Source organism: Musa acuminata, chromosome BXJ2-10 (genome assembly GCF_036884655.1).
Source record: "Musa acuminata AAA Group cultivar baxijiao chromosome BXJ2-10, Cavendish_Baxijiao_AAA, whole genome shotgun sequence".
Taxonomy (NCBI): Eukaryota; Viridiplantae; Streptophyta; class Magnoliopsida; order Zingiberales; family Musaceae; genus Musa; species Musa acuminata.
The window spans coordinates 24,676,002-24,792,101 of NC_088347.1; the positions used below are offsets into that span (position 1 = coordinate 24,676,002).

At 42.7% G+C, this 116,100-nt stretch overlaps 19 protein-coding genes and 1 non-coding gene across 30 annotated transcripts in view; 11 read left to right on the forward strand and 9 right to left on the reverse strand.

Annotated features, from left to right (window-relative positions):
* Positions 1–4,346, forward strand: part of LOC135624608 (cleavage stimulating factor 64-like) — a 7,151-nt gene extending 2,805 nt beyond the window's left edge. The window contains exons 7-10 of the mRNA XM_065128408.1: positions 1,336–1,371; positions 1,462–1,908; positions 2,628–2,972; positions 3,926–4,346. Of these exons, the coding sequence (XP_064984480.1) occupies positions 1,336–1,371; positions 1,462–1,908; positions 2,628–2,972; positions 3,926–4,057 (960 nt within the window). The 3' untranslated portion in view covers positions 4,058–4,346. The remainder of the gene's footprint in view (positions 1–1,335; positions 1,372–1,461; positions 1,909–2,627; positions 2,973–3,925) is intronic.
* Positions 4,347–7,759: 3,413 nt separating this feature from the next.
* Positions 7,760–8,299, forward strand: LOC135625708 (uncharacterized). Its single transcript, XM_065130796.1, has one exon. The coding sequence runs from the start codon at positions 7,760–7,762 to the stop codon at positions 8,297–8,299; it is 540 nt and encodes a 179-aa protein (XP_064986868.1).
* Positions 8,300–10,507: 2,208 nt separating this feature from the next.
* LOC103975093 (dirigent protein 22-like) lies at positions 10,508–11,544 on the reverse strand. The gene has a single exon (XM_009390005.3). The coding sequence runs from the start codon at positions 11,249–11,251 to the stop codon at positions 10,658–10,660; it is 594 nt and encodes a 197-aa protein (XP_009388280.2). The 5' UTR covers positions 11,252–11,544; the 3' UTR covers positions 10,508–10,657.
* A 1,956-nt stretch (positions 11,545–13,500) lies between these two features.
* LOC103975094 (uncharacterized) lies at positions 13,501–13,899 on the forward strand. The gene has a single exon (XM_009390006.2). The coding sequence runs from the start codon at positions 13,501–13,503 to the stop codon at positions 13,897–13,899; it is 399 nt and encodes a 132-aa protein (XP_009388281.2).
* A 628-nt stretch (positions 13,900–14,527) lies between these two features.
* LOC135624609 (dirigent protein 22-like) lies at positions 14,528–15,260 on the reverse strand. The gene has a single exon (XM_065128410.1). The coding sequence runs from the start codon at positions 15,225–15,227 to the stop codon at positions 14,637–14,639; it is 591 nt and encodes a 196-aa protein (XP_064984482.1). The 5' UTR covers positions 15,228–15,260; the 3' UTR covers positions 14,528–14,636.
* Positions 15,261–18,098: 2,838 nt separating this feature from the next.
* On the reverse strand, positions 18,099–19,052 carry LOC135626059 (dirigent protein 22-like). The gene has a single exon (XM_065131247.1). The coding sequence runs from the start codon at positions 18,881–18,883 to the stop codon at positions 18,293–18,295; it is 591 nt and encodes a 196-aa protein (XP_064987319.1). The 5' UTR covers positions 18,884–19,052; the 3' UTR covers positions 18,099–18,292.
* A 3,537-nt stretch (positions 19,053–22,589) lies between these two features.
* Positions 22,590–24,056, forward strand: LOC103974169 (myb-related protein 308-like). Its single transcript, XM_009388931.3, has 3 exons — positions 22,590–22,836; positions 22,928–23,057; positions 23,151–24,056. The coding sequence occupies exons 1-3, from the start codon at positions 22,638–22,640 to the stop codon at positions 23,617–23,619; spliced, it is 798 nt and encodes a 265-aa protein (XP_009387206.2). The 5' UTR covers positions 22,590–22,637; the 3' UTR covers positions 23,620–24,056.
* Positions 24,057–37,106: 13,050 nt separating this feature from the next.
* On the forward strand, positions 37,107–40,879 carry LOC135624610 (FT-interacting protein 3-like). The gene is made up of 2 exons (XM_065128411.1): positions 37,107–40,453; positions 40,747–40,879. Exon 1 carries the CDS (start codon positions 37,190–37,192, stop codon positions 40,343–40,345), a length of 3,156 nt encoding a protein of 1,051 aa, XP_064984483.1. The 5' UTR covers positions 37,107–37,189; the 3' UTR covers positions 40,346–40,453; positions 40,747–40,879.
* Positions 40,473–43,787, forward strand: LOC135624612 (nifU-like protein 2, chloroplastic). Its single transcript, XM_065128413.1, has 4 exons — positions 40,473–40,979; positions 41,062–41,164; positions 41,852–42,162; positions 43,489–43,787. Exons 1-4 carry the CDS (start codon positions 40,878–40,880, stop codon positions 43,678–43,680), a joined length of 708 nt encoding a protein of 235 aa, XP_064984485.1. The 5' UTR covers positions 40,473–40,877; the 3' UTR covers positions 43,681–43,787.
* Positions 43,788–44,314: 527 nt separating this feature from the next.
* Positions 44,315–49,833, forward strand: LOC135624611 (serine hydroxymethyltransferase 7-like). 2 transcript variants are annotated; one of them, XM_065128412.1, is made up of 4 exons: positions 44,315–45,848; positions 46,731–47,136; positions 49,263–49,364; positions 49,455–49,833. In XM_065128412.1, exons 1-4 carry the CDS (start codon positions 45,807–45,809, stop codon positions 49,676–49,678), a joined length of 774 nt encoding a protein of 257 aa, XP_064984484.1. In that variant the 5' UTR covers positions 44,315–45,806; the 3' UTR covers positions 49,679–49,833. The 2 variants fall into 2 exon arrangements, 1 of the variants encoding a protein (XP_064984484.1); XR_010491747.1 differs by lacking the exons at positions 49,263–49,364; positions 49,455–49,833 and having other exon boundaries at positions 46,731–46,869.
* A 49-nt stretch (positions 49,834–49,882) lies between these two features.
* On the forward strand, positions 49,883–49,955 carry TRNAR-UCU (transfer RNA arginine (anticodon UCU)). The gene has a single exon. It is a non-coding gene; the product is annotated as a tRNA-Arg (tRNA).
* Positions 49,956–52,214: 2,259 nt separating this feature from the next.
* On the forward strand, positions 52,215–54,315 carry LOC135624211 (aspartic proteinase Asp1-like). The gene is made up of 8 exons (XM_065127627.1): positions 52,215–52,571; positions 52,641–52,758; positions 52,851–53,074; positions 53,150–53,377; positions 53,451–53,589; positions 53,671–53,865; positions 53,936–54,011; positions 54,084–54,315. The coding sequence occupies exons 1-8, from the start codon at positions 52,360–52,362 to the stop codon at positions 54,191–54,193; spliced, it is 1,302 nt and encodes a 433-aa protein (XP_064983699.1). The 5' UTR covers positions 52,215–52,359; the 3' UTR covers positions 54,194–54,315.
* Positions 54,316–54,909: 594 nt separating this feature from the next.
* On the forward strand, positions 54,910–59,375 carry LOC135624613 (aldehyde dehydrogenase family 3 member H1-like). 2 transcript variants are annotated; one of them, XM_065128414.1, is made up of 10 exons: positions 54,910–55,215; positions 56,276–56,344; positions 56,432–56,528; positions 57,289–57,495; positions 57,748–57,863; positions 57,953–58,057; positions 58,136–58,308; positions 58,383–58,473; positions 58,611–58,760; positions 58,973–59,375. In XM_065128414.1, exons 1-10 carry the CDS (start codon positions 55,009–55,011, stop codon positions 59,210–59,212), a joined length of 1,455 nt encoding a protein of 484 aa, XP_064984486.1. In that variant the 5' UTR covers positions 54,910–55,008; the 3' UTR covers positions 59,213–59,375. The 2 variants fall into 2 exon arrangements, with proteins under 2 accessions (XP_064984486.1, XP_064984487.1); XM_065128415.1 differs by having other exon boundaries at positions 54,912–56,171.
* A 647-nt stretch (positions 59,376–60,022) lies between these two features.
* LOC104000277 (E3 ubiquitin-protein ligase RGLG3) lies at positions 60,023–67,214 on the forward strand. The gene is made up of 12 exons (XM_009422284.3): positions 60,023–60,145; positions 61,004–61,157; positions 61,609–61,693; positions 61,813–61,953; positions 62,059–62,172; positions 63,206–63,303; positions 63,381–63,460; positions 63,533–63,638; positions 65,244–65,371; positions 65,478–65,613; positions 65,773–65,829; positions 66,799–67,214. Exons 2-12 carry the CDS (start codon positions 61,038–61,040, stop codon positions 66,880–66,882), a joined length of 1,149 nt encoding a protein of 382 aa, XP_009420559.2. The 5' UTR covers positions 60,023–60,145; positions 61,004–61,037; the 3' UTR covers positions 66,883–67,214.
* Positions 67,215–67,739: 525 nt separating this feature from the next.
* LOC104000275 (isocitrate dehydrogenase [NAD] catalytic subunit 5, mitochondrial) lies at positions 67,740–71,350 on the reverse strand. 2 transcript variants are annotated; one of them, XM_009422282.3, is made up of 8 exons: positions 71,044–71,350; positions 70,457–70,677; positions 69,305–69,625; positions 69,037–69,198; positions 68,878–68,952; positions 68,606–68,715; positions 68,463–68,535; positions 67,740–68,203 (listed from the first exon to the last, which is right to left on the reverse strand). In XM_009422282.3, exons 2-8 carry the CDS (start codon positions 70,625–70,627, stop codon positions 68,012–68,014), a joined length of 1,104 nt encoding a protein of 367 aa, XP_009420557.2. In that variant the 5' UTR covers positions 70,628–70,677; positions 71,044–71,350; the 3' UTR covers positions 67,740–68,011. The 2 variants fall into 2 exon arrangements, with proteins under 2 accessions (XP_009420557.2, XP_009420556.2); XM_009422281.3 differs by having other exon boundaries at positions 71,081–71,349.
* A 599-nt stretch (positions 71,351–71,949) lies between these two features.
* Positions 71,950–95,001, reverse strand: LOC104000274 (autophagy-related protein 2). 3 transcript variants are annotated; one of them, XM_009422278.3, is made up of 15 exons: positions 94,844–95,001; positions 94,363–94,673; positions 92,037–93,085; positions 90,077–90,225; positions 87,740–87,996; positions 84,427–87,624; positions 84,232–84,344; positions 81,383–81,584; positions 80,211–80,324; positions 75,921–76,028; positions 75,689–75,821; positions 74,720–74,922; positions 73,980–74,176; positions 72,197–72,441; positions 71,950–72,100 (listed from the first exon to the last, which is right to left on the reverse strand). In XM_009422278.3, the coding sequence occupies exons 2-14, from the start codon at positions 94,546–94,548 to the stop codon at positions 72,381–72,383; spliced, it is 5,970 nt and encodes a 1,989-aa protein (XP_009420553.2). In that variant the 5' UTR covers positions 94,549–94,673; positions 94,844–95,001; the 3' UTR covers positions 71,950–72,100; positions 72,197–72,380. The 3 variants fall into 3 exon arrangements, with proteins under 3 accessions (XP_009420553.2, XP_009420554.2, XP_064984489.1); XM_009422279.3 differs by having other exon boundaries at positions 72,185–72,441; XM_065128417.1 differs by lacking the exons at positions 71,950–72,100; positions 72,197–72,441; positions 73,980–74,176; ... (1 more) ...; positions 75,689–75,821; positions 75,921–76,028 and having other exon boundaries at positions 80,245–80,324; positions 81,383–81,505.
* Positions 95,002–95,731: 730 nt separating this feature from the next.
* On the reverse strand, positions 95,732–96,869 carry LOC135624617 (WEB family protein At1g75720-like). Its single transcript, XM_065128420.1, has one exon. It carries the CDS (start codon positions 96,594–96,596, stop codon positions 95,898–95,900), a length of 699 nt encoding a protein of 232 aa, XP_064984492.1. The 5' UTR covers positions 96,597–96,869; the 3' UTR covers positions 95,732–95,897.
* A 1,861-nt stretch (positions 96,870–98,730) lies between these two features.
* Positions 98,731–105,089, reverse strand: LOC135582660 (uncharacterized). 4 transcript variants are annotated; one of them, XM_065128424.1, is made up of 4 exons: positions 104,950–105,089; positions 104,616–104,863; positions 104,390–104,533; positions 98,731–99,029 (listed from the first exon to the last, which is right to left on the reverse strand). In XM_065128424.1, the coding sequence occupies exons 2-4, from the start codon at positions 104,781–104,783 to the stop codon at positions 98,886–98,888; spliced, it is 456 nt and encodes a 151-aa protein (XP_064984496.1). In that variant the 5' UTR covers positions 104,784–104,863; positions 104,950–105,089; the 3' UTR covers positions 98,731–98,885. The 4 variants fall into 4 exon arrangements, with proteins under 4 accessions (XP_064984496.1, XP_064984495.1, XP_064984493.1 ...); XM_065128423.1 differs by having other exon boundaries at positions 104,616–104,866; XM_065128421.1 differs by having other exon boundaries at positions 104,616–104,866; positions 104,937–105,076.
* LOC135624616 (protein BPS1, chloroplastic-like) lies at positions 104,984–106,381 on the reverse strand. 3 transcript variants are annotated; one of them, XR_010491750.1, is made up of 2 exons: positions 105,282–106,381; positions 104,984–105,119 (listed from the first exon to the last, which is right to left on the reverse strand). XR_010491750.1 is itself a non-coding variant. In XM_065128419.1 (1 exon), exon 1 carries the CDS (start codon positions 106,289–106,291, stop codon positions 105,380–105,382), a length of 912 nt encoding a protein of 303 aa, XP_064984491.1. In that variant the 5' UTR covers positions 106,292–106,381; the 3' UTR covers positions 105,149–105,379. The 3 variants fall into 3 exon arrangements, 1 of the variants encoding a protein (XP_064984491.1); XR_010491749.1 differs by having other exon boundaries at positions 104,996–105,135; XM_065128419.1 differs by lacking the exon at positions 104,984–105,119 and having other exon boundaries at positions 105,149–106,381.
* Positions 106,382–106,392: 11 nt separating this feature from the next.
* On the reverse strand, positions 106,393–115,430 carry LOC135624615 (nitrate regulatory gene2 protein-like). Its single transcript, XM_065128418.1, has 6 exons — positions 113,758–115,430; positions 112,505–112,716; positions 109,997–110,220; positions 107,447–109,125; positions 106,984–107,198; positions 106,393–106,544 (listed from the first exon to the last, which is right to left on the reverse strand). The coding sequence occupies exons 1-4, from the start codon at positions 115,097–115,099 to the stop codon at positions 108,360–108,362; spliced, it is 2,544 nt and encodes an 847-aa protein (XP_064984490.1). The 5' UTR covers positions 115,100–115,430; the 3' UTR covers positions 106,393–106,544; positions 106,984–107,198; positions 107,447–108,359.
* Positions 115,431–116,100: the final 670 nt, after the last annotated feature.

The window sequence follows — 116,100 nt, forward strand, 5'->3', positions numbered from 1 at the left end:
GGATCTCTATATTATAAGATGATCCTTTTGATATTGGTGGATGCTGATCGTGGCTCAATGTTCTTGTTTTAGCAAAGAGAGAACTGCTAGATTTTTTCATCAAGTTAGTGAATAAGTACAAGGTAAGAAGAAAATAAAAGGAAACAAACATGAAAGACAAGCTCCATATGCTTGTTCTTTTCATTTGATAGTTCCATTTGATTTATAATGAATCCACAGTACAAAATAGCAGCTGTAGAACATGTATTTCAATTCAAGCCCAGGCCTCCTTCAGCTAATGGTTTACAAACTGCCTTCCGGTTCATCAGCCCTTTATTTTTTGGTATCACTTCCAGACCATAAAATCTGTTGGCATCTCTTTTGAACCTCGTTAATTACAGATTTAAGTAACATAAAAAATATGCTTCAATATACCTGCACGTAATATACCTGACTTAACAAGCTGCAACCTTCCTTCACAAGTAAGAAGTCTAGTTGTCCAGCTACCTAATTTACAGGTGATCTTTGTATTTTGACCTTTAATTCCATACAAATCAAAAGCACAACCAAGTGCCTGACTGGTTACCATATCCTTCACCTTCTTAAATTCAGAGCTAGTATATGTCTTTTCACCCTTTGCCAACACCACCCAAAAATAAAGCACTCTTGTTCTTGTTCAAAGAAAGAAGCCTGCTGTAGTTGAGAATTCATACAAATCAAAAGCACAACCAAATGCCTGACTGGTACCATATCCTTCACCTCCTTAAAGTCAGAGCTAATATATGTCTTTTCACCCATTTACCAACACCACCCAAAAGTAAAGCACTCTTGTTCTTGTTCAAAGAAAGAGACCTGCTATTGTTGAGAATTCAGACAAATCAGTAATCAACATTTTTGTAGACTACTCATTCTCTCCACTTAATAGTAACAGATCATTTATTACTGGCTGACTGCAAATGTTAGATTGGTGAGCTTCATCTTTCTACGCATGGGATGATACTGAAATTCTGATGAGTCATTTTTCCTAATTTTCTGGACAAAACCTCCATTGCTAGAACAAAAGATCGAAGACATGAGATTACATTGTCTTAGACTCCCTTTTCTCATGAAAAAACCCACCAGTGACATATAACTCATGATGGAAAACTTGGGAGCTCCTTAGTTGCATGAGTTCAAATTGCGACTAAGTTAGAGATTTTCGTAAACCTATTACTGCTGTGGTTTCTGGGTGATGAAGGATAGAACATGATGGCATCCTTGCTTTTGTTTATGTTCTCCTGCATTTAGAGTTATCTTTTAATTACTTTATTAATGAGATATCTGAAACTGAAATTCTGTTCTGTTTTTGTGCTGCAGGCACAGATAATGCTTCGCATGGTTACACCACAGATGGTCTGTCTTGTTAACCTTGAGATTAACTCATGATGGCAATATGTGGGCTTTATGCTAACATTAAATGCTTGTAACTGACCTTGACTACAGATGCAGATGGCAGGTAGTGGCCAATCATCAATTTCAACCTCTCAATTTTCGTCCCATCTTGGGCAGGCATCTTCACAAACACTAGGTGGAAAGTTGTCTAAGCCACCTGAGACTCTAGTGCCAATCACATCACAGAGCCCCGTAATCCTCAAACAGGCTTCGTTACCTATTCAGCAAGTCCATGTTCAACCTCAATACCAGCTCCCACCACTGCCACAAGGTCAAGTGTTACAAGGAACTTTACCATCAAGCTGGCCTCAATCTATTGACGGTGTTCCACTTCAGCCTTCTCCTTTATCATCATCCATATGCCCGATATCACAGAGTCAAACCCCTCTTTCACAGCAGCCAGTACCAACTGTTGCAAGTTTAACGCATCATCCTCAGCTGGCACATCCAAATACCGCTCTGCAACAGGCAAACTTGTCTCGTCCATCTATTTCTCAGGCAAGACTTTTCAATAAATAATGTTGTATTCATTATTTAATTCTATGTTCTTGAGCTCTACCAGGCATTATCAAGAATGGTTATCTTGATGAAAAAATAAAGAAATGTTATCTCATTAGATCAGGAAGTCCTGTCTTGTTTCTGCATGCAGCCTATCGATGGTTATTGCAGTCTGATTTCTCCTTAGGTTCAATGCTGATAGGAACTTCGCAGCCTGTCACGCTCTTTGAGTTTTTGTGGGAATCCCCTCTTTGGCCTAACCGCTTTGGCAAGGAATTGAAGTCATTGGAAGGGTTGACATTAAGGCATTCTGTTGACCCTTAGTTTGGAAAAAGACATCAATTCTTGTAACATTAATATGCTGTCTTAGATTTTGCAAGCATTTAAATTTAAGATCTGTATTTAGACTTCCTATAGTTAATAGATCATAGCCCTTGTGCAATTTTCTCTTGAATATCATAACCTTCAATGGGATTGCTGTGTGAAATTTGTAGTACTTTCTGGGTGATGATCAAATTATTCATGAGCTTGACTTTTCTTTGGTAAAAGCAGCAGGAACATACATATGAATGCTTATTTCCTTGTTTAGTGTATTTGGCTTATTAATGGATTTGTTCATATCATGCATCACTTCTGAAGTTTTCTATAGTACTGAGATGTGCCAGAATTATGTGGGGTTATTCTACTTTCTCACTGACAATATTACTGTTTCCTGATAGACTGGCTTGTCAAATGTTCAACCACCGTCAGTTGGATTAGAGACACTTCCAAGACAAATTTCAACATCTTCTGCAGATTCAGTCCGGACTTCAAGAATCAGTACACAAAGTTTAAGTGGGGGACCAGCAGATCGAACAAGTATGGCAGCTCATATTTTGGAACCAATAAGTTATCCTCCTGCAAAATTACGAAGGTTAGAAGATGGAAGTGGTGCCACGCAAACATTGATCACTAATCCTGCTGTTAATAATGCTGCACTTCGAACACTTGGATCTGGCACAGTTGCTGGGAGTCAAACCATCGTAACAGATTCGGTTGGACATTCTGAGAAGCAGATGCCTCAGGTATATATACATCTCACCCATCTTGTTTCTATTTAGTCTTGTTTCAAAACTCATCATACTTTTAAATGTGAATTTTAAACTTTTCTCTATAAGCTAAATTCTTGTTTCTTACCAAAAGACAAACCTGAACATCCTGAGTATACCAGAGAGAGCCCAAACACCACCCACCAAGTAACACCAACTAATTATAATTATATATTTTTTATGTTATATTATTATATCTAGATCTTTTTTCCTCGTTTCTAACATGTATCAAGCATCTTGTAAAAATTTATCAAGGAATTTGTGTAGTAGCTAAGGCTTATGACAAGTAGTTCTCGTCTGTAGTGGGATGGCCTTAACCTTAAGGTTGTTACTTTTACATATTTGACCTCGAGTTATGAACTTCTGTTAGCAATTACATGGAAACCACGAGTTAAGGAACAATCATATGATGCAATAACTATTTGGATGTGACAAGGCCAAATGATATCAATAATCAAAGGTGTCAATGTATGACTAGGCCAAATTTTGGTGTGTGTCAACGAGGTGTGCATGGTATCATTCTGTACCAGAAAGATATCAGTATGCCTTGACTCAAGAAATTGCGCTGTCACAACTTGAGATAAACTTGTGGGACTTTACGGCTGTCTTGTCCTGTACATCTCCTGGCTGTCTGCCAAGTCTCTTTCAAAAAGTTAATAATCATAAAAGAGTTTGAAGTATCAGTTTCACCGATGCATGTAGGCTTTGATTAAATTGTATTGGGCTTCAAGCACATTCATTTTTGAACAGTCGACCTAACTAGTGAGGAGAATTCCTCACAAATTACTTTAAGCATATCGTATACTTGAAACTTTGTCTTTCCTATCATTTGTCGTACTATTTCACTCTGGTGATCATGTAGCCTATATGAGCAGTCTCCTCATGTTTCTTCCCTCGATCTTAACATCATATGATATTCTTTTGTGCAGATTCCACCTGAAGTAGAGTCAGCTCTACTGCAGCAAGTACTGAGTCTAACACCAGAACAGTTGAGTTCGTTACCTTTAGAGCAGCAACAGCAAGTGCTTCAGCTCCAGCAGATGTTATCAGCTAGCAAATAGTGTAGCTTGATTTAGCCGATCCCTCAGCCGTCCTTGTTGGTTGTGTTATGTGCATTCATTCTTTGATTTATAAGATGTTGGAGAGGAAGAGAAAGCATAAGGGTCTATCACCCACCACCTGTGGACCGAACAATGCAAGGTTTTGTTTCCTTGCTTACATGTAACACTAGGCGATAATTTATAGCCTTTGAATTCCTTTTTTTCTCTCTCCTTCCTTCCACCAGGTGGTGCCAATTGCTTAATGTTCAAAAATCTTACAAGGATTATGAAAACAACAATGTTTGTGACAGTGGGAGTGTGCTGTGTGTGTCTCTATTTTATTCAAGTTTCAATCTGTTCTTCTTTCATCACATAATGTGATGATGCAGATCTTGCTTAGTTTAACATCTGGTGGGCAACCTTTTCTGTTGTGCTTGACCTTGTGATTCTTTTATTGGTTGACATCCATCTGAATCCACTTCTGTTGTGCCAAAAGCTAAAATAATGCCTTCTGAGACATGAAATTGCTGGTCAGCATGAATTTATTAGTTTGCATTTCCTGGAGGAATAAAAACTTAATGGTCAGTGCTGCTAATGAATGAATATACACGTGCGATTTATATGGAATGAAAAGTTGTTACATGCTCCGATTGGAAACAACAAAAATGCATATTAACCAAATAATGAAAAGAAGAAACACTATATTTATAATTATTATAATCTCAACTAAAACCAAGTTGTACCGACAGGCAAAGTCAACTGCAAGCATTCATCGTTGAGTAATCTGTGATCAGCTCAGAGTCAAAGTTTCACCGGTCACATCCTTTCAATGGAATAATTAATTCGTTAACATCATTGAGTCTAAATTACTAATTTCAAATGCTTAAGATTGAATCTAAATCACTAATTTAAAATATTTAATCAAAATTTAATAGTAATTCACACATCAAACCATTACAAATCAATAATATTCTTAAGTTCCATCTTCCCCACTAAGAGTCAAACTCGGTTTAACTTGGTTGAATCTAAACTATGTCATAGTTAACAATAATATATCGATCAAATCCATAAAAATCAATTTTATTCTTATTCCATTTTTGATCTGAGACTAAATTGGGGTGTCACATTCCAGAATAAAACAACAATTCGAAAACAATTGTCAGACTAAATCGGAGTGTTGCATTCCAGAATAAAACAACAATTCGAAAACAATCATCAGACTAAATCGGGGTGTTACATTCCAGAATAAAACAACAATTGGAAAACAATTGTCACTCCACTAAATGGCAAAGTGATCAACCAGCATATAAATATATCAGATCACATTCACATACAAGCATCAAACTGAGGATTAAAAAACCCAGGCCTTTCATATGGAAGAAGCGAAAAAAAGAAGCAAACAATCACCAAGTAGCAATGAACTGCCACATTCTGTATCCAGTTTTTTGAATGAAACAGGAGAAACTGACAAAAGAAACAATCGTCTCCAGCAGAAAAATACTAGAGGCAATGATGATAAGTTTTATTTTTCTTTTCTTAGTTGAATGATCTATCTCTCTTATGCAGAGGCAGTCTTCCTCTGCTGGAATGCAACTGCATAAAGTGGAACTGCCACTCCGATGCCGAAGCCAGAGAACACTCCCAAAGTCACCTTCAATTTCTGATTCTTCGTGCCATCCAGATTATACATGTGTTTCGCATGAACATAAAATGGTTCATCATGGCCATGCCCTCCCATTCTCTTCAAGCTAGCTGCACGAAAACCCCGAGTCACTGCCATAAAGTAAATCAACTTCTATTAGAAAATAGCGGCAATCAATCAAATAACACGATCCTCTGGTAATATAGTCAAGTAAAAACATATTAAAGGAAAGACAATGCAAAAGACTGAATCGATGAGAGATCATAAAGCTATATGGATCTCTGTCGAAACAATTCAAAAAGTGTTTTCCGCAAATCAACCTTTTATGAAGCTGGCTGTCAACATGACAAACCCTCTGAAATGGAGGGTCTGAATAATACCAATCCAGTGAGCATGACTGAGATTATCTAACTATTTTTTTCTCATTTCTAAACTGATAGAACTAAACATTTTAAGAGTGCATTATCTCAAGTGGAGCCTTTCCTGCCACTCCATATTCCCATTTACACACAAACACAATTGGATAAAAAAAAAAGGGGGCATTTTGTTGCAAATTTAATCCATCTCCAAAAATTATTGATATTCAGAGTAAAATAGAAGAAACCACATATTTGTAACATATATTCCTGTCTCCTTTACTCTTGCTTGCAGTTTAGTATATGTCATCGGTTTGGGCACAGTATAAAGAAAGATCAAGTAATTTCCACAGGAAGAACAAGTTCAGGCTATCTTTGTCAGTGAGACCACAAAGATGGAATAAATGGGGATCAAAACCATCAACTTGACGACAGAGCCGACCAACAAGGTAACCTCTTATTCGCTCTTTCTACTCCACTAACACGGATGCAACAAGATGCCATGTTTCAAACGTGATTTCTTTCCGTGATGAACATCGAAGAGGACAAGGAAAGCAACCAATCAAAGGGTACGGGCACAAGAACCGACCAGGACCAAAAATGCACCAAAAGAAACCCCACATCGGGATTCAGGACGGATAAAAGGGCTCCAAGCCCAAATTTGAGCAACCCAGTCTCCTCCAGTGGGACTCGATCGGGGAAAGGGAGAGGAACTTGCCTGACCTAGCAGCAGCTTCGGCGTGCGACAAAAGCTTCAACCCGCTTCGGATACCGCGGCTCGATTTCGGCCGGCGCCGGCGCCGTCGGTGAGACCTCTTAAGCGTTTTCCCCAAAACAGATCGATAACCGCCGACCCGATACCAATAGGCCGGTTCGGGTCCCGGTGCACAAAACCGCAGATGCGGAGTACTAATCGATGTGCATCGAGATCCGTGATAGAGTTGATGCGGTGCACACCCAATCTCATTACCAGCCCTACAAACTGCATCCGTGCGGAATCCGAAGCCATGCGAGTGCAAATAGGTGCGATTTCTCGCCCGACACCACAATCTCATGTGACTCGACCTGAACCGACCTACTCGTGGTCGAGATTGGATCTGCTCGAACTCAGGCCGAGTCGCAGTAATTTAAATGAACAAGAAAAAGAGATAAAAGAGACGAACGTTTGGAGATGCAGCAGCATTTGGTCTGCTGTTCTAATCATGCTATTTATCTCTCGATAACACTTGACGTTGAAGAACAACCTACATTATTTATTTCGAAAAAGGACTTGACTCCTAATTGGATTTTATCTTATGGTACCGAAGGAAACCACCGTCGTCAAATTCTCCAACTTCTATTTTATTTTCTTTTTTGGTAAACAAAAGTACATAACATTGATTTTTAAAAGCTTATTATAAATATATAGGTTTGAGATTTATGATACACAGCCAAAAAAATAGTATTATGATATTGGAACAGCCGAATGAACCATCATGCCGTTGTTGCCATGAGTAATATATAGCCCACGTGATAAATCATATTCATGATAGCTTCTCCCACTTTCTTCTGCTTTGAGATGCGCACTTCCATCGGAATCCAACGGTGATGATGCGTCTTCTTCCGCGTCCGTTATTTAGATCTCGTCATGAGCGAGCTCTCGTTAAGAGAGAGCTCTTCCCTCCCACATCGCAACAAAAGAGGACGATAACGAACCTTTCTTCGGAGGAAACGCCGCCGTCCTCCATGATCACCACCGATCCGACGGCCGGATCCACCGAGGAGCACCGTCCCGCAAGCCACCGTGTCCGAAACCGATCGCGCTCCCAACCCCGGTTCTTCTCTGGCTCCGCCTACCCCTCCCCATGCCCCCGCTCCTCCGCCATCCCATTCTCCTGGGAGCAGCGCCCCGGAATCCCCAAATCCCTCTCCCACACCGCCGCAACTGAGGACGTCTCTGCCCTCCCCCTCCCTCCCCCGGCCCGCTCCCGCTCGGAACTCTCCACCACGCGCAAGAAGCGCTCCGCCGCCTCCCCCGACCCGTTCGCGGCCGCGCTCGCCGTCTGCTCCAATGGCCTCCCGCACGACGGCGACGACGTGGGCGAGCTCTGTTTAGTGCCCGACGCCGCGCCACAGAGGGCGGCCTCCATCGCCGACCGGTTCCGGCTCTTCGACTTGTACGGCTCCTGCAAGGCGGCGTGCTCCGTCGTGGACGCTACGGTCCGCCTCCCTCGGACCGGGTCGTTGCGTTTCCCCGGCCGCCGGCCCGGCCCAGACAACATCTGACTCCCTACTCGTCCGGCTCGAGGCAAGTACATACACTATTCCCCAAATTATGTATCAAACAATTCTGTTAATCTAATTAATTACGCGTTTATGGTTGCTTCCAAAGAATGGAATACTGTGGTTTACACAGCAGAGTGGGTGGATGGGCTCAAACTTAGAATGATGGGTTGGCATGACTGTCGATTTGAGGATAATTTACTACATTAAGGAGATACTTAAGAGGAAGTAATTGAGTGATTAGTGAAGCACAATACCTTATAAAATTAAAAATGAAATAATAAAGTAGTTTAATTGTCTAAAACAGCCTTCTTTAGCTGACATGTGACAGTAGGAAGTGGTAGGCTCAACATCTATTTCTTTTTTCTTTTGATAGCTCAGTGCGATGATTGTTAAGTGGAGCAAGTTGGAGGATCGAGGTCAAACTATGTCATCAATGCCAGATGGGCTTTTCAAGTAAGAGGGCCGGCATCAAACTAATAAATAGATCTAGATTTTAATGGAATTATGGGGTTCTCAGTAGTCACTAAAGTAGTAGGCTGAGGTATTTGATCATAACTATTATGTTTTGTTTTGTGTTGAGTTAGAAGGATAATGTGAATGGATGTTGTGGTAGTATGCATTAAGCTCTTTAGACTTGATGTACAGAAAGAATCATAATCGAGGAAATCGGGAGTATAATCATGCATGTAATTATGGTGTTTCACTAGATTGGACATCAGGTTCTTCTCAAAACCCCTCGATTCTTACGTGTCCGGTATGTGTTGTGGGATAGCGTACAGTAATGAAAACGACAACTTGATGTGTCTGCCAATTATCATTGGACCACTTATGTCTGTGGATTGTGTTGGCTCCTTTAGGAGTACAATATCATGCCAAGACCAATACTAAATGATTCATCTTGTTATTGTTTGTTCGCATGAAAAGATCTGTAGCTTCGATGCGTGCTTGTTTGTTTGTCCTATATCTCTTGTTCCATTAGTTGACCTTTGGATTTTGTTGGAAAAAATTATTATTATAAATTTTTTTTTCTCTTTATGTATTAAAATAAATTTCGTATCAAAATATCAATTTATTATCAAAAATAAGTATTAATCAAAGAAACATAAACAGTAAAACAATGAATCAATAAAAAAGTGGGACACCAAATTTTTATGTGAAAAATCACGCACTCATAGTCTATTTCAAACTTTTACTATCACTAATAATGATAACATATTTATAATAAGTCTTCTTCAAATAATTAGAAGATCATAATAATATCAAGAACATATATAGTGATTCAACAATAATATATCATCATCACTATAAATAGATTTCATTAAAAAAAATATTTAGGTTTCATCAAGTAAGTATATCAAAAAAGTATCTCATAGATGATAAATTGTAGATCGGCACCGTTAAGATTGTAGAGTTTGTTGCAAGGATTCTTTATATAAAATTTAGGTTAAAATCGATGAAATTTTACAGATTGATCGTCTAGCAAAAATCTTAAAACCTTAACTTATTCTCATCTCTTCTTTCTCTCTCTTTTTTTTTTTTATAAATAAATCAGAGTTCAATACCTAAATCATCTGATCTAAGCACACTTATAGATTGAACCCAATAGTTTTCAAGAAAACATAAATCTGTTTCTCTCTCTTTGATAAACCGGTAATGACTATTGGTGAGCGTGGGTATGTGAGGTAGTAGATTAGATTTTATAGTATTCGAATTTAATCCATCCGAGTTATATTTAAATTTATTTATCAAACAGTAAGTGGATTCATGGGGAAAATTTGCGAATAACTTGGCCATTTGAATGCGACAATGAATTTTTTTGTGGATGATATGTGTTTGTCCAATTCATTAAAACCAATTTTAGATTTGAATGAGCTTGAATAAGCAAAGACATACAAGCTAAAAGCATGAAATACAATTGTGTAAGAATCATAGATATCCATGTGTTGATAAGGACACACGTTAATGTTCTTGCTGAGATTGGATTTAACACTGCACATTGCAATTAAGTGGATGAGAAGCCCATTCAAGCTATTGAAGGCTCGACCTTAGATTGCAGCTCTTAATACAGTTAATGTGGACAGATGATCCATGATCATTACTTGCTGCCCAAATTAGTTCGACAATTAAGGTTAAGACATCGACAATCGACCCGAATGCCCTTTGTTTTGGACCAATGAAGACAGCCACACTCTTGTAGAGACGATCATAATCGACAAATTAGGGGTGTCAATTGCGAGTCATGGCTTGCAAATAACAAAGGATAGAGGCAAAGCACGAATTTTATTGCAGAGGACAACGAAGCTGGTGAATAGGGCGGAGCCGCCGGTCGCCAGTGTTGTACTCGAGGAAGAGATTGTACTAGTAATGCGTGACGAAGAGATTGTACTCGACGACGGTGTCGCCGGTGTTGGTGTCGAAGCTGTACGTCCTAGCCTGGGCGTAGCCGCGGGCCAGCCGGAACAGCCCGCTCCCGCCAACCACCGGCATCTCCCTCACGCCGGAGAACACCGCGTTCCGCCCCAGTACGGCGATCGTGCTCCCGTTGTACTTCCCCTCGACGAAGGCGAAGTTCATGGCCATGAGCAGCGCCGACTCCTCCTTGGAGGCGAAGGCGTAGAATCCCTGAGCCCGGCCGACGAGCCTCGAGGTCAGCTCCGGCCCCAGAGTCACGGGGTCGTCCATCATCACCACCACGCCGAACGCGGTGGCCGACGCGTTCGACGAGGCGGCCTCCGCCACGCGCACTGCGCTCGGGCTCGGCCCGCTGATCACGTCGTGCCAGTAGAACCGCAGGTGGCTCAGCTTCTCGCGCACCGGCTTCTTCACTGCTCTCTGGCTCTGCAGGAAGCCATACGCCTCCTCCTCCGCCGCACAGGCTACAGTGAACAACACCGCAGTAAACGAGAGGAAGAAGAAGAGGGTGGCAGAGGGAATGTAGAGGAGTCTGGCCATTGGGGAACTCCGGAGAGTGCTCAGGGCGAGGAGTTCGAAGAACTCGGTGTCTACATAAAAAAGGGAGAACGCGAAAGGTGGTCAGTATCCTTTCTCGTCTGAAAAGTTGACAGAACTGGCAGGGGTTGGTGGGTGGATTGGTGGTTCTCGGGCTTTGGCTTCTGAGACGGTGGCGTAAGAGGAGGAACAGCTGTCGTCCGCCATGGGTAGGCTATCATTGCTCTGTTTCATGCGGAAAAAGCTCGGAACAACCGCTTGGCCATGGCGGTTTTGCTTACACAACTGGATCGAGAAGACAAGAAGATGATGGGTTTTCAATTTATTCTTAGAAATTTCGTAAATATATTTTCTCTATTAAGAATAAAAGATGGTAATATCTCTAAAAACATGATATTTTTCGATGAGATCATTACTAGGAGGAGACTAACCAACAACCTCTGGTACCTGCCACCGTCGTACCAGCAGACATTGCTCTCTTGACATGCTTTGTCGTCTGGGAAGTCGTCGTCATCATCCTCTGGATGAGATATTAAGAGTCTTGATTCTTCAGAGTTCTCTAAGGAGAGGTCACTGGTCACTCTCATCTTTCCTTGCAAGGATGCATCGTTTTGCTTTAAAATTCGGGCTCGCCATAGACGATATACCGTGACCTCGATGATTGATGGAGTAGAAGCGAACCTGATCGATTCCAGTCCAACAACCCCATGATTGATTATATAAGTGACATTGTTGTAGAAGATAACAGAGCTCGTGATGAGGTCTGACATGCGAAAAGAGACGAACTAAAACCAAATCACTAATGATGACACTGTACACCACCACGGCAACGTCAGTCGTGGGGTTGTTGTATACTTCATGCCCTGGGCGTAGCCGCGGGCCAAAGCTGAATACCCCGTTCCCGCACACTGGACGGCACCGTGATAGAAATGAAATATAAAAAGAAGATTACATTGATTGACGCCCTTGTAAGATGGTGCTTCTGTCAACTACGTGAGAAACACATAGTTGATGTATGACAATTTGTTCTCGCATAAAGTAAAAATCGATGACGATGTGTTTCATGCGTGAGTGGAATACCAGATTGGCGCATGGATAAGTGGCTTCGATATTGTCACCATATATTGTAGGAGTAGAGTTGATATTGATGCCAAGTTCCTTGAGGAGATTCATGACCCAATTGAATTCTACAGCAGCGGTGGCAATGACACGGTATTCAGCTTCAGTTGTAGAACATGCAATTGTCTTTTGCTTCTTGGAACTCCAACTTATCGGATTAGGTGCAAGGAAGATAATATATCCCGATGTGGATGTTCTGTCATCAAAATTCTCTGCCCAATCAACATCAACAAAGGCATGGAGATGAAGGAGAGAGTGTTTACGAAAAAAGAAGCCATGATTGATAGTCCCACGAAGATATCACAATATTCGTTTGACTGCAGAGCAATGCATAATCGATGGTCGATGCATGAATTGAGATAATTTATTGACCGCAAATGAGATATCTGGACGGGTGAGAGATAAGTACTATAAGGAGCCAATGACTCGATGGTATTGAGTTGGGTCTGTAACAGGGCTTTCATCACATAGTTTGAGCGACTCGCTAGTAGACATAGGTGTTGTAACTGCCTTTGCATCTTGCATGTTCGTTTTAGATAATAGATCTTGAATATACTTTCGTTGTGATAGGAAGAGCCCGGAAGATGTATATGTTGTTTCTACTCCCAAAAAATAGCTCAAGGTTCCTAGATCTTTAAGAGAGAATCGATCTGCTAAATGTTTGAGGAATGCCTTGATTTTCATAGGATTATTGCCTGTGACAATAATATCATCTACATATATCAGAAGATATAATATATTGTCACTTTGGTGATAAAGAAATAAAGAGTATCAGACTTAGAGTTGATGAAGCCAATTGATGCCAAAAACGAGCCAAGTTAGGTGTACCAAGCTCTTGGAGCCTAACAAAGTCCATAAATAGCTTTTTGTAGTTTACAAACATGTTTTGGATATTAAGAGTGGATGAAGCTAGGAGGTTGCTGTATGAAGACATCGTCAGTTAGGGTCCCCTGTAGAAAGGCATTGTTAACATCGAGTTGACGTAAATGCCAACTTTTTTAGATGATCAAACTCAGAATAAGTAAGATGGTTACGAGTTTAACAGCCGTGCTTAATGTTGAAGTCAATCCAATTTGGGCAGTAAAGTGCGTGTCGAGGCGACACTGATATGTACCAAATCTAGGAATTTAGAGATGGTTCTGAACGCTGCTTGTCAGGACGAAGAAGGTGGAGCAGAGGACAGCGACTTGGGAGAAGAGCAAATCATTGCTGTTACAGCTGCTGTGGCAAAGAGGGTTGCTGTGACTGCGTCAGAGAGGGCTGCTGCAACTGCGGCAAAGAGGGCTGCTGCAGCTACTGCGGCAGAGAGGGCTGTTGTGGCTATTGTGGTAGAGAGAGCTGCTGCGGCAAAGAGAGCTGCTGCGGTTGCTACGGCAAAGAGAGCTACTACTGCGGCTGCTGCGACAAAGAGAGCTGTTGCGGCTGCTGCGGCAAAGAGAGTTGCTGTGGCTGCAGTAGAGAGGGCTGCTACGATTGCTATGTCAAAGATGGCGGCAACGGCTCGCTCGAGCGAGATGCGGGAACGAGGATAGGTAGCAGGCCGGGGAGCAATTGTGAGGCTGCGTCGGCTTTGCTTCTGCAGGAAGAGGCAGAGGAAAGGCAACAGTAAAAAATACCGTCGGCGTAGGGAGGAGTAGAAGGCGTGGCGATGCTGGCCCTTGTTCAGCTTCGAAGGAGGCCGACTTCCGTGGAAAACGCTGCAGCGATAAGAGCTCGACGGAGGAAGATGCCGCTATTGCTGATTATATACAGCAACAGCACTTGATGGCAGGAGCAGCGACGGAGAGAGGGAGCTACTGAGATGGAGTCGCGGTCCACAAAAGGAGCCGAGATTCAGTGGTGGCCTTCACAGTGATAACTCTGATACCACGATAGAAATGAATTATAAAAAAAAAGATTGCATTGATTGAAACAATACACAATCCTCCATATTTAAAGAGAATTTTAGGAGGATTTTTCTTAACATATTTACGATATCTCATCATGTAATTAGGGAGATCTTGGCTATATACTGTAGTTGGGGAGAACTGGGAACTTTGAATGGGAAGAATCCCAATCAGGGTGGATGGAAGCTATACACTGTCGTCTACAGCTGTGAGCTTAATCCTCGGATGACGGCTTCTATCCTGTTGTTCTATCTACCATTGTTCATAAGATTACTCGCACCAATGCGGTTTGCCGAACCTGCCGCTTATTGATTGAGAGACGAAGACTTATGCACGGAGTTTACAGCGACTATTGTAGAAGACGACGAAATAATACCAAACCACTAGTAATGCATGACAAAGACATTGTACTCGACCACGGCGTCGCCGGTCTTGGGGTCGAAGCTGTGCGTCCTGGCCTGGGCGTAGCCGCGGGCCAGCCGGAACAGCCCGCTCCCGCCCACCACCGGCATCTCCCGCACATCAGAGAACACCGCGTTCCGCCCCAGGACGGCGATCGTGCTCCCGTTGTACTTCCCCTCCACGAAGGCCAAGTTCATGGCCATGAGCAGGGCGGTCTCCTCCTTAGCGGCGAGCGCGTAGAACCCCTGCGCCCGGCCGACGAGCCGTGACGACAGCTCCGGCCCCACCGTCATCGGGTCGTCGATCATGACCACAGTGCCGAACCCGCTGGCCGACGCGTTCGTGGACGAGGCGGCGGCCCGGGCCACGGTGACGGCGGTCGGGTCCGGCCCGCTCACCACGTCGTGCCAGTAGAACCGCAGGTGGCTCAGCTTCTCGCGCACCGGCTTCTTCACCAGCTTCTCGCTCTGGAGGAACCCATGCGGCTCTTCTGCTGCAGAAGCAAAAGCGAACACGACAGCAAAGAGGAAGAAGAAGCCGGTGGTAAAGGAAAAGCCACGGAGTTCGGCCATGGCTGCACCCACGCTGGAGAGTCTTCAGGACTTCGTGCCAAATCCTTCTTAAAAGAAAAGGAGAAGTGACAGATGTGGCTGCAAAGGAACCATCGTCCATTGTCTGAACAGTAACCGGTCAAAAGTCCTGGATGTGCTGTAGTGGTTGGCTGCAAGAAAACGAGAAAAGCTCTTTCCATGGGTTGGTTAGCGGCCATCATTTTCTTGCTTCATCAGGTCAAATAGATGCGTTGCTCTCTTCACATCAGGTCAAATGTGAAGGACCATACCGGCAAGTTGTTCTGCCTGCTCTAAGGATCGCATCAAATGATGGAGATATTGACGTACGTCAAGAACAGTGGAAATCGTCTCCAAAGCAGAAAGAAACCAACCGAACTCAAAGTCATTATAAGTTTGGAATTCTTTGTTGATACTTCTTGCCGTCCACAGCAATCTTAAATTAGAAGATTCAATATGCATGCATGTCTTTACTTTGTATCTGAAGCAACACTCTTTAAAGTTTAGGCCACCAAAATGATTAGATTTATTGGAAGATAAATTGCAGTTTATGTTTGAGAAGAAATGGTTTTCGATACGAAAAAAACTAATGGAGCATCATAATTCATCTATCAGGTAATACCAATATTGAATGGATCTTCAAAGCCGAAGTTGGTTGAAATTTTCGATAATCTTAGTTGTATTTTTGTATACAATTGAAGAAGTCAAATGATAAAACGAAGAGAAGTATGATCAACAGAGGATGCCATTTAAGAGTCGTTGAGTTGCTTCTGGTGGTATCATCTTTCAAGATCGGGGAAGAGGTAATGAAAGATTGAAAGATTTAAGACCTACCACGACAGAGAAAGAAGATGCCTGCTATGACGAGGTTGAAAGTGCTTGAGTTGTATAGGTCGGGAAAGAGGTAGCAGAAGATCGAGACCCGCCATAGTGAGGACAAGAGATGCTTGCTACGATGAGAACGAAAGTGCCCGAGTTGTGCGAGTCGGGAAGGAGGTAGCGGAAAATCAAGTCCGATTACAGTGGGGAAAGAATATGCCTGTTACGACGAGGCTGAAAGTGCCCGAGTTATGCGGGTCTGAAAGGGGATAGTGGAAGATCAAGTCCCGCTACATCAATGAAGGAAGATGCCCACTATGGCAAGGTCGTCAAAACCTAATATGCTCAAGATGTGTAAGTCGGGAGAAGAGGAGGCTTATTACAATGAGATCTCAAGGCGAAATATACCCAAGACATGCGAGTCGAGATATCTCGATCCACAATAAGGTGTTTGAGAAAAGTGCTCAGAATGTTTGAATTAGTGGGACCTGACCCAAACCACACATAGAAAAACATGACGTATATAGGTAGAAGGAGAAGATCTTGACTAATGAAAGAACCATATGACATGCCTCGAACCCTTTTACGAGACTCCCGAGCCATGCCTTCTGGGGTGGATGAATGATAGTGAATATTCTAGCACCAATCATTGTTTGGCTACTGGCAACTACTATAGAGTTGATGTGGAAAACACATCGGCATTCGTCTGATGCAAAAAAGGGCTGAGATGACTAGCAATACTGGTTAGGATTGTATCGGTACTAAGAGGGGTATGAGAGAGGGGGGGGGGGGGGGGGGAAGAGGTGAATTAGTACTTTTTTAAAACTTTCATTAATTTAAAAACTCACTCATGAAACTGTATCGAAAATATATTTAAACTTAGAGAGCAAGTGAGAGTAGTAGACAATTAAATCAATAAGTAATGGTAATGAAAAGCAAAAAGAAGTGCACATCAAATTTATAGTGGTTCAATCGTTGCGACCTACATCCACTCCTGATTCCTCTTCTGTCAAAACCATCGACATCTACTAACAATCTTTTTTCAATAGATAAAAATTAACTACCCTCTTTACAACTCTTTTTACTTTTATAAGTTTAGGAGAGAACCTTCATGAGTCTCATACCTCCGCTCTAAACTTTTTTAAAAAAGGAGGGGAATACTTAAGACTTTCAAGCTTTTACAACTCAGAATCACTATTCTTTTTATTCAATTTTCTTACTATCTCAAGCAGGAAAGAGTGCAATAGGCTCCAAATGACTTCAAAAGTAAAAATATCTCATCTTGGGTTTCAGGGGTTCTAGTGGTACCATTGCCAACAACCCAGGTATTGACGGTACCACTACTCGGTCTAGGCGGTACTATCGCCTGACATAGTCTAGAAGATTGTATTTGAGTGATACCACCGCTAGTTTAGGTGGTACCATTGCTTGACACTAACTATGGGCCCAAATCAACCTTAATTTAGGCCTATTGAGCTCCTAATTGAGTTAGTATAGTTATACTCAAAACTAACTCAATTAGATCTAATCTATTTTGATCAAGACATGACCAATTACAATACGAGAATGCTATATTGTTCGGCATGTCATTGGTTTATTTACGTTTTGTCCAAACTTTCAGCGCATCGTCCTCTCCGGTGTATTACCCAATCAACATATTGACCTTCCGTAATATCCTATTTTCTTGGCGCAATATCCAATCCTTTTGGCTCGGTGCCCGAACTCATGGTACAAAGTCCTTATGCCGGCACGTCGACCAATTTTCTAACATGATCCACTCTAGCCCAACATCTGATTCTTTCTACTTCAATCGATTTATCTTTACATGATCGAGATTAGTCCTACGTCACTTAAACACTAATTAGATCATAATTTCATCATCAAAATCCGAGATTCAAAAATCTTTTTTTTTATGATGATAATCAATTAATGATTAAATTTAACTAAACTCTCATTATCTATATGCCATATCGAAATAGAGTAAATTTATAATTTTAGAATTTTAAGTCGAAATGGTTACATCATAAGTTAAAGAATTACGTGCATAATTTTAAATTATCATATATAATTTTAAAATATAAAATTATCATTATTTTAAATTATCGTACATAAAATCATCGTTACATTAGACATCTATTGATCGAGAGAGAAGACTTATGCACGGAGTTTGTAGCGACTATTGTAGAAGACAACAGAGCTCGTGAACAGGTCCGACATGTGAAGCAAGATGACGAAATAATACCAAACCACTAGTAATGCATGACAAAGACATTGTACTCGACCACGGCGTCGCGGGTCCTGAGGTCGACGCTGTACGTCCTGGCTTGGGCGTAGCCGCGGGCCAGCCGGAACAGCCCGCTCCCGCCCACCACCGGCATCTCCCGCACACCGGAGAACACTGCGTTCCGCCCCAGGACGGTGATCGTGCTCCCGTTGTACTTCCCCTCCACGAAGGCCAAGTTCATGGCCATGAGTAGGGCGGTCTCCTCCTTGGCGGCGAGCGCGTAGAACCCCTGCGCCCGGCCGACGAGCCGTGACGACAGCTCCGGCCCCACTGTCATCGGGTCGTCGATCATGACCACCGTGCCGAACCCGCTGGCCGACGCGTTCGTGGACGAGGCGGCTGCCCGGGCCACGGGGACGGCGGTCGGGTCCGGCCCGCTCACCACGTCGTGCCAGTAGAACCGCAGGTGGCTCAGCTTCTCGCGCACCGGCTTCTTCACCAGCTTCTCGCTCTGGAGGGACCCATGCGGCTCTTCTGCTGCCGAAGCAATAGCGAACACAACAGCAAAGAAGAAGAAGAAGCCGGTGGTAAAGGAAAAGCCACGGAGTTCGGCCATGGCTGCACCCACGCTGGAGAGTGTTCAGGACTCGGAAGTGAAGGCCTTCGTGCCCAATCCTTCTTAAAAGAAAAGGAGAAGTGACAGATGTGGCTGCACAGTAACCATGTCTCCAGAGCGAGAAGGCGAGCAAAATTCCTGGATGGGCTGGAATGGTTGGCTGCAAGTAGGCGAGATAAAGTGTTTTGCCGGTGCCAAGAAAAGCTCTTTCCTTGGGTAGGTTATGTGCCATCATTGTCTTGCTTCAGCAGGTCAAACACATGCGTTGCTCTCGTCAACCGTGTCAGAATGGCCACCCTAACGCATTGTGTGAAGGACCATGCCGACCAGTCGAGACTTCTGCTGCTCTCAGGATCACATCAAATGATGGAGATCTTGACGTCCGTCAAGAACAGTGGAAATCGTCTCCAAAGGAGAAAGAAACCAACAGATCTCAAGTCATTATAAGTTGGAATTCTTTGTTGATTCTTCTCGCCGTCCACAGCAGTCTTAAATTAGAAGAATCAATATGCATGCAACACTCTTTGAAGTTTAGGCCACCAAAATGATTAGATTTATTGGAAGATAAATTGTAGTTTATGTTTGAGAAGAATTGGTTTTGAGATTCCTAATAAAGGTTTTTTCTCGGATTATAAAGTTTGAAGAGAAAATAGTTGTGAAGGATCTGAAGGATATGACAGATGATATGTAATTCGATAAATGGAAATAGTCAAACTGGTTCTTTATAAGAAAAAAATAATAGAGCATTATAATTCATCTATCAGGCAATAAATATTATATTGAATGGATCTTCCAAGCAGAAGTTGGCTGAAATTTTCGATAATCTTAGTTACATTTTTTATTGCAATTGAAGAAGTCAAATGATAAAAGAAAGAGAAGTATGATCAACAGAGTATGCCATTAAGAGAAGTAATCGAGTTGCTTCCAGTGGTATCATCTTCCAGAGCAAATGAAGAGTTCTAGACAAACTGCATGGACAAAATCTAGTTCAGGATGCCAATGAAGAGAATTTTCAGCACTGATAACAAAGAACAGAGGATCCAAGTCCACATAAGATTCCATGGTTCCCCTGCATATGATGCAAAATCAACCATAGTCACCATCTCTAACATTGCACACCTCACTCCCATCACCAATATTCTTGTTTGTCCTGCATAGCTACCTTGAGCATCTTCCAACATTGATGTAAATGACCTACCTGTATCAGTCATCTATCTCCATAACTTAAATCCTATTCATGCCTTACACTGGTTGGGGAAATGAGCAATCTTTTCCACCTACCAGTGTCTGCTTCCTGGCTCTTGCTAACCATTGGGCACTTGTTGGTCTTTTCTGGTGAGATTGGATGATGGAGTGATGTGGTTGTTCACTGGCACGGAAGCTGCCAGTCTCTTTGAGGGTGAGAGTGAGATGGTCAACAACTGCATTGCCAGGCCTACACTGCCTAATAAGGTGATGAAGTCACACCAACAATTCAAGTCTAATAAGCTTCTTCACAGCCATGCAAAATAGTGTGGTAGCAAAGCACTCCTCTTTGTTCCCATGTTAGTGTACCACAAAATGAACCATAATGTTTATTCTGTTCATGTTGAGAATGAACCTAATTGTTCTTGCAATTCTCTTTTGAACAAGTAGATATTTATTGCATAGTAGATCACAATGTTGTTTTGATTGTTTCATCCTCCACACACTGGGAAGAAGCATCTTCCAGTACATCTTGCAGGTCATGCGCTTAGCTTTCAACCTTTAAACTATCTTCTAGACCACACCTATTTGTTTTATCTTCACTCTTCGCTTGTATATGTTTCCCAAGAAGAATGGGTTTGTTGAGGAGCAGAAAGCACTCTCTCTGGGTTGGTCAAGACAGAGGCTTGGCTGGAGACAAAAGTGTTGGGCATGCATGGATGTTTGTGTTCTTATGCAGGCATGACAAGGAGGCAATGGTAGGTGGGGGCTCATGATAATATATTTGAGCCCCATATCAGTGGGATTGGTTGGTGTGCTTACCAAGTACTTGGTTGACACCTCTTCCAGAATGAATGCCCTGTGTTAGGCCTGTGAAAGCCAGCAATTAGTTAAGAAAGAAGATGATGAAGAAGAAAAGAAGTTGGTGAGCTCTTCTAGAAATCATATGTCATTGGGTTCCTGAAGCATTTGGTAGCCTGTCAGAGTTAGCATCATCACATTAGCTTTCAAGTGGTTTGATTCCTGGGATCCTTTTCATGGATTAACAACTCTCATTTGAATTGGAAGCAGCTTATTGCCATCAGGATTTAAAGTCACACTGCCATACTTCAACTCCTGCCATTGCCAGTGAAGAGGTAGAGAAAAATTGTTGCCATGCCACAAGCAGCCAGTGGTTAGGTGGAACCAAAAGCCCATGACAGTTCCCTCCTCTAGAAGCCTTCCCAACCCCCCAGGTTTCATTGTCATAAAGGCATGGGTACCATGGTGGGTAGGTAGCCATTTCCTATCCTTGCTTGTTTCTTACAGTCCTTCAGGGAGGTTGGTGGATGAGTTAAAAGGAGGGGAGTGAGGTCAGAGAGAAGAGGGTGTCAAGAGACATTTGTGCCCCTTCCTCTTTCAGCTAAGGGGGCAATGAATGCACCACTTGACCTCAGAAGAAAAGCTGCCATCTTTTTCCATCTTGTAGGGTCCTGAGCTCTGCTGGAGAGCTGGAAACCCTGGGTTCATCTCACATCTGCCAACTTCCTCCTCTGGAACAGGGTCACAGTCCACCTTGACTGGTCAAGAGATCACCAAGATGTAACAATGGGTAGATGTCTATCAATCAGTGAGAAACACTGGATGAGTGTGCAGCAGCAGAAATGCATTAATTGAATGAAGCACACACCAGCTGTTGGAGCTGGATTGATGAGTAGCCAAGGATCTCACTTCTCCCCAGATGATTGTTCTTGTCATCCCCCATCCTTCTACCTCTGCTTGGGCCTCCTGATAGTGTTCTCAGTGTAGCGGTGACCGGTGGATGGCAAGTATATTAATGAGTACTCTGCTGATTATACTGTCAATAGATTTATTAGCAAGGGAGGTAAACCAGTTCTCTTCAGAGGGGACATCCAATGAAGAACAAACTGAAGATTAATGATTCATTTCTCCTTCAATAATAAAAAATAACACATAATTTTACGTATAAAAAGGGGTAGAGATGTCTTCATAGTATTTAATGCATACGTTAATTATGGATTTCTTGATAGTTCTAAAATTCTCGTGTCATTATCTAAATTCAACTTTTAATCTCCGACAAGAAATTATATTGCTCTCCAAATCCTACTAGCTTCTAATCTCTTGTATACGCTCAAGCTAATTATAAGGAATGCGGTATTAGTAGTAGGTAAAACAGTTCTCCACTTGTTACACAAACATATAGGAGAGAGAATAAAGGAAGATAAGGGTTGGTCAACAAATTGATGGATTCTCTCTTCCTCCTACACTCCACACAGATAAGTTAGCTTCTAGAAGCCTTTTTTTCTTTAATCCATCGAAGATGGAGAGAGAGAGAGAGAGAGAGAGAGAGAGAGAGAGCGAAGTAAGATTAATATAGAACTAGAAAGACTCACGTAAAAGAAGGCCTACCTAACAAATCCAACCCCCGGTTTTGTTGCCACTCGATCCTTGCATCAATTCAATGCAAGCTCACACCTTCCCCCTCCTCTCGTATAAATCCATCCTCCCTTCTCGCTCTCTTTCTCTCTTCCCTTGTCCCACTCCTCCCTTCTGATTCTTTCTCTTGTTTATGCTCTTTGCTCTCTCATCGCAAAGTGTAGTCCACAGAGTACCCCGCTGCACAGGTGTTGGGAATATGGGCAGGTCTCCGTGCTGTGAGAAGGCTCATACCAACAAGGGAGCATGGACCAAGGAGGAAGACGAGAAGCTCGTCTCCTACATCAAAGCCCATGGTGAAGGTTGCTGGAGATCACTCCCCAAAGCTGCAGGTCCTCTTCGGAGCACTTCATGCGCAGCTAGCAAGCTAGCTAGCAATTCCATTCAGCTCTGCAGCTCATGCTGTTCTCCGCTTGCCTGCAGGTTTGCTTCGATGCGGAAAGAGCTGCAGGCTCAGGTGGATAAACTACCTCCGGCCCGACCTCAAGCGAGGCAACTTCACGGAGGAGGAAGACGAGCACATCATCAAGCTACATGGCGTGCTCGGGAACAAGTATGTCATCTTGCAGTCCCAATAAGATGAATGTTTCCCTTGCTTAGGTGAAGAACCTTTCTGAGTTGCATGCGACGGTGGTTGATGATCCAGATGGTCCCTCATCGCCGGTCGGCTACCGGGGAGGACCGACAACGAGATCAAGAACTACTGGAACACGCACATCAAGCGGAAGCTCCTCGGCCGAGGCATCGATCCCCAGACTCATCGCCCGATCCCCCAACAACCGGAAACCGCCATGGTGCAGGACATGGCGGCTGCCGTACAAGCCCCGGCCGAGTACTCCTCCTCCGACGAGGCTAACTGCGGCGGCGCCAGCCAAGACGACGTCCGTTACATCGACCTCAACCTCGACCTCTCCATAAGCCTCCCTCAGCACTCCCCAAAACGTGCCCCGCCTTCACAGGCTCTCTCATCAGCTGCGACCAGCAGTTACTCTCCAGCCACCATCTGTTTGTGTCGCCATCTTGGTTTCCAAGGTAGTGAAGCTTGCAGCTGCCGTAACACCGCACACCCTAATGTACTAAGAGTTATCAGACCATTAGAAGAAGCTCAAAACTAGCGGAGACTCTCCAAAGACTATATGAAAACAGCATTACTTCCTCTCAGTGCGGAAGCCTGTCTTGGTCTTTTTGAAATGCTCAAGTCGTAGGGTTTAATCTTTCTTTACGTTTTCTGTGCTTTCATGGTGCAAGCAAAGGGAGGCCAAAGGTGATGGGGAATGGTGGCCATGGATGCCAGTTTCCTTGTGTCGGGTGTCTCACTGGAACCATTTTGTTCAACGATATGTGATGTGGTTTGGTAGGTTAACCTGATCTTCACTAAATAAATGAAAAGTACTCTGAGAGAGAGAGAGAGAGACAGACAGAGAGAAACTAGGGTTTGTTGGTCTGAGGATGAACAGAGTGTGTCATGTGCAATGGAAGTGTGGCTAATCATTGTTTAATCTTCTCTGTGACACACTGCTCATGGCAATATAGCTCTGGAGACTGTTCTAAGTACTCTATCCATTATTTGTGGTTATGTATGGCAGAACAAGTTCCGAGCTCAAGGATGGTATGTGGATTAATTATATCTACTTAAGCATGTGTTATTGTTGACCCTCTAAATGACATGAATTAAGAAGATTTTTTGTATTGAGAAAGTCTTGTTATAGTGGACTTTGCACTTTCGTAGTTGGCGTTAGCTAACGCTAAAGAAAGTGGTGTGGCTCTTTCCAACTTGATTGCGATAAATCGACTACTCGACGCCTATACGTCATTATTCCTTTGACAATGACCAAAATCTCTTCATCATTGTCTTGAGACAAATTTATACGTAAGATTTCCTGCATGCATTACTGTGTTAGCGTGGAGATGCACCAATGATGTAGGCATAGACTTCTAAATGATCCGATAAGCTTATTGGTTTCGGATGTGAATCCGAACCGAAGACTTCGCTGATCCGAATAGCGGAGTCGCGCTTGTCATTTGGGCTGATTCCTCCCAAATCGATGGAGCGGTCAATCGGTTTAAACTCGGCTTCGTCTCCTCCCGCGGCGATGCTCCGTAGTTCCCCCAACCCTTCGCCTTCTCGCTGCCTCTGCCCCCGATTCCGTCCCCCCTTCATCCCTCCCTCCCTCCATCCCCATCGGTTTATTGATCTCTTGTTGCGTTGTTCTTCGAGATCTTGTTCGCGACCGTGAACGGATGGATGCTCTGCGGGACTCTTGGCTGGTGAGTTTTTGATCTGTTCGCTGGTTCTGTGCGCACGCGTGATATTGGAATCGAAGAATTGTATTGGCACGATTTGCAGGTCGATCCGTCTACGCAGGATCGATTCAAGCATTAGGGTTTCTAGTTCTTCATTTGTGTTCGGGTGTTGTGTTAGCGTGTAGGTTCTTCGTTTCTAATTCTTGAGATTGCTGAAATCTTTCACGAGTCTCAACAAATTGTGGATCCATTATAAGAGAAACATGAACAAAACCTTTACAGGTCTTACCTCCAAATGTATTCTCTACATATGGGTCTTTATGTTATCTTATTTTGGATGGATGTTCCAATAGTTTAATACAGATTCACTTGGAAGGAAACAGAGTGCCTTGGCCAAAATAACTCGGCTTCATAGTATGTTTCCCAGGGGAAAAAAAGGTGAAAAGACACTATGTGTGTCCAGTATCATTACTGGCATCGATAGTTTAGACGCTAAATCCACTCTATGATACTGCTTGAGCATATGATGTTGGTGTACTTTCAAGGATTATATTGCAACATCCCAGTAGTTCAAAATTGGAAGATGATTGTGACTTGGATTAGTATAGGAGACTAGATGAGTTGGCCCTACTATTAATAAATTGCACTTAGTAGTTTTAACTATACAGTAAATGTTCATTCTAACAAGGTTTTTGAGCTAGTAGGACCACTCCATTGCCTTTTCTATGTGCCTGGCCTAGAAGTTCATCCCTTAGAACAGGTCCATCAGACTTGTGACATGAATTTACTCGTATCAATAAAGTGTTTGAGATAGAACTAGGATATTTCTGTCGTGCGGTTATTGTAAATTTAACTTCATGCTTGCGGATATACTTTCAAGGCAGGAGGCCAATCGTCTCTGATATACCATCAGTAAGATGGATTCTCTGCGTAGAGTTTCCAAAAAGTATAGGAGTTTCTTTATAAACATGAATATTTTACCTCTTTGATCTCTTGGTGGTTCACAGTTGTGTTCTTATCATTATCTTATCTAACTGCCAAAAGTGGATTCTAATGATTATCTACTCATCAGTAATGGGTTTTGGTTTGTGACAGATGCGGAGCTATTGTGACGACCTTTATGGTGTGCTATTGTGACGACCTCGGCTCCTCGGCCCCATGCGCGGCAGCAGCCACGCTGCCTCGGCCACTCGGCCTCACGCGCAGCCAGCAAGCAGCCTCGCTGCCTCGGCTCCTCGGCCTCACGCGCAGCCAGCAAGCAGCCTCGCTGCCTCGGCCACTCGGCCTCGCGCGCAGCCAGCAAGCAGCCTCGCTGCCTCAGCCCCTCGGCCCCGTGCGCAGCAACACGCTGCAGCCAACACGCTGCCTCGGCCCCTCGGCCCCGTGCGCAGCAACACGCTGCAGCCAACACGCTACACGCTGCCTCGGCTCCTCAGCCTCATGCGCAGCAAGTAGCACGCTGCCTTGCTAACTCGCTGCCTCGGCCACTCGGCCTCGTGCGCAGCCAGCAAGCAGCCTCGCTGCCTCGGCCACTCGGCCTCATGCGCAGCCAACACGCTGCTACCTCGGCCCCGTGCGCAGCAACACGCTGCAGCCAACACGCTGCAGGCTGCCTCGGCTCCTCAGCCTCATGCGCAGCAAGTAGCACGCTGCCTTGCTACCTCGCTGCCTCGGCTCCTCGGCCTCACGCACAGCCAGCAAGCAGCCTCGCTGCCTCGGCCACTCGGCCTCATGCGCAGCCAACATGCTGCTACCTCGGCCCCGTGCGCAGCAACACGCTGCAGCCAACATGCTGCAGGCTGCCTTGGCTCCTCAGCCTCATGCGCAGCAAGTAGCACGCTGCCTTGCTACCTCGCTGCCTCAGCTCCTCGGCCTCACGCGCAGCCAGCAATCAGCCTCGCTGCCTCGGCCACTCGGCCTCATGCGCAGCCAACACGCTGCTGCCTCGGCCTCATGCGCAGCCAACACGCTGTTGCCTCGGCCCCATGCGCGGCAGCAGCCACGCTGCCTCGGCCACTCGGCCTCGTGCGCAGCCAGCAAGCAGCCTCGCTGCCTCGGCCACTCGGCCTCATGCGCAGCCAACACGCTGCTACCTCGGCCCCGTGCGCAGCAACACGCTGCAGCCAACACGCTGCAGGCTGCCTCGGCTCCTCAGCCTCATGCGCAGCAAGTAGCACGCTGCCTTGCTACCTCGCTGCCTCGGCTCCTCGGCCTCACGCACAGCCAGCAAGCAGCCTCGCTGCCTCGGCCACTCGGCCTCATGCGCAGCCAACATGCTGCTACCTCGACCCCGTGCGCAGCAACACGCTGCAGCCAACACGGTGCACGCTGCCTCGGCTCCTCGGCCCCATGCGCGGCAGCAGCCACGCTGCCTCGGCCACTCGGCCTCGCGCGCAGCCAGCAAGCAGCCTCGCTGCCTCAGCCCCTCGGCCCCGTGCGCAGCAACACGCTGCGGCCAACACGCTGCCTCGGCCACTCGGCCTCGTGCGCAGCCAACACGCTGCTACCTCGACCTCATGCGCAGCCAACACGCTGCCTTGGCCACTCGGCCTCATGCGCAGCCAACACGCTGCACGCTGCCTCGGCCACTCGGCCTCATTCGCAGCCAACACGCTGCCTCGACCACTCGGCCTCATGCGCAGCCAACACGCTGCCTCGGCCACTCGGCGTCATGCGCAGCCAACACGCTGCTGCCTCGGCCTCATGCGCAGCCAACACGCTGCCTCGGCCTCATGCGCAGCCAACACGCTGCCTCGGCCACTCGGCCTCATGCGCAGCCAGCGCGCTGCCTTACTGCTTTACTGCCTCGCTGCCTCGCTGCCTCGGCTCCTCGGCCTCGTGCGCAGCCAGCAAGCAGCCCTGCTGCCTCGGCCACTCGGCCTCATGCGCAGCCAACACGCTGCACGCTGCCTCGGCTCCTCGGCCTCGTGCGCAGCAACACGCTGCAGCCAACACGCTGCACGCTGCCTCGGCTCCTCGGCCCCATGCGCGGCCACCCCGCGTCAGCTCTTCGGCTGACGGCACAACCTGCTACCTCTGCTCATATCCCGAGCCGCTCCAGTTCATTTCCCGACTTGCGACTCGTCGATCCAGTCATTCCGAGTCGTTCCAGTTCAGGTTCCGACCTGCGACTCGTCGATCCAATCATTTCGAGTCGTTCCAGTTCAGGTTCCGACCTGCGACTCGTCGATCCAGTCATTCCGAGTCGTTCCAGTTCAGGTTCCGACCTGCGACTCGTCGATCCAATCATTCCGAGTCGTTCCAGTTCAGGTTCCGACCTGCGACTCGTCGATCCAGTCATTCCGAGTCGTTCCAGTTCAGGTTCCGACCTGCGACTCATCGATCCATTCATTCCGAGTCGTTCCAGTTCAGGTTCCGACCTGCGACTCGTCGATCCAGTCATTCCGAGTCGTTCCAGTTCAGGTTCCGACCTGCGACTCGTCGATCCATTCATTCCGAGTCGTTCCAGTTCAAGTTCCGACCTGCGACTCGTCGATCCAGTCATTCCGAGTCGTTCCAGTTCAGGTTCCGACCTGCGACTCGTCGATCCATTCATTCCGAGTCGTTCCAGTTCAGGTTCCGACCTGCGACTCGTCGATCCAGTCATTCCGAGTCGTTCCAGTTCAGGCTCCGACCTGCGACTCGCCGGCTCCTCGGCTCATAGCACGGGTCGCTCCAGTTCGATCTCCGACTTGCGACTCGCCGGCTCCTCGGCTCATAGCCCGGGTTGCTCCAATTCGATCTTCGACTTGCGATTCGCCGGCTCAGACCATAACCCGAGTCGCTCCAGTTCGATCTCCGACTTGCGACTCGCCGGCTCCTCGGCTCATAGCACGGGTCGCTCCAGTTCGATCTCCGACTTGCGACTCGCTGACTCCTCGGCTCATAGCACGGGTCGCTCCAGTTCGATCTCCGACTTGCGACTCGCTGACTCCTCGGCTCATAGTCCGGGTCGCTCCAGTTCGATCTCCGACTTGCGACTCGCCGGCTCCTCGGCTCATAGCACGGGTCGCTCCAGTTCGATCTCCGACTTGCGACTCGCCGGCTCCTCGGCTCATAGCCCGGGTCGCTCCAATTCGATCTTCGACTTGCGATTCGCCGGCTCAGACCATAACCCGAGTCGCTCCAGTTCGATCTCCGACTTGCGACTCGCCGGCTCCTCGGCTCATAGCACGGGTCGCTCCAGTTCGATCTCCGACTTGCGACTCGCCGGCTCAACCTGCCTTATGCTCCTCGGCTTCGTGCTGCTCGAGACGCGTTCGCGCGACCGGCTCGTCTGCGTCATGCCCCTCGGATCCGCATGAACAGCCCACCTGAAGTAAGAAGCCATGCATCGGACTCCTTGCATGCAAAAACCGACGCATAGCTCCTTTCGGGGGGGCATATGATAGGGGCAAAAATGGTGATGTGACACGCCATGACAGCATCCCCCTGGGTGACACACTGCCCGAGGCTCGCCATACCCTACAGCAGCTCCGCCTCCCACACAGCCCCAGTGGCAATGTCAGACGCCACCAAAGGTACAGTCCTGACCTGCAGACAGCTACGTCAGGTAACATCAAACCTCCCCTATAAATACCCTCGCATGCTAAGAGGAAGAGGGAGAGGACACACTCACACTCCACACTTGTATGGAGGCATCTCTTCCTCCAAAACCCCCTCCACATCGCTAACTTAGCCGTCGGAGGGGTCGGGCCGAGCGCCTCGGCCCGACCTTGGTGCAGGTACCAGACGGTCGACTCTTCCAGGCGCTGCGACGGAGCTTCCTCCCGACCCGACCCACCGACCCGAACTACCGACCCGACCTCCCGACCCGAACCACCGTGCTCGACCGCCGGGAGACCCCGAGGAACGCCCCCACGGAGATCACCGCCTTCCGGACCCGAACCAAGCCGCGACGACCCCGACGCCACGGCTTAAACAGGTGCAGACCGCATCAGGTTCGACTACATCGAAGGCTTCGTCATCATTGATGAAGGCCTCATCAACAACTGAAGGTCGTCCTTCTTCTCCCCCAAGAACCCTGTTAAGGTAAGCTCTGTTCACTCCAACACGCTGCTGCCTCGCTGCCTCGGCTCCTCGGCCTCGTGCGCAGCCAGCAAGCAGCCTCGCTGCCTTGCCACTCGGCCTCATGCGCGGCCAGCAGCCTCGCTGCCTTGGCCACTCGGCCTCATGCGCAGCCAACACGCCGCAGCCATCACGCTGCCTCGGCCTCATGCGCAGCAACGCGCTGCAGCCAATACGCTGCCTCGGCCCCTCAGCACCGTGCGCAGCCAACGCTGCCTCGACCCCTCGGTCGCACGCGCACGGCCAGCCCGACCGCGTCGGCACCCCGCGCGCGAACAGCCAACGCAGCTTATTGCCTCGGCCCCGTGCGCAGCCAACACGCTGCCTCGACCCCTCAGCACCGTGCGCAGCCAAAGCTGCCTCGACCCCTCGGTCGCACGCGCACGGCCAGCCCGACCGCGTCGGCACCCCGCGCGCGAACAGCCAGCGCAGCTTGCTGCCTCGGCCCCGTGCGCAGCCAACACGCTGCCTCGACCCCTCGACACCATGCGCAGCTTGTTGCGTCGGCCCCATGCGCGGCCAGCCCGCGTCAGCTGCTCGGCTGACGGTGCAGCCCGCTGCCTCGGCCACTCGGCCTCATGCGCGGCCAGCAGCTCGCTGCCTCGGCCACTCGGCCCCTTGCGCAGCAAGCACTGCGCTGCCTCGACCCCTCGACACCATGCGCAGCTTGCTGCGTCGGCCCCATGCGCGGCCAGCCCGCGTCAGCTGCTCGGCTGACGGTGCGGCCCGCTGCCTCGGCCACTCGGTCTCATGCGCGGCCAGCAGCTCGCTGCCTCGGCCACTCGGCCCCTTGCGCAGCAAGCAATGCGCTGCCTCGGCCTCGGCCCCATGCGTAGCAAGCACTACGCTGCCTCGGCTCCTCAGCCTCATGCCCAGCAAGCAGCCTCGCTGCCTTGGCCACTCGGCCTCAGGCGCAGCCAACACGCTGCTACCTCAGCCCCATGCGCAGCAAGTAGCACGCTGCCTTGCTGCCTTGCTGCCTCGCTGCCTCGGCTCCTCGGCCTCACGCGCAGCCAGCAAGCAGCCTCGCTGCCTCGGGCACTCGGCCTCATGCGCAGCCAACACGCTGCTACCTTAGCCTCATGCACAGCCAACTCGCTGCCTTGGCCACTCGGCCTCATGCGCAGCCAGCACGCTGCCTCGCTGCCTCGCTGCCTCGCTGCCTCGCTGCCTTACTGCCTTACTGCCTCGCTGCCTCGGCTCCTCGGCCTCGTCCGCAGCCAGCAAGCAGCCTCGCTGCCTCGGCCACTCGGCCTCAGGCGCAGCCAACACGCTGCTACCTCGGCCTCAGGCGCAGCCAACACGCTGCTACCTCGGCCTCATGCGCAGCCAACACGCTGCCTCGGCCACTCGGCCTCATTCGCAGCCAGCACGCTGCCTCGACCACTCGGCCTCATGCGCAGCCAACACGCTGCCTTGGCCACTCGGCCTCAGGCGCAGCCAAAACGCTGCTACCTCGGCCTCATGCGCAGCCAACACGCTGCCTTGGCCACTCGGCCTCGTGCGCAGCCAGCATGCTGCCTTGCTGCCTCGCTGCCTCGGCTCCTCGGCCTCACGCGCAGCCAGCAAGCAGCCTCGCTGCCTCGGCCACTCGGCCTCATGCGCAACCAACACGCTGCTACCTCAGCCTCATTCGCAGCCAACACGCTGCCTCGGCCCCATGCGAGGCAGCCCGCCTCAACTGCTCGGCTGACGGCGCTGCCTGTTGCCTCGGCCCCATGCGCGGCCACCCCACGTCAGCTCTTCGGCTGACGGCACAACATGCTACCTCGACCCCATGCGCGGCCAGCCCGCGTCAGTTGCTCGGCTAACGGTGCAGCCCGCTGCCTTGACCCTTCGGCCCCGTGGGCGGTAGCCCGCCTCAGCTGCTCGGCTGACGGCGCTGCCTGCTGCCTCGGCCCCATGCGCGGCCAGCCCGCCTCAGTTGCTCGGCTGACAGCGCAGCTCGCGGTCTATCCGCCTACACCGAGCACCTCGGCCAATCACTGCCGAGATCTACCTCAGCGCGGCCTGTCCGCCCCTGTCGTGTACCTCGGCCGCATGGTGCCCGAGTTCACGTCGTCGCGTCCTGCCCGCCTGCGTCGTGCTACTCGGTCGCATGGCCCTCGTGACCACGCCTGCGCGGCCACCCCGCCTGCGTCGTGCTCCTTGGCCCCATGTTCCCGAGACAGACCAGCGTCGCCAGTACACCTGCGTCGTGCCCCTCGGCTCCATACCCCCCGAGACACGCTTAAGCAGCCAGCCTGCCTGCGCCGAGCTACTTGGCCATGATCACTGCCGAGTCTATCTCAGGGCGGCTTACCCACTAGGGTCTCGCCCCTCGGTCGTAGCCTGCTTGCGCCGAGCCCACATCAACGCGCCCTGCCCGCCTGAGCAGCGCCCGCTCGGTCGCAGCCTACCTGCGCCGAGCTCCTCGGCCATATTCATTGCCGAGTCTATCTCAGGGCGGCTTACCCACTAGGGTCTCGCCCCTCGGTCGCAGCCTGCCTGCACCGAGCACCTCGGCGACTCTGTCGAAATCCCACCTCATCGCGGCCTGCCCGCCTGAGCGGTGTCCCTCGGTCGCAGCATGCCTGCACCAAGCACCTCGGCCAACCTCTGCCGAGATCCACCTCGGCGAGGCCCGACTGCCTGTCGTGTACCTCGACCGCATGGTGCCCGAGTCCACGTCCTTGCGTCCGGCCTGCCTGCGTCGTGCTACTCGGTCGCATGGCCCTCGCGACCACGCCTACGCGGTCACCCTGCCTGCGTCGTGCTCCTTGGCTCAATGTTCCCGAGACAGACCAGCACCGCCAGCTCGCCTGCGTCGTGTCCCTCGGCTCCATACCCCCCGAGACACGCCTACGCGGCCAGCCTACCTACGCCGAGCTACTCGGCCATATTCATTGCCGAGTCTATCTCAGGGCAGCTTGCCTGCGCCGAGCGCCTCGGTCACTCACTGCCGAGATCTACCTCAGCGCGGCTTGCCCGATTGAGCATCGTGCGCTCGATCGCAGCCTGCCTGCACCGAGCAACTCGGCAAATCTCTGCCGAGACCCACCTCGGCGCGGCCCGACCGCCTGTCGTGTTCCTCGGCCGCGTGGTGCCCGAGGCCGCGTCCTCGCGTCCTGCCCGTCTGTGGCGTGCTACTCGGTCGCATGGCCCTCGCGACCACGCCTGTGCGGTCACCCCGCCTGCGTCGTGCTCCTTGGCTCCATGTTCCCGAGACAGACCAGTGCCGTCAGTACGCCCGCGTCGTGCCCCTCGACTCCATAAACCCCGAGACGCGTCTGCGCAGCCAGCCCGTCCACGTCGGGCTCCTCGACCATATTCACCGCCAAGTCCGCCTCAGGGCGGCCCACCCACCTGGGTCTCGCCCCTCGGTTGCAGCCTGCCTGCACCGAGCACCTCTGCCGCTCGTTGCCAAGATCCACCTCGGCGCGGCCCGACAGCCTGTCATGTTCCTCGGCCGCGTCCTCGCGTCCTGACCGCCTGATCGTGCTACTCGGTCGCATGGCCCTCACGACCACGCCTGCGCGGTTACCCCGCCTGCGTCGTGCTCGCTGGCTCCATGTTCCCGAGACAGACCAGTGCCGCCAGTACGCTCGCGTCGTGCCCCTCGGCTCCACAAACCCCGAGACCACACCTGCGCGGTCACCCCGCCTGCGTGGTGCTCCTCGGCCCTCGGCTCTACGCCATCCCGAGACCACACCTGCGCGGTCACCCCGCCTGCGTTGTGCTCCTCGGCCCTCGGCTCTGCGCCATCCCGAGACCACACCTGCGCGGTCACCCCGCCTGCGTCGTGCTCCTCGGCCCTCGGCTCTGCGCCATCCCGAGACCACACCTGCGCGGTCACCCCGCCTGCGTCGTGCTCCTCGGCCCTCGGCTCTACGCCATCCCAATACCACACCTGCACAGCCTGCCCGCTTGCGTCATGCTCCTCGGCTCTTTGGCTTTATGCCGCCCGAGACCACGCCTGTGCGGCCTGCCCGCCTGCGTCGTGCTCCTCGGCCCTTGGCTTTACGCCGCCCGAGACCACGCTTGCGCGGCCTGCCCGCCTGCGTCGTGCTCCTCGGCCCTCAACATTACGCCGCCCAAGGCATACCTGCGCGGTTCACCCGCCTGCGTCTTGCTGCTCGGCCCTCCGGCTTCCGGGACACACCTGCGTGGCCAGCCCGCCTACGTCATGCTCCTCGGCTCTACGCCATCCTGGACACACCTGCGCGGTCTGCCCGCCTGCGTCGTGCTCCTCAGCTCTTTGGCTCTACGCCATCCAGGACACACCTGCGCGGTCACCCCGCCTGCGTTGTGCTCCTAGGCCCTCGGCTCTACGACTCCCAAAACCACACCTACACGGTCACCCCGCCTGCACTGTGCTCCTCGGCCCACATCGGCTCCATTGCCCCTGAGTCCAACTCTGCTCGGCTTCCTGACTAAGTTGCGCACCTCGGCCTCGTGCTGCTCGAGACGTGTTCGCGTGACCGGCTCGTCTGCATCATGCCCCTCGGACCCACGTAAACAGCCCACCTGAAGTAAGAAGCCATGCATCGGGCTCCCCGCATGCAAAAACCGACGCATAGCTCCTTTCGGGGGGGGCATATGATAGGGGCAAAAATGGCAATGTGACATGCCATGACAGTTGATAGGGGCAAAAATGGCGATGTGACATGCCATGACAGCATCCCCCTGAGCGACACACTGCCCGAGGCTCGCCATACCCTGCAGCACACTGCCCGAGGCTCGCCATACCCTGCAGCAGCTCGGCCTCCCACGCAGCCCCAGTGGCAATGTCAGACGCCAACATCAAACCTCCTCTATAAATACCCCTGAGTCCTAAGCAAAGGGGAGGACTCATTTCAGACACAAAACACTCAGAGGCTCTTCTTCTGCCTCATCCACAATCCCCTCCACATCTTTCTCTAATTTGATCGTCGGAGGGGTCGGGCCGAGCTCCCGGCCCGACCTGTGTGCAGGTGCGAGACGGTGTTGCCTCTTCCTGAAGCTACGGCGGAGCTGTCTCCCGACCCGATCTCCCGAACCGAACTGCCGACCCGACCTCCCGAACCGAACCGCCGACCCGAACCACGGTGCCAGGCCGCCGGGAGACCCCGAGGAGCTGCACCCGAGACCCCCGACATCCGGACCCCAGAACCAAGCCGCGTCGGCCCCGAGGCCACGGCTAAAAAAGTTAATTACCGTAACACTAACCGTGTTTGTATCATGGGCTTTCATTTCACCCTCTTGCACTTCTCAGCACAGCGTTTGGTTGGAACTGGAATGGTTTCCAAAACAATCCATGCTGTGTGATGACTATTCCACGTACTATCCCTGAGAACTGGTATGTCATGCCCTACTTTGTCTCACTTATGGGGGACTTCTCCCTTTTTGCAGTATTTTCATTAAGATGTATTTTGTCTTCACATCATTCTGGATTTACAAGGTAAGCTCGTTCAGTTATTTGCATCGATGGCAATTGATTCGTACCTAATACGTTTAAATATTAGCCAGTGGAATATTTCTATATTTTCCTGGAAAGACCCAGTCCTTTTATGGTTTTGAATTAATTTGGAATGTTATTGCAGTGCCATTCAGCTTTGAATCCCGAATTATCTGAAAAATCACATACTGAATAAAATGTGCTGGTGCAGTAAATGGATTATGACAAGCGAAACAATTAAATTTTATTGTCTTTCTTGGACAGGTGTACTATGTTTATGGCTTTATGTTACTACTTTTCTTAATCCTCATCATAATCACTGTGTGTGTGACTATTGTGGGCACATACTTCTTACTGAGTGCTGAGAACTATCGTTGGTAGTAGACTTCATACTTTACTCGGCATATTACTACTACATAAAGATAAAGATATCAAGCTTTTCCCAGACCAGCTTCTATGTTGGCTACACCTTAATGTTCTGTTTGGGTTTAGGAATTATTTGTGGTGAGTTCCCAAATTTTCTGATCTTATTCTTTCAATTTCTTTACTTTGCTAATTCCTCTGGTACAAAATTCAGGTACTGTTGGTTATCTTGACTCAACCTTGTTCGTGAGGAAGATCTGTTGAAATATTAAATGCGACTAGCTTCATACACACCAGAATATGGGGATTGTAAACTGGCTACGGATTATTGAAACAACAGCAAATGGAGGTAAGAGGTAAAATGGTGATAAAATCTATTTGATACATGGATGTTCTATCCTCTTTATGATTGCCCTATCGCTGTTGTTTCCCTTCAGATTCGATCCTAGGTGGTCTTGCATATTTCTTATTTATACTATAGGCAATTATCCTGATTTATATAATTCTACAAAACATACTTCAACCAATTTATTTGACCGCCATTTTAATCTTAGTTTTGTTATAGAATTGGATGAGAAGCAACATCTACCATTACTGCAACTTTCATACCCCTCTGTTACTTTCGACATTTTCATGTATGATGTAATTATTATATGAACCATGAAGAGCCAATATCCTTTTTTAATCTTTTCATTTCCGTTGACTAAAGTCAACTTTATTGTGTCGTCATTACAGATCAGGGACAACTAAAAGGCTCAAGGCAAGCAAAGACGAGCAAACAAACCTTCCGATTATGTTCTTCTAGGAATCTCCCTTGCGATGTAACTGGCCACCCTCGGGGCGTTTTCTTACTAGTTTTTGAGCTGACCTTGACTTTAACAACAATGGCGGTCATCAAGTCGAGAGGCTCATTGATACATTACAGTCTCCTCGTTAGCTTCAACGCCTTGTCACCCTTTGATGATGGTCAGAGTATTCATTTTCTTGCCTTTGAACCCTTCCACTCCCAACCTTCATGACGTTTGTTATGTGATCGGCACACAGTCATAAACACCAAAGCATCCAACAAAGAGGTGTATTTAGACATTGAATCTTGCTTTCTTAAGTCCTGTCTTCTTGTCATCTTCCTCTCGAGCAAACTCATGCTCGCGATGACTTCGTGGCTGATGTTGGATGTGTGCGAATGATTCCCCGCATCAAGTCAAGTCAACGATTCTGTATTTTTATTAATCTCACATCCAACAGCCAATCCCAGTCTTCTGATAAGGATCCTTCCTTCCTCCCAACTCGAGACACTATTCTAATCAGGTAATTTGAACATTGAAAACGACAGTATTTGCCCCTACCAAATCATGTTATGTTCTAGTTTTGTTAGTTGCATCATCTTGTCGACCTTACTATCTTTTCCAGGAAGGACTATTCGAGTCCAACGCTGATGATTGAACCATTTGTTCGTTGAACAGTGTCATGATTTAAACTATCCATCTTGTTTGTTGCCTCCTTATTCGGACAATCTAAATGATCTAATCGGTATGGCTTTTACTAGTCACGTCGTATAACTGAACTCACGGAGTTTTGCAGCTTTGAACGAGGAGATGAAGTTGGCGGTGGAGGTAGTTCGAGCCCACCGCCTGAAGCCCGTAGGCAGGCATGGCACGACGAACCCCTTCGTCGAAGTGGAGTTCGATGGACAGAGACGCCGCACCGCGACCAAACTCAACGACCTCAACCCCTCGTGGAACGAGACCCTCGTCTTCGACGTCTCCGACCCTCTTGATCTCCCCGACCGCACCGTCGACGTCTCCGTCTTCCACGAGCGCTTATCCTCTTCCGTGGACCACCGCCGTCGCCGTCGCAGCTTCCTCGGCCGCGTTTGCCTCCTTGGATCCTCCGTGGCGTCCTCGCGCCTCGACGCCGCCCTCCAGCTCTGCCCCCTCGACAAACGCAGCCTCTTCTTCAACGTCCGTGGCGAAATAACCCTCCGCCTCTACGCCGTCCCTGATGCCTACGAAGCCCAAGCTGCCGACGGCCACCGTCCCCTCTCCTCCGCCTCTGCACCTACTATTGTTCTGGAATCCATTCCATCATCATCCACTATCCTCGAGTCCATTCCTTCCACCATATCCGCCGCCGAAACGCTGCCGCCCAAGTCCACCATATCCGTCGGCGAGATGATGCCGCCTAAGAAGAAGAACCATCGTTCGTTTACCAAGGAAAAGGAGTGGAGAGAGTTCCACTCTGTCGGGACCCCATCCGCGACAGGAAAGAGTCAAGTTAGCCATACAACAGGGTTCCTCTCGAACCACGAAAGGAGCCACCATCGCTCGCCGCAGTCTTATTACCGGGCGAACCATGACCTGGCGGGGCCAGCGGTGGCGGCATCAGTGCAGCAAGCTCCTCCGCCCAAAATTGAGTACGCTCCTCCGCCCAAAATTGAGTACGGGATCGTCGAGACCCAGCCGCCACTCGCGGCCCTCATGGGCTACCGGCTCGCCAGAAACAGCGACAAGATCAAAAGCACCTACGACCTCGTGGAGCAGATGGAGTTCCTCTTCGTCCGCATCGTCAAGGCCCGCAACCTCCCTGCCATGGACATCGTCGGCAGCCTCGATCCTTACGTCGTGGTGAAGCTTGGCAACTTCACCAACAAGACCAATCACCGGGAGCGAAACCGGGACCCGGAGTGGGAAAACGTCTTCGCCTTCTCCAAGGGCCACATCCAGGCGCAGCGCCTGGAGGTGGTGGTGAAAGACAAGAACTTCATCAAAGACGACATCGTGGGCGACGTCGCCATCGAGCTCCCCGAGGTCCCCTTGCGCGCTCCGCCGGATGGCCCCGTCGCCCCTCAGTGGTACAGGCTGCGGAAGGGGAACAACCGCGACGATGACGCCTACCGGGGGGAGATCATGATGGCCGTGTGGATGGGCACGCAGGCGGACGAGGTGTACCCGGACGCGTTGCACTCCGACGCTCACCTTCTTCCCCTGGCGAGCATCCCCCACACCCGCTCCAAGGTCTACTTCAGCCCCCGCATGAGCTACCTCCGGGTCAACGTCATCTCGGCCCAGGACCTTAAGCCGTCCCGCCCCGACCCGGCGATCTACATCAAGGTCCAGCTCGGTGCCCAGCTGCGGTGGACTCTCGTCTCCTCGGACCGCTCCCCGAACCCCACATGGAAGAACGAGGAGCTCATGCTCGTTGCCTGCGAGCCTTTCGACGAGCCGCTCGTGCTCATGGTCCAGGACCGTCTCCTGCCGAACAAGGACGAGACCATGGCCAAGCTGGAGATCCGCAAGGGAGCCATCCGCACCCGCGCCGACCACCACAAGCCCTTTGCCCCTCAGTGGTTCAACCTCGACAACCCAAATGGAAGCAGCGGCAGCGGCAACGGCAGCGGCTACGGCAAGCTCCAGCTTCGGGTCTACTACGACAACAACTACCATGTGATCGACGAATCCGCGCACTTCTGCAGCGACTTCCAGCCCTCCGCCAAGCCGCTCCGGAAGCCCAACATCGGATTACTCGAGCTCGGGATACTGAACGCCCGGGATCTTGCACCACTGAGGAGCAACAACGGCGCGGGCAGGAGAGTCGACGCGTACTGTGTCGCGAAGTACGGCCCCAAGTGGGTGCGCACACGGACGATCCTCGGCACGGCGGAACCCCGGTGGAACGAGCAGTACTCATGGGACGTCCACGACCCCTGCACGGTCCTCACCGTAGCCGTCTTCAACAACGGCCACGTCGACGGCAACAACGACGCCGCCAAAGACGATCCCCTCGGAAAGATCCGAATCCGGCTCTCGACGCTGGCGATTGACAGTGTCTACACTCACTTCTATCCTTTGCTAGCGGTGCATCCTTCCGGGTTGAAGAAGACCGGCGAGCTGCATCTGGGCCTCCGATTCACATGCACGTCGTGGCTGAACATGTTGTTCTTGTACGTCAAGCCTCTGTATCCCAAGATGCACTACAAGCAGCCCATCCCGTTCAAGCAGATGCAGTACCTCCGCTACCAGGCGAAGCAGACAGTGGCAGCGAAGCTGGCCCGGGCTGAGCCGCCGCTGGGGAGAGATGTGGTCGCATATATCCTCGACGATGCTTCCAACACGTTCAGCCTGAGGAAGGGCAAGACCAATTGGCATCGGATCAGGATGCTGTTCTCCGACGTCCAGGCCTACCTGCAATGGTTCGACGCTGTCCGGAGTTGGACCAGGCCGGCGGTGACCACTCTCGTCCTCCTGCTCTTCTGCGTCGTAGCCTGGACGCCGTCCCTGATCCTTCCCTCCGTATTCCTCCACCTGTTCATCGTGGGCGCCTGGAATTCCCGGCGTCGCCCGCGCCACCCGCCGCACTTGGACACGAATCTGTCGTTCGCCGAGTCGGCCGTCCCAGACGAGCTCGACGAGGAGCTAGATAGTTACCCGTCGACGAGGACGAACGAGATGGTCATGAGCAGGTACGACCGGCTGAGGATGGTCGCCAGTAGGGTGCAGTCGGTGGTGGCAGATCTGGCCAACCACGCGGAGAGGATACAGGCCTTGCTGAGCTGGAGGGATCCCCGGGCGACGGCCATCTTCGTAGTATTTGCCATCATAATGGCTGCAGTCTTCTATTTCCTGCCGTTCCAGTTGGTGGTGATGCTCCTGGGGCTGTACTTCATGCGCCACCCCAAGTTCCGGAGCAAGAGGCCCTCGACGGCCTATAACTTCTTCCGGAGGCTGCCGAGCAACGCCGATACATTTCTGTAAACAAATCGCATGTGGAAACACACGTAATGGTGTGCGCTCGTCATAGCAATCAGTGTTGTTTTCTACTGGGGAAGATGAAGAAAGTGTCCGAAGGCTGTACGTGTTCTGGTAATGTCATCCTCTCTTTTCATGTGAAATAACACCAATTCATCATCATGTGGTCGATGACCGCTCAAACACATACTTATATGTAATTTAGAGGGATATCACAGGAATTACAGATATAAATTTATGTTACATGGTAAAAATTTCAGTAAGTCGTGTGATATCCCTATGGTTGACCATTTTGACAACACGTTGGAGGTCAAACCAAATTACTTAGCATGGTTGGCAGTTGCCGTATCCAAATTGACCATGATCAATTTCACCGCCCATGCTAATAAGCATTGCTCCTATTGAAGAGGGTCTCGTTTCCTTCCTTCTTCGACCGCCTCGCCTATCGACCGACTCCGAAGGTTAAAGCGAGAAGAAGAGAAGAGCGAACAAGAGAAGAAGAGTTGCCAGAAGAGCCGTGCGAACCCTTGTTTTTGATATGATGCAACCCTTGGTGGTGCCGAATCCCTCTCCTTGTACCGAAGCCGCCTCCTCTTCTGCTGTCGCGGCCTTCTTACCCTTCCGTCCGCTCTGTTCTAAGGTCTCGTTTCTCTTGACTTCTTATTTTTTCTGAGGGTTCCCAGCCTTCTATGAATCACTCGGGTTTGCTCTGTGAATTACAGGAATCGGCCTTTCGGGGAACCAGAATTCCGATCGCGACGCGTGGGTTTCGGTCGCAGAGGGCTTCCTCTTTTCGTTGGATTACCAGATCTAGGAGGCCACCTGGTGAGCCTTTCGACGTCTTTAATTGTTGTTCTTGTTTGGTTCCTATTATGTTAGACAAAGGGGGGTGAGATGAAGTGCTTCCCTTGATGACTGCCATAGGAGATCTATTGGTTCGAGGCATAAGTATTTTATGGCTACCATATCCTTGATATTAACTACTGTTCTATAGATGGGAAAACTGGCATATATGATATCCATCTGAAATGTGTTGCCATAAATGATAAAGGAGAACTTGCTGAACGATGTAGAATGTGAGAGAAAACAAAACTTCTTCACTTTATCAAAGGCCCGGAAAAGGTTGGGTAGCAATCCGATGGATGAACGGTGCTATCAGTATCTTTTTCATTTATATTGAAGCCATATACTCACTGGACAAGCCACAAAATAAGACTACATGGACATATAGAGAGAATCTTTCAGGGTCAAGTGCATATTATCTTGGGATCATATCTTTCCAAGCATGGTTAACTGTATTTGAGGTTGCAATGTTGCACCAATGTCTTTGTATTAATCGTGCTATAAGGGTTCTTCATATGTTAGTAGAACTCAAGAATTCAGCTGTAAAGGATGCTTAATTTTGATCTACTTTCTACGGTTTTGAAAAAGCAATGGAAAAGGATGCTTCTATTTTCCACTATTTTTAGTTGATTTATGTGAGCTTAATAGTTCTTTCTTTCTTTGTTACAGTGGTTAAATCAATTGCTACTCAAGACCCATTGGTTGATTTGCCCCTAACTGCTGAAAATGTCGAGTCAGTATTGGATGAAGTGCGTCCATATCTTATCGCTGATGGAGGAAATGTTGCACTTCATGAGATAGATGGAAATATTGTAAGACTAAAACTGCAAGGAGCGTGTGGGTCTTGTCCAAGTTCTGTAATGACGATGAAGATGGGCATTGAGCATCGGTTAATGGAAAAAATTCCAGAAATAGTTGCAGTGGAACCAATCACCGACCAAGAGACAGGGCTTCAGCTGAATGAAGAAAACATAGAGAAGGTAACCAATGGCAAAATAATTATCATGTTAAAATATGATTTTACCTTTGTAATTTTAGATTTTGGATGTGGATACTCTTCTTTCTTATCATGCTTGTGGCTATAAAGAGTTTGTTTTTTTTTATTAGTTCCACAATTCTGGTAAATATCCAGACTTAGGGTTGAAATAATTACCATCTACTTTTAGCAGTGACAGATTTCCTTATTTTACCTTGTCATGGGATTGTTTTGATGTTCTGTGAGAAATCATTCCTCATGTACCTATTTTTTCATTATTCTTGATTTTCAGATCTTAAAATGTCTACAGTAGCTACCATGAGAATGTAATTGACTGAAGATGCACGAACCAAACTAGTGCTATCCTTCTTTGTTCCATTTGTTTAAATGGTTACTTTGTCTAAGTGAAACATGGTGTGGGTCCCATGAACATACACGTGTACCCAATAGACTAAGTCATCATAATAATAGCTTAAAAGCAAGGATTATGCATCATGATATGCATAATGCATAAAATTATTCTGTGTAATGCATCATGATATGCATATATGCATGCGTTATGTCATCATGTCATAATCTCAATTATCTATCTTATGTATATGATGTAACACTACCTGGAACACGTCAATGGCAAAATTTAATCGATATGGGCCTTATATTTCTTGGAAGCTAAAACTAAGGAGTTTGATCCTCCTATACCTATATTTTCTATAGCTGCACAAGACAAGCAGGGAGAGCAAAGTATTGCATTTTTTTATAATTTATGATGTTGATATTACTTAAATATGCCTGACTATGATTCGATTTATTTTACAAAATAAGGATATTACTATATTTTTTTTTATGCTTGATGCTCTCTACATCAATGAACTGATTGCGTTAGCCAGTCCAACCTGATTTATTTGAGACTGGATTGACATTTTAATATAACTGAACCTGTCTTAAGATCAGTTCACAGTTTTCTGATCGAACTAGCGAGTCCTTCCCAGTTCTGATAATTTTAATTCAAGCAAATCGAAGTTCATGTGGGAGCCCCTTGTATATCATTTTCTGATGATTTGTTTCTAGCTGAGACTTGGTTTCATAAAAAGTTGATATCCCCTCTGCACTACAATTTTTGTTGAATTGGTGGAGGATGCTTATTTGCCTTTTTTTCTGAATTTACCTGCTTCTACTTTGTTCTTGTGGCTTTTTTCCACCACTAATGCATGTGATATTATACCATAACTGTTCTGAAATCTTGGCAGCTTGGATATTACCATTTCTGTGTGATTACAAAAAAAGAAGCATGAATGAAAACCCTGATGCTCGCCTTTTGTTCCAATGTTAGGTACTCGACGAGATAAGGCCATACCTTGCTGGAACCGGTGGCGGTGAGCTTGAGCTAGTCAAAATTGAGGAGCCTATCGTGAAGGTTCGACTAACAGGCCAAGCTGCCGGCATCATGACAGTTCGAGTGGCAGTAACACAGAAGCTGCGAGAAAAGATACCTGCCATTGCGGCTGTTCAGCTTTTATCGTAGGTTTATCGAAAGACACTATTTCTGTTCATTCGATGATAGAATAAAACATTGTATATGAATAATTTTACTTTTTATACAAAAGTTCAAAGTCATCATCATTTTCGGAAGCCTTATGGTTAAAATGAGGAATCAAATGGTGCCATAGATTTATGCAATATTGATATTACTCATTCTGACATATCATCCATTTGTGTTGTATGAATTTTGAAATAACCAATTGGCTACAATGATGCTGTGTAAAATTTAAACCTACATTACATCATCTGGAAATTTTATTAGGCACCATTTTCCTACAATTAATTTATTGTGTACATTAGTTTCAGTACTGCATGCAGAGATATGTGACTTCACCTGCATCCCAACCTCTTCATATAGCAATATAGCCATCACAGTGCACCTGAACTAAGAATTTATGGTATGGAAATATACGTTGTGAAAGCAAACGAGATACTAAGAATTTATGGTATGGAAAACATGTCTTTCTTTGACCAACAGATCGATCAGAGAATGGTTTCTTATGATACCAATGAATGCCTTGTTATTTGAAGGCAATCGCATTGGGATCCTCTCCTAAATTAAGATTTCGTGCAATTATTGTACGTGTAAAAATAGCCATCCGTCAGATTTTACACGTGTTTGGAGATCGTTCGCCCCGCACGATGTGGTACACTCCGTTCCAGCACGCACCAGAACTTCAAATGGGAATGCAAATCTGCCCTTCCATTCGCACCACCGGCGAATTTGCGAAGCGGAAACGGTTGCGAGGGGGCCGGGCGGTGACCTGGTGTCCCCGGTGTCACCAACCGTGCCTCCGGCCCGCAATCCCGTCCAGGCTCGCTCGCTCCTTCTCCCCCAAACAACCCCATAACCCCGCCTCCGCCACGTGCTGGTGCCGGTCCTAACCACCCCCCCCCCTCCCCTCTCTCTCGCTCTCTCTCATACCTCCTCTTCCCCCCGTGGTTTTGGTTTCTTCGTCTCTCTCGGTCTCTCTCTCTCTTTGCCATTGATGGAAGCGTGCCGCCTCTCCGCCGCCCGCCGGGGCTTCTGTCACCGCTCGTGTTCTTGTTGTTGATTCTAATCTTTGATTCGAAAGCTTCGTCATGGATCTTACCAACTTCGAATCGAGCCTATCCCTGGCGTTACACACCGATCCTTCTCCTTCGTCGCAGCCCTCCTACCGTGCCCCGATCGCGGACGACTCGGTGCACCTTCTGCGCGATGCCTACCTCCGGGACTCGTTGCACAACCGGCCGATCCCCTTGCAGCTCCTGGACCAGCTGGCAGAGACCGGCGGGTTCGGATACGTGGACGTGGACACGAACCTCGGGGAGGAGTCTGACGAGGTGGAGCAGGAGGGGAAGGAAGTCAGGATCTTGGGTTACTCGATGTGCATCAAGAGGCAGAGGAGATGGGAGTCGCCCTCTTCTTGCTCGTCGTCGTCGGTGCTCCCCTCGAAGAGGACCAAGGTGGAACCTGATCTCGAGTTACGGAGGGAATACATATTGTCCTGGGGAAACCAGCCCTTATCTGTTGCCGACCCCGATATCTTTGAGATCATGGAGAAGGAGAGGCGGCGGCAGGTGTTGGGGATTGAGCTTGTTGCATCTGAGAACTTTGTGTGCCAGGGTGTGCTCGACGCCCTTGGTAGCCATTTGACAAACAAGTACTCTGAGGGGTTTCCAGGTGCTCGATACTATGGTGGGAACAAGTACATAGATCAGATTGAATGGCTATGTCATGACCGTGCCCTCAAAGCATTCGATCTCGATCCTGGGTGCTGGGGTGTGAATGTCCAGCCTTACTCTTGTACCTCAGCCAATTTTGCGGTCTACACAGGACTATTGCTCCCTAAGGATCGAATTATGGGGTTGGATTCACCTTCTGGTGGTCACGTCAGTCATGGGTACAACATTCCTGGTGGGAAGAAGATATCAGGGGCTTCAATATTCTTCGAGAGCTTGTCATATAAGGTGAATCCATTCACAGGTTACATTGACTATGATAAGCTTGAGGAAAAGGCGATCGATTATCGCCCAAAGATACTGATCCGTGGGGGGAGCTCATACCCACGAGAGTGGGATTATGCCTGATTTAGGCTGATTGCAGACAAGTGTGGAGCAATTTTGATGTGTGACATGGCTCACATTAGCGGTCTTGTGGCTGCCAAGGTTCAAACCCTCCACTTAACCTTGCAAATTTGTCTTTTCATTTTGGCCCTTGGCATGCCAAGTAACTTACAAGATTTCTATCTATTATTACAATAATGTGATTATGAACTACTTGTTACATGTCTCTACTATTATAGTGCGAGCAAGCTGTGAGGACACTGTCGTCCTTATATACAGCTGCACTTAAAGATGGCACCTTCTTAAAAAACCATGTGCATCATTTATCACATCTGTTTTCTTGTATGGAAGTTACCTTTTGGCTGTTACTGTCCTCTTGAGTCCCAATGAAATTTAGATGTTAGATCATGTGCAAGATGAACCTAATATCTTAAGTGATTATAGACTGATAAAAATGAGTTGAAATTTGTTTTTATATCCTGTTAAATTATTTTACTTGTATGTCTTATGGTCTAGTGCTTTTCGAAAATTGACATCTTGAGCTGTAAATCTGTCTTGGCATCGGCTTTTGTATTGAATGCATTTATGTTTTTTGTTCCTTCAAGTTAATTCAGTAGAAAGTCATGACAGTATAACAAATAATTTCAATATGAACACAACTTTGTTGTAACTGAGATAGGATAATCTTTTGTGTACTCGATTTTAGTTGATTGATAATGATTCTTGTTAATGAGGTTTGCACAACATGAGAGTCGAAACAGACAACCGACATAGCTACCTTATCCTAATTACCTAATTTTATTCTGTTAGTACATGTTAGTGTGTGATATATTACATTTGCATTACTTTTTTCATACTTTTTTTCATTGTTCAGTATTAGCATGTCTTCTGAAACTAATTTATTTTTGCTTAAGGCATGTACTTTTGTTATTTGTTTAGATAAATAAAAGCTTAACATTATTTTGTGCATGGATGGATTTGCAGGAATGCCTTAGCCCCTTTGATTATTGTGATATTGTTACTTCAACAACTCACAAAAGCCTTCGAGGTCCTAGGGGTGGTATAATTTTCTTCAGGAAGGGAAAAATACAAAAGAAACAAGGGGTTTGTCTTGGTCGAACAGATGATCATGGTAGATATGATTTTGAGGAGAGAATAAACTTTGCCGTTTTCCCATCGCTTCAAGGGGGTCCTCATAATAACCACATAGCTGCTTTAGCAGTAGCTCTAAAGCAAGTAGCTACACCTGAATACACAGCATATATTCGACAGGTCAAGAGAAATGCTCAAACATTGGCATCTGCTTTACTAAGAAGAAATTGCAAGCTGGTTACTGGGGGCACAGACAACCATTTGTTAGTTTGGGATCTCAGAACTTTTGGATTAACAGGTACTTAAGAAGACTTATGCAGTCTTCAGGCGTGAAAAAAATTTTCTTAGATATGTTAACGTTTGCAAAATAAATGATTTAATAAATAAATAAAATAAAAAATAAAAACCAAAATTTTGTGAAACTGAAAAATTGATTTATTAAAACTGCCTTGTACTTCTCAAGTTACAGATCAAAGTGCAAAATTGCTTCCTTAAAGATACAAGGGATTTATCTTTTCTGACTATCATTTGGTTTTTGTTGCGTTGCATGTACTCTCTTTCTTCAGATTCATGAATTATAACTACTGCACTATACTGGGGTTTGGATGATTTTTGACAAACTAACATAACTTGACTCGGTGGGATGGAAATCTTTTGAGGCTTGGCTTAATTGTGTTATCCATTAATTTGGTAGTTTGAATTCTTTTTTGTGGCTTTAGGTCCGTAATCAAAGTTATGTGATTGTTGAGAGGATATATCTCTTCATTGTGATATGTTGCTACCAAGTACCAACTAAAGAATTTTATGTCTTAAAGGAAAACAGGAGATATATTGCTATATTACAGAATTAGTGGTTGCATAGAATATACCTTGGGGCTTCTGTTTTTTAAATCTGAATAGTCCTTTTATGTTGGAAATGCCATTTTGAGGAAATAGATTGTCCTCCGACATGAGCTGCCAAATTGTTAATACTTTGTAGTGCTTTTCTTTAGTTATTTTTTTTGTTGCAGCTAGTTCTTTACTCATGCGGTTCAACATGCAAATATATTGGTTGACTTTGCTTACGAGACACAATTGCATGTCGTGGAGTTCTTTAGACCTCTCTGACCAGAATTACATCTTTACATTTAATTGAACATACGTCAACTATAAGTCCTGTACTGGTCATGGAAGATATTTAGTCCTTTGTTATGGAATGTCATCTAATGAAGATGTTTCATCAAGGAAAACATCATTGGACGAATCCCATTTGATGACTTTTTTAAACTATTAGTGGGAAAAGGAAACTAAGATATTTTAGATTGCAGGCTTTTTTAAACAATTGTTTTGATGCAATAAAAATGCTTTTATTTTTTACTAACCTTGGCATGTGCATGGATGGGCTTAATGAAAAGCACAATAAAGTGCAAAAGTTGAAGGATTTTAAAGAAAAAATAAAATTGAGAAGTATCCGCCAAGTAACCTAAGAATATCCTGTCTTATTAATTATTATGTAAAGTTTTGGATACTTTGGGACCAGCATTTATCGGGTATATGGGAAGCATTCAGTATCATATGTGACGTATTTGGTACCAACAGGGCAAATAATTAATGTACCTGTATTACACGAACTGTTATGAAATGCTCTGAATGTGTGTACTTTAACATGTTTTTTGTATAAAAATATCCATGTCAAATAATGTGAAATGGCTACTGAATCTGCTAAGTTACAACAGGATTGTTTTCTACTAATCAAGAAATTCCTTGCTCGAGATAATTCTGTCAGTTGGATCAAATAATGGACCCCCTACTGTCACTAAAATTACCAATCATGGATTCGAAATAATGATAGAAAATATTGTTTCTTTGCTTTTTCAATCACCTAGTTTGAGATCTTCGTTTGAATGCACCTGTGGAAGATAGAATGTTTTTGGTAGCTATAGAAGTAGGTTTAGAAGTAGGTTTAGAAGGGGCTTTTTCTGGCAAGAGATTTTAGCATTGACATGGAACACATCATTTTTTTTAAAGATTATTTGATCAAACTGTAGCTGAACCAGGATTAACGTATAAGTTGGAAGATAACATATGAGTTCAAACCTTAGGTTTTAATGGAACAATAATTGATTCTTTCTCAATCAGTAGCAAATTCTGTGGTAGGCATTTGATGTTCTTTTTCCTGATTATATGCCTAATAGCTTTTTAAGCTGTAACACATAGAGCTTATGTGGAAATTACAAGATTAGCTATCGTCTAGAAATATATAACTTACATCAAAGAGGCCACTTCAATAGGCTAGTTATCGAGAGCCATAATTTGTCGAGAAAGTTTTTCCCATTGAGCTTTTCTTTTATCAATACAGGACATTTGTGTGCTTATTCTGAGATACTCCTTGAAGTGTTTTTATTAGAGACATGTTTTTGTACTGAGAGTAATATCCTGAAACAGGTAAGAACTTTGAGAAGGTCTGTGAGGCATGCCACATTTCTCTGAATAAAACCCCGATATTCGGTGATAATGGTGCTATCTCTCCGGGAGGTGTGAGGATAGGTGACCTCTCTCATGTTTTTCATTATGAAACATGTAGATTGTGGTTGTCGCAAAGATTTTAAATCACCTGTTGTTGGTTTACATGGTTAGGTACTCCTGCTATGACGACAAGAGGCTGTTTAGAAGGAGATTTTGAAATGATTGCCGACTTTCTCCTACGGGCGGCACACATAGCAAGTACCATACAGAAAGAACATGGAAAGATACAGAAGGAGTTTCAGAAGGGCCTCGAGAGCAGTAGGGACGTTATCGAGCTTCGCAACCAAGTCGAGTCCTTTGCCATACAGTTTGCAATGCCGGGATGTGATGTCTAAGAGAACTTGGTTCTACTGCCATAACTTATATGGTAACCCTCTTCAAATACTTCCCATTTCCTTTGTTCACTTCCTTACTGTACAAAACAGGCCACCATTTACAATCCAGTTTGATGCTCATTGCGTTGCTTTGAGACACCGTACCTAATAATTGATACATGTTTGATTATTTAAAGGAAATACTCAACGCAACATTAACAAATAGCGCCCGTGGCCTAATGGATAAGGCGTCTGACTTCTAATCAGGCGATTGTGGGTTCGAGTCCCACCGGGCGTGCTACCCTTTTTTTTCGTTTGTGTTTCTCGGCTGAAAAGGCACGACATCATCGTCGCGTTTCAAAGGCAATCTTCCCAAAAGGTTCTCAGAAGAACCAGTTAGATGCGACCTCCACTTCATCCCTGACTAAGAAAGAGCCTCTAAAGGGCGAGGAGAAGGAGGCCGAGCTCCTGCTCGACGCAGAATGGTGCGGAGATTCGAAGATGCTTCTCTTGTTGTGCTTCTCCTTGCGCTTCAGTGCTGGAACCGGAAAGCAGCCCGGTGGGACGGAGGTCACCTTCGGTGCAGCAACAGGCGCTTTGGACGATCGGCGAGTCGGATCGCTCCGCCGCTTGGACGGCGAGGCGGACGCCGAGCGGTAGAAAATGCTGGCGGTTGCCTTCGAAGGCGAAGGGGATAACGGAGAGCTGAGTCTGGAGGGTTGCGGCGAAGCCGAGCGCGTCAGGGACTGGGGGAGAGGAGGTGAGTGAGCGTTGGACTGGGAGCGAGATGCCGACAGGGAGCGCGACCACTGCGGTGAGTGTGAAGGCGGTGTCATGCAAGGAGGTCGGCTAAGCTTGGACGTCGGCGGCGGCGGAGCAGCAGGCGTTGGTTTATGCTGAGGCTTCGGAACGCCGGGTCGGATCTCCCACTGGAAGGGGATTCTTCCGGGCCGCTTGAAGGAATCGTCCATGATCGATCGCTTCTCCTCCCTCCCTCAACCCCACGCTCCTTTCTGCAGGCGACTACTTATGGTGGTGGGCACGAGCGGTGGCTCTGATGGCGAGATTGAAGACCGGTGATTGGGCAAAAACGTGGTGGTGAGTCGAAATTTCCATCCGAGTTATTGACTTGGATACGTGAAGACAAAGCATGTTGACGGAGGGAGGCATGCATGCTTAGAATATGGCACACAAGGAGGCTGAATTGGTGCAAGAGTTCGGCCAGATTAGTTCGTCGACCGGTTAATTGCTACCGAACACGTTTCCTTCGGCAATCTCCTCACCGAAAATATCATGCAGAGAAAGAGAAAGCTTCAGTTTGATCAGCTGATAAAGACATTAATAATTTAATATAAGCTTCTTCTAATCATCATTTACTCTTAAAAATTAATTGTTAATGAAAAGACTTGATTATGGAGTAGTTTTGGAATCGACAGTCTTAGTTTCAAATCAAAACTTTTTATTTTTTTTTTATTTTTTTAAAACTTTTTTATTAATATTAAATTTTATTTTTTAAAAACTTTTATTGAAGTTTATACAATTAAAATATATAATGATATAAATTAAGTCGGATGTTTCAATTATTTATTCGATTGATAGATCAAATAAATCTTTATTATCTTCTCATATAATTTTTTTCTTGAATTCTTTGCTAATATATTAACATTGATAATATAATTATAAAATAAAATTTTATTTTTAATATATATATAATACGGTATCGTACCGGTGTTTCGAGGTTAGCTCGGTACGGTACCGACGTATCGAGCGGTACACCATGACATATCGAGCGGTACAGCAAGGTATACCGAAACAGTTTTATATATTTTCTTCCTACTACTGTCCCGCGTACCGATATATCGTCGGATCAATATGTACCACTCGTACCGGATGGTACTATTCGGTATTACATACTATGATATATATATATATATATATATATATATATATTCTCATTCGACGAATGTTGAATGTATCATATGTTAAGTTCAAGGTATTCTCTCTCTCCTCTCTCTATCGACGTCGAAACGAAGAAATAAGCTACGACAAGGAATTTTAATGCCTTGCAAGGAGCAGACAAAGGCATATTGCCTTTTGGTCTCCTTTGCGCATGCCTAGTTTAATCACGACGCCTCGGATAAACCAAAAGCCATTCCAAAGCTTCGAATAAAGCGGCTTATGCCTTCCCCCTCTCCCCCAACCTCACATTAATACCATTATAGTATTACTCACTCTCCGTCTCCTCCTCTTTTAAGTTTCCTTTGATTCGTGGGCCCCGAGATGAGGTCGCCGTTCGAGAGAGCCACGTTGGGTGAGAAAGTTCGGGTGGCGGAAGCTTAGGTACGCTTGCGTCGAGCTCGTTCCTTATGGCGTCGGGACCCACCGCATCATCTCCGTCGATTTACCATCGGATGGTCGGAATTGGAGCAGCTGAAGTATGACGGACTGATTACGTACAAAAACTAGCAGTAATTGATTATAATAAAAGAAAATAAATAAAGAATTGTAGTATAAATAGTACCTCCGCCGTGTAAGGGCTCGTAAGCTGCGAGCGAGTCGTCGCGACTCCACCTCCACCTCCAACTCCTCTCCGTTCTCCTTCTTCCGCTTCCGCGCCGCAGGCGGCCGTAGATACCCGCCGTCGCATTCCTGTGAAGCAGCGCACCACCTACGTTTCGTTGCTCGATCTCCATCGTAGGATAATGGGAGGCTGGACGGCCGCCGGAAAAGGGCTTCTAATCGCCTTATTGCTAGCTTTCACCGCCGCGATCTCGCCCTCCGCCTCCGCCGCCTCGACGAAGAAGGCGAAGGGCTCGGACTCTCCTCCGCTGATGTTGCAGCTGCCGGTCGATACCGGCCGCCGGGATCCCTCCTCTGTCGTCTTCCCCATCTACGGCGATGTCTACCCGCACGGGTAAGTCTGCGGGGTGCTGTTTGAGTCGATAGACGGGGTCTAATTCTTGAATGGTATTGGAATTCGCAGGCTGTACTATGTAGCGATGAGCATTGGCGATCCGCCGAAGCCCTATTTCTTGGATATCGACACCGGCAGCGACCTCACTTGGCTCCAATGCGACGCTCCCTGCGTTAGATGCTCCAAGGTTGGACCTTTATGCACATTTTCCTTCTGTTCCTCTCCAAACTCGAATGTCATTCACCGTACCTTTCCTTTTTGATTCGGTGACTCTCTCAGGGGCCTCACCCGTGGTACCGGCCGACGAGGAACAAGCTGGTGCCCTGCAGGGACCCCCTCTGCGCCGCCCTCCACGTCGGCACCATCCACGACGAGAACTGCGACCAATGCGACTACCAGATCCAGTACGAAGACCGCGGCTCCTCCCTTGGCGTGCTCATCTCCGACGCCTTCAACCTCCGCCTGATCAACACCACCGTCGTCCGCCCTGTCTTTGCCTTCGGGTCTGTAGCCACACTCCAGCTTCTATAAAAAATCCCATCTTGGCGATCCCTACACCGCGCACTTGGTATACGTAGGTGTGGGTACGACCAGCAGTTCGCGACACAGAACGCCCCTACGCCAACCGACGGACTTCTTGGCCTCGGCACCGGGAAAATTAGCGTTCTGTCGCAGCTGAGCGATCAAGGGGTGACCAAGAACGTCATGGGTCACTGTCTCGGCGGGAAGGGAGGAGGCTATCTTTTCTTCGGAGATGATTTCGTCCCCACCTCTCTGATGACTTGGGCGCCCATGTCTCGCTCCCGGTGAGCTGGTTTTCGGCTGGACTTGTCGCAGCGTCTTTGCAGTAAGAACACTGATGTCCTTGGATTGCATCAGGAATTACTACTCACCTGGGCCAGCAAATCTCTACTGGGGCACTCGGTCTCTGGGAGTGAATCAAATGGAGGTGGTTTTCGATACCGGGAGCACCTTCACCTACTTTGGGTTTCAGCCCTACCAAGCATTCCTCTCGGCTGTAAATAACAACTCGTTTCACTCTTTGGAAGCTCGTTCTATGATAGCTTCCAAGCCGGGAATTTGATGCGTGGAGTTGCAGGTGAAGAGTGATCTTTCCAAGAAACCACTGAAGGAGGAGTTTGATGACCCATCCCTTCCGGTGTGCTGGAAAGGGCCGAAGGCATTCAAGTCCGTGAAGGATGTCAAGAAGCACTTCAAGACTTTAGCTCTCAACTTTGTGAATGGAAACCGAGCATTGCTCGAAGTACCTCCCGAGAACTACCTGATCATCACTGTAAGCACCTGCGACCTCTCTCTTACCCAACAAAAATCACAAGAACATCAATCCGATTATTCGATTGCAGAAACATGGGAATGCATGCTTGGGAATCCTCAATGGCACCGAAGCTGGACTCAACAAAGACCTCAACATAATTGGAGGTAAGTAAACGACCCGTAAACCTTGAGACCTCAACTGGTAAACCTTCTGATTTGCTTGTCGGGTGTTTGCAGACATCTCCATGCAAGACCGCATGGTCGTTTATGACAACGAGAGGCAGCACATTGGGTGGGTTCAGATCGGCTGTGACAGGCTCCCCAAGCCTGGAGCTTCCTCCCGGTGATGCTGCACTGCTTCCCTTTACGTGGATGTGCAGATGGTCATATCACCATCCTGTAATGATAACAGGGGGTTGCATATAATTGATTATGCTTGGATGTAATTAATTACAGGAAGATGCAATAAAAGTCTAATTCAGTAGCAATGGTGCAGTTTGCAATTAATCTCCTCTTGTTGTCCATTTGTATGTTTAAATTATAATTGACATTAGGCTCAATAATGATGATATTGTATATTTTAATTATGTTTTTATCTTTAAATTTGTAGCCAATAAAGAATAATTAATATACAGTATATCAAAATCTACGGAGGCAAGTACTGCATGTTCTTTCAGAACAGGATCCAGCACCAGGATTCTCTGGATCACACGTGGCAGGCACAATGACCGGTGTGCGTGCACACGTGGATGTTACCTATCCATGCAGTACACGTGGTTTCGACTATTTTCCTGCTGTGCCTCTGTGGGTCCCGTCAATTCGATTTCATATAATTGAGATATCATCTCACTACAATTACCCAAATATCGAAATACATATTATTATTATTTTGGGAAAAATATGGATCTTATTAATAAATGCAGGCATTAATTGAAGTATGCATGAGGGTGTCAAAATTACAACTTTGCCCATTCACGTGGGAGTGCTCGTTTGTGGTGGACACTGTTGTTCACGGACTCTCGCAATCTATTCCTGGCCTTATCGAAACCAAGATTCCATCTTCACGATAAACTATTCTCCTTGCCCACTGATTTGAAACTTCCTTGGTCTTCACGATTTCCTCTCGTTAAAGCACGGCGGCGCAGAGGTCGAGGAGGAGGCGATGGAGGGAGGATTTGACGGCGCGGGGGCGGCCGAAGTAGTGGCGGAGTTGAGGGAGAGCTTCGAGTCCGGGAGGACGAGGAGCTTCGAGTGGAGGGTGGCGCAGCTCAAGGGCATCGCGAGGCTGATCGTTGAGAAGGAGGCGGAGATCACGGCGGCGCTCGATGACGACCTCGCCAAACCCCAGATAGAATCTTTCATTGGCGAGGTCCTCCAGGACTGGACTTTTCCTTTTTCCTATCAGTCTGGTTAATTTATCTCTTCGTTGGTCTCGTACTTGCTTTCTGATCTAGAAAGGTTCGATCTTGGATCCCATAGCTGGAACTTTTGGGCGATTTATCTGCATCGCTATGTTCGTATTGCGAAAGAACATATCGCCCGAAGCTTATAAAGTCTTTTATGGTCCAGTTTGAACTCTGCAAACCAATTCGTCCTACATATCAACTTTGATTGGAGTCTGCTTTTGGCGAAAGCTGCTGCTCTTCTTACTAATTTACATGTAGCGGAATAAAGCAATGGACTTTGAGCATGAGCCGCACAGAGAAGCTGGAACTGTAATTGATTGTCGAAAACGTTCTTGTTTGCAATTAAACTGTGTCGATATAGCTAGTCTTATCTTTGATGTCCTCTTCATATAGAGATTGAGGATTGATTCATCTTACTTGTGGTAGTTTGTTAAGGTGTCAGTGGTTGTCATTCTGTCTTCCCATGCTAACATTGGACATTGTTAATATGGTTATCTTTGAGATATTTCACCGGCAGGCAGAGTCAGAATCTTTCTCTTTTCTTATTTTGGAAGATTGACATAAGAATCTGTCCTTTTTCGTTTCCTTCAGTTCCTGAGTTGACATGCTCTCCCAACATCGTCCAAATTGTGAATGCAAACCTTTGAAACTGATTTCTGATCTTATATAAACCTTTAGGTTCATGCATCTTCCTAAGCAGTAATTTATCCCAAATATTGGACATGTGCAGTCGTCGAAATTACTGTTGCTGTCAATCGAGTTTACCTTTTTATAACAATTAATTCAGATACTCTCCTATTTACACAAGATTCTGCAGTTATCGAGTTCTGCTAATCTTTTGTCTCACACATAAGCTGATACAGGAGCATAAGCAAGAGCCTCATTGCTTCTTTACTTGGCTCTAACAAATATATATTTGGTATCATTCTTTTAACTATCTGCTTGCATTTGTTTTGTTTTTACCCTTCTAAAGAGATGTAGTGAAGTCTGTGTTCATATATGACTGATGGTTTCATTTGGCAGATTTCAATGGTAAGGGGATCATGCCGTTTTGCCCTCAAAGAATTGAAACGCTGGATGAAACCGGAGAAGGTACAAATACACATTTATGTAGACATATATGATTGATAAATTTTAGAAATTAACCTGCTCAAATCACCATTTGCAACAACCACACAGGTGGCCACTTCGGTTACAACTTTTCCATCATCAGCAAAAGTGGTGTCAGAGCCCCTTGGTGTTGTGCTGATCATTTCAGCATGGAATTACCCCTTTTGTAAGTGGAGAATCATTCTGTATTAATATTTTACAAAACTGAAAGTGAGTATGATCGATGTGTTGCAGAACAAAAAAAATTGTTCGTTTATGTTGTTAATTGGGCACGCAAAAGTATAACTTCTTGCCAATTCTAATGAGACTTTGTTTATATAGCTACTAGATAAGATCTTGCATGATGCACATGAACAACACAAAAGGTAAGATTGTAGTTTATGATTGGTTAAAAAAGATATAAATGATTGAGAGAAGAATTAATCCATAACTTGTTTTTTTAGAGTCAATTAAAGAATTCTAATTTTCAAAATCTTGATAACAATACCCCTAAGTGATGCTCTTGAATGAACAAAAACTAACTCTTTAAGCCATTGGAGGATTTTGTTCTAAAAAAAAAAATCATATGTGTGTATGTTTTATAATTTTAAAAATTTCTGCAGGGTAGAATATTTGAAAAGCATCAACAACAACAATGATAACAAAATAAAGATCTATGGTTCCAACTATTTAGGGCTAGTTATTGTAGACCTTTCTCTCGACAGTTCTTATTGAGGGCCCTTTTTCATTTTTTCTGATAACTTATTTTTAAAAGTCATCTTTCAGACGATCATTGGTTGTTTTGGGTTAAGGTTCTGTTAGTCTACTACTGATTTCGTTTCAAGAATTCTGCTTTAATGTTATAACTACGGATTTGGTGAAACATTCTACATTCATGATAAGTTTTCGTAGTAAGGTTGATAACTTCTTTTTTTCCTCTTTGCCAGTGTTATCCATTGACCCTGTAATTGGAGCCATTGCAGCTGGCAATGCTGTTGTTTTGAAGCCATCAGAAGTTGCACCAGCCACATCATCATTTTTCGCAAGAATTCTACCAGATTATGTAGATAACTCTTGTATCAGAGTAGTTGAAGGATCTATTCCTGAAACAACAGCACTTTTGGATCAGAAGTTTGATAAAATACTCTATACAGGTTATTATTTTCTACCTTCCGTCCTATAAAAATCATATACTAGAATGTATTGTTGGTCGACATGTTGCTTACATATGTACTTCTAGGACTTTTGATATAGCTATTGCATATATGAGATAAAGATTTTCCATTTTTCACTAGTCCAATTTGGATAATGTGGGGTAAACTAAATGGTGACTCTTTTATGGTTCTGTGCACTTGGCTTAGACATGAAGTTGCAGTATAATTAGAAATACAGTGATAACATTACAGGCAACGCAAGAGTAGGCCGTATTGTGATGACTGCAGCTGCAAAGCATCTAACACCAGTAGTCCTGGAGCTTGGAGGAAAATGTCCTGTTCTTGTTGATTCCAATGTTGACATCAAAGTATGATAATTGAAGGAAAGCATCGAATTTACTTTGTTGTATGCTGATTCTGCTTTATTTGTGAAGCTAATAGGGCTTTGTTTTATAAGGTCGCAACAAGGAGAATTGTTGCGGGCAAGTGGGGATGCAATAGTGGACAAGCTTGTATCGCACCGGATTATATTATTACAACAAAATCATTTGCTCCAAAATTGGTATCCCTTTCAGAACAAAAGTTTGGTGGTATTATGCCTTGCTTGTCTATCGACCAACTAGTGATGTAACATCTGCAGGTGGATGCTCTAAAAATAACTTTGGAGAAATTCTATGGCAAGGATCCATTGGAATCAGCAGATCTATCTCGCATCGTGAACTCCAACCATTTCAAACGCTTGATGAATCTTTTGGATGATGAAAAGGTTTCCGGCACGATTGTCCATGGAGGCCAGCGGAATGAAAAGCGCCTGTAAGCCTCATATGCAATAGTATTTCCGATAAGATAAGCTATTCTTTTGTGACATCATCTCAATGTGGTTGCAGAAGAATCGCTCCTACAATCCTATTAGATGTTCCCAGTGATTCACTAATAATGAAAGAGGAAGTCTTTGGCCCCCTACTTCCAATTGTCACGGTGAGCATTTATAATTCTTCGAGTTCAGCATTTTCTGAATGTCATGTAGACTTCTCAATTACATAAGATCTGATCAAGATGCTTGCTGTGGGTAGATATACTTTATGATTTTTTATTTTTCTTTCTGATTCACAAAGGTTGATGAGTTGCGAGAGGGATTTGGTCTTATAAATTCAAAAGGGAAGCCGCTTGCTGCCTATCTCTTCACCAAGGACAGGAAATTAGAGGAGAAGTTTGTGAAAACTGTATCCGCGGGGGGAATGGTCATCAATGACACAATCTTACAAGTAATTTTTCCTTGTGTTGCAGAAATATGTTTCCTCACTGCATGCATGCTCATGTGCCTATAGTTTCATAGCAAATTCTCAGACTTATTACTTCTGTGTGGCATTCAAGCATTTAAAACAAATCACGGCACATATTACACTAATCATTCCATCCAACAGCTTACAACTTCATAAAGAAGACAAAAGTGACAAACATATTTGATGTGGTGCAGGTCACCAACCCTCGTCTGCCATTTGGTGGCGTAGGAGAGAGCGGAATGGGGTCTTACCACGGAAAATTCTCATTTGATGCATTTAGTCACAAGAAGGCGGTGTTGAGCCGTGGTTTTGGTGGCGATGTTTCTATGAGGTACCCTCCATATACGGCACACAAGCAGAAAATTCTGAGGGGGCTGATCACCGGCAACATCATAGCGGTGTTTCTCGCACTGATTGGGTGGACTCGACATTGAAGATCCAATTGTCTCCGATCCAATATCTCTAGCTGATCATGTTATCCATCTAATGAGATCTTTCTGTGAAATGTAGTTTCTAGTTGATTTCCAGGAAACGTATATTATGTCTTCTATATTACATTAAATTAAATTAAATATATATGTGGATATATTGAAAAAATGTTTTTAGACTCCTTTTTTTATCTATCGAGCTCGAAAGTTAAGAAATAACGTATATAAATAGACTTTATTTATTTTATCTTGATAGGATTTGATGAGTTGCGTAATTAAAAAACAATATATACGGAGTTATTAGAAAAATAAAAAATTATTTATGAATAATTAGGTATCACTTAAAAAATCACTTAAGATAATATATATGGGTAGAGTAAGATTTTAATAGAAATAAGAAATAAAAATTAAATATTTTAAATTTAATTATATATATATATATATATATTCTTAATGATGATTAAAAAAAATTTATATAATCGATTTTAAATAGTTATGACTTAGTTTTGTTATTATTACGGGGTTTGATGAGTGCATTAAATATCCGCCGAATTTGTGGCTGCGAGTGGGTCCCGTTGTGGGACCGAGCTGCTGCATCTTTCCGCGTGTGCGGATCAATCCGCATCCCGTTCGACAAGCAACAGCGGATCGCGCCGTCGTGAGTGGGAGGCGACGACGGAAGCCGGGGGATCCTCTCCAGTGGCTGCTCATCCCGAAGACGCTCCAATTCGTGCATCGTGTCCGTTGAATCGTGGGTCCCATCTACATGGGCGGTGAAAGATCGTTTTGACCCGTACCGATAATTTGAGCGGATCCTCCGGCCTTCTCGGTTGAGGGAAAGGCGTGAAGTGACCGCCTCGAGACTTAAATCGAGCACGCCAAGAAGCGGCGGTTATAATAAGAACTAAAGAGATCGGGAAATCAACAGCGATCGGCAAGGTAAAGCTCTCCTCACCGTCTCTCATCCCTTCTCGCGAACCCTATCTTCTCTGATTTCTCTTCTTCTTTTTGTTTCTTTAGTCGTTTCTTTTTCTGGATGTTGTAAGTCGATAACCTGTGATCTTGAATCTCATTTTGAAGGGTTGACTCGATGTAATCTTGATTTGGCTGTTTTGTTCTGGGGAATTGATTTTTGGAAGGAAAAATAAAGCAAGAATTAGAGCAAATTAGGGCTGGAAAAAGCTGATATGGTTCCTTGGGCTTTCTGTTTAAAATGTCTTTTGAACCTGTCAGGGCGAGTGATATTGAGCGATTGCCGGATCTTCATCATCTTTAGGGTCAGTTCACGTTGAATTCAGGGTTGAGGTTGCTTGTCGTGGGAATTTCTGTATGCTGCAACCCTTGTTTGGAGATAATTACTGTCGGCTTGGCTCTCACCGAGGGATAATGTGGGAGCATTTCATTGTCGTACTAGATGTATTGATTTCTTTGGTTTAACTGCTTGTTCGATATATGGATATTACCTTTTGGCATAAGAAGAGAAGAGGTCTTTAACAAGTACGGGTTCCTTGTAGTTATAATCTTGTATTGATCATTATTTGCATATTTCTAGTTCTACATAGCGGTTTTCTCACCGATCTATTTTATGACTTCCTGCAACAATGTGTTGCTAATTTATGAGTAATCCACATCAATAACTAATTCAATCTATTCGAGGATGATACCAACCATACCGCCCCATACCAGTCTGATTTCTTGCTGCTATTCAATGATTATTGTGTTTTGCATCTAACATGAATTTGTGATTTGACTAATGAATAACTTTCAAATCTAGTCCTTTTTTTTCCTGGTTTGCAGATTGTACCATATAATTCCTCTATTTTGGAGGAGCATGAAACCTCATACGCACTTGCACCATAGTCATCATCATTCCAGGAGTTCCAAGGGCTCCAAAGGCCATGATGGGAAACAAGCAAAATTTATTCCAGATAATTTTTCCTCGCTTGACCAGGTTTGTGAATGAAATCATGCCTTCAAATCTTCTAATGGATTTTGTAGAACTTCCTAATTATGTATTATCAAATATCAATTAATTCAGGATTTAAAATGTAACTGCATACTTTATTTTCACAGGTAGTAAAAGCTGTATTATAATTTGCACAAATATAATGAAAAACTGGTGTGGGGAACTCATTCAAGCAGCAACCTCAGTGTTGTTGATTATCATTCAGATCCTGCTAAAACCTCATTTTTGAGAAGTGGATGCCACAATATGCGTATCTTTAGTCTTAGACATTCATTTTATTGTTGTTGTTAGTCATTTTTAATCTTGTTGTTTTTGGTCTGAGGGAACTCAACCTCAGTATCTCACTGTAGTCTGAAGCTATATTTGTAGATCATTTTTTTCCTGATATGCAACATCTTCAGTTGATTATTTAATAATAATTTCTTCCTTTAATCAGGTTATTTCAGCTTTGAGAGAATCGGGCCTTGAGTCTTCAAACTTAATCCTTGGTATTGACTTCACAAAAAGCAATGAATGGACAGGTGATGGACTGAATTTATGAAGATAAAAAGGGGATCCACTTTCTTTGAAGACTCATTGGCTGTTCTAAATGCATTACTTCTTTGTAATTGTAGACTGATATTCCTGGCATTGATTTTAGGTAGGAACTCGTTTGGTAGGAGATCTCTTCATGCTATTGGTGGTACACCTAACCCATATGAACAAGCCATTTCCATAATTGGGCGTACATTATCTCCTTTTGATGAGGACAATCTGATACCATGTTATGGCTTTGGTGACAGTAAGTGTTTCTTCCCCCTCTTCTCTTTTCTTCCCTTCGAAGCATTAATACCATGTTATGCATTAATTATTTCTGAAACTTATCTATCTGCTTTTTATGTGCTAGCATCTACACGTGAGCAATCTGTCTTCAGCTTTTACCCTGATAATCGTCCTTGTCATGGTTTTGAGGAGGCTCTTGCACGATATAGAGATATTGTGCCACACCTTAAACTTTCAGGTTGTGTACATCACATCTTTTTCGTTTTGATGACTTTTGAGAGCTAATTTACCAATTCATCAAACCCTAATGATAAAGCGACACTAATGTTAATGCTCAAGCATTTATTTTTTTCACATTGTATCGTGGTCTAAAAGTTACATGTAATATATTACTAATTTGATGCAGCTTTGCCCCCTGTTGGTTTATCAATTTATAATCTGAATAAATAAATAATATAAAGCAACCCACACCAGTTTGTACTGACCGGTAGATACGGGTCTGACGGGCAAATGGGATGTGGGCCAGTCCATTTTGGGTTGTTCAAGTCCGGTTCAAGGGTTGCTGCCCTGTAACCCTCTAAAACTGGGCAGTAAGCCCACCCAGGTTCATCATCTTTTCTTTATAATGATAACAGCTCCTCCTTTTAAATCCATGACATTGTTTTTTTTATTAGATGTTGTTTCCACATTGGATATCAAGTGTCTCACCTATTATTTAATTTCATCAGGGAGTTGAGGGATGCCATTTTCCAGCTTGCACAGAACTCCTACTTTCTTAAGTTATCCATAAACATGCTATACAAATTTTTGAGCAGGAAATTAATGCAAATGTTGAAATCATTGAATCATCAAGTTGGCAGATACATTTTTATTCTGAGATTTACTGCTAAAGGTTTTTGTTAATAAAACATCAAAATAAGTTTTCATGATATGTTTAGATCTGATGTCTGTCCTATGAAATGGTGTTGGGCAACGATTGAAAATTCAGGTTGTATTGGCCCATGCTAGTTAGCACATTTTTATTTTGGCTAAGAATTGAAATGACATGACTTTGGTCAAAAACTAGTTGTTACTTGAAAGATATAGCTGGTTTGGGGTAAATCAAGCTTAGGCTAGTCCATTATAGGCCAAAGCAGTCCAACACTGAAAAATGAGTTCTGAAAACGGGTGTACTGATTAAGTATTTGTCACAGACTTTACAATTAAGGTAACATATATGTTTGAAGCTCATATGATGGTCATATTTTTGCCTTTTTCTACCTCATGTGCAGGCCCAACGTCGTTTGCCCCGGTAATCCAGGCATCAATTGATATTGTCAAAAAAAGTAATTGGCAATATCATGTTCTTGTCATCATTGCTGATGGACAGGTAAAAAGGATTTTGTGACTAAGAGTATTCAATTGGCTTATTTTTCTCTATCTTTTCTGCTATGTTGACAACCACAGGTTGCGAGGAACTCAGACGTACCACAAGGAAGATTAAGTCCCCAAGAAGGTGCAACCGTGAAGGCAATTGTTGATGCCAGGTGAGCATTTAACTGGAATCCTCATTTGTGTATTGTGCAATTACTTTTTTCTGAAGCACTTATATCGTACAGTTTCTTTCCTCTATCAATAATTATGGTTGGTGTTGGTGATGGACCATGGGACACAATGGAGCATTTTGATGATTGTATTCCTGAACGTAGATTTGATAATTTTCAGGTGAGTTCAGTTGTTGAACATTATACTGGTGTAAGTTTAAATGTCATGTATGAGATCATATATTAACTTAACTAATTTTATTTACTGGTGGAGTTTAAATGTCATGTATGAGATTATATATTAATTTAAATAGTAATAATTACAGTCAACAATGTAGTTGTTTTCAAAGATGTAATTCATGGATGTGTCTTATCATGAATAGCCTTAATAGTGTTTGATATCTATATCTGGAGTTCACTGTCAACTGATCTCTCTTTTGCACTATGACATTTACTTTATAGAGGAATATCTTTTTAACAAGGATTTCTTAGTTACATGTGAGAGTGATATCATAATACATTGATGGATATGCATATCTGGGAAGATTCCTGGTATACCCAATTGCAAGGTGTCATAATATTCTGTTTACCCCTCCAAAATGGCAGCGGTCTCTTTTTTTGCACTATGACATTCACTTTAAAGAGGAATATGTTTTTAATACATGTGAGAGTGATATCATAATACATTGATGGACTGATTAACATCTAGGAAGATTTCTGGTATACCCAATTACAAGGTGCCATAATATCCTATTCACCCCTCCAAAATACAAATGTCATATATATATATATATATATATATATATATATATATATATATATATATATGACATTTGTATTTTGGAGGGGTGAATAGGATATTATGGCACCTTGTAATTGGGTATACCAGAAATCTTCCTAGATGTTAATCAGTCCATCATATATATATATATATATATATATATATATATATATATATATATATATATATATATATATATATATATATATATATATATATATACACTCCTACAACACTTGAAAACCCGCATTTTATTCTTCTAAAGTTAAATGTCACCAGAACCCTTTTTTGCAAATGTAAATAGGTCTTAATGAGTTCTGATTTTAGGACCCATCAGGGTTAATTTATATTTGCAAATCGGATCCAAATGTGATGTCATGTCAAGGACATAAAATGTAAGTTTCCAATGTTTGCAGCAGTGTATGTAATCATTATATTTTTTGAGGGGTAAATTAGATATCCAGGGTAGTAGGACTTGCTATGCTCCTAAATGGTCATATGCAAGTGTGCTTGATTGATATATATTTGACCTCTATAAGTTCCCCTTAGTCTATTGCAATGCTCAGGCTTGCTAGGCACCTAAATACTCATATGCAGATGAGGTTGATCGTTTTACCTTCTTTGGATGCTCTTAGTATTATAACATCTACAAAGATGGACTTGAATGTTCGGAAATCACCTGCCCTTGAGCAATAATTAATAAGAAAGTTGATGACCAATTAAAAGTGAATCAAATGCTGAAACATTTCTTGTTGATGTATCTTAAGGCTAGAGATTGCTGAGAGAATGAAAATCCTGACTTTCTATGATAAATGGAACTCATGTTTCTCACGGTCCAACTTTTCAATAGTAGATCCTTTATTAGTTTGTCTATGATATGTTTATTTATAAAAATCAGAAACAGTGATGCATCAACATGCTGATAACTTGCATTTTTTATTTTGAGCATAGCTATGTGCATCTTCTTCTTTCTCTTTTCTGGCTAAGGATCTGAGTTTTCTGCAGTTTGTGAATTTTACAAATATCATGAGTGCAAAAATGGAAATGTCAAAGAAGGAAGCAGCCTTTGCACTTGCTGCATTAATGGAAATACCTTTTCAATATAAAGCCACGCAAGGCCTCCGACCTCAAGAGTAAGTCCTCTGATTATTCCTAGTATTTATTGTGTAGATTACCTAATTCTGTCAGTCATTTTTCCAGTCCTATATCTTCCATATTAAACTTAAGGTCATCTCACAGAAACCAGAGTGACAGATTTAGCTCACCAAAAATTCTTCCTCCTCCGAAGGAAGTACTTGAACATGATAGTTTAATGATGTCATCTACTCGTATAGCAGATACCCAGACAACTGGCTCCACTGCTTCAACAGAGCAGGTATATTTTTCTTATCCAAGCAAATTTTAGGGTTTTACAGTAATAATTGTTGTACTGTAGCACGAGGGCATGTCAATGCCTTTTTTCATGGTATGTTAATAATATGTGCCAATCAGCAATGCAATCTTTGTCTTACAAACTTTTTTGTTGTTTTTTAAGGTCTGCCCTATATGCTTAACAAACCCAAAGGATATGGCGTTTGGCTGCGGCCATCTGGTAGGTTTTTCATTTAGTGTCTTGCCATTGTATGAAGTAAGTCAATCTTATACTTTTTTTTTGTTTTTGCTGGTGAAATGCTGTGCAATGTCTTCACACTTTCATAGAAACAATATGAAGCCATAGAAAAGACAGCAGGAGACACTCCACCAAGGCTCATAATATGGAACATCTTTCTAATTGAAGAACCTTTTTAATGAAACAGAGAAAAGACATATATGCTCCTCGGAGCACAAAATGGCACTAAAATCACGATTCCTATCCTTTGTTGAAAAACCAAAAAATTGTTATTCATAGCATATTGTGCCAACAGATGGACACTTTTGTCACCCTCTCCATAGATGTGCTTAACTCTCTAATCCTAAATAATACTTAATAGACCCAAAACAATCTGGATGCCATTAGCAATGCAATACGTTTATGATGAGCACATTGGCTAGTAGCTTCGTGTTTGTCTCAACCACAGTACAATCTATGCTTTCGTGAATAGCAGCTTCCAACCCTTTCTTGACAGCCATCCACTCATGAATGCCAGCAGCTACCATCCTTGATATACGAAAAACCTGCATAAACACATTGTCCATCAGCAATTCTAATTAGAAAATCGGGTCGACTCTCTTTACTCTGTGGACTGAAGGCTCCATTGGTATTTAGCTTGAAATATCCAGCATTAGACTTGCACCATGGCACAAATATGATGTTAGAGACCATTGTAGGTTTTGAAGTGCATTAAGCTTGACAAAGTCCACCGTATCTTATTCTAACAACAAATTAATTTGTCCATGTCTACAAATCCATTGTGCTGCTACCCATTACAATATTGCTCTTTTACTTGAAGATGATGTCTCCAGTGATGCAAAACGGAAGAGACAAATTTCTGAGCGAGAAAATACCTTATCGTGGTTTCTATTTCTTTAGTAGTTTGGATGACTTGCTTTTACAAGTTTTTCATTCTTTCTGTTTGTCAAGACTTGCAAGGAATGTGGTGCCACTTTATCGACATGCCCCATATGCCGAGCACCCATAACTACACGCTTGCGGCTCTTTGCTTAGATGATGGTCTGGTGCCTAAGCCTGTGGTGTCCTATCTGAACCGCTTGGGTAATCATACTTCCCGGGATCTAACCCTTCGTGAACCGTCAACGCAGAAAACATGTACATTACAAAATTCATTCACATAATTATTATCTGTTTCATAAATTATTGTCCATTTTTAGTCTCGATAGTATCAGCTGGTTGTGTGAGATTGTTATGTATCAATTTGTGTCTCCTGGTAGTAGAGGTGCTACTGTTTTGCAGAATTGCAGCACTCATTTGTTGAGTCAATTGAACAAACATTTTATCTTGTTTCTTCCTATTGCTTATTAGGAGTGGATTTTCAGATTTGGGTGGTCTTAATACATGGAATATGATAAAAGTTTGCATCATAGAATTGCATGCTATGGATTAAAAAGGCAGCAGCTGCAATAAATTAAGAGATCCATTTGGAATGGAAGAATGAAGGTATTCTATAGTATCCAATGGGTTTCATATGTCATTCATCGATGCTGAGAGTGCCAAAACGACGCTACCATGTTTGATGGATTTCAAGGGAAAGAACCAACACCAAAGACTCCGTGCCCTCTCCTGATTATGTTTCCACCTGAACTACTAGAAGAACACTTGAATTCTTGGAGTTTGTTTATCAGATCAGGAGCGGAAGATTGGGTTTCAATCAAACATAATTTGAAAGTAGCGATGCTCAATCTAAATCACATGCAAGTCGCATTTGGTGTTTACCCAGTTAAGGAAATAAAGATCAAAAGAATACACCACAAAAGCTGTTCCTCGGCAGAGGTAAACTGCGTATAATTTCAACACAACTTTCTGCCTTGCAAAAGAGAGTTACTGCTCTCTTTTGGCGTCAAATATTGAATGTCACCATAATTCCATAAATCCTTATTTGCAGCTGTTGTTAAAACCAAGACTTCAGGAAGGAAGAACAGGTAAATGTCCTATGACATTTTAGTATACTAATTATTACATGCATCCTCAGAAGTAGAAAGAACATAACATGGGAAAATTTTGAAAGCACCATTTTTGGTCAAGCAATGAGCTGGAAACTCAAACAAGGAGGGGTCTCATATTGGCCTCAGAATAGAATTCTTATGTGCAATAACTAGTCCAAAATACCATGAAATCCTTAGAGGTGATCACTCACTGCTTTTGTAAAGTCGGTTGTTGATGAGCTGCCTCCAAGGTCAACGGTTCTGTACTTTCCTTCTGCAATGGTGCTAAGTATGGCATTTTGGATTTGATCAGCTTTATTGTTCAGCTTCAGATGGCGTAACATCATTACAGAACTCAGCAGGAGTGCAGTCGGATTTGCAAGATTCTGGAGTCACGGATTGCACAACATGATCAAACAATAGAAACAAACACTAGTACAACTACAGAATGGATGAAACTTTGGCATGTTTATGGAGTTGGAAAGATGAATTATAATTGTATTCAGACATACAAGTAAATGACAATTTAACCCACAGAAAAGTAACTGCATGTGCTTGCAAAATTGGTCACTATCAGTTTGTTGTTTGGCAGTGCTGATAGAAAAATAAATAGGCAAATACTGTTCAAGATACAGAAGATCCTACCTTTCCAGCAATATCAGGGGCTGAACCATGAACAGCTTCTGCCAGAGCAATGCCACCTTCACCTATATTGCAACTGAAGAAAAGAAATCAACCGATATAAAAATACTCCCTTTGCACCAAAAAGCTGGCAAAGTATAAGTTACCTAGGAGTCAAGCCCAAGCCTCCAATCAAGCCCGCACACAGGTCGCTGATTATGTCTCCATAGAGGTTGGGCATCACTAATACATCAAACAAGGCAGGGTTTTTCACAAGCTGTTATAAGCAACAATACTTGTAAGCTCCATGTAAAATGCATGATATCAAAAAAGTTCAGCTCTGAGTTTATATACTCCTATAAGAAGTGATCAATTTTTAGAACAAATATATGGGTTGTGACAAAACTACAGCCAAATTTTCACAGAAGTCCAAACATACCATCATACAGCAATTATCGATGATGACCTCCTCATATGTTATCTCTGGGTACTTCTCCGCAACCTCACGACAACACTGAAAACAAATCCAACGAGAGGAAGTAACCTCTTCTCTGTCTGAAAAGGGACTGCCAAGTGCTAAGTACTGTATGCATTATACCTTGAGAAAGAGACCATCAGTCTTCCTCATGATGTTGGCCTTGTGTATTGCAGATACCCTTTGTCGGCCATTAGCCTTGGCATAGTGAAAAGCATATTCTGCCACCCTTAGACTTGCTTGGCGTGTAATGATTTTTAAACTTTCTACAACACCTCTGACCACCTAGCGTCATGTGTGCATCATACATAGAAAAATTAGACAAGTGACCTAACTATCAGGCATCAACAGGTTCAAAGATAATAACATTCGGTTCAAGTACATGAATTACCTGGTGTTCAAGACCACTATACTCTCCTTCCGTATTTTCGCGGATTGTGACAAGATTAACATCATCATATCGAGTTTTATATCCCGGAAGGCTTTGGCAAGGTCTTACATTAGCATAGAGACCAAGTTCTTTACGTAATGTAAGATTTAATGATCTGTGTCCCTTGCCAATAGGTGTAGCCATAGGGCCTTTCAAGCCAACACCATTTCTCCGCACTGATTCCAGACTTTCCCATGTCAGAAAGCTCTCTGTTCTTGGGTCCACCTTGTCACTCACATAGTGTTCTTCCCATTCTATGGGCACCTCTGCTGCACCAAACACCTGCAATACCAAACCTGTGTCAAAAATAATCAGGTATTTAAATATTCCAACTCAAGTTTTCTTCACCTAAAAAGAAGATGAGAAAGGTAATTCCTCATAACAAAAGGACTAAGAAGCAGTTACAAAGGAACAGGTTATTGTTTAAAACATATGAACTGGCTGGCCATAAAAATGCCTCCATCTCATCCAGCACATGGATAACATAAAGCCTTAACTGACTTTAACATTCTTGGCATGAGGTTGAGATGCTCAAAGATGCTTCATCTTTACCGATATATGCAAAGCTGTAAGAAACTTGATCTTCACCAAAATATATATAGTTGAGCTAGTATAGTATACCGATACGATGATCTCAATCCAACCAGTTTGAATCAAGTATTGAAAGTCTATTTTATTGAGCATGATCTATGACATAGACTAAACTTGTTAGAATTTGAGGATCTTTTGCATGAACATCAAGCCAACAAAGAATGAATACAACTGTCAATGCACTAGAAGACACTACGGACATCTTGACAAATTAAACCATTGATCTTAATCATCAAAAAATGAAAACATATGCGATAAGGTTAATGAATATATATTCAATGTTAACATGCTCCTCCTAGTAAATTTGAAGGTTCAAAAGAATACTTCACCTCATTTTTCCCTGATAAAATTAGGAGTCACAAATGAAAATCAAACAAGATTCATCCGACAAACCTTCAAGATCAATGTTTGCGGAGTTACATAGTCAGAACATCGTTAGAAAGTAAAGAAATAAACATGAACTAGAACCTGATAAAGTCGATGATTCGAAGTTTATTAGAAACGAATAAGAAAACCTCAAACCTGTTTAACAGCCTCTGCGATTTCAGGCCCAATTCCATCACCAGGAAAGAGAGTAGCACGAATCAGTTCACTCGGCGACGCAGCGCTATAAAAGGGTTGGCCCAAGGATGGATAAATCCTGCCGGGGATCTGATTAACCGAAAGCCTCCGAAAAATCTGACGCAGAGCCATAGACACAGTCTACCGACTTAGGTTATGGTTCTTGTGATGATCAAGAACTCCTGCAACGGACAAACAATACTCTTCACAGACCATGAGAAATCACAGAGAATCAACCCAATCGAGAAGAAAAACCCTATCAACCTCCAAGATAACAAAATTCTCAAACACGCACGCAAAAAGCCAATCAAGAAATCACCTGAACCGAAGAATGCGATAAAACTAAAACTAAGAATCAACCCAATCGAGAAGAAAAACCCTAACAACCTCGAAGATAACAAAATTCTCAAACACGCACGCAAAAAGCCAATCAAGAAATCACCTGAACCGAAGAATGTGATAAAACTTTAACTGTCCAGCGCCGAAGCAAATTACAAGATGATCAACGAGAATAAGAAAGTTCAAGGTACGACAGGAAGAGGGATTACTTGTTATGTTAAATGAATTGGGGAATCGAATCCTGACCTCCCACGAGAAGATCGATCGACGAGGAGGTTGCGAGATGCCGAAGCCGAGAGATGGGAATTTAGCTCGAAGAAGACGGCGATCGAGAGACGATGGCGATGACAGAGGAGGACACGGCCGAGGGCACGGTCAGTCCAGCCGCATAATCCACGCCGATGCTCTCGTTCGAACCGAGTTGACTTCTGTGTCGTGAGTCAAAATCGAACAATCGGTGCGCCCAGGGTTTCCTCACTCGGGGAACGATGGGTAGGTAACCCTGAATCCTGATGGGGATTAATAAACAGGTGATCCTCATCCTACGCGTCTGATCGGGTCATATTACATTGGACCAGTCCAATCCCTGACCGAAGCAACGGCTCTTACAACTACCAAAATCAATCTAAATAAACAAAATTACAGACTCGTATCAAACCAGGTCGGATCGAACCGCCGTTCTCGGAGGGAAGGCAACAATTGCCTCTCTTATTGCCTTCGTTTGCGTTACGCAATCGGTTCTGAAATTTTCAGCATGTTGTTCAAGATAATGAATTGTTGAGTTCCCAGCCTCTGCGTTATATTACTGCTTTGAGGTGTGTTAATAGTGTCTAAGAAGGATGCAAGATTGCTATCCTTTTCATCACTTGGCAGAATATTTGCGCAGTAACGAGGTCTCAACGTGAAAAGCTGTGTTTATATATATATATATATATATATATATATATATATATATATATATATATATATATATATATATATATATATAATGTCTAAAACGAACGAAAAAGGATGGTTACAGCAGCCAAGAATCATAGGTACATTCACTAGCAATAGCAAGCCCCGGCAAGTTGATTTGAATGATTGACAAAAATTTCATCAGGGAGAGAGGGAGAGAAGAAAAAGCACAATTAACACGCTTTATATACAAAATCACTATTCACAATTTCCTCGAAAAAATGGCGAGCATTCTACGTTACCTAATTCTGTACAAAGGTTACCATGTTATTCTGTCGCATAAAGAATCTCCCTTGAAGAACTATACACCTGCAACAGCCAAAAATATGAAATCATTATCTCATGTAAGTGCAATTATGATGACGACTAAGCTTAAAGATGTTCAAAACATACCAGCATATATACCTTACGGACAATTGAAACCAGCACCATGGACGTACAGTAGTCAGCCCTTTTATAAAACCATGAAACCAGCACCAGAAGTATGCAGTCATAGAGCAAGTTTGAGCAGCAAATCAGACAGCAGCTCTGTAATGCAATATACATGGATGCATGAAATTTAATCCCCAAGAATATAAATTTGGCAATCCTACGATTGAGAAGGCCCCAAATATTTCTCCTTTGATTCTTGTTTGTGCTCAGGATCCAAGCTGCAATGAGTAAAGTCATTGTTCACAAAGAATCTTAGGCTTCTGGGTGATCAAATACTTTCTATCCTCGATAATTAAAGAGAAAAGTGGAATAAGTTGTCAAATTGATGTCTTCCAGTATAAAACCATAATGAACCAGTCTTCTGTGAAAAAATGAAGGAAAAAAACACATCCCAGTTCTTGCTTTATACCTAGGAAGCGACTAGAATCCTCAGATTAGTCATCCATCCATAAATATTGCTAATGTAATCCAGTTACAACATCCTATATTAGTAATGTCATGGTCAAATGCGGGGAATGTCTAAGTTCCAGCACAATATTAGTACTTGGAAGGCTCAACATTCCAAAATCTCCATCTGGGTCGCTTTAGAACTTTAAACACGTCAGTGATTATGATTGCTTCTCTTCTATGGTCAACTTACCTTTTACTCTGGAAGAGATGATTTGGTGGCATCCAAGTGCAACGTCATTTAATAGAAGCACGGGCATTGTTCACCACAAAAGCATTGAAAACAAACCATGGACGTGGAACAAACCTTTTGTTTAAGTGTTTGATTATTTGCAGAGATTGATGAAAACTGTTTTTATAATGATTGGACTCTAACACCGAAAGTGAATGTGAAAAACTAATCATCAAATTATCTCTTGATATACTCCTCAAGATAATGCTGATTCTTCCACCAAATAATAGAGAAACATAAAGGTAAGTAGATAACAGTTCCTGAAATATGTTTTAGTGAGTTCAAATGGAAGAGATCATCTACTAACTACATTAAATACATAGAATTAAATATAAAGTAATATAAAGAAGAATATTTTAATTTACAACAATCAAAGAAATAAATAATGTTGGGCCCAAGTTCTCAGATAAGGAATGCGATGGGGTACGGTCCTTTGGATAGATAATAATTGGGATCAGAATTGGCCAATAGAGCTTTGGCTGAACGCAAAAGAAATATTTAAACCATAAAAATTTTAAAAAATAAAATAATACATGAAAATTTTAAAAGCTAAATAATTAAGAAAACAATGAACCGAAATTTAAAATTCACCTTTATTGTATAAAAAATACATTAGTCGATAAAAATAATCTCTGAAACTTCACAAACTATCAAGATTCACCTCTACTTTCTGCAATTTTATTTGTAGTACATCTTTATATAATTATTTTAGACATTTAGAACAAAAACTCACTTTTCTAGATCAAAATAAGAAATTTATAATTTTCAAAAATTACAAAATGCATTTTGATCATTTTCTATTTGATAGTTCGAGTAATCAGTTAATTTAATTTTGCGTAAAATTCACACAATTGCCTACTTCCTCTACCTCAATATTCTCAAGATCCTATTTGCACTAAAAAAAGGACAGCTAACTGTAATTGCATTTCAGTTTTCAAGTAATTGTTTTACCATTACATAAACTACTTTATATTTATAAGATGATTAATGAACTATTTACGATTAAATTGTTCCAAAGGTTAAATAAATTAGTTCATCAGACATTCCACTGAAACCAATTCATGCAAAAAAAATTACCTATTTCTCAATCCAAGCAATGTGCAATGCACAGCACGAGCAGAAGCAGAGAAAGGAGCTATAGCAGCAGCAGGAGCTCCACGAATAGCAGTTGCAAGAGCTGATCCAGCACCAGCACCACGCTGATAAGATTTCAGGGGAGTCCCAAGTATAGCAGATGCAGTTCTACCAAAGCCATCGCTTAAACTCTCGTAAGCCTATAAACAGAAGTATAAATGTCATCAATTTGTAAAGAACTAAAAAATTCACAACTGATCTTTAATAATTCCTTCTACAATGGACAAAGGAATACTCTATAACAACCACAGTACCAGAACACCACACGTACATACTTAGCCACCACAAAATAAAATTTAAAGAATTTCCTTTGTGAAAGCAGGTCCATAATTTCCTTTGTTCTGACTGCCAATGGAATGATTGTTGTAGCACAGCATAAAATTGTAATAATATCAAAATAATAGACTAAAGAATTTAATATTATGATTATTGCATCTGACATTACTTCAGGACATCATTTGCAGTAAATAACTACTTGTGACCATAGTGTATTATCACTAGTATCACCTTATTCAAAGATGGACAAACAAGTCTGATTGTCCATTAGTTAACTTGTAACATCAGAACTTAACGTTGTCATTCAATAAGATAAATCCTAGGATCATAAAGAAAAGGGAAGCATTTGAAGCTGCAAAGTGTACCCAGCAGTAAAGCTTAATAACAGGGTGCATGAAAATGCATACCTGCTGGATCCCTTCCTGTGCATTTTCAGGCTGATTAGTTCTTACATCTGTTTTTTTTCTCTTTATCTCAGACAATGGTACAGACATTGGAATGCTTGTAAGGATATATTCAGTTTGGAGCAAGATCTCATGGGCTCCGGCTGCCAAATGCACCCCCAGACTAACAGCTTCAACTGATAGGCTCTTAAGAAAAGCCATTGCTCCTGCAAATGTTTATAATTCAGTACATTCTAATTAATTTGCCTTAAGAATGATAATTTGGAAAAATTAGTAAATACTTGCTCATATTTCAAATGCATAATGCTTAAGTGCTTTTGTCAAAGCGTTCCATGAAAAAATCCAAGTCAAAATTAGTGGACTGCATCTCCCTTACAAGATCAGGTTTTCTTCAAGATCTCTTAATCTTAAAGCAAAGAATCCAGGTTTTGGTCCATTTGGGGTTGCATACACTTTTCTGATGGAAAATCAAAACCCCCCCAACCCATCCATAGCACTATGTTATTGGACACAAAATATTTCAACACTCGCATTTTGTTACTTGTACTCTCTAGATACATTTACTCCCATACAGGAATAATAAATGATATAAGGAAAACAAATCATTTTATTCCAATTTAAAGCTAAAATTAAATTCTTTTGTTTTCAACTTCCCACTTAGATTTAGGTATATCTGACAGATCTACCATTTTCTATTGAACAGTGAGATTCAATTTTCTGGTAGTTGTTTATCTATTTCCTTCTGTTTCTTGTGCCAAGTTTTGGCATGGTTTGCCACACCAAATGTCTTGTTTGGTAGCTGGCAAACAACACATGTTCTGTTAGAACTTAAAAGCATGGTTAAAACAATAATAAACTTAAATGAACTAGTCATCTGATAAATCTATCTTACAAAAAAGCCTTACAAGTGGAAGACGCAAGTTGCGAGGCAAGAACATCTCTGTAGAAAGCAATACATGAATACTTGATTACCTCTCTGCATTCCCTTCAGCAACTTGTGATCTTTCTTGTAGCTTTTCACAGGCAATGAAACCAACTTTGAAGCTCCAGAACTGACAGCAAACAATGATTTTACGGGAGGAAGCCCTTTCAGTAACTCACGAACCTAGAAAAAAAAAAAGAACACTTACAAGTTAGCATGAAAATTTGAGATATTATCATAGCTATTCTCCAACACAAGTAGATGAATAGAAAAGATAATAACCTGATTGTGAGCAATATCTTCCAGCCACTGTCCAACAACAGTTTGACAAATATTGTTCCACCCATAAACCCCAATAGCACAAACATGCTTGAGCTGCAAATCTATTCCCTACAAATAATGGCAAAAGAATCTGTCTACAATATTTCTTACACAAAATATAGGCTAGAAACCTCAATCCTTTATCAGCCTAAACATTAATAGAAGAACATCAAGCCCACCTCTTAACAGTAAATAGCAAGTTCAAACTCAGGTTATAGTAGATTTAAGAAAGATTGAAATCTCCTCCACTAGCTTAGCATGGTGGGCTTCCATTGAGCTAATAAAGGCCAGTATCAGATAATAACAATGATTCAGAATGCAATATTCCTCAGTCTTCTGTCCATGCTTCCTTATCACAGTATTGTATGCAAATGTTTCTCTCACATTCAGTATCTCAAAATAAAAAAAAAAGAAAAAGAAAAGGCACCAGGGAAGTGTCTTGAGAAGTAGGAGCACATCCCATAACAAACAAATTAAGAGGTGCAGTTATTTCCTTGTTCGTCTTTGGGCAGCTGAGTAACCAAGGATGATAGGATGTCCCATTTACTATTTGGTAATATCATCAAAATGCAACTGCAATTAAGTATTAGAAGTCTATAATGTACAAAACAAGGTTCACGTCTTGGTCTGAGACACATACCAGTCACTAGCGAGACTGGTATAGGTCTGGTTACATATCGGTGTAACAAGACATGGCACACCAGTGTACCAGCGAGGAGGACGCGGAGGAGACCGAGGATTAGAAGACGTTTCTGTTGACAGCTGTTCGGCTGTCAAGGGTAGGTCCAGATTAAAAAAATAAAAAATCAGTTTTGTACCTGACGGGTAAATATTGATCTGTATGTACTGGTTTGACTGATTTTTTGAACCTTGGTACAAAATGGCTAAAAGAAAGGGGTTAGCATAAGAGTAGAAACCCTCAATATACTGACTACAACTAGCTTCTGGATGCTAATTTCGTAAATGTTATAACTGAAAATGCAACAATTGAAGCGTGTGGAGGTAATATGATGGTAACCATTCTTTTTCAATATCATACCAACAAGGAAACACTAGATAAATAATAGAAATTGAGAAAGTGCTCAATTTGAGGAAAATGACGCTCTTGCTGATCATTGCAAGTCGAGGCATAAGGTAAATCACATAATACACCACCAGGGACTGCAGTACAACAGGAACCAAATTCTTCTGCAATAGAGGAAGAAGTAAACTTAAAAATATTGCTCATTTATGTGCTTTCTCTCATATCTGCTAGCTTTATTACAGCCACAACAACAAGATGCCTTATTTTCAAATTTTGCTAGCTTTATTACAGCCACAACAAGATGCCTTATTTTCGAATTGGCTACACGGAAGCAATACTTTGGTTTTTTAATGGCAATTCTAGATAATTAAATGACCTCATACCTTTTCTCAAGTTCTTTCACCCTATCTAATCTCCTATTTGGATATGGCAATTCACTGGGTTTTTTCTTAACTGCCTTGCAACTACTTTTTACTCAACATTCTCAAATAATGTCGATCAGGGCTATCTACAACCAATCGAATGCAATCCTCTTGTATTCTTGTCTTTTGCACTGTAGAGCTAATAAGCATCCTCATTTTGCTATGTTAACATGTATATTTTTTCCTTGGAAACCAAAGCTAACTTTGTCTAACATTTGTGTTATAAGATTTTTCTTTCAAGGGGTAGATGACTCATCTACTTTAATCATTTTGCTATATTGTATGAGTTGGACTCCGTTGTATTCCCCTTATTACCAAATTTCTTTTTTAGCATTTATTGACCATAAAATTCAATTATACATTTCTTTTATGACAATCATCCATTCACTTCAACCATCATGATCTCCAAATCCAGCTAGATGAAATCCAAGTACAGAGACATTTTACCATACTTGAGTACTTAATTGTAAAATGTCTTTCCAATAAGTACAATATCACTGTATTTATGGTGTCTCAATTTGAGTTATGATTCAAATAAAAAAATAATAGATCTTGTCACAATGAAATCCTGACAAGATGAGAATGTTATATAAGGAAAATTTCTACTTCATAGATCATTAGGTTGAAGTTCATGAATCTTTAAACCCTAAGCCAGATTTCTTTTCATATATTAAAAATGTAAGTAAATGTTTAGTAACTAGTTAAAAGTGAGACTTAAACCAAAGGAAGCATATAAAGGGTATATAAAGGTAGCAAGCTTAAAATTCGGACTAAGACACCTATCAACTTCAATATTAAGTATGACACCAGCGATTTTCATGTTCACCAAGGATTTATACTGGCTTCTGTAACCTACCGGACCTATATGCTACTAGTATACCAGACAGTATACCAACTTGTACTGTCCACTGTCCAGTGTCGTTGAACAAATAGTAAAAGTTAAAAATGAATCATTTTGTACCAGTATGAAGCTCTGTATTTTGATATCACTACTTGGTCAGACTGATAAGTCCAAGTTGGAAAATACTGATCAAAGATTGTCACAAATAACATGATACTGAAAGCCAAATGAAATTGCTGCTCATTTTAAAGATCAAAGAAGTCAGACTCATGAGATAAATGATGAAAGTAAAACACTAATGGCACAAATAATAGCAAATGTTAACTAGGAATGTGGGACTAAGATACCAAGATGTGTAGGAAAAGCTATTTTGGTGGATTTAATCAACACTGAAGATTTTCAGGGGTGATCTTAACTCTTGCACGTCTGACATATATGGGCCCTTCTATCAGGAACATGAGAGATGGAATCATCATGAAAAACATTGCTGGGTGATTCAATCCACCACAATGGCAGAACTCTTATTGTATGAGCAAAAAATGAAAGCATCAAGTATTTAGCTGAATGGAGCAGATGAGAGGGAGAAGCTAAAAAAAGATAAGCAGTAAGCAAGCAAGTGCCTAAGAGGAAAATGACAACAAATACATGACATAAAAGTTCCCAACTACCAATCCTGTAACTATCACAATATCAATTCCATTCAAACAATTTAAATTTAGTTTGTTATTCCAGTCATACGAGATACAATAACATGCTGAGAGCAAAGGAAACAAGTTTGAGAAGCAAGCTATAATCTTTAGAGATCTCCGGAAATAATAATTCTGCACATGAAAGAAGAAAGATGTCAATGATGGAAATTTTTTAACAACGAAATTCCCACAGAGATATATCATAGTGCTTTGCAAGGACTACAGTTTCGCCTGGTTTGATGGTCCGATCCGATCTATTAAGAAAAAGGAAAAAAACTTCAAACCAAGGATTACGGCTCCGCGTTCTCTTCTCCATACGTGCGGAGCCCCATGAGATGCCATCGACCTCTCCTCTATACATGTGGAAACTCACAAGCGGCTATCATCCACCGTCGCTACCTCCCCGCCACCGACCATGCGCTGCCAATGTCGGGTACACTTCCTTATCCTCTTATGCTCCTCTTCCTCCATTGCCTCATCTTCTTCCACTTCCTCCTCTTTCCTCCTCTTGTTCCTCAACGTCTCCTCTTCTTCCCTTTTCCTCATATTCCTATACTGTCTCCTCTTCTTCTTTCCTATTCGTCTTTCTCCCTCTTCATCCACAGCCTTCTCTCCTTCACCACCTCCTATTCCTCCATCCCCTTTCTCCTCTTCCTTCAATTCCTTCTCTTCTTCCTTCCAATTCACAGCTTTTTTTCTTCCTCTCGGTATATACTGGTGTACACTGGTAATCACGGTGCGTACCGGTCCAATCCCTGACCGATATAGTAACCCAGTACAAAATTGTAATCCTTTATGCTACGAAGTTAAAAAGCTTCAGAAGTATGCAAGGGAACTAAATATCATTTTTCCAAATGTAAATCTAGAAGCAAACTGAAGTACAAAGTGAAAACTGGTAATTAAAAGAAATGATTTATATAGGCTTAACTTCTCTTAATTACTGTTTTAGGGCTCTAAAACATATTTGATGATTCCGAATATGATTGATAAAAGTTATGATAGTTCATCACATCAGTAGATCACTATGAAGTACGATTCACTTAATTATGAATTGCCATATTGATACATGATGAGGGGCTCATTAATAACATTCTGCTCATCATCAGGGGGCTCAAGTTACCAGCCAACCTATTAGTCTCTGAAAATTAAATACTAAAGACAAAATATTCTCAAAGGTATAGTCTTCAGAGGAACTGATCTAGTCAGCTCTATGTCCCTTCAACTTGTGATAATTTTAAAGAACCAACAAAAAGTAAGTCTAAGTTAGAGAGATACCTTCCATTGAACTAAATTGAGAAGTTCTGCATAGTTTCCTCTTCTTAGTGCCGCTGAATCAAAATGACGAGGAATATAGTCCACGCGTAAGATCACAGGCAACACATCACATTTCTAGAATGAGGCATATCAGGAAAAGTTCAGAAATGAAGGTCAGTGTGATGCCAAGTATATTGCTATAACAAGAAGAGAAATGTAACAGAAATTGCTTCAGTAATATACGTAGGTAGCAGAGTCTAATCTTCATAAAACTGTTATTGTCATGGTAGCAAAAGAAACCATGAACACAACCATATTATATGGAACTATTTTGTTCTTTACAAAACAATTTTTTGCTTTCTTGACAAACTCAATTTTAATCCAATTGTGGTTCTTAGAGATCGAAATCAGTTTCAACTAACTACTCTGCAGGGCAGCACAGAGTTTCATAGATATATCCATCATCTAAAGATACAATGCAGTTTAACAATATGATGGAGAAACTAAAAGTTAACCCAAACCCAATCCAGTCAAGGATCAAATATCTAATCTGCAAACTGATCTGATTTGAGCACATCCCAAAAAGGGTTATTCGAATCTTATCTAGACACCATATAATCAAGTTCTAGACCTATTAATTCTGGACATTTTGACCGACTTGATAAATCAAGCCATAAACAGATTGGACCAAGGTCAATCAGGAACTGATCTGATAATCGATCGGATAACCAGATCAGGTCACTAATTTAGATCAAATTGTTGATTAACAAATGGCTTATATTGGATTGGACCATATGTGATCCCCGTGAGGCATAGTCTTATGGCATAGATCATTCAAGAAAGGACTTGTTAAATATATCAAAGACTGCAAAATTAATTGATAGTTATTCCATGTTATTTAATCTGGAGCAACTAGGAAAAAAACAATTAAGCACCATTTTCCTATTAATATGAATAAGTATCTACAAGGGCATATATTTTTATTCTTGATAACACAGTTGAAGATAAAATTCAACAACACAGAGCATATATTTGTTACCAAGCTATGATTTGAATTTCCTACAAATAGATAATTACCTACAAATACAAACTAAAAAGTAACAATCAAGGAATATTAACAGAAGCATACATTTGTTATCAAGCTATGATTTGAATTGTGCAGGAAAGAAAAATAATGAGTTCTAAGAACTAACCTGAAAGAATGGAAGTAGAGCCTCTTCTACTATTATTTGGCTTCCAAACCTCCTGCTCGCCTTTGACATATCAGACTCATCCAGATTATTCGGTGAAACAGGAGAGGGATCATCAAATGATTCCTTGCCAAAGAAAATGATGAGAAAATTGAGCTGTGATTGATCAAGATGCAACCGAAGAGGAAGAAGCTCAAGATGTAACCTGAAAGATCATCAGAACTTAGCAAAAAAAAGAAAAAAAGGTTATGCAACGTACACAGGTCAAAATGAAATAAAATGTGTCTTAACTCCTCCTTAAATTATTCTCAGAAATTTTCTCCAGCATTTGCAGAAATAAGTAGGCTAAAGCTTCAAAAGGCAAATAGACTTCAAAGGATCCCCCTTCAAAAATGTAGATCCATCACTCCAAACATTTCATACTAGCATTCCTCCAAGGATCAAACAAACTCAACAATCACAATTATATGCAACCCAGAATAGACCAGCAAGTTCGACAAAGCTAACTCAACAAGTAATTCTTTTGTATGCTTCCAAAGATTTCTTCGTCTCTACAAGATATCTTGCACCCCTAAATTAAACAATGATTTGAGTATTTCTTATTCAAGATCAGTGATTTAAAAAGGCGCTCGGGCAAGGCGAGGCGAGGCCTGAGCGCCTCGCTAAACTTCCAGGCGGCGCGCCTCAAAGAGGCGCCGCCTGGGCGCTCGCCTGAGCCCAGGCGCTGGGCGCTTCGGGCGAGCGCCTGGGTTAAACCAGACGACCGAACCAGGATTTTAGGTCTGGTTCGGTCTCCGGTGGTTAGTTGGTTCAATCGAACCAACTAAAACCGATATCAGCTGTCACTGCCCAACCCTAACCCTGCTCGCTGCCGCTGCCGTTGTCGCCGCTCACCGCTCCCGCTGCCTCCTTACATTCCCGCTCCCGCTGTCGCTGCCTCCTTACACTCCCGCTCTGGCTCCCGCTGCCGCTGCTGCTTCCTCTTTTCTCAGTCAGCAGTCAGCACCCCCTTGCACTCTTCCTTCTCCTTCTGTATACTGTTAATACTATTAACGGTATACAACAGTATACTATTAACAGTATATTGTATACTGTTAATATTATTAGGTTTATTTGAAATTATTAATTTTAAATAATTATATTTATTAATTATATTATATATTTTTATATTTCAGCGCCTCGCTTCGCTCAGGCGAGCGCCTAGCGCCTCAGGCGTTTTTGGACCTTAGCGCCTTTTGATGCCTAGCGCTTTTCAAATCACTGTTCAAGATTGTGTCAATCCAAATAATTTCTATCTTATTGTCATTTTTAAAGGAATTGCTTATTATCTGGCACTAAAGGAGGCATTGTAATTGGATAGTTGGTTCGTATAATCAGAATTTCAGGTTTTCTCTCTAGATAATTTTTAAGCTCTCAATAGGGAATATACTGAGGTGAATCTACTGACATTAAATTCAACAAAGTTATCTTCCTCCCATATTGAGAGCTATTCTATCTTTTTGCCTATATTATGTTCCAACATTAACTTTTAAACAAATTTGTCAGATGTTCTCTCCCATATTGCCCTGAATTGTTTCCCATGCTAAACTAATTTGTAATGATCAAATAGAGGAACCATCTCATACAAAGTATCTGACAGAACATCATGGTCTATTGCGAATCAGATGCTGTGAAATGTGAATCATGAATATAGATATAGGATACCAATACAACACGGCATGGATGGTCTGGTACAAAATCTTTAAATTAGGATGTTATATGGCATTGATATGATAATAAAAATTGATCTTTAATTATATATTATTATATATGGCAATCCCTACTCTTAAAGATAGAATGTTATATGGAATAGAATCAATAGATATGATTAAAAAAAAAGTTTTTTAAATATATAATATTATATATGTCAGACCCTTACCTTTGGTTGTAGAGTAAGAATAGGTACTATACCATGATAAATACAACATATAACTAGAATTTTAAATTATCCATTATACTAAAATAAACTTCAAATTATAAAAATAGCAATAGCCTATGCCAAAAGGAGTAAACAACTAACATATCTAATGCATTCATCATGAACAAAGAGTCTTAGTAAGGTACTTCACATGGTAAATGAAGCAAGATCATTCTTTTAATTTTATTACAAGTAATTTGGTGCTTAATGTCATGATATGTAATTTCGAATGGTACCGTCCGGTACGGGCAGTATGTATCGATCCGACAGCATACCGGTACCCGGACCGCCCGCTATCGGACGGACCATTACACTGTAGCAGTGCTACAGTGCTATAATAGGAGAAAATCGCTCAGTAAACCCTAGTGTACCGTTCGGAATGCCGGTACCATACCATACCGTACCGAGCCAACCTCGAAATACCGGTACGGTATGGTATTGCATATCTTGCTTAATGCAAATAACAGAGTCGATCTATCAAACCAAAAAATTAATCACTAACTTTAATATAAAAAGGTTCTACAAAAATTATCCATGAATCAACACCCAAGTGTCATAATAATATTCAATCAATTTTAAAATTTAAGAAAAAAAAATCCCCTAAGAAGTATATAGAATCAACACCTAAATGTCCTAAATTTATTCAATCAATTTTGATAATTATAAAAGATACAAATACTTTGAGAGAGTACTTAAAAGTTAAAACCATGGTTTGCTTTACCGATCCATACTAGTATACCAACCAACTATCAGTACGGTATGCACCAAAATATACTGATGTACTGACATATAAAATATCAGTAGATGATAAATTATCACAAAATAATTTAGATGATAAATTATCACAAAATAAAATAAATGAATTGAATAATAGAATGAAGCATCTGACAAGTACCTGTAGTCCTCCAGAGGTGTCAGTGGGTTGGGCCTTACAGCTTCCAAATTCAAAATGAGTGATTTAGCACAGGATTCTCTTGGATGATCTTTTGAGTGGTAATTACCTAAAACCTTCAATACCAAAATAATAAAAAATTTAAACACTATTATTTACCAGTGAGAGGATATTGTCAACGAAGTCAAATGTACATACCATCTTCCAAGGAGCATTTTTGCTTCTGTCATAAAGATTAAAATCATGAACAGAGAGAGAAAGCTTTGACACATTAGTTTCTCCTTCAGGATATATGTCATACTGAATATACAATCCTACCAAACTAAGCTCCAGGCATAAGCTCACATCTCTCCCATTTGAATTCACACTACATGTAGGAACTGCCTCTGGTTTATACCATTCAACTCCAGAGTACATACGCCACCTTGCATCCATGTTTTTAAGAAGTATTCTCCCTTTCAGAAGACAACAATCAGCAGAGTTTGAATTGTCAGATTCAAGTTCTCCTTGCTGCAGATATTTCCCATCAGGCTGATTCAGAATTGTCGAGATATGATCTTCTACTATTGTCAAGCAGTCACCGAAGTACCATCCACCTCTTCTATATTCAGTATCTCTATGAAATGAAATATCTAGTGCACAACTGTTATCTTCACAATGTGAATTATTGCCAACGCATAATGGGAATGACGAAAGCCTGTCAGTTGCATAGTAGCTCTCAATAACCTGGGGTGTGGATTTTTCATTGTCAGATTGGTTTTGAAAAGCTTCCACTCCTGAGCTGCATGATGAATCAGCATAATTTGCTGCGAAAGCATCACCAGCTCTTGAAGAATTAACATTTAATATGTCCCCAAGTTTGCACTGTTCACATGACACATGAGATTGTATGCCACAGTGATCAGAGTTAGGATGGCATTCCAAAGCATTCTCAAGTATGTCATCCAAAAGCCCATAAGCTTGACATTCTTTGTTACTAGTTGACAACCCAGAACCTAAATCTACAGAATTGCTTGAGACAGGATCAGCCAGATAACTTGTATTCTGGTCCATGTCCGTCTGTTGAACAGTATCCCACCTTGACTGTAAATGTATTAAAGCATCTTCAACATCAGGTGCATAAAGCTGCTGAAGCTGAGCAATTAAACGAAAAAGACCAGAAGTCGTGTCACGACAAGATTCTAAATCAATATGTGACTCTTCACATTCAATTTCCCAGAACATCCCTCTGATTCTCAAAATGGCCTGCAGAAGTGATACTTGAGCAACTTTGGAATATCGAGCCTTCTGAAGATAACTAATGCAATAACCATCAATATCAGTGATGGAACCAAATGATTCAGAAATAAGGAGTCCTATATCCTTCATATGAATATCATAATTAGTGGTTGGATCTGACTTAGTATGAACAGAAAGGCTCAACGATGCTGCAGCTAAAAGGCATGCTGTGTACCCTTCGTCTTTCTCTTTGTTGAGTTCAACATGAAAATTATGGTCAAGGCCTGGAACTTCACTGTTGACTTGAAATTGTTTATTCTGAGGTTCATAACTCAAGGCAACATCAACCAGATCCAGTAAAAATGACACTTGAGTCTTTCCATCATCCTCTGGGTTCCCTTTCCCTCTGGGTGGCGAACTAAAAAACAAACATACAGCAGTGATCCAATCCAGCCGACCACCAGGTGCAATTACAGTTCCACAACGAACAATTATGGAAGTATAACTTTGGTGCAACTGTGGATTCCAAATGTGTGTGACAACAGTACCAGCAGGACCAAAAGCCAATGTGTTAGCACCTTCGCCATTTCCACGTCTCATTGCAGAATTTCTACAGGTTATCAAAGGTAGATCGTGTCTTACTGCACAAGCTTTTTCATCACTACTGCAGATGGAACCCCATAAATCACCTTCTCCATGGTTGAGCCATAAAAGTTTTGCATCTTCTTTTCCACCAATATTAGAGACAGATAGCAACTCAAACTTCTCAATTTTCAGTTTAAAGCAACTCCATGATCCCTGTAGCTCCTTTTGCAATGGGCGACTAACCTCAACTAATTCATTTAGCCTAATACATGTGTCAATGGCATTGCATTCCACAAGAATCGATGTTTGAGATATATTAGAGGATCTCAGGGACATCTGTTCATTCTTCATGCCCATGTCAGTACTAGTGTCCATACTGTTGGATTCCCTTGAACATTTATCAATGACATTATTTAGCAAACAAACCAGAAACTTATAATCATGATTATCAAGATTGATCCAAACATAAGACGACTTAATATGCAACAAAAATGCAGAACTAAGGATCAGCTCCTGGCGGATATTGGAGCTTGTTTCCTCAAGGTTCTCTCCACTAGATACAGAGAATTCAGATCCTTTTCCAATAATCTTATTGCTATTTTGATCACGTGATGAGGCCAAACTCCAAGCTCTATCTGCCATCCATGTACCAGTCACAGGACCCTTTTGCCAAAGCATAGTAACTCCAGAATGAGTTAACCCTTTTACAGATAGAATCTTCACTGCACAAAAGAGCTGACTATCTAAATTACAGATTTGATCATCCAAAGCATTTTCCACTGAAGATTTCACCATGTAAATATCAAAGTTTTTTATACTCAAATGGAGTGAACTCGAAGGTGCGCAAGATTGATCTCTTGCAGAAGTCGCCTTTGGAACTTTAAGGACACCTGAAGTTTCTTCAGTGTTTAAAGGTAAAGAATGTTCCAGAATAATAAGATTATCCAACAAGGTTGAGTTTCTAAAATCTCCATAATACTCGGAAGGGAAACAAATTATTATCCTTGCCTGTGCAATAATTATATTTCCTTGAAAAGATGCTCTTGGAGACACAGTGGCTATGCTACTAGAGATGCCAGTTTCAGCAACATCAGGAGATGATATCCTATTTCTTTTATTCTGCATATTAGGTTGAACATTTTCAGAAACATTATTTTCTTTTAAGGAAGACTCTACTCTGTTAAAAAGATCCAGCAACACAATGAATAGGTTGAAGTGAACCCACAAAACAAAAGGTGGCAAATCGATGACAAATGATGTCAATGTCATTGATACACCATTTGAGGTTTTGGAGTTGACATTGAACCTACAGCTGCAGTCACCAAATGATTCCAACAATCTAACTTGGACCAGGCCATTCACAGCATTATCCTCCACCACTGATTCTGAAGCATGATATCGTATATGAAAAGGAAATGGTGGGAGAGAACTTTGGACTTTTTCCTGCAAATAGTGACTCAAAAACATTTGCTCATTGGAGTCATTCTTGCAATTATTTGATGAAATTCCTGCATCACAGTTTCGAGTATCGTGGTATGCATCAATTTCGATATGCTTTACTGATGCATTAAACTTCGTATCTTGAGAATATGTCTGTTGATTACATCAAATGTGCAAAGTTAGCCAACATAAAGAAAATTCAAAACAAAAGCTTCAAAATATTGACAACGTAATGAATAAGAAACAGTCAAAGAAGATGAATTTTTACCTCCAAATCTAGAACTACATTCTGACACCTCATTGCAAGGTAGTGCATCTTTCTATTAACAGGATTAACTTCACTGACAGTGGAAACATTAGTATTCATTGATGAAAGGCAGCTCATATAAGACTCGGAGCTTAGCTCACTCGTTGATGGGTCAATAAATTTGTTAGAACCATGTAAATACTGCTGTTCATCACTGAGAAAAAGAATAACAGATATATCAGCAATTACAGCTCGTAAACTCGTCTCCACATGTTGTTCTGCATCAGGAAGAATGAAAAAATGTTTAGCCTACAATTAATGTACAAGCTCTGGAAAATAGTTGCTATAACATAACACAATTATGAATTCTAATCAATAAATTTGTCACTTGGCTATCATGCAAGAAGTTTACAAGCAATGATGAATGCTTGGAGCAAAAAAAAGGGCATCCGAACCCTTGGATACTGGCACATATGACAATTGTGCCAGATCAAAATAAGCACAAGGTTTCATGTTACGCCAAGAACATAACAATACTGTGTTGGCTAGGTGCCAGACCTGTGCCCATGTGTCATGCTAGTACATAGACATGCACCATGAAAGTTACAAAAACCTTGAATTGACCAGTGCAAAATCATGCAAAGATGTAGGAACTATGGTTCTGAATTTTAAGCAGGGTGATATACTGATTAGGGGCATCTAAGGAAGACAAATGGACCTAAAAGTTGCAGCAAAGATGTAGAAAGTGCATGTAGGAACAAAGGTTCTGAATTTTAAGTACGGTAATATATTGATAACAGGCATATAAGGGAGATAAATGGAACTAAAAGTTGCAGGAAAGATGTAGGAAACAAAAGTTACTGATTCAAGTCTTGAATGTCTCGGAAAATGTTGTACGTGAAAAATCTTAATGGAATTCTGATGTAGCAAAGAAGATACAATAGTCTTTTTATGACTTTTTTGTGCTAAAATTATTAATTTAAAACTAAAATTACAAAAGTACACACCGACCAGTATTTTCAAGTCCAACCACGGACCATATAGCTCGGTACCAGTTGGTATTCATTATCTTATTATACTTTTCAGTGAAACCATGGAACAGTCAGACTAGATGTTAGATCTTAACAATAACTGCAGAAAACAAAAATATCATTTTAAGAAAATGCTCATTTTAAGAAGACAAAAACTTAACAACAAGTATTTGAACCATGGTTGCAAAACCAACTGGACTGGTAAGGTATATGTGGTATTTACTGGTCTGGCCAGCTGTCGGGATGTCGACCAAGCCCAACCGGGTGATTCAGGTCAGGTACAGGGGTTACTGTCGGTAACCGCTGTAATGGGGTTTACCGCCTGGTATACGCCCAGTAATGGGTTTGTACCAGTAATGATACCAGGTAGTGACCTTAGCCAAAGACACACCAACCAGCTTTAAACCCTCTGCCTCACTCACTTCTTTGTTCTCTCCAACATACTCTGTTTTGTTCACTCCTATTCCCTTCTAAATCTCTCCTAAATATCTCACAATTCTCTTTCAAAATCATTCAAGAACATTGATGGGAGAACCATTTGCTCAAGAAAAAGATGGAGTTCAAGATTGGATCCAATTTCTCTTCAGAACAAGAAAAATCTGAACCTAATCTCTAGTATAATTTCATGCAATTAGGTTAAGGTTTATGCTTTCACTTCCAACCTAAGCTTACATCTCTTCCATTTAGACCTCATTTAAGACAATTTACAAAGATCAAGCTTTGGTTCTTGTAGATTTAAGCCAGATTCATACGGATCTAGACCTGATCCTTCAATGTAGTCCATATCTCTTTTATCCTTACATGTATTTTTAAAGTTTAAATACTGCTTGTGATCTTTATCTTATATATATTTGGATTTAGTATCTATTGTTATAAAAATTGATTGTATTTGGCAAGAAAATGTGAGAACCAATCTTCAATTGCATACCAATGGACTGTGTCAGACCCATACAGGTCCAAGCCTAGATTGATACAGCTCCAGTATACCAAAATGAATTCCTTGATTTATACAGTGGGAATACTACAAGTATAATGGTATAATGATAGACAAGATTGCAAACACTGATCGGATTAGTATGCACTGATCAGTATTTATGGGTCTGACCAAGGCCCATATAGCTTCTTACCAATTGATGTTCATTATTTTTCAACGATACCATAGTACAGACCAACTAGATATTGAACCTTCATGATTCCGCAGAAACAGAAGTATCATGTCATTCAAATGAGCCATACAAACAAATAATATCTCTCAAAGCAAGTTAGAGGATTAACACTGAGACAGCAACAGATAGCAATGGAACTCACAAAGATCAACAGAAGTTACCTTTAGGAACATCTCCCATTCCAGAAGCAAGATTGGATGCAACAGATATAGCATTGAAAACAGAACATGTCCAGTTCCATATACCACTACTAGCAGAATATGCATGGGAGCTCCTCATTCCATCAAAACATTCAAAAAACTGATCAATGCTGCAGTAGATATACATTAATGAATTGAGAAATCCTTCACAATATCAATGAAATCAAGATTCTATGACTTGATTATATCAACTAAATTGCATTCATCACATTAGAACTATTAACTGTACACTATCAACGGAGATAGCATTGAATGAAAAGGTTTATGAACTAGCAAGTTTTTCAGAAGGATCTGGCAACATTGGTTATTCATAGATAAACGATGAATTATATATTCATCTGTTAAAGTGTAGGGATGCACTGATATAGAATATTATATTAAACATAGACATTCTTGCATTTTAAAATGTGCATCCAAGGGATGTTATGCTACTTTAGTGGAAGTAGGCATCCAGATAAATGTTTGTTTTTCCAATGTGAAAGAAACAAGCAAGTCATAAGTCAAGTTTAAATCTAATAGGACCTAAAAATAAATCCAGTGGAAGTCAAGGAAACTAAAGGAAATTTTAGAACAATTTGCTGTTATCTAATTTGTCCAATTCACCTAAATTGACACCTTACAGACTGACAGCAATTACCCATTTAATTCTATAGAGGTAGATAATTAAGAAACTTTAGCATTTCAGTTCAATTTCATAAAGCTTCTTGACAAAATTTCTGAAGCTAACATACAATTTGCAACTGATGCCTTTTTGCAAAGGAAAAAGAAATTGTGGATATTCCTATCTGAGGTGCTAATGAAACGATACCTGAAAACCTTAATAACCAAAGTTCTGTCTGTTTAATATCTAATTCATCCTAGATTTTAGCCCGATACTAACTCAGAAGTCTAACACCGCTAATGCTGATCTCAAGCTCAGATGAAAAAGGTGAAGGATTGCATTAGGTCACTGACAACTAGCGTAAAATTATGTCAGATCTCATGAATATGGATTTTAATCGATTTCACTAAGCATATGGTTATTTACATATTTCAATGGCGGTAAAAGATCCATATAACCAATCCCAAATAGTTGAAACTTACGGCTTTGTTGTTGTACAAACTCAAAAATCTCAAACATGATTTGCCTTACCGATTTGTACTGGTGTACCGACCGAACATTGGTACAATATGTATTGAACCATACCGATATAATGACATATGGTATGGTAGAACGTACCAACAAACTGGTATATACCATCCAAAGCAGTCCCCTGTCGGCCCGATACACACAGACTGTATCGAACGGTATGCTATGGCACAACAAACCTCAGTCTCAAATGACATGTGAGCTTTTGGGGGTGCTCAGGCAACCAGGATACTGTTCTCCAGCATATTGCAGTTCACAGGCAACTAATTGGTGCAATCAAGATACTGGGTCTTTGGAGCGGTGAGAAAGTGTGTATAGCACCCATAAAAAGTGCTACTGATCAATGAGTCTCAAATGTAAGTTCCCATGTTTGAGCAGAATTATTTTACACCTCAAATGAAACAAATTGTAATTCTGTACTAGCGAGAACAAATAAAAGTACAATGAAAAGAAAAGCAACGTCTAAGATATCGCTCGACAGCATTTCTATTTAGAAACACTTTTTCATAAATTTATTTTTCAAGATGTTATTCTAATCTAATAGCAAAAAATGAGAAAAAATACTTATGTCAAGCTAACAAATATATGATAGGATGTGGTCTCATCCACAAGAATTATTATATAAGGAGTGCCTATATGGAACAAAGAATTCACTGTGCTAGTGTACATAAGAATTCAAATTCTACTCTATAAAACAAGAATTCCCATAAGAGGGGTACAAAATCAAAATGACGAGATGATGACTGAAGGAGAGCATATATATAATTATATAATGAGTATGGACGATATAACCTTGCACCATAATCTGGCTCCAGCTCACTTTTATCCTCTTGATAAACATATTCTGGGACCCAATTGTGGATTACATTCCTCATAACCAAAGGATCTAATGCTCTTTCTGGAGTAATTGTAGAATTTATGCTTCTAAATTCACTATCCTTTAATGATGTCTCGCCATCAGCATCTAGATATATCGTATGTGACATAGATAATCGATCATGACTTCTACAATTTAAATTAGAGGAATCTGCAGCTTGATGATAATGAGTCCATGAAGATGATGCTCCAATAGTAGAGAGTGTTTGCCACATGGCAATGACCCATTCAATACAACTGGGTTCCAACCTTAATTCCATGGGATCTACAGAAACATCTGCATCAACTTTATGAATATCCAAGGATCCATTTTTCCATGGGATGCTTAAGTTCAATGTGCCTGAGAACCCACCACTTACCCCAGACAAAACTGGAATGGTACCACAACCTAAACATCTTTTATTAAAACTTCTCCCAGTAACATTGTGAAGCTCAGGACCATCGTCAATATCATCCATCTGAAGAAACTCCAAGTTAGCTTCTTGAAATTTTACAAAATTCATCAACTTTGCCATAGAATCCTTAGAAACACAACTACCAAACTCAATTTCTTTGATTCTAAAAACCAGAAGTCTATGAAACATGCCTCCGCTTTCATCCAGACCTGAACGGGGATCGAATGCAACTATAATTCCTTTTAGCCTAACATGAAAGCTTGTGAGGATCCACTTCACAATCTTGGCAATTGTCTTGACTCCTTCATGCACATCCACAGGAATAGAACTGTAGGAATCTTGGGAAGGTCCTGGCTCAATTTTGTCAACTTTGGTGCTTATTCGTTGTTGACCATCATGACTCAATGGTGAACAATCAGCATCTGTGGGAGGGATATTGCTCTCACTAAATGGTCCAAGCACAAGCTCAAGTTCATCAACTTCTATCTCACAATTCCTTAGCTTCCAAGGTATCTTAATAGATAAGGATTTCAGCGATCCTTCTTTGACCACAATTGGTGCACCAGCGATCTGGAACATAAGAATAAAAAAATTAAACTTACATATAAATGGAAGGAAAAAAGTAAATAGTGACATGAGTTAAAATACATGCTAATTGGTAAACAACTTGAGCTAAAATTTGCACTATGAGATAAGACAATCACCTGCCAGACATGAGACAAACACTTTAAACAGAGTGTAGCTCTAAAAACAAAAGAATTAGCAAAACAAAATATTACAACCACTTTCATCAATAAATAAGGCCAAATTTCAACTCAAAGTATTGGAAAACTAAATTTAGGAAACAACAAAAACTAAATGTCTTATTTATGAGTTCTTCTGTCCACAATTCACATAATATTATCAATAATGATTTCAAAAGTTGGCCCACAATCCTTGCACTGGAATGGAACATGTGCGAGGATAGACTATGTCAACAATGAAATAGTTAATTTTCTTAATAGAAAATTCCAGAACAATATTTATGTAACTGGATGATTAACTGCAAGAGAGATACCTAGCTCATATGATTAAGGCAGACAACCTAGAAGTTTATCATTCAAATATGCTGTTCCATAAATAATCTGCCATTAAAAGAGTTTTCACTACGGATTTATATACAGACCAGAATGGCAACATATAGCTCAATACTGACACAATATCATTCATTTTAATTGTTTTAATAATTTTACCCAATGGTGCACCATAACTTATCAATGGTTTTACAAAGCTTATTATCTATTTGAACACTCAATATAATGCCACATAAATGATAACCCTCTAGCTCCAACCACAACAAAAGAGCCTACAAAACCCAAATTTCTCATTCCCAACCTCTCATCCTCTTTCAGAGGCATGGACAAAAATAATGGTTTGTTTTAACCATATCAGTTGATGCAAATTGGCATGTAGAACATCAACTACAACTCTAGCAGAAATGTGTTTTTTCCCAGTGTATGGCGACACACCTTGCTGTAAAGGTATGCAGTATGGACTGGTGGTATCCAGGTCCTTCTTTAGAAGACTGGTTCCTTCTCTACCATATTGGCATAATCCTAAGGTCATGGTTCTACTATTTTACCATATTCAATTGTTAATATATACAGGATAGCACAAGAATCATGGTCATGTTGGCCTATATCACCATACTGGGGAACAATCCAAGATTCACCAACAAAACGAACAAACCACTACAGCCTCAGGTCCCAGTTGCAATTCAAGAAAATAAACAAAAAAAAAAACAAAAGAAGGAAATCCTAGACGAAAAGGAATACGGGAAAGAAGAAGGAAAGGAGCAACGCGATCACCTTCTGATTGAGGAAATCGACGTTGAGGGCGAGGTCAGAGAGGTGGATCGTGCCGGTGCTGAGCTGAACATCGAGCTGGTCGAGGTCGATGTCGCCCAATATCACCTCCCCCAGCTTCTTCTTCAAGAGAAACTTGCACACGCGCTTGATCGCGCCCGACCGCGAGAAGTCCCACCCCGAGAACATTCCTGTACCCGCCCCCCTCTCCTTCACGTAGACCCGATTAGGGCTCCCTCAAATATGTGTCCATCCAGCGACGCGAAAGGGGAGAGGGAGACGGAGAATGCAAGCAAGCATACACCACAAGACTCCTGCAACAGGGACAGCGACATTCTCGATTAACCCAATTAGGAACGAAAAGATGACGTAGAATTGAAATCTCGACAAGCCCCCGACCAATCCAAGAAACCATCAAAACCAGCCGAAACCCATAAATTAATCATCAAATAACAAAACCTAACTAAATAAGACGGAAACCGACCGGTAATCGAGGATCGACAACCGTCCTTTTTCCCCGCAGTTGCAGAAAGCCAGGAAAAGCGATCGATGGCGGGCGGCTGGGAGGAGGAAGGGGTTTCGATCCGAGAAGGGAAGAGCGGTTCACGAAGCCTAAAGCGTCGGAAACGTCACCCCTTTTATATCTCTCTCATATACGATAAGGGAGATTAACTGCAATGTTATATACGTAAGTTTGTAGATTCTGAAGGCACGTATATGTCAAATTATTAATTTAAGAAGATAAATACAAGAATTATCGACTTCGGAGTTCTACACATACACGCAATTTTGCCTTTGCCCAGTTTATATTAGCTACGACGCTTAATGCGACTGCGTTTCCCAGGGGACACGTAGGTGGGTAGGAATCGATTTCGGGAAATATGGATAGATCACGGGAATCCGATTCTCCTAAAAATATTTTTTCTGTTTCTTCTTGAAGTGAATTAATGAGAAAAACAGAAAAAAAATCTTCAAAGCATATATTTTCTTTTTTTTTTATTTTGTATTATATATTTAGTTATATATATATATATACTTTTATTTTTTTTTCTTTTTCTTAAGCTATTATCCAAATAGAGCTTAAAAAGCTCAAATCTAGCTCAATTTTTTTATATATTTAAAATATTTTTACAATTTTATACATCATGCTAAAACAATAGGAGGATCTTCATTTTTTTTTCTTTCTAAAAAATAAAATTAAAATATTTTAAGAATACTAATACAACTTTGAAGAAGCACAATAGTAAATACAGATCAGGTGGTTAATTGGCATTCCATAATTGATCTGACCTAAATGATTTTACATAACTGGCCAATTCATATATATATATATATATATATATATATATATATATATATATATACTGTGAGGATCTCCATGTTCACCAATAACAAGTTCTTAGTCTAAAGCTTATATAACACACAAGAAATGAAGGTGAACATAAAACAAATGTTCTCCATAAGATTGACAAAATCCTCTCATCTAAAGCTGATGGGAAGGCAAGAAGGCCAACACAAAACAAGAATCACACAAAGCATCAGCTCAGAACACTGTAAAAGGAACGGGTGTAGAAGGAGTTTCTGCAATCAGTAGCTCCCTTTTTCTTGGCAAAGATGCCTCCAATGAGAGGAACGATGGGCTTCCTCTTCTGCAGCTTTCTCTGTCCTCTTCCACCCAAGTCATGCTCCATCCTCCCAAGGCTAAGCGCTTGAGCCAGAGTCGGTAAGTACTCGCTCTCCCGGATGTTATCCTCTCGCCATCGATCACTTCTAACTTTACAGGGCTGGTCTTCGATCGCCAGGTTGCTCGGTTCCGCCTCAACTGCTTCGATCTCTCTCAGTTTGGACATGCTCTTCTGGAGCTGGAGACAGAGGCTCGCCACTGCTAGCTTTGTCTCAGACTGCCTCTCCTTCAGCAGCTTCAGTTCGCACTTTGTCTCGTGTAGTTCGTGCTCCAACTTCTTGAGCGCGTTGAGAGATACGAGCTCGTCATCTCTTTCATGAATGAAACGGGCGGTGGAAGACAAGGAGGGCGGCGAGGAATTTGCTGAAAGGAGAGGCTTCGGAGGTGGCAAAGAATAGATCGGGGAGCTTCTGATGATGTCGAGTTTGGCAGACGAGCTGGTCTTGTGAGAATTGACATTGCCTGTGAGGAAGCGTTCCCCGAAGATTTCAACAGCCTCCTTCACGGATCGAAATGGACTCGTGGTGTCCACCTCCGCGCGCTGGGAGACCATGGTGGCGGGAGCATAGCAGTGCGTAAGAACGCAAGACAATTATAGAGTGCAAGGAGGAGACAAGAGATTGCTTCAACGACATGTCGATGATGAGTTGGGTTTCTTGGCGTCCACTTCAAAGGCACACCAGAGGGCTACCAAGCATTGTTTCGAGGAGAAGTAAGATCTGGAGAGAAGATGACTCTTGAGCTAAAGCTTGCAAGAACACCTAATCTCAACGAGTAGAAAGCAGGACAGTACCGAAGAACCAGAGTTGCAAAGGAAATCTGAAGATCACACATATCAGAGAGTAAAGATAGAAGTAAGCATACGACATGGACAACTCGAGGACCCATATTTGATTGCTTCCACCAAATCTTTTTGGGCAAACAAAGGCAGGGAGACACGATGAAGTCCCTAAAGATAACTGCTAAAGAATGTGGATTAGCTTTTGGCTTTTAGATGGCTAAACAATGCATTAAATGAAGCCTTTCAAACTGCTCGACGAAATGCTTTCATGCTTTATAGCACTTGGACCAAACCATTACCCTCCACTCCACTTAATGGCCGCGCTCCTGCTTTGCTTTGGTTTGGCTTCATTGCCCAAACGGCTACTTCTGCCCCCTGCCGGGTCCCGCCATCACCAAACGCACCACCCATGAACGCCATTAATCCCCCGCTCTCACATGCACCGATTATGGCTAATGGTGGTGCCTGTCAACAGCACAAGGAGGTTTCAGGGAGAGTAGAGAGCAAGCAATGGATGATTTCAGCTTTCCCACCATCACAGCCGATCAAGACTCGCTCCGCCAGCTCCCCTTCCCCCACTTTGCCGCATCCCCCCTGTGGTTCTTGTCCTCCGTCGTCGATTGCCGGAAAAGCTCCTCGTCCGCCGGAGAAGCATCGCTGGATGCTGACGTGATGAGAGGGGATCTCGAGGCGGATAGCGCCGGCGGTCGGCTTGACGAGGAGAAGATGGACTTGCTGTGGGAGGATTTCAATGAAGAGCTTGCAAGGGTGTCGTGTGACCGGAAAAGGATGGCCAAGGAGGGGAGCTCGAGTGCGTCAGAGCAACACTGCGTGCGTGCATTGAAAGACGCAAATAGCGGCGGTCTGATTCATCGTAGATCGCCAAGTCTGATACTGATGGTGAAGGTGCTAAAGAAGCTGTTCTTGGTTCAGCGAGTCGTGTCCTCCAAGAAGCAGTCACTGTGCTCAGCATGAGGTTCATCACTCGAGAGGAAGCACACCAGTCCCAAGTGAAGACAGAAGGTGAGATGTATGTAATCCATGTTTCTAATCTTATACTCTGGTGGTTGATCTTGAAGGAGTACGATGAACTATGCATCTGTGACGAATTGCTAGCTTGTAAGAGAGAATTCCTTCCATGCTACTCTTCCCTGAGTTGTATGTAATCCATGTTGTCTGGAGTAGTATTAGCTCTCACTTTTTGCCCTTCTGTTCTTGCAAAGGACGACTGTACAAAGCAATAAGGACATCCAACTACCTAATGAATGAAACATAATATGCCCTTGGACTGTTGTTAGATTCAACATCAAACCAATCTTGTTTGTCTTGATAGGTAGGAATTAGGTTTCTTTAGTTGATGTGGGTAAATGAATTGAGAGGGAGTTGATATTCCAGTTTACCTCCCTAATCCACTTGTGCTACTGAATTCACACTAAGATACTGGTTAGGTGGATGACACCATCATGCTTTTTCTCTTGATTCATAAAGTTAGTAATATTTGTTTAAGCCTGACAGCCAAAAACTTCCAACATATTTGCTAAGGGAAGCATTTTAAAGAAAGAATTTACCCAAACAATCAAGACTCTGAGAAGAGGAGAACCACAGAAGGGAAGCAAAAAAAAGCTAGTATTGTTTATAGAATGAAAAAGACTGTGTTCTTTCTTAGGTGGACCTGTAAGTGGCCTTCAAAGAACTATAAGCTTGGAAAGAATAAGAAGTGTCACAATTATTGCAGGATGTAAAAATATTCAAGGTGCATCACAGAAAAACCAAATCAGGAACATCTTGTTTTGGTGGTGTAAGATCCAACAGGTTGGCAATTTACATGCATGTTCCAACAACATTAATATTCGGATTTTTTGGGTCTACACAACATGATTAACAGTGTCCAGCATCATTCAATGTATAGAAGGGTAAGAGACTCAAAAACCTATATAAATAAAGTTCATCTGTGCTCTCCAACAATTATTTCTGTATACCATGAAATTACTATGACAAACTACACATAGTTTAAACAGTTGTTTTATGGGCATGCAAAGATGACATACATGTCATTGCAATTTACAATTTACTGGATGCAGCAAGATACTTGGTATGTCGTCCCTGAGCTAGTAGCTTTCCAGTCCTCTTGTTCCTAAATTCAACTGAGGCAACTGCTACTGCCTTTCCAGCATGCAAAAGCTTGCTTTCCATCTCGATTTCTTCCTGGAAAAACAACCACCATACACTTACAGAGTACTTTACAGTTGGAAGCTGTACATACAAGACTATACAAATGAATTTACTCATTGCTCAAGAGAGGAGAAAGAGAGAGACAGAGTAGTCATTTTCTCCTGCAATCCCCTAATAAGAACCATGATCCATAGAATCACAGAAAGCTGATCATCAAAAGGAAAAAAAAGAAAGAGTTCTGTAATGATAACCTACTCATCAGGCCTTTTTTTAATTATGCATAACAGAAATTTTCTAAGAACAATCTAAGGCAAAAAGTTTATAAAGAACGAGGCTTTTTTTCATTTACTCATAGGAATGACAACAGTAGTGACAATTTGTAGGAAAGCAAACCGAGACATCATGACCTAAAGCATATGGAAAAAAAATCACTCTCATTCAATACATACGGAATAAGGTTTCATATGTGCCAATAGAAAATGAAACCATGATAGCACCAATTACGAAGCCTTATCATCGTACCCACACAATTCGTCACTCCACGAGTATTCAAGATGCATAAATATATATACAAAATATGTAGTGACTAAGAATGATAAAACAATTTATAGCAATCAACAAAAGCTGAGAAAATGAGATGTGCTACGTCACCGATAAAATTATAAATGGGGTGTTTGATATAATGCTCATGTATATTCGTGTCTTTCGGTTTTGCTTATGTTTTGCACAGCATGTAAAGAGCTGATAGTAGGCTTAGCAACCTCATTTTGATTGGTTTGTAAATAAAGATTATATCATATGAGTATTTGTGAGCTAATTCGGTCTGTAATTGATCATTTTGGACCCTTTGTTATGCGATCATTCAGAGTTTATGAAATTTACATTTACTATAAAGTATTTGTTAAAATGGTTGCTTGTGGATCCCGAGTGAAATATTTTTTTTAACCCGTTTTCTCTTTTGTAAATTGTAAGGGACCATAGGAAGTTTCGAGGAGGCTAACGTTCGCGAACGAACATGCAAGGGTGCCGCACGACTTAGGCAAAACTAGATAAGTTCGTAACATTTGGTATCAAAGTGGGACAAGCACACATAGAAACACTTGGCATTCAAACGTGGGGGATCTAGCGGGGCTGCACTGAGGGCAACTAACATGTGCGACCGTTTAGAGGAAACGGGCATTGAGATGTAGTGAAAGGAGTCGCTTAGAGAAACGAGTATATGAGAATGACATTCAAAGGAATGGCCAACCCTTCGCGCAAGAGACACTATGAGGACAAGTAAACTAGGAAGAATGCGTAGCGCACAAAGGTTGGGATGGCTGCGTTTGAGCTGCGGCTCAATGTTGGCAACCATACTTAACGGTGCTCAAGGCAAGCACGGCGCTTGGTAAAAGATGAGACTGTGCAAAGTGGGATGGGTTGCTTAGCGACCGAAAGAGTTGTGCAAAGCTTACAGAGGTAAAAAGAATTGCTAACTCGAAGAATTTGGTACTTATGCAAGGGCTTGTATATGAACGATGGAATGTTCGTGGCTATCCCAAGGCGACTAAAACTCGACGCCATAGAGCAGTGAAACTTTCTCTTCAGCATGAGAAGAATACGTCTGTAGGAGACTAAAGTGTGCAGCAAGTTCAGCATGTTACTAGGCCTTGAGGGGTGCAGCGGGAGTTGTATTGGCGAAAAGTCGTAATTTGACAAGTGTGTTTGCAAGGGCAAAACAATACACAGTTTGTTCAGCAAGATAGAGTAGTCCAAGAGGATGATAGTCTCCAAAACTTCCAGAGAAAAGGATACGAAGAGAGAAGTTGCTCCAACGAGACAGATATCTAAGAGGAATAAGTCTTGATTCTCTAGAAGGAGAATCATATGCAACAGACTGTACATGTTGAGGACGAGTACCTCAAGATAACAACTCCACAAAGCTCAACGAATCGAGCAAGCGACGAGGAGTCATCGCATGATCTCGAAAGATATAATGCGTTAGTGGACGCATTGCGAGATCAAGTTGGGGAGCGACCCAAGGCAACACAAATGAAGGAACACTTGAAGCCGATATGGAGATCGGACTCAACAGAGGGCTGACTCGTGGAATGGTAGGTGCGAGGGTCACCATCAACTCAATGCAAATCGAGGAGCAGAGCAACTTGAGTATAACTTGTTGAAGTACTCGAGTCGCATGAAGAGAGTTAGCATAGAAGATAAAACATGGAGTGGAGGCATGAAGATTTCCTTGGACAGAGGTCAAGGACATGAACTCTTGTAGAGGCAAGAGTATAACTTGTTGAAGTACTCGAGTCGTATGAAGGGAGTCAGCATAGAAGATAAAACATGGAGTGGAGGCATGAAGCTTTCCTTGGACAGAGGTCAAGGGCATAAACTCTTATAGAGGCAAGAGTGGGATCATGTTGTTCCATGAGTCCCTTATTCTGATGGAGCAGACTCATCCTGCATAGTGCTAAAGATGAAGGGAGCTTCGAAGCACATACACCTTATCTCGAAGAAGCATTTTATGGAGGAACTAAGACGACTCTCAACTTGTTGAGGCGGAGTTGGGTCAAAAGGCCTTGGCACAAGCCAAGAGGACATAGAGGCGAGTACTCTTGAAGAATATGCCACAGTGCTATCATTCGAGTTACCATGAAGTAAGCGGTGCACAATGAAGATTGTGTTGGTGAGGGCAAAGGCCCAAGATCCAGACAATGGTGCACCAATTTCAACGAAGTCAGTGGACTTCGAGAGCTGCTAGGCGACAGATTGTCCGAGAGCTGTTCTTCGTCAGGGTGTTGACCCGAGAGCGGGTGGACGAAGGTTAATTGCCAAAGGAGCAAACACAATCGGAGGTAGCAAAGGCTTTGCGATGTACTAATAAAACCCACACATGGAGAGATCGCAGCCCGAGTTCATCCCATAATGATCAGAATGCAACGAAGATGTGACTAGGAGACGACATGGTGTAGTGGATCATAGTGGAACAGTTTGAGGCAATGTAACACACACGAGACATATCCCATGAGGAACTAGGTCATATAGAGGTATGATCAGGAGCTCTACTTCGATAAACAACATGATGACAAGAAGAGCTATGGATTCAATAAGTGAATGTCATGGTACCGCAGTGGCAGGTCTTCCGTGCGTACATCAAATTTTACATCAAATGAAAGCCTTAGTCATCAACATATGGGGGTTGTGTACCACCAAAGAGGAATTTCGAATATAAGTACTAGTGAGTCCCATGAGAGGGGAGACTTGATCATTGATTGGAGCAGCTAGAGAGTTGGACTACTCCAAAGCTCATATTCGCTCAAGGGAGCCCGACAAGTCAAAGGACATGACCGAGTAAGCGAACGTTGTTACCAAGGAAGCTAAGGAAAACAGAATCGATGCAAGAGTGCATGACCAAGGAACGAAACAGGTAATACGTGGTGTTGTACCTTTGCTACTCAGAGGAGTAGGCGGTATAGATGATGGAGAAGACGGTACAATCCCAAAGGCGACCAAAACTATTAGAGATTTGCTCCAAGTTGGGGTGAAATTTTCTTGCATTACAGAAGTTCGATAACATTAAGAAGGTGAATCACAGTAGCTAACTCAACGCAATGAGTGCAAACACTTCGAGTGCTTCAGAAGTGTGAGCAAAGAGTAGGCGAAGGCTAGTAACCAACTCGATACATAGAGTACAACCCTCGAGGAGGTAGGCGAAGTCAAGTAACCTTTGTCTTTTCAACTCTTAAGAGAATGAACAAAATCGAGTACCTTAATTCTCTTATCTATCCAACAGAGGAGCTCTACACAGGTTCAAAGACCCTTCGAAGAAACCTAATGAAAGACAATAGTTGTCAAATTCTCACCAATGGTGATCGGTGCTACTGAGAGTAGATTGAACGCTTCATTTCCCAACAGAATGTCAATAGAAAACGGAAGTAATACGAACCTGCTTGGAAATGACAACTAAGTGACAAAAGAGTCGATCGACAAATTTTATGGAGGAAGGATCTAAAAACTTTAAAGTCTGTGAGGCGATGCTCATTAAAGCTTTAAAAAGCATCCACCCAGTTCAAGCGGCATAAGACATTTGAGAGACTAGCGCATACCAAGGATGGTCTTTTCCTTCATATGAAGGATCCGTAGGAACCAACATGGATCAACACAACCAACCCGACCTCACACCAGAATCAAAGTCATTGGTGAGTTGAATCAGCATGATGAATCGAAGTTCAAATACTCAACAATAGCGGCGGAATGCAACCGGGAGCCAAAAGGAGCATTACAGTTGGAGCAGAAGATTAAAGACTCAACAAAGGCGAGAAGATGCAGTGTCTGCAAAGGCTTCAACGAGGATGTCGAAGGAATAAGTGGAGGAGAATGTCATGAACAAAATTGTAAAAGAGGTGTTTGATGTAATGTTCATGTATGTCTGTGTCTTTCGATTTTATTCATGCTTTGCACAACATGTAGAGAGCTGATAGTAGGCTTAGCAGCTCCATTTTCGTTGACTTTGGTTGCCACTTTGGGCTTGTAAACAAAGGTTATGGTTATACAAATTCGATCTAAAGTAGGCCATCTTGGACTCTTTGTTGTGCAACCGTTCAGAACTTGTGAAGTCTATGATTGTAATTTGCATTGTCTATAAAGTGTTTGCTGAAATGGTTGCTTGTGGATCCTGAGTGAAATATTTTCTTTAACTCATTTTCTCTTTTCTAAGTTCTAAGGGACCATAGAACGTTTCGGAGACGCTGACATTTATGGATGGACACACAAGGGTGCTGCACAGTTTAGACAAAACTAACTAAGTTCATGATATTCTACAAGAAGAATAAGTTTTACATACCTAAATTTCTTCATAACCAATACCAATTATCAGGTAATATCTCTTATGCCGCAAGATTTCCATGGCATTCCACCATGAAACGAATGCTTCCTTTGCAACTCAGCTCTGACAGGAGAATATGACTTGCTCCTTCAGTTACAAAAGGGAAGTGTTGGGACTAAATTTTACATCAAAGCCACCATGTGTCATAGAAAGCCTTAAAGAAATTGGGGTGTAAACCCCCTTCAATCTCTTCCAAATGCAAATACTATTGTTTGTCATCCACCCTTTTCTATTACCACTTTTTCATCTAGAATAAGTTCATCTATGCTTTCTTTTGACTACATATTCTATCTATTTTCTGGAAAAAATAAGTTTCAAACAAGGCTATAAATCCAAATTTATCTATTTGCTGTCCTCTTTCATGCTTGAACAACTTCAGGTTTTAATTAAAAGGAAAAGTTGATTGATGATAAGTACGAAAGTGTTTAACAGCCTTGCTTAAAAGAAAGAACTTGGCACGATGAAACGGAAATCGATCTTGATTTTATAGATAGATGACACTTTGCCGAATGCATATACTTACACCAGTAAAGGCGGGATCCAAGTAGGAGACGTTGATGTCCAGCGAAACCCCAGTGGTCGGAAGTCCAGAGCTAATTATGGCCGCAGATCCAACCACATCCACCAGCGTCGCCACGACGCCACCATGGAGGACGTTGCCGGAGCTCTGCAGATGAGCGAAGAAACAAAGTTAGATGGATATACTCGAAGGAGGAAAACAGGGAAGTGGGAGGTGATGGCTCTCCTACGCTAAGGCGAGGAGGAACGGCATAGGAGCATAGGACGCGGCCGGGCTCAAAGAGGTCGAGGCGGAGGCCGTTGAGGACGAGGACGTCGAAGAACCGCGCCGGGAGGGCGGCAACGGCATTTCCGGCGGACTCGGTTAGGTATTTCTTCACCGCCTCTGGATCCATCATATCCTGATCGGTGCGGCAGCCCCGGTGGACGGTGGTCGGCGCACGGCACACGGCGGAGAGGGATACGATGTTCGAAAGATCTTCTGTTTGAGTGTAGGATTAGAACGCCAATTAATCCCCTACACGAAAACTATTTTATCCGATATGACTTACCAACACTTCGTACCTGCATTATGATTGGAGGATCATGAACTCACAGTTGGGCCCACAAAAGGGCAGAAATTGAAGGCGCTGTTATCGTGGGACCAAAAATAAGCAGACAACAAACACATGGCCTTTCTGGCTGACGCCGCGGGCAGCTCCGCCACCCACTCCGACTCCGGCGCCGTTGCTGCGCTGAAAAAGGTGCCATCTTTCGCCCCAGATTCATAATTTTCATCATGTTATTAAAAATAAAAATGAATACACATGAAGAGATGTACGTGAGAACCTTTAAAATGCTAATATTACCTTTTACAATGCAAAACAAATGGAAAAAGCTGTATTTTTTGTACATACATGGCTGTGCTGATCCACTGTAGTTTACATTATCATAGAAGAAGAAGACTGAAAACTAGCTCTTCCATTGCAGTAGAATGCATTGTTTCCACCAGGAATCAAAGAGTTGCATTCCTGAAGATGTCAAGCATCTCATTCCTTCCTCTGATGGCCTCCTCGAACACCTCATCCACTACTGTGCCGAGCCTCTCGATCCCCTCCTTCAGCTCAAATGACCTTGTTCTCAACTTCTCCAGACCACTGAGGAAACTATGGCTGTTCTTCTCCGCCGCCTGTAACTCCTCGACTGCCTCGTTCACCATCTCATGCTCGACCAGAGCAACTTCCCGACCGATGCCGAGGCTCGAAATCCGTGTCAGCATCTCCATGCACTGCTGTAGCTCAGGGATCGATGAAGTCAGCTCCTTGTCTTCCATATTAACCGGAACAGGAGAAATCATTGCTGAAATCATAAACCATGACAAGACTGTCACAGTGGTTTTAGCAGCAAGCATCACGATTGCCATGTTCTTGTCGTCTCCTCCATTTCCTCCGAGCAAAATTCCACCTTTAGCTAGTCCTAATCTTTCCTTCTCTATTCTGAAATCTAAAATTTCCTCATGAGCTTTCTGTAATCTTTCCAATCCGAACTCGTTGTCTTCGCTTAGTTTATGGACTGCGAGCTCTAAAGCCATGCGAGACCGGTTGATCCCGGAAAGTGCAGACTTCATTGAGTTGCAGAAATCTAATAGAGACGCAGACTCTTGCATGTACTGATCAAACCAGTCTTCGGCTTCGTACGAGATCGGCAACTCAGATTTCTTCAGCAGGGCAAGGAGTCTCACCTGCATCCTCTTCAAGACGCTCATCGCTTCGACGAACCACCTGAGGGAGATGGAGTCCTTCGCCAGCGACAGCTCGAGCCCCTTGAGGTCCTCGGTGAGGGAAGTGCAGAAGGTAGAGGCATCCTCTGTCAAAGGGGTAGAGCTGAGCCCTTGACACCTTAAGCATGGTAGAGCCGATCCTTCCATTTCCTCGGAGATTGTCCAATTCCTGTTCACCCAAGAAGCGTAAGGCAACTCTCGTTGTTCCCTTGCATGATTGTGAACTGCTACACTCGCATTTACCTGTTTTATCTCGATGAATGAGGAGAAGGAACAGTCAGGATACGTGAAGCTCAAGAGCTTCGAAGTGAAGCAAACAGAAGAGTAGGAAGAAGAGTCACGCAAGAGGGGAATCCACTATTAGCTTCCTTCAATTGGGCACAACAGGCTTCAAAAATATCTGCCAATAACACTTCTCCAAATCAGTATATAAAAGAATAATAAAATCCAACTGCGAAGACTGGAAATAAATAATTATTCTAGATAAGTTCTCGATCAAATCTAGGTAACGTGAAAGATGATGCATCGTTGACTTGGGAAAAAAATTACGTGTAGATCATCTGGCAGTCAAAAGTCAATTCAAAACTTTGTGTTTGAGAGCTTATCCTTGACCCGACTTATGATTATGAATATTTCTTGTCGTTGGCGGAGCACAAGAAACAATCTTTTATGATCTAAAATACAAGTCATGTACTTTAATTGGGAATAAGCAGTGCTTTGTAGCAAGGAATCAATATGTATTGATTAATATTTGCTAGTCCAATCAAGATCAGTATGGAAACATATAGTTCGAGATATAACTTGATGCATTGAGTCTCATAAGTTATCAAAATTAGTACCTGATTGATATTTAAATCTTATCCTTCTTATGCAAGAAAGGAGGGGCAGCTGCACGCAAGAACTGGTTCTGATTGAGATAAGAACCCATTAAAACAAATGAATGAGAAGAAAAAGACATTGTTGAAAGAATACATGCATTCTGTTCCGTTCGTGGAAGAGAAGCAAACTCTATATAACATGGTTGACCCAGTTTCCTTGGTTCATCTTCTTCTTCCTATAAGAAAACAGATGATAGATGTGATCACAAGGCCAGTGGGAAGGACAAGAAATATTCTTCTTGGAATTGAAGGAAAACAGCTACAAAAAATATGATACAAGGAAGTCATATGAGAGTTAGGAGATTTCTTGCATACACAAAGAAAAGGAACATGCCAAAGTTGCAAGCTGCAATGGCCTAAAGTTACCAATGATAACAAAGAGAAATATGTAATTTATATAGTAAGGAGGTGATAATATTAGCACCTTAAAGTGAAAATTATGCAAGACGGTTGATCAGATGAACAATATATATGTGTTGTACAGCAGCATTCTGCCTCCAGGTTTGCTGATCTGGGATCTTTCCCCCCCTGATACACCAACAATAAAAAAGATAAGAATTGGTAAATGGAAAAAGGAAAATACTATCGCAGCTTAAGGGATAGAATATATAAAGAACCTGAGGTAGGGGAGATATTAACAAAAGTTTTAAGTTAAATGTTAGTAAAAACTCATGTTAAGGAAATCTGTGGTATACGTATTTACTGCATTCACTAATTTTGTACAGTCACTTGTCACAAGGTGATCTCAGACATCTTTCACATAAGCAAACACATGCTGTGCCACGGTATAAAATGTGTTTCCAGGGTTTCAACAGCAGTGATAGACCAAAGACAACCATGTTGACAGCAACTCAAAATGACCTTCAGGCAATATCTTCTCAAGATTGATGCAGAGAACATGAGAGCAAAAATTGAATAACCTTTTTATGTGTTTAGTTAATGCTGTACACAATCAGAATTGCTCCAGAAATATTCAGTGGTTAGTACTCTCATTGAAATTTTATTTTGGTATGTGTCACCAGAACAAACAGCATCCATAGTTGATGGCTAACATCATTACCATCCAACCAATGGACCGATCAGTGAATTCTGTGCATCTGTTTAGTTGCCCTTGAAAACTGTTTGATAGGGTGTTTCATCAAGTTTGAATGCATGAACTTATTGGATCACAAACTCCATCCCTAATTCTCAAAAATATAAACCTTATTGAAAACTCCACTCGGTTCAATTTTCCAAAGTGGACGGAAAAAATCATATAGGTTCCACTGAAGTTGGATGATTTTAAGCCTTGGTTGAAATCCTGTGTAATACAGCCAAGCAGCTCTAGTTATGATAGCTTATGTCCCTCCACTGTCATTTTTAATTCTGATTCCCTTGTAAGCTTGCAGTGCCTCTGACAAAAAAGTACCCAACTCTTCAAATGTTGGAACCAAACCAGTTGGCAAAATATTGGAAGCAGTAGTCTGAAGTCGTTCTAAAGTTTCCTTATGTATTGCTCGCTTCTCATCCAATCTCTGTTTCATTAGGTCCAATGCCATCAAGGAATCATCATGGTGCTTCAGACCATCATTAATGTCGGACACCATCTCTAAATGGTCTATCTGCATAGCCTGCCAAGATTTTAGTTTTCTATCATAAATTTGTGACAGGTGCTCTTCTTCGAGTCGTTGGTGCTGTTCCTCATCTTGAATCTCCCATACCATGTGGACAATTTCCGTAAAACCACGCATTGTTTCAATAACTTTTTCTCCTGAAACACACTTAATTGCATGGTACCAATCATTAGATATGACAAATACTGATGGAGCACCAATTCTAGTTGGGGACAAAGGAGCAGGTCCATCAGGTGTTAGCTCCTGTTCTTGAGGAAGCCATTTCATTTGCCATCCATTGAGAGCTTCAATGAATGATTTCTGGATGCTGATCCAGTCATGAAAACAATTGCACCAGTTTAGGAGTTCCAGCTCCAATTCCTTTGTTACCTTAACAGCAGACTTCCATTGGCTTGTGGTTTTCATCACTAAGCTATGTCTTTTGCAATCAACTAGAGCTTGCAACTGCTTTTGATGGCAATCCAGCAAAGATGTCCACATTCTTAAAAATCTGCAGTGAGGATAATGCAACTATTGAGCATGTACTACAACTAGACAAGACTACTTGAGAGTCATCTATAGTCAATCAAGTTGATAAACCAAGAATGTATTTCTACTTATTCCCTGTATATAAATCGCTATGAAAAATGCCATCGTATAACTTCAAGCACTGGTACATTAAAGATTTGTTTTCCTTCTCCTCTCTTTTCCTTCTGATCATTGGCAAGGTGATCAATATAACAAGTATAACATTTGCATACCAAAACTAACTAGCATAAAAGGCATAGAGAATGTACAAATATAGAACATATAGGGGCAAGGAATGACTTTGAATATTCCATAGACTAATCATTGTGCCAATTGCAGATCATAGCATAAGAAAATCTTTGGTTTCTGGTTCCTATCATACTAGTCTCACTTTAGAAGAAACACTAAAGTCAAACTTTCATTATATAAAACACTTCAATTTTAAAGAAAGAGTGGTTGGTTTCTTAATTATTTCCTAATTTAATTTTTAAACCAACAAATTGGTGTTGTCAATTAACTATATGCTAATTGACAATGATTTGATAAAATAATCGTAATTAATAAATTAACTACTGATCTTAAAGTATATGTTGATGTAGTCCTCTACATCAACATATAAAATGTTCATATCAGAAGACTAAATTTGTACTAGGGCCACCAACTGACTTTTAGGATTTAAGCAGTTCAGAAATCACATGTTACCAAAAATCCAATCCATCAGATCTCTGTATATCAATAACTTAATTTGAAAAGCATCATCATCAAATGTAAGCACATAAAAGGATCAAGAAAAAAGAGTAACATTTTAATGCAAGCAAACTATGCACTATATGAAAAACTTCAAACTTTCATACCCTTGGATTAGTTCGATAAGTTGGGGCTGCAACTCCTCACCCCTTATCTCATGAATCCTGCTTGAGAAAGCACCAACCGATTTGATGATGATGCTTATTTTTGTGCGCAGCTTTCTTACTGATGCCCAAGTCGAATCAATTTTGTAGTTCTCTGCCCCTCTATCAACTAAATCCTTCAACCGCTTGTACTTCTTGTCATAGCTCACCCGTAGTTTCTCTTCATCCTAAATAAACCACCTAAGCAATTTAACATAAATGTTGACCCCCACAAAGCATCAAACTATACAGAACCAATCATGATCCTATATTTTTTACTGTCATTCAATTTGTTGAAGGAAAAAAAAGATTGACAAAAGATTATGGGTCATCATTACCACAAGAGACAAGCATATAATATAGTTTAAGTATTCGCCCCTGAAGTTAAGGTTCAGTATACTAATTATTTACATGTTAATATTGGTAAAGGTATAAGTCTGAGTATTACCAATTACTCAAAAATCAAATGATTTTCACACAGGACTTACTGGTACAAGTTAAGCTTAGAATATTTCCAGCGACACAATAAATTGAATATGTTAAATTAGCATGAAATTTTGAGATTATAAGCATGATTCTGAATAATCTACTTCCACATGAGTGTCCAGTAATTAACATTTATCTGCCACAGTCTCACAGCATATCCGTGTAATTACATGAGCACCATGAAATTATCTTTTTTTTTCTAATTCCAGTTTCCTAAGTGTAAAGTTTGATCCATAATCTTCTTTTTTTATTCTACATCAACCATGGAAAATGGGTTTCAATAGAGCTCCTGTATTCACATAACATATATTTGTAATTGCATCTATACATGATAATTATAGCTTGCTCCCAATGTCAAAAGGACTGTGTGTGTGTGTTTTTTTTTTGGGGGCGGGGGAGATAGAGAGAGAGCAACTAGCATGTGTTCTCGTTTGGCCACTATATCGAATAAGTACTTCATTACTCATCATTGAGAGACCAGCTGGATACATTTTCCAAAGTTCTCAAAAACACGAGAGAATAACCACTCTCTCATAATTTAGATCAAGGATACAAGTCTCAGTCCGAGACCTGTACAAACTGCCCCTGGCTTAACTGGGGTCCAAACATGGTATGCCGATGTACGGTGTACTGGTCAGCACAGACTAAAGAGATAAAGGGAGAGAAGAGGGGAGGAGGAGGAGAGGAAAGGAGAGGGACAGGGACAGGGAGAAGGAGGCTGATGAGTCAGGAGGCCTACTGTTGACATTAAATATTATAAAAAGGTTCAGTTTTGGACCAGATGGGGCCATTTGAAGGAGGAGAAGGAGAAGGAGAGGCTTAGAAGAAGAGAGGAGGTTGAGGAGATGGAAGGCCTGAAGTTGTCTTCACTCTTCAAAACATTATATATATATATATATATATGTGTGTGTGTGTGTGTGTGTGTGTGTGTGTGTGTGTGTGTGTGTGTGTGTGTGTGTGTGTATGTATATATATATATATATATATATATAAATATATATATATATATATATATATATATATATATATATATATATATATACATATGTATACATATGTATACATATATATATATATGCATACATATATATATATATATGCATACATATATATACATATATATGTATACATATGTATGCATATGTATATATATGTATACATATGTATATACATATATGTATGTATGTATATATAGATACACACCCATACATACATACATAATCAGTTTTGAATGAACCGGACAACATTGCTGAGTCTGAGTGCCAGTTCCTGGTTGGATGGACCAGCAAATCCTAGGTGGTCCATACTGGTCTGACCCATTTTTCGAACACTGATTTAGACCATAAATAAGTCAAGCACTATTCCATCAAGCTCCCAATCATCCTATGAGGCAGTGTATAACCAATCCTGAGCAGGGTCATGTAGCCACCTAATCACAGGTATAAAATGTGTAATCTAGCTAATTTTCTTTAAGTTCGCAAGGTAAAAAGTTAAGAAAGACTGATTCTGGATGAGAAAGCCTAAAGAAGATTTGTGACCTTCTCTATACTTGTAAACTAAATATGACTGTTTCTTCCAACTTTCAAACTACTGATATGTCATTTACCTTCTGTATAACTGGACAAAATGTACCATAATACTTGTATGTTTCTAAAGTATTTGAGATGAATCATTAGAACATTTGATTCATAAGTCAATCATTTACAAGACCTGATATTTTATCATATCCCTTTATTGTTATTCCTCATAACTTCCACCCTTTGCTCAACTGTCATTTTTCTTTTACAAAATGGATTATTTAAGTAAGCCAACCTAATCGTTTTTCAATAGCAATAAATTGCAATTGGCAAAAGATTATCCTGTTGTAGATCAACATGTTTCACATGATAAGTACTAACATCAAATAGGCTAACATGTGATGGTGAACAACTGCTAAAGCATATTGAAGAGCAGTATTTAGGTGGTTTCTTGTATACAGATTTGTACCTTTACATCTTTGTAGAGTTTCTTCTCCCATAGATACAACTTCTCCAATGTTGATGAAATGTTGCTAGACCCTGTAGTAGTGTGGTCACTTGTCATGCTAGCTTTTCTGCTTATTGTTGTACTCTCAGTTGAATGCCGTGACCAATTGAAAGAAGGATATGATGATAATGGCAAATGCAGGGTCTTAGGATCCAAAATCCTGGAAGATATGACTGGAACAAGATCCATAAGATCCACAAATTGCATTTATTTTAGATTAACTAGCCTCTTCAAATGAGATTCTTATAAAATAGCGCTAAGATGAATTTTAATGATCATGCACTAAATTTGTAGCAATATTACAGTACAGAACTATTGAAGGAAATAAATACAAGCATCTATACACAATAAGGAAAACAGTGAGTTAAGAATCGTAGAAGAAATTTCAAAATGTAAATATAATGTGTACCTCAAAATGTCATGTGTGACATGGGAAAGAGAATTTATAACAGCATGAGGTCTAAAAATATTTTTAACATCTACAAAGAACTATCTTGAAAAGAAAAGCATTATAAAAGCACCAAGAACCAAAAACACAGCAGATATTGAAGAGATGATCTCGGTCACCTATTTTGAACAAATCAAAAGCCAATTACCAAATGCATGAAAGTGATGCATTTCTCACCAAAAAGCTTACAGTTTTATACAGAAGACTGTATAACTAGGAGTTTGCAGTTCAAAAAGAGGTTTATGGCTAAATCTAGTTTGGCAAGTGACATATGATTTTATAATTTCTTTCGACTCAACAAAGGCATCCAATGAAGTGAAACCTAGAGACAGATGGACTTTTCTATAACAAATATTTATCCCTTGATGAACCAAAATGATTCTGTCATAAATGCATAGAACAAGAAAATTTGGATGAGCCAATAATATAAGAAAAATTGCTAAATGTGCTATGCAGCCTCTTTACAGTTACATTTGAGTCTAAGGGGCACTAGAGTGATTCCTCTCCAGAATCAAGGAACCAATTAGAAATTAGAACAGCTATAAACAAAAAGTCAAATTCAGCCTCCTAAAGGAAGGATTGTTTCCTTAAATGGATCCCTCCTGCTACTATGAAGTGAACAACCTCGGTCAAGGTAACTTAAATGTTAAAATAGCTATTCATTTGATCCTAGGGCTTCCATTCTGAGCTTCATTTTGCAGGATTTTTGTAGATGGCATGCACAGCAAATCAAACAAGAGATAACTGAACCAAATAAAAAACCCACCTCTATACATTTTACTACTTCTTGATTGGTATGGCAACTTGCCCACCTCAAGCATCCTTGACACCTCTTCACCACAACCAGCAGCTGACCTAAAATGTTTCTTAATTTCCCGAGCAACTTCCATCACATCCTTCGAACCTTTAAAAGACAGTGGTTCATCAATATGTGCAGACAAGGGTTTATCACCACTAGGCACACTCTTCTCTGTATCATACGATACATCCTCAAATGTCACCCCTTTTTTCTTCCTGATGGATATGTCATCCTCTCCACTGCTTCTCACTTTACTGTTTGGTGAACTGCTCACACTCACTTTGTCTGCCAACTCAATGTCACCAACATTGTCATCCTTTCGACCAATTTCTGGTGTGGAAACTGTGTTTGAGCTTCCAACGACAGGATTCTTCCTTCCTAAATCATCCATAACCACCTTCATCTGCTTCTTTGCCTCCGTTGGTTGTGCCTCTGCTTCCTCTTCAAGGTCAGGAATTCCTTCCTGCTTGCGCACCTCGTTTATATCAGGACTGCTCACAGAGAAGCGCACACCATACCGTCCTCCGGAGTAATCAGGAAAGAATCCTTCATAGAAATTGAACGGATCGAAAAAGTCCCAAGAAGACGTTGCCGGAGGTGGCGGTGGAGGGGGAGTACCAGGGGCAACCGCCGGCACAGAAGGATCCATCCTATCCTCTCTTTCTTGCAGCAGAGATGCTATCGGAACACCATAGGGTGGATAGCCAAATTCATACCCATAGCCATCGTACGCAGAATTCGACCAAGGTGGAGTCAGTGGATCCTGGTAGACCACAGTGGGGATCGCTGTGGATGACCTCATGAAAGAAGAATCAGGGCTCCGAGGCCTAAATCGCTGACGCGGAGAAGATGACTCCCCCCCTTCAGCACCATCATTGCCGCTTCCGTTCTTTTTTCCAGCTTCACTTCCTACCCCGCTTCCGGCCCGAGGGCTCACCTCCTCCGACCCGGACGAAAGCGGCAAGTGAGAGCCCTCCGGCGATAGGGAGTGCGAGAGCGGAGTCGCGGAAGAAGAAGTCGACGCAGCCGCAGCGACGACACTTCCGCGGACGGAACCAGGCTTCCCCTTGCTCTCGGAGGAGGGAAGGACGAGGACGGGTGATGCCGGCAGCGCGGAGGCCGGCGCCAGATCCTCCCAGACCAAGCGGTGTAGCGCGTCCCCAACGTCGGCGAGCGCCCGGAAGTAGGCGGCGTGGGCGGCCGCGAGGGCGTATCGTAGGTCCCTCGCCGCACGGATCAGCTCCACCCGCTCCCGGCACAGCTCGACCGGCTTCGACTCCGCCGCCGCCTTGGAGGTCCCGCATCCCATCTCCCGCAACCGAAGGCCTCAATCGCTTCCCCGCCACCCGCCATCGCACCCAGACATGGACGAACGCAGTCGATCACGAAACCCTAAACCCAGGTCGATCGTTTCCCGGCCGCCTCTTCGTCTCCGTCCCGGAGAGCTCTCGGCTCCAAATACAAAGTAACGTCCACTTCGTAACGGTTGAGTTACGTGATAACGTGTTTATACGAGGCGAAGGCGCAGGCGGGGCATCGGGGCCCGTAATCCGAAACGGGAATCGAATCGGAATCGGAAACGGAGACGGGGGAGGGAAAGTAACGGTAATGATCGTGAAGCGGGTGACAGACAGGCGGGCGAGAAGAGGAGACGCAGAGGGCGCGAACGGGGGACACAAAGTTATACGCACGGACGCCAATCCATGCGATTTCTTTTCCGATACTTACGGTCTCACGCGTGTTTACGACTACCCCCACGAAGGATCGACGAAGAATATTTTGTGGGTCCCATGCGGCATGAACCGGTGGAACGACGGGTGGAGTCGGTCTCTGAGAGTTGGAACGGGCAACTAGACCGGAAGGGCGAGGCGACGCCTCCGCGGGCGCCACGTAACGGTGCCGTCCTCGCGCCGGTTCGGTGGGGGCTAATTCATCTGCGCTTTCCCCAAGGATCGCGTGGGGCCCACCGGGGCTACAGCGGGGCCCGCAGATCTATGAGCCATGGAATCCGACCACGAGGTGTCGGCTTCTGGAAGCAAGACGTGTGGGTAGGGTTGGGGTTTCGACAAGGCAGGTCCTGCTTGGAATTGGAGTTACGCTGGGGTTTGACTAGAATATATATATATATATATATATATATATATATATATATATATATATATATTCTCTCAGAAACACTATAAATTCTCTCAGAAACAATCAAATGACCTTTAATTTTTCTATGGGACGGTCAAGTTCTGTTTCCATTAGAAGAAGTCAACCACCGTCCTCTCGTCGACCTCGGTTTGACCAAAAGGATGTTGAAAAGTC

Coding starts and splice junctions, on each gene's coding strand:
- LOC135625708 (XM_065130796.1), top strand. CDS start 7,760: ATGATCACCACCGATCCGACGGCCGGATCCACCGAGGAGCACCGTCCC.
- LOC103975093 (XM_009390005.3), bottom strand. CDS start 11,251: ATGGCCAGACTCCTCTACATTCCCTCTGCCACCCTCTTCTTCTTCCTC.
- LOC103975094 (XM_009390006.2), top strand. CDS start 13,501: ATGGTTCTGAACGCTGCTTGTCAGGACGAAGAAGGTGGAGCAGAGGAC.
- LOC135624609 (XM_065128410.1), bottom strand. CDS start 15,227: ATGGCCGAACTCCGTGGCTTTTCCTTTACCACCGGCTTCTTCTTCCTC.
- LOC135626059 (XM_065131247.1), bottom strand. CDS start 18,883: ATGGCCGAACTCCGTGGCTTTTCCTTTACCACCGGCTTCTTCTTCTTC.
- LOC103974169 (XM_009388931.3), top strand. CDS start 22,638: ATGCTCTTTGCTCTCTCATCGCAAAGTGTAGTCCACAGAGTACCCCGC. Junction 22,837..22,927: donor ATCACTCCCCAAAGCTGCAG/GTCCTCTTCGGA, acceptor GCTTGCCTGCAG/GTTTGCTTCGATGCGGAAAG. Junction 23,058..23,150: donor CATGGCGTGCTCGGGAACAA/GTATGTCATCTT, acceptor TTGATGATCCAG/ATGGTCCCTCATCGCCGGTC.
- LOC135624610 (XM_065128411.1), top strand. CDS start 37,190: ATGAAGTTGGCGGTGGAGGTAGTTCGAGCCCACCGCCTGAAGCCCGTA.
- LOC135624612 (XM_065128413.1), top strand. CDS start 40,878: ATGATGCAACCCTTGGTGGTGCCGAATCCCTCTCCTTGTACCGAAGCC. Junction 40,980..41,061: donor TCCGTCCGCTCTGTTCTAAG/GTCTCGTTTCTC, acceptor TGTGAATTACAG/GAATCGGCCTTTCGGGGAAC. Junction 42,163..43,488: donor ATGAAGAAAACATAGAGAAG/GTAACCAATGGC, acceptor TTCCAATGTTAG/GTACTCGACGAGATAAGGCC.
- LOC135624611 (XM_065128412.1), top strand. CDS start 45,807: ATGTGTGACATGGCTCACATTAGCGGTCTTGTGGCTGCCAAG. Junction 47,137..49,262: donor CAGAACTTTTGGATTAACAG/GTACTTAAGAAG, acceptor ATCCTGAAACAG/GTAAGAACTTTGAGAAGGTC. Junction 49,365..49,454: donor TCCGGGAGGTGTGAGGATAG/GTGACCTCTCTC, acceptor TTACATGGTTAG/GTACTCCTGCTATGACGACA.
- LOC135624211 (XM_065127627.1), top strand. CDS start 52,360: ATGGGAGGCTGGACGGCCGCCGGAAAAGGGCTTCTAATCGCCTTATTG. Junction 52,572..52,640: donor GGCGATGTCTACCCGCACGG/GTAAGTCTGCGG, acceptor TGGAATTCGCAG/GCTGTACTATGTAGCGATGA. Junction 53,075..53,149: donor CGCCCTGTCTTTGCCTTCGG/GTCTGTAGCCAC, acceptor TGGTATACGTAG/GTGTGGGTACGACCAGCAGT.
- LOC135624613 (XM_065128414.1), top strand. CDS start 55,009: ATGGAGGGAGGATTTGACGGCGCGGGGGCGGCCGAAGTAGTGGCGGAG. Junction 55,216..56,275: donor TAGAATCTTTCATTGGCGAG/GTCCTCCAGGAC, acceptor TTCATTTGGCAG/ATTTCAATGGTAAGGGGATC. Junction 57,864..57,952: donor ATTCCAATGTTGACATCAAA/GTATGATAATTG, acceptor TTGTTTTATAAG/GTCGCAACAAGGAGAATTGT.
- LOC104000277 (XM_009422284.3), top strand. CDS start 61,038: ATGAAACCTCATACGCACTTGCACCATAGTCATCATCATTCCAGGAGT. Junction 63,304..63,380: donor TCATCATTGCTGATGGACAG/GTAAAAAGGATT, acceptor TGACAACCACAG/GTTGCGAGGAACTCAGACGT. Junction 65,614..65,772: donor CCACTGCTTCAACAGAGCAG/GTATATTTTTCT, acceptor TTGTTTTTTAAG/GTCTGCCCTATATGCTTAAC.
- LOC104000275 (XM_009422282.3), bottom strand. CDS start 70,627: ATGGCTCTGCGTCAGATTTTTCGGAGGCTTTCGGTTAATCAGATCCCC. Junction 68,536..68,605: donor GGCTTGGGCTTGACTCCTAG/GTAACTTATACT, acceptor TCTTTTCTTCAG/TTGCAATATAGGTGAAGGTG. Junction 68,204..68,462: donor CCCCTGATATTGCTGGAAAG/GTAGGATCTTCT, acceptor CCGTGACTCCAG/AATCTTGCAAATCCGACTGC.
- LOC104000274 (XM_009422278.3), bottom strand. CDS start 94,548: ATGTTCTCGGGGTGGGACTTCTCGCGGTCGGGCGCGATCAAGCGCGTG. Junction 90,226..92,036: donor GAGCCAGATTATGGTGCAAG/GTTATATCGTCC, acceptor TATCTACTGCAG/CATTGATCAGTTTTTTGAAT. Junction 72,442..73,979: donor TTGCTTGGATTGAGAAATAG/GTAATTTTTTTT, acceptor TACTCATTGCAG/CTTGGATCCTGAGCACAAAC.
- LOC135624617 (XM_065128420.1), bottom strand. CDS start 96,596: ATGGTCTCCCAGCGCGCGGAGGTGGACACCACGAGTCCATTTCGATCC.
- LOC135582660 (XM_065128421.1), bottom strand. Junction 104,534..104,615: donor CCGTTCCTCCTCGCCTTAGC/GTAGGAGAGCCA, acceptor GCTCATCTGCAG/AGCTCCGGCAACGTCCTCCA. Junction 99,030..104,389: donor TGGATCCCGCCTTTACTGGT/GTAAGTATATGC, acceptor TTGTTTTTCCAG/GAAGAAATCGAGATGGAAAG.
- LOC135624616 (XM_065128419.1), bottom strand. CDS start 106,291: ATGGAAGGATCGGCTCTACCATGCTTAAGGTGTCAAGGGCTCAGCTCT.
- LOC135624615 (XM_065128418.1), bottom strand. CDS start 115,099: ATGGGATGCGGGACCTCCAAGGCGGCGGCGGAGTCGAAGCCGGTCGAG. Junction 112,717..113,757: donor AAGTAGTAAAATGTATAGAG/GTGGGTTTTTTA, acceptor ATCTTGTTCCAG/TCATATCTTCCAGGATTTTG. Junction 109,126..109,996: donor CTTATCGAACTAATCCAAGG/GTATGAAAGTTT, acceptor TCCTCACTGCAG/ATTTTTAAGAATGTGGACAT.